At 55.0% G+C, this 142495-nt stretch overlaps 1 protein-coding gene across 12 annotated transcripts; it reads right to left on the bottom strand.

Annotated features, from left to right (window-relative positions):
* Positions 1–25780: 25780 nt before the first annotated feature.
* On the bottom strand, positions 25781–130763 carry FGFR2 (fibroblast growth factor receptor 2). 12 transcript variants are annotated; one of them, XM_070056997.1, is made up of 18 exons: positions 130279–130763; positions 126479–126765; positions 106472–106738; positions 105577–105654; positions 94059–94228; positions 82044–82167; positions 63641–63831; positions 62163–62310; positions 58774–58976; positions 49187–49338; positions 46091–46212; positions 44089–44199; positions 41065–41255; positions 34433–34555; positions 33500–33570; positions 32517–32654; positions 30732–30837; positions 25781–27362 (listed from the first exon to the last, which is right to left on the bottom strand). In XM_070056997.1, the coding sequence occupies exons 2-18, from the start codon at positions 126642–126644 to the stop codon at positions 27198–27200; spliced, it is 2526 nt and encodes an 841-aa protein (XP_069913098.1). In that variant the 5' UTR covers positions 126645–126765; positions 130279–130763; the 3' UTR covers positions 25781–27197.
* Positions 130764–142495: the final 11732 nt, after the last annotated feature.

Here is a 142495-nt window from a genome sequence, read left to right as displayed (position 1 = left end):
CAGGAGCCAGCTCATTTCCCACCACCATGCAGGGCAGAAGTGAGTCACAGCAGCTCTCCTGGGGCCCCCCCTCGAGCAAGGCCCCCCGAGAAAGCAGCAGGACTGGAGCATGCGTTAGAGAAATTTCACATTTTGTTCTTGTCCTCACTTAATAGTTAACCTGACCCCAGCTCAAGAATCCCAGACGCCGAGTCGGCTAGCGTGCACCTGGCGAGAACTCGGCAAACCGTAATGACTGCCGGTCTTGGTTTCAGCAGTTGTCCCAGCCCTGCCGGCCTGACCCTCCCCATCCACAGAGCTTATCGCCAGGAGGAGACGCTCTGGGTTTTATGATTTTAAAACACAGCTTGAACAACCCTCCCTCTTATCTCGCAGCAGAAGCAGCGTCCCTCGCCCGTGCAAATATTCTAGTAAGAGTTCCCCTCTCATTCGGCCGAGGCAGCTGCTCCTCGCAGCTCAGCCAGGCTCCTGGTGAGATAAAAACAGAACTCATTTAGGTCAATGATTAAATTGGAAGTTATAATATTACCAATTAAGTTTGAGCAAAGAGGAAAAAAAAAAGGAAATTCTTTGAGAGGGTCCCAGCACCTCCCCCACACCTGTCACTTAGCATCTCCACTTGCAATCTCAGAACAACTCCTTATTGTCTCCCAAACACGTTCTCAGCCGAGAGCCCGTGTGCATGCTGGGCTGTGGAAGAACCTTCCAGAGTCAGGTGCCCTACTCAAGCCTGCCAGCCCCAAAGAAGTTGGAAGAGAAGAGGCCCATTGGGTGAAGGCAGCGGGGAGACCACCACGTGGTAAAATCTCAGAGGGTGGTGAGGATGGGGGACAGCTCGGAAGATTAAAATGGCTGTCAAGGAGTGTGCATTTAGCAGAGCAGTGACGATGCCTGTGTCCCACATGGGAGCACCTGGGTTCGAGTCCCAGCTCCGACTCCTGATTCCTGCTTCCTGCTAATGCAGACCCTGGAGCCAGCTGGTCAAGGATTCACTCATGTGGGAGACCGGGACTGAGTTCTGGGCTCCTGGCTCCAGCCTTAGCCCAGCCCCAGCTGAAACAGGAGGTATATTTTCTTTCTTTCTCTCTCTCTCTCTCTCTCTCTCTCTCTCTCTCTCTCACACACACACACACACACACACACACACAGAAAATAATAAATAAATAGCAAGGTAAGACACAAGGTAGGGCAGGGCCAGGAGCAGGGTGCACTCAGGATAAGGAGAGAGGGGCACCTTGGGTGGACTCTGCCCTCACCCTCGGGTGCCAACCCCGCACGTGCACAAGCCCGAGTGTGAGCACCTCCTCAGGGTGTGTGTCCCAGGTGCCTCTCATCTCACCCTCGTCCCAGCTCTGGGGCCCCAGATCTCCAAAGACGGCAACAGCAGGTTCCATTCTCCCAGCCTGGCTGTGCTCAGAGCACAACCATGGCAGGGAGATGTCCCAGCACGCCAGAGCTTGTCTGTCCCAGCTGGCAATCAAGGGACAGTCTGCATACCGCGGACTGCTTCTTCCTCTGCCCTCCCCCGAGTCACCAAACACCTTCCTGTGGACTCCCTGACAAAGGAAGCCCCGTGTGGCCTGCACAGAGGAGCTGGGGCGCGCTGCAGGTCCCACAGGGCAGATTCCCCTGCCGAAGAAAATGACTCCCATTATCTCGCTATGAAGGCTGCGAGTTCTCCGTCACTAAACAATCCCCTAATGGCCAGTCTCACGGCCGGAGTGACACCCTCCAAATCCTGGTTTATGCTACTGCAGACTCTGGGGAGCGACAGGCAGCGGGAGCAAGATCCCAAGAAGGCACCTCGACTGGGGGAATGATGTGCAAATGGGGACCGCTCCCCATGGGGCAGCCCAGGTGGGCGGTGCAGCAAGGGTTACCCCTGAACCAACCGAGCCACCAAACGGAACAGGCCTCCACCCAGGTCGGGCGGGGGTCTTTTTTTTTTTTAAGCATGGGTGTTTTTAAAGCCGTTTTAGACAAATAATCACACAACACGAGCTTTCCACCCACTCGCTCTCCTTCTGTTACTAAATCTGGCATTAGTGGGGTATGTTTGTTACAACTGATGTGCAATGTTGACCCCTAATCCTCAGCTAAACTCCACCATCGGCATGGGGTACACTCTTGACCCTGACATTGCCTGGGATTTTATACATGTATGCTGGCACGTGCCCACCAGTACAGTACCACACAGAGTCACTGCCCCCAGCTGCCCCGAGCCCACTCCTCATCCCTCCTGCCCACCACCAGGCAGGGGTATGTGTATTTCCTATCTGCTACAGAAATACGGAGCACTTTCTCATTTGTCTGCTGAAAACAAGTGGTCTGGATTGATTCAGGTCAAAGGACCACCAAATATCTGAGCTCATGGCCTCATGGAACCCAATCAGGAACACCCAGTCCTGCCCAGACTCCTGCATGAGAGAGGAACCCTGGGGTACCCCCGGAACCGACAGAGCCTCTCCCCAGACCCCCAGCAGCAGAGTCAAGCCCAGGGGCGCTCTCTTCTCTTCTGCCGAGTGTGGCAGCATCCTCCTCTCGTGTCTACGCCGGCACTGTGGTGTGATGGGTAGAGCCGCCACCTGCAGCACCAGCATCCCATACAGATGCTGGTCCGTGTCCCGGCTGCTCCATGGTCCAGCTCCCTGCTAATGGCTGGAAAAAGCAGCAGAAGATGGCCCACGTCTTTGGGTGTCCTGGATGAAGTTCCAGGCTCCTGGCTTGGGCCTTGCCCAGCACTGGCTGTTGCAGCCAACTGGGGAGTGAACTAGCAGGTGGAAGATCAATCTCGCTACCTCGAACTCTGACTTTCAAAATAAATAAGTGAATAAAAGTGCTGGACGGCCACGGAGCTCTGCGAAGGCAGAGCTGAGCCAGGCGGAGCGGCAGCTGCTCTGAAAGAACGGGCGGCACTGCGGGGCCCCAGAGCTTCCCAGGGACCTCAGAGCGACGCGAGCCTCACGGCACCACGGGGAAGTCATCTGCTTTCGCGTTCTCGTCCTCTCAAAAGTATACGGTGGGCCGGCGCCACGGCTCACTAGGCTAATCCTCCACCTGTGGTGCCGGCACCCCGGGTTCTAGTCCCAGTCGGGGCTCCAGATTCTGTCCCGGTTGCCCCTCTTCCAGGCCAGCTCTCTGCTGTGGCCAGGGAAGGCAGTGGAGGATGGCCCAAGTGCTTGGGCCCTGCACCCCATGGGAGACCAGGAGAAGCACCCGGCTCCTGGCTTCGGATCAGCGCGGTGTGCCGGCCATGGTGGCCATTTGGGGGGTGAACCAAGGGAAGGAAGACCTTTCTCTCCGTCTCTCTAACTCTGCCTGTCAAAAATAATAATAATAAAAAAAGCATACGGTGGGTTTTTCTGGAACATACAAGGCACGAGGTATCACAACAGGTAGAACATACAGGCAGATGGGGGAATCCAACCATCTCCTGTTAGGGCAGACAACCAAGAGACTCGCAACACGTGAGAAATGCCACTTCACACTTCTGCTGTTTGGGAAACAGAGTGAATTCTCATTTAAAAGCGACGTGAATGCTGAATACGTGTTGGGCTTGCTATTGTGATCTTATGTGAACTGCTTGAAAGCTTTTCTGTTGTAACGTCTAACATACTACACGTCAGCGGATACAATCCACGTGACACAAGCTTGGGCACCCTCGGGGAGTTTTAGGAATGTTAACCTTGAGAACCACCGACTTAAGTAGAGGAGCTGGAGTCCAACCCAGTGCTGCCAATCAGGCAAGTGACTTCAGCCTCCCTCCAGGTTCTTAATCTGGTGGTGGTGTTTACGCCACAGGACGGCTGCAAACATTAGTGACCTGCGTGCTCCTGGCCTCGATGCAACCATCAGTGAACTGGAAGAGGGGGAGGAAGAGAGGGAAAGCTTCAGCTTGGTGCCCACCCCCCAGGACATAAACATGGCGTTCTGTGGGGCGCAAAGGGCTACAGGCTTAGGTTTGGGGCCGAAGCTGCCAGGTCTGGAAAGAGGAAGAATTCCCAGGGGCCGTAGGGAAGGGCATCCCTCTGCCGCTTCCTGAGAGCTTGGGCAGGGCTCACGAAGGCTCAGGAGCAGCAGTGAGCAGAGCCTTTTCATAGGGCAGACCCACCAGCCGGGTCACGCACCTGCTCGCACACGCCCACGCGCACAGCACCACGTGGGCCGAGTCTCTCCACATGAAAACGACCACATCTAAAATCAAGCTCCCCATGCAATCCCGGCGTAGCTGACGGGACTCCGGGGCATCCCAGCCTCATGAACGCACCACTACCATCTTCTCTGACTGATGCGTGTCTGAGCATCTCCGTCCCACACCCCGCCCAGAGATCTGTACACAGCGGTGCCCAAGTTCTAGACATAAAACCGGAGGAGAGCCTTCCAGTCTGCTCTGGGCAGGCACCCAGGAACGAACCGAAAGTTCCTGCCTTTAGGAGCTCAGCTGTAACACAGTTGGGAAGAAAGGCATGGAGGTGGCCAAGGCATCCCGCCATGACACAGGGCTAAGTGCCGGGGAAGCAGGGTGGACGGAGAAGACACCAGAGGGGAGAGCGACAGCGGAGGAGAGCACTGTGCGTGAAGCCACCTTCAGCAGCAGGTGGCATCTTTGTGCAGGAACGAGGTGTCATATTTAAGAAGGTTGTGGGTAGCATGAGGCAAACCATAGGGTAGTGCAGGAACGGGGGGTTAACGGCAGCCGAGCCTTTCCCATGCCCAGGTCTGATGGAGTGAAGGAGGATGCAGCTACTGGGCCCCAGGGGAGCCTCAAGTCCTAAGGCCACCCTGAGAGCAGCAGGGACCTTGGGTCACGTGGTCTGCCAGCCCAGGGTGACCTCACAGGGAGGCAGATAGCCGGGGACAGGGACGGAAGGAAGGCATACCCCAAACTCCTGCTTCCTCTCTTTGACCTGATTATGTCCATACAGGCTGGGGCTGTGGGACAGAGGTGGGGAGTGGCGATGGTGTCGGGGTAGGGGTGGAATGGGAGCTGTCAGCTGGGACATCAGGGACAATTCTAAGCAACTGTCCCTCCTCACCTGACCCCGGAGGAGGCAGCGAGCTGCAGGGCCCACTACAAGGTCTTCTCAGCAACCCGGACCTGTGTGTTGGAGCCGTGGCCCGCTGGGCTGGGCCAGGTCCTCCAGCCCTGGTGACCCAAGCAGCAGAGACCGTGGACACGGTGGGCCTTGAGGCTCTGGGAAGCCACACCCCCTGCCCTAGCAGGTGCAGCTGGAGAGGGGCCAGGCCTGATTCACACCCAGGCCCAGCACACAGCAGCCTGGGCTCCGGCTATCCTAGCATGCTGCCTGCTCCCGGGACAGAGGGGGAATCTGCCAGGCACCAGCCTCCTAAAGTGAAATAATTGAAAGCAATTGTATTTGTCAGGAGAGGTTAAGCCATGAGGCAGCAGTCACAAACCAGCCGAGTGTTCTAGCGGATTGGCCCCACCAGGGGACTATGCATCAGCCCAGGTAACGACTTGTCACGGAGGGAGGCAGGGGACTCTGCGCACGGCAGTGATGCAGGGACCGTGGCAGCACACGGCGGGGGAGGAGAACAGAGCTCACGGTGCTCACACACCCCTGGGGCCCAGTGCAGCTGTCCCAGGCGCCACATCCTAAGGACCTCCAAGCCTTCTCTGGGTTCTTATACACTCAGTCAGGGGCCCAGCTGCTCCCGCGTCCCTCCTCACTTGAACACCCCACCACCGAGAGCTACGAGGCACGGCGCGGTTCAGAACTTCAGCGGAGACCACATGGGTAGCAGGAACCCAAGCCGTCGACCACACACCCAGTCGACGCAGCCACTGGTCTCCCATCGTTTGCTGTTTGTTCATGATTTGTGTGGGGCCTGCACAGGAGGAACGCAGGCTTACCACGGAGATGCTAAGGGCCCACATGCCCCGTCCTGGTGGCTTTGTGGGGCGGGGGTTATGGGGTGGCAGAGCACACATTCGTGTGGATTCCATCCATATGAGGTGCTGTAAGGATTTTAACCCCAAAGCTCAAATCTGGGAAAAATGCAAGACTCCAAGCCTAACTGCCCCCAACCCCTATTTAATGGGGGAGTTCTGTCCGCTGCCCCCCTTCTCCTGGCAGCCTCTGGGGGAAACCCCTTTTCTCTCTGGGGACGCAGGCAGAACCGCCCACCACAACTTCTCTATAACTTCGAGTCCCTGGTCTCCCCAGAATTACTCCTTCTCCTCCTTGGGCCACAGAGAAGTAAGGGACCCCTGCCCGTGGCTTCCTCTTTCACATATTTGGAAAAGATCGCCAAGTTCTCTGGAGAAAGACCAGGTAGGGAGCTGGATCAGAAGCGGAGCAGCCAGGATTTGAACCGGTGCCCATACGGGATGCTGGCATCCGCTCAACCTGCTTTGCCCCAGCCCAGCCCTGGAGTCTCTTTAAAGGGAGGCAAAGGTCCCGGTGCTTCCCAGGCCAGCGACGACGCGTGTGCCTGCGCCCTGGCTGCCTCTGCTGCCTCTGGACGCGGCAGCATTCCTGCCTCTCTCCTGTGCCGCAGGCACACCGTGCAGACAACGCCAGGCTCTGCCGAGGGTGGGGGAAGTCACTCCACGAGCCCCGGCACCGAGATTTGAGTTATTCTGCCTTTCTGTTTCTTTTTTTTTCCACATGGGTCAGCTCAAGGAGCCATGGAATCGTAACAACTTAGTGTTTGTTTGCCCACCGTGCCGAGGCTTCGCCAGCACTTTTACACCCTTTAGTTAATTCTCACACCCTTCCAGTGAGTGGGCGTCCGTGGTCTCTGCACTTAACAAACCAGTAACCCAAGGCTTAGGGAGGGTCAGTTGCTGGTCCAGTGTTACACAAGCTTTATATGAGAGAGCTGGGGCTTGACCTTCAAGTTCAAACCCACCATGCCGCCATTGCCACCACGCGCTTGCCAGGTTCCACTTTAATGCAGCAGGATCCCCACTTTCGATGATTCTAGAATGGAACCAAGGTGCTCGCTCAGCATGTGTTTACAGTGTCTGGGAGGGGGCAGTAGCCAGCAGAGGGAAATCAGGCTGGTATGCCCTGGGGGTCCTGCCGAGGCGGGAGGGGTTCCCCTTATCAAGAGCTTGCTGGGTCTTTGCTGCCTGCAAAGGGGCCCTGCTAATGCGCCGACCCCAGGCACTTTGGCCCCCATCTGCAAAGAGAGGGCCCCCAGGACAGAGGAGTGAGGGAAAGGCTACAGGAGGAGCAGGTGAAGAGGACCTCCGGGCAGGGAGACGAGGGTGAGGGTGGGCACGAGGGGAGGTGATGGGCAGAGAGGCAGCCAAGGCCCGGGCGGGAATGCACCGCGAGGGAATGTCTAAATTCACTCTTTAAATTCAAGCCAAGAACACGAGAACACACATGACCCCAGGCAGCACCCTGAACATCTACCATCCCCTGCCCATCACACCTGACAGGAAGACAAAGGACCTCAGCCACGCCTGCTTACACACCTGCACACACTCACCTGCACATGCACACACACGAACTCTCCCCAACCCTCTACTGCAGCTCCTGTTTCAGCGTCCGTAGCTTATCCCTCTAATATTCCCGTTCCCTATTCTCAGGATGCAGCTACAAGTCCTGGGTCCTTCCAAAGCCAGAGAGGGAAAGAGGTACCAGTCTGAGTCCCCAAAGTAAAGACACTTCAGCCACAATCTTTAACTGTGGGTATTTGTCTCCTTATTTTCCCCAATAGCCATAAACTTCCTGAGTATAGGGGGTGTTCCATGAGTCCTAATGTGGCTCCAGAGCCATGCATACAGTAGGTGCTTAATAAATGGTGGTTCCTAGACTGCATGGAAGGGTGGGTGGCAAACAAGGGCAGGTCAGGGAGCCTGGCGACCCTGGGTCCCCACCCCCAGTTCCATCATCAGTTCATGGTACAACCTTGGGCCCTGCCTCCCCTTCTCCATCCTCATGGGTCACCTCTCAGACACAGCTCAGCTCAGACCCTTGAGACCCTCAGGGTTTCCTTGCCTCCCCTTCCTCCCAGGAGCATTTCTCGGCGGGCCACGTGCAGCCCCACTCATCACCGGCTCCCCTTCCCTGCCCAGAGCTTCTAAGCTTGGGGAGCAAGCAAGGGAGTCCCCATAAAGGGTGTGAGCGGATCCCCCACCCTGGCCCTGGCTGGCACTGCTGACCCATAGGTTGCAGGGTGGCAGGGAGGCCTGGAGGGGGCTGGACTCTGAAGGCGGTAGCAGAGAGCTCAGCACGGTTTCTGTGCCTCGGCCCAGTGATCAGAACTGGCCCGTGGTCACCTTTGAGGATGGCTGGGCAGCCCCGGGAGACCCCTGCCATCAGGCGGCCTGCACCCGAGAGCACGGCCGGCCCACAGGTGCTGGGGGAGGAGGAAGGGCTCACCCACAGCCTCCAGACCAGCACCCAGGGCCCTGCGCTCTCCTGGCTTTCCGGCCTCTTGCCCAAACATCCCCTCTCCTCCCCTTCTCTTCTAGGTAGCCCCCCGATTTCCTTTCCTCTTCCCTCTTGGAGTCAGCCCGATGGGACCACCTTTCAAGAGGCCCCGCCCCTGACCCCCACCCCCAGGGCGAGAGGGGAGGCTGAGCCCCACACAGCCGACTGCACGCGTGGCCCCTACCTCTGCAGCGTGTTGGACAGCCAGGCAGGAAGTGGCGCACGTGCCTTGTCCCAGCAGCACCAAGGAGTGGCTTTCACATCAGCATCCCCCAAGGGGCCCTCAGGGCAGCCAGGGCCCCGTCCTTGTTGTCACACCTCGTCTGCCTTTCTCTGATGCGTCCAGCTGCTGCCTCATTGTCAACTCCCTACACTGTGGCTCACAACCCAGAAGCCCTAACTTATTCATCCTCCAAAATCCGGTCACGGGAGGCAGTGCAGTGTCTGTCCCTCCCCGTGTGCCTTCCTGGGAGTCGGGACGACACTGCGGCACAGTCACCACCTTCCACACTCGATTTCTCTGAGCCTCAGTTTTCTCATCTCTAGAATGGGAGTGTTCACCCTGCCCTTGGCTCTGGGCTGTGGGCTAAGAAAAGTGCACACTGGCACGGGGCGGGGAACGATTGCTGCCGTCATCGTCTCTCTCGTGGGAAACCTCCTGGTATCCGAGGACCCTGGTCTGAGTGTCCACCAGCTCCTGGCCGGCTCGGGGCCCGGCCGTTGCCGCACAGCTTCTCGGGTAGAGGAAAAATCCAGTGGCCAAGAGAAGCCTCCCCAAGCCCGCCTGGGGGAAGGACTCCTTTTTCTGACTCGAAACAAGGAGTCTGTTGCCAAACTGCGACAGCACGTAAACCTTAGAACCCACAGATTTGAGTGAATTCTAATCTTGGCCCAAACTGGCAGGAGTCAGGGTGTGGGGGGAGGGGAAGATGAGTCAGAGATTCCACCCTCCGGAGGGGGCAGCCTAATAAGGCACTGGGGAGCCACAAGAGCCGACTTAGGTATGCCTGGACTTCCAGACTGGAGCCACGACGCTGGCCAGCAGCCAGCCGGCTCCTGCACGCGCGGAGCAGAGCTTTGGGGTGGCAAACCAAAACTGGGGCTCAGATCGAGTCCTGAGGAGCCGGCTGAGACCGGCAGCTCAACCCCCCGAAATGATGGCAACCCGCCTTCCCCCAGCGCACCTGGGTCCCGGGTCGCCTGGGGACCTGCCTCACCAGGCGTGTGTGGTCCTTGCTGGCTCCGAGGTCCCCCCAGTGCCGAGCCTGGGATAAGGCACAGCAGCCTGTGAGTAATGGGGAGCCTTCACCCCGTATAACCTCAGGGCGAGGGAAGCTTATTTTCAGCCCTGGAGACGGGGGCCTGGGGCAGGGGGCATCAGAGGCGAGGTGTCTGTCGTGAGAACTTCTACAACCTACTGAAGACACAAAGGGGTGGCTCTGTGAGGGCCCCGGGGGAAGCAGAGCCTCCTCCTGGTCCTCCCCCAACCTGGAACTGCAGACGAGTCTCCTTGCTCCGCTGCACCTCCTTCGGGTCACCTGGACTTTGTGAAGTGGGGGCAGTGGTCTTCACACTCAAGCCTGTCTCGGAATCGCCCGGGGACTTGTTTCCGGGGCCCTGGCTCAGAGATTCCGATTCGGTGGCCTGGAGCAAGGCCTAAGAATGTGCATTTCTCACAAGCCCCTGCCCTGCAGGACTGCTTGGGTACAGAAGGGAGAGTCTCATTGCCCTGCATCCCCAGCTGGCATCCCCTCTGATTGGACCGACTTGGGTCCCGAGGCTTACTCCCGACCAATGTGCTGCTGGCCGGGCCTGAGTCCTGGCTCCATCCCTGAAGCCAAGGGGTGAATCAGCTTGTAGAGAATCATATGGGTCATTAAAGCAGGGCGTGGGGCTCTGAAGGAGGGAATTACCCGTCTTGGTGGCAGCCAGTGTTGGAGCCAGCTGAGGTTTGCCCACCCCGCCCCCAGTTTCTGTCCTCTCCAGCGCTCCTGGATATTTCTGTCTGGACTCACAATTTAACAGGCCCACTCCTGGAGGTATTTGCCTCACTCAGATTCCAATGGCTGGCGGAAAGAAAGACCCCATCCGGGTCCCCACTCCCAGGGAAGACAGCACCTAAGCCGTTCCAGATACAGGAATTCCAGCCAGACCCTGCCGGATGGAGACCATTGCCCCTGTTCCCCTGACCGGTGTTCCTGGGGAAACGCGAGTGGCACACGTTGGCTAAGTGGTGTCATTCGTGCACAAACCCCTGCCCTGTGACGCATGTTGAGAAAACTGTGACCCATCTGTGGGCATGCAGGCTGGCGCTGAGTCTATTTCCAACCTCAGAGAGACTCCCAAGTAACTAAGGCAATGAGGATGATGATGATGAAGATGGAGGAGGAGGAGGAGGAGGAGGAAGGAAGGAGGAGGAGGAGGAGGAAGGAGGGAGGGAGGGAGGGAGGGAGGGAGGGAAGGGAGGGAGGGAGGGAAGGAAGGAAGGAAGGAAGGAAGAAAGGAAGGAGAAAGCCTTTGTCCCTAAGGCTTTGAGACCCCATGAGCAGTTTCTTGCTAACCCGGATTTCAGGTTTTAGATAATTTTCTCCCAGAAGCAGTTTGCTCTCCCCGCCTGAGCCTGCTGTGGCTCCCGCAGGCCAAAGGGTCAAGGAGGAGAAGGACGCAGAGATAGAACCTGCGGGCCCCAGTCTGAGCTGCAGATCTCAGAGCTAGGATTGAACTGGCTTCAAGCCCCCACCACGGCCTCCACCCCAAATCCGTGCAGTCTCAGGGTGCTTGAGTTGGGGCTCACTTGCGAGAACACAGAGCCGTGCGCTCAGGTGAGAACACAGAGCCGTGCGCTCAGGCGAGAACACAGAGCCGGGCGCTCAGGCAGCCCTCGTCCAGGTGCGTGGCCTTGAAGGACTCACCTTAGATTTCTGCACCTCTACTTTCTCATCAGCAAATGGAATTCTGGGAGCATTTTGAAAAGTAAGACGTATAAAGCACTTGAAATCTTGCCTGGTATCTGGTGAGCCCTTAACATTAGCAATGACCATTCAGGACGGAGGACATGGACAAAGCACCTCCCATGGGACAGCCACTGCATCGAGTGACAGAAATGCAGAACAATAAAGACCAGGAAACGCTCCTTCAGGGTGTTCAGTCTAGGGGAAGATAAGGCCAAGGAGAGATCAACCACAATGCATTGCGATAAATGCTATCACCGAGCTTTGAGCTTCGATAAAGGGCTAAGCCCACCTGGAAGAGACCAGGGATATAACATTCAACTCAGGCCTTGGATGAGTTTCCAAAGTTGTCAGTTGTCTAGATGCAGAGCGCAGGATGTTTTTGTTATGAAAAGGCCTGGGTGACCTTGGAGTGATGACGTCAGAGCCATGGGCACGCATGGTCCCTGAAGGCGGCTGGGCTGGGACAGGCCTGCAAAGCTGGGTGGGATGTCCTGCTGCAGCCAGGCCATTAGCCTGAAGCAGCAGCAGCCAACAGAAATGTGTAAGCCAGAGAATGGAATAGGACAAGATACAGCTTTTTTGCAACTAAAACTGGTATCAGGCTGCAGGGTGGCTTGGCTGGGGAGAGGTGGAGACAGCAGGGCCAGTTAGGAAGCTGAAGCTAAGGCCAGAGACAGTAGGGAGAGTAGGCAGGCTTTGACAGTAGACTTTGCAAGTGGACAGATCAAGATACTTTGGCCAGGAAGTGGTGGCCAGCTGAATAGTAAGAGGGGAAGGAGTGAGGGACTAGGCCAAGTTTGGAGCCCCTCGCTTGGGAGGCTGGCTGGCTGGTCTTGACCAAGTTAGGCAATATAGGAGGAGAAGCAGACTGGGGCTGGTAGGCATAGATGAAGCCAACGGCCGGGCGCTGGGAGAGTCAAGTTTGTATTCTCTGCAGGCCACCCCTTCGCACTTCTGTAATCTTAGAAAATACACGACAGGGTACATTTTCAAGTTTTTCCCTGAGAATTACATCGAGCTCTGTTTTCTGGTGATTAAAGCAGTCTAGACCATTGTAAATTCCTGCAACAGCCAGGTAAAAGCAAGACCAACAGACGAAACACCGCGAAGGGAGTCGTGTCCGCTGGCTCTTTCGGCTGATATGAATTAGCGCCCTTAAGAACCACGTAGTTTAGGATTCTGCCCGTCTGTACCCCAACTGCGAGTGACAGACAAAGTCCCCTTTATGCAGCCCTCTCCTAGGAAAACGGGGAAATAGCGATCTCGACCATGGAAATAAATATAGGAGATGATGGCTTTAAAATTAATGGTTGGAAAAAATGTTATGCAGCAAAATCCAAAACCCCAAACAGGGCCTAGTGAGCCGCAAACCGCACATATTTGCACTTCAAGAGTGAAAGATCTTTTGAAAGAGTCCTTGAAATAAAGATTCCCAGGTTCAGCTGGGGCAGGCCCAATTTTCATCCGAAAAAACATCTTTACGGCTGGCGTTTCAAGCCCAGGAAAGTGTTCCTCATGGAAATGCTGACCAGCCGCTCCGCGAACCACACCGGCAAGACTCTCCCTTGCAATTAGGTCAACCGGGAAGGCAAGCGAGAGCCGCTTCTGGAAAGTTCCCATCTTCCAGCGGTCGCCATTGTGGACGGGGACGTCTCCAGGCTTTCCTGTAGCTGAAACCCAGCAAACTGGTTAGGACGAGGTGGCGGCGGCCAAACGGGAACCAGCTGCAGCCCAGATGTGTCGTCCCCTGAGCTGGGGAGCCCCAAGGCTCAGGTGATGCTGGCCAGGTGGGCGCCGCCAGGGGAGCTCGTGTGCCTCGTCTGAACTTAACCGGGGCTGCTCCACCGCACGGACTGTGGTCACGTGGAGGTGTGGGCCAATGTCACAGCATCTGAATAAGAGACACCCTTGGAGTAGGCATGCCCCTGTGGAACCTTCTCAATTTTAGCATGGAGAACCGATTCCAAAGTATTTCAGACACAACACAGGCCAAACAAAGCAGAACTCCCTGGCACCTTTTGAGTTCTGTGCTCCGCTCCCTCCAAACATTACCAAGGTGGAATTGAGGAATGGACTTTTCCAATGCAGCCCCAGTCCCCCGCAACGCCGGGACGCTCGTGTTCCCGTCCTGGCCCTTTTCCTAAGTCCTCTGTAGATCACTGGAGCCTGGCCTCCTCCTCTGAGCTTTAACTTCCCTGGGTGAAAAGAGGTGGATGGTACAACCACAGCCAATAGAAGCCATTCGCTGAGCAAGCGATGTTTTCCACACAGCTCAGCTGAAAAGCAAATCGGATGCATCTCCTTTCTCTTTGGTGGTGTGTTCTTGCAGAACCCTGGCCATGGGAGAGGAGCAGCACTGCCTGGGGACCGTGGCGGGGGTGGGGGGGTGCTCCTGACATCAGCGAGCAGACCTGTGTCTGCAGAGGGACGTTCCGAGAGCACCGGGCTCCCCTGTCTCCAGACCACGCACTCGGAGCAGCCAGAGGCAGCCCGCAAGCCCTGGTTGCCCACAGCAGGTGCACCGCATCGCAGGACTGGGTGCCCAGTGGCTGAAGCTCAGACATGAACCTGGATTAGGGCAGAAGCACCTTCTTCACGGCCAGGGCTGGCAGATTCTCATTTGCACCAACTTGAAGTCAGCCCTCCGACACATACCGGGGCTTTCCCAGAGTGCCCCGACGGCTTTGCAGGAGGAGCAACTACAATACTGCCCTTGTGTTCGAGATGACAAAGCTGCGGCCCAGGGAGACTCGGGGAGTGGCCCAGGGCCTTCTGACCGCTTAGGGCTGAGCGGAGTTGGAAGTCCAGCTTCTGGGCCCGCCTGGGCTGAGCTGCAGGCTGCAGCCCCTTCTCACCTGCACTTGAAGGTGAGGGGCTCCCTGTGGTCCCCACAGGAGGACAGGCCAGGGCTGCTGGTGCTGGCTTGGAAGCCAAATTCTACACAGAAGATCCCCCCGACCCCCACCCCCACTGTGGCCTGGAGAGGGAATCAGGCCTGTACGTACAGTGGCCATGGCCGAGGGCTGACCGTGACAAAGGGGAAGGGGGGGGGGGGTGAGAGGAGGATGGAAAAGGGCTGCGAGGGACTGAATCTTGTCCTGCAGAACTCATGTGCTGAAGTCCTAGTCCCACTGTGACTGTATTTGAAGATGAGGATCTTGGGTAATTATGAGGGCCTAAGGACAGAGTCCCAACCCAACAGGACCGGTGGCTTTCTAACAAGAGGAAGCAAGAGAGCGCACACTCTCCAGACATTCGCACCCAGGGCAGGCCAAGTGAGGACACAGTGAGGTGGTACCGCCTGCGAGCCAGGAGGAGGCCTCGCCTACAACCCCCACGCGGGCACCCTGGTCCCGGACTCCCACCCTCCGGCGCTGTGGGGAAGTGAGTTCTGTTGTTTAAGCTCTCTGGCATTTCGTTCTAGCAGCCCGAGCACTACAAGGACAAACTCGGACGAGGTGAAAGGAGGGGACCAGACCCCACGGAGCGCAGCTCCTGCCAGCCCCTCCAGAATCACCTTTGTCCCCACAACGCCACAAGGGAGCGTGTGCCCATTCCACAGCAGCCCACAGCGAGTCCGCACCCGTCAGCTCAGGGAGACAGTTTCCTCCAGGACTTACCGTCACACGGACAGACTGTCCTCTCGTCGTCTCTCTCTCACACAGCCTCGTCCATGGAACTCACGAGCCGGAGGGCTTCCTCGGCCCGAGTCCTCCTCTGCCTTCCTCAGCCGGTTCTAGCCGACAAGGAGGCCACAGGTGGGTCCCGTCTCACCTGAGGCTCACCCATCCGGGAGGGGCTGCCGGGCAGGTGTCAGAAGCGCAGGTGTTGAGAGAAATTCCCAGACCTAGAATGGGGCCTAGCTTGGGTCTGTATCCCAGCTCTCCTGCCCGGCCAGCCTGTAGTTACAGAGGCGTTGATTGGCCCCTGCCTGGTCTCGTCTCAGTGCTGTGAGGAAGGCCCATCCCAGGTCAGTCCCCTTCTCATCAGGGTGGGGCAAGAACGGCTCTTACCTCTCCTGTCTAGGATTGATCCGGCACACCGGAAGGCCCCTGGATGAAACGGAAGCCCCTCTTAGTGCCGTGGCTCACTAGGCTAATCCTCCACCTTGCGGCGCCGGCACACCGGGTTCTAGTCCCAGTCGGAGCGCCGGATTCTGTCCCGGTTGCCCCTGTTCCAGGCCAGCTCTCTGCTGTGGCCAGGGAGTGCAGTGGAGGATGGCCCAAGTGCTTGGGCCCTGCACCCCATGGGAGACCAGGATGAGTACCTGGCTCCTGCCATCGGATCAGCGCGGTGCGCCGGCCACAGCGTGCCGGCAGCGGCGACCATTGGAGGGTGAACCAACGGCAAAGGAAGACCTTTCTCTCTGTCTCTCTCTCACTGTCCACTCTGCCTGTCAAAAAAAAAAAAAAGAAAAGAAACAGAAACCTCTCAGCAAATCAGTTCATGCGTGGCAGCCTTGTTCTCTGGAACGTTGTTTGGGAGAGCCGTCAAGTTTCAAATCTCCCACCCTCTTTTGGAATGGGTTGAACAGTGACCCTAAAAAGGTATGGCCATGATCTCACCCCTGGGACCCATGAATGTGGGCTTTTTGGAAAACAGGGTCTTTGCAGATCTAATTCAGGTAAGGATCTCAAGAGGAGATCATCCTGGATTATGTGAGTCGGCCCCAAAGCCCAAAGTAGCCCTGGAGGACAAAGAAGAGATACGCATGGGGAAGCAGAGAAAACCATGGGAATGGGGCCGGTGCTGTGGCATAGCAGGTAAAGCCACTGCCTGCAGAGCCGGCATCCCATATGGGTGCTGGTTCAAGTCTTGGCTGCTCCACTTCTGATCCAGCTCTCTGCTATGGCCTGGGAAAGCAGTGGAAGATGGCCCAAGTGCTTGGGCCCCTGCACCTCATGGGAGACCCAGAAGAAGCTCCTGGCTTTGGATTGGCACAGCTCCAGCTGTTGAAGCCAATTGGGGAGTGAACCAGTGGATGGAAGACCTCTCTCTCTCCCCCTCTCTCCCTCTCTTTCCCCCTCTCTCCCTCTCTTTCCCCTTCTCTCCCTCTCCCTGCCTTTTTGTGTAACTCTGACTTTCAAGTAAATAATATTAACTCTTTAAAAAAAGAAAAGAAAAGAAATCTGTGTGAAGGCAGAAACGGGTTGGAGAGACACAGCCACCAGCCTGGGACACCTGCAGCCCCAGGAACCAGAAGAGGCCGGGAGGGTCCCCTGTCGCGCCTGCAGCAGGAGCACTGTGACTTTGCACTGCTGGCCTCCAGTACTACAATAGGTCACATTTCTGTTGTTTCAGGCCACTAAGCTTGTGGCAATTTCTTATAATAGCCCAGGAATGCAGCGTCCCTAAGGATTACTTCAAGAATGATCCATAACTAATACAACTTCCCATCCCTGGTGCCACGCAGGGCCACGGTGGCTTGCTGGCTACTGGGGGGAGGAAGAATGAGCCCAGGAACTGTGGCACGATCACAGTGTCACACATTTGCTCTGTGGCAGGCTCAAAGAGCCCTCTCTCAAAGCACTACCCCCTTCTCCTCACCCAGTGCCAGCTCTACCCCGACAGCCTGGGAACCGGATGTACGTGGGCCCTGCCAAGTGGCCAAGCACCTGTCTCAGGGAGCTAAGCGACACCCTCCCCTGGAGCCTCCCTCTACAGAATGATGGCATCTCTGCTGTGTGACGTAGCGCAGTTCTTGTTCATGGCAGGGAGCTGTCAGCCAGGGCTCCAAGAGCTCAACAAGTAGGATTCTTGAAGGGGCTCAAGACTGGCGGGGTGGGGGTATCCTGTGTCCCTCCCTGCCTGCCATGCTGGGGGAACAGGGTGGACAGGAGTGGTGAGCACTTCGGTCTGGCCAACCGCTCGGGAGAAGGGCTGGGAGATGCAACCACTTGGGCTAATTAGAGCTTTGAGAAGGTGTGGTGGGGTGGTTTGGGGAAGTTGGGACACTCCCTGTTCAATCTCCAGCCCCTCGAGGTCAACCAAGAAAACCACCTGATCTGCATAATCAAGGCAGTGTGTTTGCTGTGTGAAAGCAGCTCTGAGTCAATTCCCCAGTTCCCAGAGCCCCTTCCCTGCCAACTTCAGACCCTCGGCTCATCCCCTAAGGAAATTCTGGAACCGTCCCCAGTGCCCTGGTCTATGCTGTGGGCACCTTGAATGCTCCCATTGTTCGGGAAAGCTGTGAAAGCCGGGGCTACAAGGGGGCATGTGCACGTGCATCATACAACCCAACCATCGCTTCTCGGGCTCTCGCTGGGTCTACAGGCGCGTGTAGATGAGGGCGTGCTGACAGTGTGCGCAGGAGCACCGTGCCTCCATCCTCACGCCCACCAGGGTCTTTTACAGCCATCTGGGCATTCACCCCAGGACCTTCCAGGAGGCACAGCTCCCCAAAGCAGCTACGGACATCCTGGGTTCCTTTACCCTTCACCTCACGTCTCCTGCACGTGACTAAATTTACCTGCTTTCAGGTAAGAATACCAAGGGCTTAGGGCCTGATGTATTTCAGCCGCGTTTAGAAGACAAGGCAAAGCTGCAACTGTATCCCAGGATTTTCATGAGCAGTCTCCATTCCCTGTTCATGTTTATTGCACATGTAGGTTCTTTCCCCCAGATCTGTTTATGTGGGGGAGTTGCGAGCTGATTTATGGGGCAAGTGGCTCTGTCATCCCAAGCCTTCAGCAGTCGGAGCTTTGGAGACATTTCAACTCCAGTTACTGAGATGCGAGAGAAGTCGCACCCAGCTAATGTGTCCAGGTGAATCAAGGCAGCTCTGCTGCGAGTCCATCTTCGTGTCTGGAGGAGAGTCAAGAGGGCAGGTGTGCCTGTCTTCTGGGGCAAGACATGAGTGACAGGAAGCCAGCCCCGGCCGCCCCAGGCATGGAGAAGACCACGTGCCCCCTGCACCCAGTGTTCCAGCCCTGCACGGAAGACAGTGGCTGGGACCAAGGTGCCCCTGACCTGGTTCCCTTCCTGCCGAACAAGCGCAGCTCAAGTCTGCATGTCACCCTCTCGCCTCCCCTCCTGCTGAAGAATCACCTTACTTATTTCACCTTTGGTCTGGAGATCCCTGGGGAAAGCTTGCTTGGAAGAGCAGTGGGCAGGCTGCAGAACCCGTGCCAGGAGAGCGGTTGAGACACAGCACCACCATGGCCGCTCGTTCACTCGAAGGCACCTTGGAACATCCTCCTGGCCCCGGGGCACTTGTCAGGACTCCCCCTGGGGTGTCTTTCAAGCAGCCCCCGCTCTGGAAAGCATCACCAGTTTCAGAGTCTTGCTGTCTGCTCCTGTCCCTGCCCGCAAGCCACCTGCACGGGCCTGAAGCACCAGTAGCTGGTTATCTAAGCCAAGGGCTGGCAAATGTTTTTATAAAAAGCCAGGGATAGTAAATATCTTCTGCTTTGTGGGCCGTCTCTCTTGCAATCATTCCACATTGCCGTGGTAGTGCAAAAGTCGCCACAGGACATGATGTAAATAAGTGGGCCTGGCTGTGTGCCAATAAAACTTTACTTATGGACAGCAAAATCAGAGTTTTACATAATGTGTGCACATCACAAAGTAGATCTGCAAAGTGTTTTTTAGCTCACGGGCAGCATGAAAGTGGGCAGTGAGCTGCATTTGGCTGCAGGCCACGGTTTGTTGACCAAGCTCTCCCGCTACCCGTACCCCCTCGGCCCGCGGTGTCGCTGCCGGTTTAGTGGTTTAGTATTTTGACTTTGCTCTTTTTCACTCACGGCTCTGGCTGCTCCTGGGTGACGGCCAGCACGAAGAAGGAACTTCTGCATTTTGGTTAAACCAAAATCCAGCAAGAGGCAACTGAAGGGCTGGTGTCCCGGGGACTGAAGACCATCCCAGGAGGCAGGAGAGGTTTTTGATGTCCTGTCCTGGGGTGATCGTGCAGAGATGCACAGGGCCTGTTTCCAGAAGAGGCACAAGCGAGTCCCGGGACGACTGGAGAGGGCGGCTCTGAGTCTCAGCAGATGCTCCAGCCTCCTGCTGCATCACATCTGCGCCAGCAGCAACGAGATGCACCTGCAGGTAGCCGACTTTGGTGAACTAGAAAGGTCAGAGTTCACTTCAGCCTCTCCAACCCTGCCGAGCACCCACTGAAGATGCAGCAGGGCGGCCCCTGGGCTGCACACAACTGCAACCCCTGGAGGACACCACATCAAGCCACCTTGGTTTTTTTCCTTTGGTGTTGCCCTTTGTCACGGTAGCTATTTTTATTTGCTTGTGCTAACTCTACACCTGGAGCTGGACACAGCTGCCCTAGGAAAAGCCTTCGCAAACTTTTTTTTTTTTTTTTTTTGAGAGGTAGAATTACAGACAGTGAGAGGGAGAGACAGAGAGAAAAGTCTTCCTTCCGTTGGTTCACCGCCCCCCCCCCCCCCAATGGCTGCTATGGCCATAGAGAGCTATGCCGATCTGAAGCCAGGAGCCAGGTGCTTCTTCCTGGTCTCCCACACGGGTGCAGGTGCCCAAGCACTTGGGCCATCCTCCACTGCCTTCCCGGGCCACAGCAGAGAGCTGGACTGGAAGAGGGGCAACCAGGACTAGAACCCGGTGCCCATATGGGATTCTGGTGCCGCAGGAGGAGGATTAACCAAGTGAGCCACGGCGCTGGCCCCCCTCCCGAACTTTTGCTCCTGTTCTGGTCTGCTCTCTGTAATATGGTGCTTATAGCATTCACCAGCTTGGTCTGTGCAGCTCCTACAGCATTGCATTGGCCTTTAAGGATCTCACAGGGTGGCCACTGCCGGGCTGGTGTGATAGAGCGAATGCTTGTTCTAACAGGGGAAGGTGGGTTGAGCATTTGACTTCACGGTTGAGACACGGTCTGGGGTGCTTGCATCCCGTGTGGGAGCGCCTAGTTTAAGTCTCAGCTACACTTTCCATCCTGCTCCTACCCAGTAGATGCCCCAGAAGGCAGCAAATGATGGCTCAAGTACTTGGACCCCTGCCTGCCACCCATGAGGAAGACCGGGATTGGGTAGTGGGCTCCTGGCTTTGCCTGGCCCACCCTGGCTATTGCCAGCAGTGGGAGTAGTCCGTCTGCGTCTCTCTAGCACTGTGCCTTTCAAGTAAGGTGAAAACGGATAAAAGTAAAACAAAAGGGCAGAGGTGGACACAGTCCTGGTGGCATTCACACCTGACTGGCAGTCTCACCAGTGCATCTCCGGTAACAATGACAATTATGCAGACGTGTTTGCACGGACATATTCCATCTTCATATTTACTTCATTACCTGCAGAGTCTACAGATAGATAAACAGATAGTAGGAGGTAGATCAGCTAATACGTGAGTGACATCCAGCGGCACTGGTGTTTCCCATGTAACATCTCATTTAACTCAGCAGTCACTTCAGCTAGACTCTGTCAGCCTGTTTACAGACCAAGGAAACTTTCTCATTTTTTATTTTAATTTTTTTGAGATTTATTTATTTATATGAAAGGCAGAGTTGAGAGAGAGAGAGAGGGAGAGAGGGAGAGGTATCATCCATCTGCTGATTCACTCTCCAAATGGCCACATTAGCCAGAGCTAAGCCAGTCAAACGCCAGGAGCCAGGAGCTTCTTCCAGGTCTCCCACGTGGGTGCAGAGTCCCAACCACTTGGACCGTTCTGTTGCTTTCCTAGGCACTTTAACAGGGAGCTGGATCAGAAGTGGAGCAGCAGGGACTCCATCGGCGCCCATGTGGGATGCCAGCCTCAGGTGGCAGTTTTACCCACTAAGCCACAGCGCAGGCCTCATATCACTGTCTTTAAAAATTGTCAGGAGGGGCTGGTGCTGTGGTGTAGCGGGTAAAGCCACCGCCTGCACTGCCGGCATCCTATATGGGCACCGGTTCAATTCCTAGCTGCTCCACTTCCAATCCAGCTCTCTGCTGTGGCCTGGGAAAGCAGTAGAAGATGGTCCAAGTACTTGGGCCTCTGCACCCACGTGAGAGACTCGGAAGAAGTTCCTGGCTCCTGGCTTCAGATCGGCTCAGCTCCGGCCATTGCAGCCATCTGGGAAGTGAAGCAGTGGATGTAAGACCTCTCTCTCTCTCTCTGCCTCTGCCTCTCTGTAACTCTGCCTTTCAAATAAATAAATGTCTTTTTTTAAAAAAAAAAAGTTGGCAGGTCTCTGCCAGCACTTATTACAGTGGCCCTGAGAGGACAAAGTTTCCGTGCAGTGGACCCCACTGTCCTCCCTGTCCACTGTCTTCCACAACACTCCATGTGCTCCTCCGAGCCAGGACTGCACAGCACTTCTGCAGAGCCCATTCAAAACCCCTGGAAACCCCGAGGACAAACAAAGGACATGGGAGGGCCTCGGTCCAGAATGTCACTTAAGACGTGGAAGGCTCAGCTGTCCTTGCCCAGGGTAGACAGCCAAGTCACTTCAAGGCTTCCTGGCATGAAATGTGAGAGAAGATAAACTTTGCTTTCATCTCTAAAAACATCAGAAAATAAACAACATCAAAACACGGGCTGGATCAGGACTCCCGTGTGCATACATAAGTAATGGCGCACTCATCAGTCCCAGTGGATGGCTCCGGCTCCCTAGACTTCATTTGGCATAAAACCGAGGATGGGGGTTAGAGATGCACTCACGGACGGCAGCCACTCTCCGCCCTGGCACCACGTGACAGTGCTTCCTTCCTGTCCCAGTCAAGAGCCAAGGAGTGGGATTGATCCGTGTCTCAGCGCATCCATTCCATGAGAATCCACGGAGGGCTCTGGGCTCTTTTGGCCATTTTGAAGGTGTGAAGTTGATTAATTGAAGACCTTTCTTTTTCTGGAAACCCCAGTAAGGTGTTATGTATCTGTGACCCGAGCAGGACCTCCTCACCTACTAGCTTCTCAGGAGACACTTCACACCCACCAGGATGGCCGTGATCGACAGGACAGTGGCACGTGTCAGGCTAGGATGCACAGATCCTCAGAGGATTGCAAGTGGAAATGCAGAATAGCCCGGCTGCCCTGGGAGAGCATGGTGGTTCCTAAAGGTTAATCAAGCTGCCGGGGCCAGGCGTCCGGGGCAGCAGTGAAGGCAAGCTCGGGATGCCTGCATCCCCCATCACAGTGCCTGGTCCAAGTCCTGCCTCCAATCCCAGCCTCCTACTAATGCCCCCCCTCCCCCGGAGTCAGCTCCTGTAGTCGTCTCTCTGCCACCCACACGGGAGGCCCTAAAGGGGTTCCCGGCTCCTGGCCCAGCCCCAGCTAGTGCAGACACTTGGGGGATGATTCAGAGACGGGAGATCTCTATGCCTTTCAAATAAAAAGATAAATAAAAATCCATAGTCCCCCAAAATATTTTTCACAAAATAAAATTGCCATGTGATTAGCAATTCTACCCTGAGGTATATCCCCAAGAGAAATGAAAATATATGACCACACACAGGCTTAGCATGAATGTTTACAGCAGCACTACCCATAGTAGCCAGAAAGTAAAAACAACCAAATGCCCGTTAATGGATGAATGGATAAACAGAATGTAGTCTGTTCATACAATGGACTATGCTTTTGCCATAAAAACAAACGCAGGGGCCAGTGCTGGCCTGGTGTTTAGCACTCTGGGTTGGGACGCCTGCATCCCATAGTGGACAGTGCTTGGGTTCAAGTCCCAGCTCCACTCCCAATTCCAGCTTCCAGCTAATACACACCTGGGAGGCAGCAGGCGAAGGCCCAAGCATTGGGAGCCATGTGGGAGACCTGGATTGGGTTCCCAGCTCCCAGTGTTAGGCCTGGCCTGGCCCAGTGAGGGCATCTGGGGATGGACAAGCAGATGGGAGCTGTCCGCTTGCCTACCTGCATCTCAAATAAGTAAAATAAATAAATAAAGGCATGAGGTTCCGGGCTATGCTACATGTGGATGAGTTTTGAAAACATTGTTCAGTGAAGAGGCCCCAAGCTGTACAGCTCCATTTATAGGAAAGGTCTACCAGAAGCAAAGCCACAGGCAGAGGAGACGCGAGCCTGCCAGGGGCCAGGAGGGGGGAATGAGGAGCGGCTGCTGACGGGTGCCTCACTCTTACGGAGTAACGAGAACGTTCTGGGACGAGGGCGGTGGTGGTTGCACAACACTGTGAACATGCTAAACCACTGAAGTGTACAGAAAAGTTCCCAGGAAGAAGAGAACAGCATTGACTGAGCACTGGCTGCCCGGGCTAAGCTCCTCCAGGGACTCCTCGGGGCAGGCGTTTCTGAAGATGGGGAGATGAACGGTGACCGGATCCCTGATTTCCCCAGCATCACCGTCTAAGAAACCCATCGAGCTCAGCAAATAAGCTGCAAACGGCTTGTTTACTGAGTTCCTTCTTCCAGCCACGTGAACCTCCAATCCCTCGTCTGCAGTAGCTGGACCCCTGGCCCCTGCCCTCCTGGAGCCGTAACAGTAGCCGCCGGCAGCCCGACTCCTCGTCAGAACGGTGGGGCAGTCCTCGAGCCACAACCGGTTCAGGCTCAGCCACGCTCATGCACTTGTTTTGCCGTTCTCTGTGTGTGGGGTTCAGGGGCTTCCTGCAGCTCTGGCGAGAAGCGTCCCGAGAGGAGGAAGGAGGTAGAGGCAGAGCAGCGGATGTGGGTCTCCTGCTCCCCAGGAATCCACACAGCTCTCCCGAAGGTGTCCCTTCTCCACGCTCCTCCTCGTCCCATCAGTGGCTACCGCCAGCCGGACACTGTGGGCAGCCTCTCGGACACACTTTCTTGCTGGAAACAGCCGGCAGGGCCCAGGAACACCATCCGAGACACCCAGCAGGTAGAGCCATGGCTCAGGACACTCACATCCATGGAGGAGAGCTGGTTCAAATCCTGGCTGCTCCACGCTTCTGATCCAGCTTCCTAATGTACCTGGGAGGCATACAAGTACTTGGGTTCCTGCTACCCTCATGGGAGACCTGGATGGAGTTCCTGTCTCCTGGCTTTGGACTGGCCCAGCCCTGGCTGTTGTGGGTTTTTGGGGAGTGATCCAGCAGATGGAAGATTCTCTCTCTTGGCCTTTCAAAGAAATAAATAATAAAATCTTTTCCTAAGACTATAAATGGCCAAATGCTAACTTAGATTCCTTGCCCTCCTATCTCCCTGAAACAAGCAAGAAGTACAGAAGTTTTCCTTTCCACTATAACCTCCATGGCCAAAGCCATCAGTCTCCAAAACATGGAGCAGGCACCACTGATCCTCACTGAGAACCTGCACGGACGCCGAGCCTTGCCTGAGATCCGTTGCAGCCTCAGCAAGTCCATTCTCACCTCTGGGTGAGGACATCCTGCAGGTGCGTTGCCAGGTGAGCCTCCGGGGCTGTGGCCCCAGGAGGATTTTCTCAATCATGTCCTTTAGGGGGATCGCATCCCTGCTCTACTAAGAACCAGGAGCGGGACTACAGGCCACTCCCGATGCCTAATAAGACCCTCACTCCACCACTCGTGGACTAAAGCATTGGGAACCCCCAGGGGCGGACCCGTTTAACTGCCCATGACCCTGGAGGGTCCTCAGAGGAAGGCAAGTCTGGGAGAAGTCGGCTCTGGCTGGCTCCTTCCTGGCGCTGGCAAGGTTGAGATGGCCCAGGAAGGTTCATGCGTGCTAAGTGACAGGCAGAATTCCATTTCCTGCTTCAGATTCTTGGTGGCATAAAAAAGAAATAATTCTATAATTATTATTTTAAAATTTGACCCAAGTTTGCTGTGGGAAAATGTGAGGCAAAGTCTGCTCTGTGCATCACAAGGAAACCTAAACGCCCAAAAGGTGTCCAGGCGCCCGGGTACCCAGACGTCCCGAGCATCTCCCCTCATCCTCCTGCTGCTCCTCCACCTGCAAAGCTCACTCTTCTCGGGGAGTAGGCTGGGCCCGGGGAGGAGCAGTGACTCCCCTAAGGCTCCGGGAAGACATGGAGCCGGGGCTTAAACCAAGCATCTGCTTCTCCGTCAGCTCGACCCGCCCGTTACTGCCGGCCACCGCCAACCGCCCTGGCAAATCACCCCTGCTTGCAAACACCCTTTCCAGCCCTGTGCATTCAACCACAGACAGGGCTGGGGGCCGACGCTGTGGCGCAGTGGGTTAAAGCCCTGGCCTGCAGCACCGGCATCCCATATGGGTGTTGGTTCAAGTCCCAGCTGCTCCACTTCCAATCCAGTTGTTCCCCGCTCATGTGCCTGGGAAATCAGTGGAGGATGGCCCAAGACCTTGGGCCCCTACACCCACATGGGAGACCTGGAAGAAGCTCCTGGCTCCTGGCTTCAGATCAGCTCAGCTCCAGCCACTGCGGCTACTTGGGGAGAGAACCAACAGCTGGAAGATCTTTCTCTCTCTCTCTCTCTACCTCTCTCTGTAATTCTGTCTTTCAAATAAATCAAATATAATTCTTTAAAAAAAAAATTGCTCAGTCAGCACCTCTGAGCTCACGAAACCATTTGGTAAGACACACGAGTATTAAAAAAATAAGCTGCGTGACATTTATTTTGTCTTGTTAACATTAATATCTGTAGAAACATTTTTATTGTCAGTATAAAAATTAACAGGTTTTATTAAATACTTTCTCCAATTCTGTAACACGTAAAATCAGTGTTAATCCGCATTCGTGTTGCACGGCTGCAGCAAAGTGAGTGGGTGTTTCAGGAGCAGAACCCAACGCTTTCCAACACCATGACGGTGGTGCCGCCGCCGCCGCGTCTCGTCCCCGCGGCGGAGGGGCCGGAAGTAGACGGAAGCAATCTCTTTCAAAAAGATGGAGGTGTCCCCCAGACTGGCGGCAGAACGACTCACTCTGTTTCAATTCCCCGGGACAAGACCTGAAGATCCCGGCAGGCTTCTTCAATGGCCGTGACCGCACGTGCTGAAGACAGCCGGGCAGCTCGGGGGCGGTCGGCCGGCGGCCAGAGACAGAGGGATGCTGCACGCTGAGCTCAGGCGAGGACCGTCCTCCAGGCACGGATTAAGGCATCTTTTGGAGAGGACGCTGGCACCATGTGTCTCGGGAAGTCCAGTGGGATGATGCATTGGCCCCGCGACGGCACCCACGGAAAACACCGTCCTAGGCAGCGCTCTTTAAATACGGGCATTTAGGTCGTTTAAGAACAATCGTCTGACAGCAGAGTTTAAACACAAATAAATCAAAACTTCACTTTCTCCAAATTAGTCATATATTGTAAATATTTCTCTTTTCAAAGGATCTGATAACTAGTCAAGTCCAAGCAGATTAACTAATCCACTGCGCTGTCTGCATAGAAATGCCACTTAAATTACAAAAAAACTATAAATGATTAATTGTTTTGTATATTACCAATTCATTAATAAATTAATGTTATACCATTTTCCCTGAAAGCAAAAGTATTTTTCCACCTCTGCTCATGAAAATTAAGAAATTCTGTGTAAGAACAGCATTTAGCAAATAGCTATTAAAAAAAAAGACCAATTTTCTAGGTGCATTGGGACATCCATTTAAAATCAATACAAAAAATAATTCCTTGTAAATATATAATATATATTTATACATAATTTGAATATATTTACATACATCCAGCACCTATATACTGCATTTGTGCTCTGTAAGTGTGTGCTGACATATATTTTCTCCAATTATTACAAAATTAACAAGGAAGGCAGAAGGCGCATCTGCCTTGAGTCCCAATGGTCCTCAGCCAGTACCACGGCGGCGCGGAGGGGCTGCGTGGCCGTCCGTGGCCCCCAGGACGCTCTCGTGGCAAAGACCACGCGCTGGCAACCGCGCCGATTACGTTTCCAATGACTCACTCCTCGGATCCACATAGGCTAGCGGAGACAGCAAGCTCTAGGAGGCGTGGCCTCCCTGCTCGGGCCGCCCCGCCTGGGGACGGACAGACGCCTGCCTTCATGTTTGCACACTGCCGTTTACGTGTGGATACTGAGGGAGGCGTGGTTCGTAAGGCATGGGGTCCGGAGAGAACACAGAGTCATCCCCTGAAGAACAAGAACTCCTTGAGTCAGGGTAACTAGGTGAGTACTGTTCGAGAGGCTGGCTGAGGTCCAAGTACTCCTGAAAGAAGGGAAGAGAGACGATTTATTTCATCTTGAGTCAGGCTAACTAGGTGAGTATGGCTCGAGAGGCTGGCTGAGGTCCAAGTACTCCTGAAAGGAGGGAAGAGAAGAGTTTGGTTTCAAAGACAGGCTCTGAGACGTTGGCATTCGCGATGCTGGGATGCAGGGGGCCGCCCCTGGACGGAGCACAGGGGGTGCGGTGCGGCCCCCTGCTGACTGCCAGAGCCCTCCCCCACCCCCAGACCACCGCCCCCCACCCCAATAACAGACCGCAGGCTGCTCTGGGCTTTCCACTTAGCAACCATCATCGGCTGGCTGAGCTGCAGGTGCCAGGCGGTCACCTCCACTTACATGGGAGGTAAGCGCCCTTCTAGCTAAAGCCAAGTTCAAATTCAAGCCCCGGCAAGAGACGCGCACAACTGGCTGGGGTGGGACCAGGCCTCCTTGCAAGAGTGGAGACCACGAATGTTTACTTGAGCGACTTTTTACTATTGCAGTTCCTAGGGTAATTTAAGGGGACCGCGTCTCCATTCAGGGGGTAATTGAACAGATGTCATTCATTACTCCCCGAGCTCAAAATGTAAACAGGCCCGCACATACTCATGCACGTTAAATCCAACACGGGCTGCTCAAGGGAAGTGCAGTAACCAGAAGGGAAGTTTCACAGCCCCGAAGGTTTGAAATTCAGAGTCTCTCCTGCTCAGGATGCCTTGAACCGTTTGTAAACGGTTGGAAAAAAAAAAAAAAGTCAAAAGAAAGGTAGTATCTTCTGGCACTAAAGCGTGAAATACAGAGACATAAATTCCAAAATTCTGGAAACTTCCAAGGAGAGGGTCGCCAACATTTTACTACAACAAAATCACATCTATTTACATACTGCCTGGTCTGCCTTCACGCTAGGATGGCCGGGCTGCAGCAGAGCCCGTGTGGCTGTCCAGGTGGGAAATGTGTATTCTCAGGGCCAGCAAGGTGGCACAGGGGGTTAAGCCACCACCTGCAACAGCGGCAAGCCACAAGAGCACGGGTTCCAGTCCCGACTGCTCCACTTCTGATCCAGCTCCTCACTAACGGCGCCTGGGAGAGCAGCAGCACAGATGGCCCGACTGCTTGGGCCCCTGCCACCCTCTTGGGAGACCTGGGTGGAGGTCCAGGCTCCTGGCTTTGGCCTGGCCCAACCCCAACCATGGCGGCATGTGGGGAGTGAACCAGCAGATGGAAGATCTCTCTCTCTCTCTTTCTCTGTCTCTCATGCCTTTCAGATAAATAAAATAAAAGGAAAACATTTACTCCCTGGCCCTGCAGAGAAAGCATCTGCTGACCCTGCCTGAAGCTACGAGTAGATCTCTCCCCTGGGACTGCACACGGTCGGGAGTGGCTCTGCTCCCACACCCGGAAGCCAGCAACTATTCTAGGACATGTGGTTTTGTGGACAGCGGGGCACAAAGCACAGCCCTTGGCACAAACAGCCTCGTGTTATCAGAGCGGAGCCCTCAGAATGTTGGCGACTCGACATCTTAAAAGGCAACCCCCGCCCCCCCTATAATTCATCCCCAGGGCTGGCGGGAGAGAGTCCCCATCCGAGAAGGGAGACGTGTCAGTTCCAACAACATCAGCATTAACCGCACAACCAGAAACAAACACGCCCACCACTTCAAAAGGAGACTTTTTGCTTACAATGATAAAAATGAAATTTTGTCCTAAATGGAACCATTTTTCTCCAGCAGATGGAAGTGATTTTCAGAAGGAAAGAAACTTCGATTTTTATATCCGTTAGACAATATGGCGTTCTGCTTTTTTATTTCAGGACACTAGATATAAATTTCAGTATGAATGAACCCACTTTAAACGTAAATACATAAATACAAAGCACTGAACGTGGACGTGGGCTCATTAAAAAGGAACTTTCGTCCTTTTCCCAGTTTCTAAATGAAGCCATAAACTTGCAGATCTGATAGGAAAACAACAGGGCTATCAGTGGATTCCAAGTCCAGGGTTAAAGGAACTTATGCTAGAAACAACAGTTTTGGCAGGAGAAGAAAGTGGTGTTTTTTCCCCTTGAACTGCTCCTTTGCTTTCAACTTCTGGAGGTCAGCTGTGCTCATTTAAAAGCGCTCTCTGCCTCCATCCGGCACAAGCAGCAGTCAGACGCACAAGACAGAGCAGCTGGGTGAAGCAGCTTCCTATCATGGCGTTTGACGAGTTGCCGGAAAAACCACTCTGAAGCTATTTTCTAACAGAAATGAAGTGTGCTGCTTTCCTTCTGAAATGCGTGCCAGTTCTTCACTTGTTGTTGTTGTTGAAAGGACAACCGTGTGACTTGGGATTGTGTGTGTGTGGAGAGACACCGTCCCACACCCTCATCAAACATCGCGCCATTCATTCATGAACAGCGTCTCTCCATCCTGGGGTCTGCCTGGCCTCGCCGGGTTTATCTGTGTCTCCCGCCCACACTACGTTTTGGCCATTATGTCCAAGGCTACCTGATCTACCTGCCGAAGCCACGGTGAGAGCACCGCTCTTGTTGGCAGAGATTATAAATCCCTCCTGGAAAATCGCTATTTTACCAAAATGCTTGGGACAAGAAGCAGCTCACATTTGGATTTTTTTTTTTAATTTTGGAAAAAGGTATCTTGGGGATGGGATCCAAATCTAAGCACCAAATTCCTTTATGTTTTACATACACCTTATATGCACAGCTTAAAATATTTCTATCACACCTGCATTTTTGCTGCGACCCAGCGAGGTGTGGAGTTTTCCTCGTGTGGCGTCACAGGAGTGTTTGCAAAGTTTTGTACTTTGGAGCAGTCTGGATTTTTGGATCAGGGATGCTCAACTTACACACGTTTTCACTTAAAAATCGTGTAAATCATTCATTTTAGGAAACTGAGTGTCTGTTTACATACACACAGAGAGACTATAAAGCCACAGGCCATTGCCACACGGACCCCGCAGGACAGGGTGGTGCCACACAGACGCTGGAACTGCAAAACCTCGCTGCATCCGGTCAGGCCGACTGGCCAGAGTCCATCCACAGTCACCCGAGTGACCAGGCCGCGGAATGGAACCAGCACCCCACATCCATCCCGGCTGCTTCCCACACACACCACGTGGCTGCCACGGGACCCCCTTGCCCTCCTCACACCCGGCCACGCCACCACCAGCCACCCTGAGGCCAGCCTCAAAGCGCCCCTTGGTCTTAGGATTCCTGAGTCAGAATCCAGAAAAATGCAGTTCTGAGAAAAGTCCGAATTTGAGAGGAACACGCAGTTTTAACTCTGACCACGTGCACCACAGCCTCCAGTGGGAGCCCACCCTGAATGAGCTGTGTGCCTCTCCCAGGGCCAGGCCTGTGGAAGGAGGGCCTTACCTCGTTGGTTGTCAGAGTGAGAATGCGATCCAAGTCTTCCACCAACTGCTTGAACGTGGGTCTCTGTGAGGGCACCGCGTGCCAGCAGTCTCTCATCATCATATACCTGGAAGAGGTGGATTTCCTTAAGTACTAGGAGCAGGGTGACAGCCGCTTTAGTAAGCTATGTGGAGAGGTGCCCTAAATGATGAAAATGTTCTAGAACTTTCCAAGCAGCTACATTAGCAGGTGGTCACTCGCGTCCCCTGAAGAGTTGGTCACTGTGCTTTCTGTGTAACGCACTGTGATGTACAAAACCATCACTCTTGCCCAAAATGCTTTAGGAAGGTGTCCAGGTCATCAGAAAGACATCTGTGAGAGCTGGCGCCGTGGCGTGGCGGGTAAAGCTGCCCCCTGCGGTACTGGCATCCCAAATGGGCACCGGTTCAAGTCCCGGCTGCTCCACTTCCAATCCAGCTCCCTGCTAATGCACCTGGGAAAGCAGCAGAAGATGGACCAAGTCCTTGGGCCCCTGCACCCACGTTGGGGACCCGCAAGAAGCTCCAGGTTCTTCGGATTGGTCCAGCCCTGGCCACTGTGGCCATTTGGGGGGTGAGCCAGAGGATTGAAGACTTCTCTCTCTGAATAAATAAAATCTTTAAAAAAAAAAAAAAAGACACCTGTGTTGCCACGTGACCCCAGTGTGACACGTCACAATGGCACTACGCTTTGAAGGCTCTTTGGGGGCCAAGGGAAGGGACACATTGGCTTGTCAGCCTCAGGTCTTCCCTCCACAAACACTCCTGCCTAGACAAAAGCGGCTCCTCCATGATCCACACGACAACCTGGGTTTGTTTTCAAGATTTTCAATTGACAAAGGTGCCTTGGTTAAAAAAAAAAAAAACAAAACACCTTTGAACATCAGAACTGTGTCAGGTTTTCATGAATTAATCTGCTGCCCCTGGGCTGCGCACTAACTTCCTGATTAACTCTTAGGTAGGCCCAGCTCCTGGACTTATCTCGATTGTGGGTTTCCACAGATCCTCCACGTTAGAAAAAGTCACAGGCGCACAATTGGTGCTTTTATTCAACTAGCTAAAAAAATGGGGCCATTCACCACATGCCTATCGTACACCAAACAGCACCCCCGAGGATTACTGACAGAAAATCCCCATGGCTCCCCCACGGGCTGCGGTTCCGGGACAGCCGCTCTTCCTGGCTAATCCTGGGGCCAAGGGGGCAGACTTGGCGTCAACGCGGTGATTCAACTGCACAAGACACACATCACTAACAGCACCGTTCCACATTAAGCGTGGCGTGGAATTCTCTAGAAACTTGCTCCTGGTTCAGTAGCCAGGTCTGGTACTCTGAGGAGGGCACCTGGAGACCTTTATAATCCTTTGTGCTAAATCCGGGGTGCCAAGTGGACGCCCAGACACCGGCCCATGCACTCTGGGGACATGTGGCAGGGGCCAACCAGCTCCGGAAACACCCATCCTGCTCCCGCCACGCTGGGGCCAGGCGCAGCACGGGGCCTCAACCCCACCGTGCAGGGCGGCCCATGGCCTTCCAGCCTCTTCCTGCATGCAGAGGGCAGACGATGGCCCTGGGAGAGCGGCCCTGCACCCCTGTGATGGCCTCAGAAGGGACAAGCAAGGGCTCTCGGCGAGGCTATCTGTCTCAGTGCTAGTGACCCCTCTCCTCCAGACAAGTTTAGAAAACTCAGGGCCCCAGAGAACTGAGACCTGTCAGGAGACACCTCCGTGCACCCCAGAGGCCCGGTGGGGTAGGTGGGGGGCCCCTTACAGCTCGTTGGTGCAGTTGGCCGGCTTGTCCATCCTATGTCCTTCCTTGAGCAGCTTGAAGAGTTCCTCCACGGGAATGCCTGGGTAGGGCGAGCCCCCTAACGTGAAGATCTCCCACATCAACACCCCGAAAGACCAGCTGCAAAGACAGGACAAGGCACACATCACCGTCACCGAACCCTGGAGGGGCAGGAGCCCACACCGCCCACTTAGGACAATCAGCGCCCTGCTGGGCGTGACGAGGGCACCCACTGCGGGAGCACAGAGTCCAGGCTCGCCCCTTCCAGAAAGCTTCCTGCTCATGTGAACAAGAACAGCCCCTCTGGGTTTCTTTCCAAACCTTTTCCTTTGGCCTAATGAGCGACTCACAGGAGCCTGCAAAAATGGGACCTTCCCCTGCCTTGTCCCTGTGGTGAGAGCTTCTAACTCCAGATCCAGACTGCTAAGGTCGGTGGGAGCCTGACCCTGACAGCATTTCAAGTGCACAGTAACGGAAATACTGCGTCCTTTCTACGACCATTCCAGAGTGTTCCCAGGGATGCTAAGACACGCCCAGGATGCTTGTTGAGGGAACCCCTCGGGGCGACTGCATCCCACTCAGCTGCCCCCGTCAAGAACAAACCCAGGTTAGGGGACACAGGACAAGCCACCTTTGAGAGAGTGGAGTCCGTGCCAAGGGCTTGGAAACTTGGCAAACTTGAAGGCGGCTTTGCAGCTGCACGTCCATGATTGGGGGGAGGGACTTCCGCCCCAGCGGGGGTGGGGGGCGGGCATCAGTTCCACCTCCTCCGCTCTTTGAAGCCAGGCAGATTAGTAACACAGCGCTGGTTACCAGCCTACCATAAAATCCGCCCTCTCCCAGGCCGCCCACTGCATCTCCTGTGAGCGTGTGAAATGCAGCAACACCGGAGAAAGAAGAAAGGGAGCAAACATGCAACCTTCTGGCACTTCTGCCAGGAAAAGCCAGGGTTCGGGGTTACTCACACATCGCTCTGGTGAGTGTACACCCGATCGAACAGGGCTTCCGGAGCCATCCACTTGACTGGAAGTCGACCCTGCAGGGACAGGAGAAAATGTTCAAGCCAGCATGCTGAGACAGGCTTACCCTGGCAAACTCCATGGGGCTGTGCCCATCCAGGAGTGGATGTTTTAATGATTGTTACTGGTCAGTCCCTGGGGGGCAATAAGCTACAGTGGACGTATGCGATACACAGATGCGGGCCCCTCCACCAAGGCCAGCTCCTTGGATTCTCATGGTCATGTCTCTGTGGTACAAACACATACCCCGACCAGCCTCTAGGAAAAATTAACTCGGGAATGTCCAAGCTCTATTCTTTTCTATGAAAGCTTCTTTTATTAGAAAGCAAATTTATTCATTTGAAAGGCAGAGAGAGAAGCAGGGGGGAGAGAAAGGTCGTTCACCTGCTGGTTCACTCCCCAAATGGCCACACTGGCTGGGGCTAGACCAGTCTAAATCTGGGGCTCTGGAACTCCACCTGGGTTTCCCAAATGGGTGCAGGGGCCTGAGCACTCAGGCCATCCCCCGCTGCTCTCCAGGTACATTAGCACTGGGCTGCAAGCAGGCAGCTGGGACTGGAACTGGCGCTCTGATGGGGGGGGGGGCAGCATCATGAGCAGCAGCTTAACCACTGTACAACACCTGCCCCCACGTGAAGGTTCTCAACACGAGCTGTGTGCAGAGTCTAGAGGCTGCAGATCCCTCTGTACATGGAGCATTTTACAGAAATTACCCTAAACACAGCCCCAGTGAGAGTGAGTGACCAGGAAGGCCAAAGAAGGGCGAGGAAGGGCTGGGGAAACCCTCACCAGTCTCCTCCTGCCCTGGGCCACGCGTGACCTTCCGTCACAGAAGGTTCTGCACCCCGCCCCTTCCCGCCATCACGGCCACACACTTACATTGGTGGTTTTCTTGTAATAGTCGATGTTGTTGATATCTCTGGCCAGTCCGAAGTCTGCTATTTTCATCACATTGTTCTCCGTGACCAAAACGTTTCTGGCTGCTAAATCCCGGTGAATACACTGAAATCAAGAACAAGAACTAACTTCACAATGCTTAGAACAAAAAGACAATACCGCCATTGCTTAAAGTGCAGGCAGAGGCCCATCTGAGGTCAAACGCAGGTTGTAGTGATTTACCCAAGAGACAGGACAGGGATGTAAGACTGAGCTGGGAGGCCGACACCACCTGAGACCCCCACATGTGGCACTGGCACTTTCGAATTAAAAATAAACAAAGCGAGGTGCCAATCATCTCAAAGAGCCGAGGGCAACACAGTAACCGCGTTCTCCCTCTGCAGTTCTGAACCCTCACAGCTGCGCCCAAGTTCTTTTTTTAAAAGATTTTATTTATTTATTTGAGAGGTAAAGCTACACAGAGAGAGGGAGAGATAGACAGAGAGGTTTTCCATCCGCTGGTTCACTCCCCAGATGGCTGCAACGGCTGGACTGGGCTAATCCAAAGCCAGGAGCCAGGACCTTCTCCTGGTCTCCCGTGCGGGTGCAGGGGCCCAAGGACGTGGGCCACCTCTACTACTTTCCCAGGCCATAACAGCAGAGAGCTGGGTCGGAAGTGGAGCAGCCGGGTCTTGAACCGGCACCCATATGGGATGCAGGTGCCTCGGGCGGAGGACTAGCCTACTGTGCCACAGTGCCAGCCCCTGCACCCAAGTTCTTGATTAGACCATCCTGAAACCGTTCATCACACATTCTCTCTTACTGGCAAATCCCCAGCAGAGGTACGAGACTCCAACCTCACATCTTCTCCATCTCCTGGTCACTCCTGCGCCATTCCGGCCTCTGTCCATCTCTGCTCCTCCCCGTGCTGATGAAGAACCCCATCCTGTGACCTCCTCAGACTCCCCGAATCTTGCTCCCTGCAGCTCGGTTTGAAATCTGTCCCTCTGGAGCCCTCGCTGACCCCCTGTCTCAGCTCAGTCTGTCTCTCCCCTTCCCCGACTTTTGCTGGTCTGTGCATCAGGCCCGCACGGTAGAGATACTGAGCCACGAAGGCTGTGTGTTCCCCTGTGTCCTCGTGGTGACAACTTTCCACGCAAATTCCCATTTCTATCCCGACCTGTTCCCCGAGACCCCTGTCCTGGTTTTCAACCAGTGGTGCAGCACCTCCACAGTGCTGTGCCCTTAGCATTGCAAATTCAAAGTTCCAGGCTCCTAACCCTTCACCTCTCTGGTTCTGAGTACACCAGTACGCTTCACACACTCAGCCTAGGCCTGTCCATTTCAACTCCAAGCACCTCCCCATACGTCCATCGCACTCCCCTCCTGCTGCGAGTCTCTCAGACCGAGCAGTCTCCACCGCCCACCCTGCTCCCACGTGACCCCTCCCCTGACCCCCTTCCAGCTTCCACACCTCCCACGACACCAACCACACCCTATCCTGACCCATCTCTCAGCCAACACCACATTCTTTTTTTTTTTTTTTTTGACAGGCAGAGTGGACAGTGAGAGAGAGACAGACAGAGAGAAAGGTCTTCCTTTTGCCGTTGGTTCACCCTCCAATGGCCGCTGCGGCTGGCGAGCTGTGGCTGGCGCACCGCGCTGATCCGATGGCAGGAGCCAGGTGCTTCTCCTGGTCTCCCATGCGGGTGCAGGGCCCAAGCACTTGGGCCATCCTCCACTGCACTCCCGGGCCACAGCAGAGAGCTGGCCTGGAAGAGGGGCAACCGGGACAGAATCCGACGCCCCTACCGGGACTAGAACCCGGTGTGCCGGCGCCGCAAGGCGGAGGATTAGCCTAGTGAGCCGCGGCGCTGGCCCACCACATTCTTAGTCCAGTTGACCGGCAAGCTGTCTCTGCCCTGTACATGGGGTCAAAACGCTACAGTGCTTGCCACAAGCCAGCCGAAGATTCAGGCGGATCGACGGTTCTGATCCTAACTCTGGGCTCGGAAAAGCCTGGTTACTCCAACGTCTCCTGTTCCTTTCACCGACGCCGCTCGGGTAAGCTGTTGCACTTCAATGTTCCAAGAATTCATCACGATACAGGATGACCAGGTCCCAAGTCATCACCCCTATTTTTGGAAGCTGCAAGCAAGTGCTTTGACAGTGCTCCTCCTGGAGGCTAACTGTCCTAGGAAGCCCGTCTCTGACCCGCCCGATGAGGCTGTGCCGGGGCCCATCTCAGACAGGCGCCCCGCGAGACGGGCAGTGCAAAACAGAGCAGCTCAACCCCCCTGAAATATAAATAAGGACTGACTTTAATCTCTCCCACGCCCAACTACTTCCTGAGTGCGTTCGCTGCCGGGCCCCATGGGGATGGGCTCCGATCAGGAACGGGAAAGCAGGAAAGCCACCCAAGCCTGCCGGTCCCTGGCCAGACTAGGAGCAGGAAACTCGAGAGCTCCCAGCCGCCCAGAGAGCCGTCTGGGCTGGAGCCGCGTTCCCGGGCTTGGAGGCCTCTTCAAATTGAACTTCCAAGCTCTGGGCCAAACTCCGCCGGTGGTGCGCTCCCGCCGACATGCGCACTCTGCATTTGGCAAGCTGTGTGGTCAGGGAATCTGGCTGCCCCGGCACTCGGCTCCGACCACACATCAGGGCTCCACTTGGACAGAGACGCTGCTGGGGGCTCCCTCCACCATCTTTCCCAGGGTGCTGGGGACCCCCAGCGTCCCCCTCCCCCCGCTGGGTTGAGCAACAGGAGACTTGGAACTAACACCCAAAGCAACAAAAGTGACTAAAGGCGAGCCAAATCCCCATCGTCTGCACAGACCCGAGTGTTCCCCAGCACTGACAGCCGGCCGTTTCGTATCACGTGGGCCCTGGAACCAATCAGCATTCCGTTTTCCCACAGGTGAGGGACAGTGGGTGGCTAAGGAAGGGGAGACTAACATCCCTGTGGTGCAGACAGTGTGCTGGGTGCCTCTGTACGGCTGCCAGCAATTCATTCCCATAGCAACACAGAGGATAGCAGGATTATACCCATTCTACAGATGGGGAAGCCAAGGCTTGCTTTAAATTAACCCAGCCCACTCAGGTTTAACACTTTGGAGGCTTAACTGGGTTGGAGAGATGTGCTAAAAAAGCCAGGGTTTTTTAAGTTGTGTAAGGCTCAAATAACCTGTTACCTACTGTATTACAGTGCTTGTTACACACCACAGTGTGTGTTTGTCTGCCTCCCCTGGCTGCCACACACACACACACACACACACACACACAACTGACCACTCACTGCCTGAGGTCAGGCCCTGCGTGCTCATCTCAACATCCCCACACAAGCCCAGAGCTGGCCCAGAAAGTGTCCACCGAGCCGACATCACAATTGCCCCTGCTCAGTGTTCCGCAGGTCTCTGTCCTTTCCCTCACGCAGCAGGTCTCGAGCAAGCCCATCCCTGCCCGGCGGGGCTGGCTGGGGCAGGAGGCGTCTAGCCCTCCCCTGCTGCCCACTCTCCACCTCCACGAGGACGCTCTGGGTGAGAAGCAGGCTCCTCCCACAAGCTCCACTCTTAACCTCTCTGTCTCCCACCAGTTTCAACTGATGGCACGGTGCTGTGGAGCCAGGCGATGCCCTAAGGACACATGAGTGGTCCCCTCTACCCACACCCTTCAGCAACGTGAAGGCAAAGAGCCACACTGGGCTATACCAGTCCCAGCACAGGGACCTTCCCTGCTCTCACCTGGGTCCAGGTGGGCAGGATCAGCCGAGAGCACTGGACAGCTGGGTGCAGCACCAGGAGACTGAGGTCTGGGACCATCCACTCCACCCTGAGGACCTATGTGCCCCAACTCGGAAGCAAGGACAGGGATGCGGCCACACCTGAGCTCAAAGCAAACTGCCACTTCCCAACAGTCCACAGCCTCCTTGGCTACACAACGGGAATCCCGTTCCACCCATGTGAGAGTTCTCGGAGAGGCACGTAAGATGCTGCACGACGCACGCCTGCCCCCGTGCCTGGCCGATGGAGAGCAGGAGCAGCAATGACCGCTCTCGCTCAGCGGGAAGGGCCCTTCCTCCTTCTGCACAGTCATCCTCGGATGCGTCCAGCTGGTCCTCACTTCTCTTTCCACAGCACTGCGGAGCTCCAACACAAGGAGGATCCCAGAGGGCTGGGGCTGGGGCTGGGTTGGGACAGGGCCACCGCTGGCCGTGGGACCAGGCCCGTCCTGCTGCTTCTCCCGTCCTCCGAGCAGAGGGAGGCACTGCGGACTCTCTCGTGGGGGCCTTGCATCCTGGGTTCGTCCACCTCACAGACGGGGCCTTCTCCGGCTCCACGTGAGGCCCTGTGCGTTTGGCCAGTCTTTTAGAGTTGTCTCAGGGTCCGACTCCAGGCTTCTTTCCTCCCTGCTCTGGGCTTCCCCCAGGCTACTGTCCACTCCCATTCCCATGGTGTGACAATGCCCCGTCCTTTGCTGGCTCCCGACAGCCGACGTGGCCCTGGAGCTGAGCCTCAGCCTTGTGACGCCTCCCCTTGAGTGGCGCTCAGACATTCCAAATGAGCTCTGGATTTTCCACGGAAATCTGCCCCAGCCCTGGAGACATCCGTTCCCCGCCCCGGGAAGCTGCACCACTGTCCGATTTCTCGGGCTAGAAATCCAGGAGGCATCTTGATGGCTCTTCCTCTCGTCCATCCCTTATCATCCGTGGACTCTGTTAACTGTCTGATACAGAAACTTGTCCAAAATCAACCTACGGACTTCTCTTGGTGTCTTGGGACCCAATAAGCCCTGACCCTCAACCTCATCACTTTTTTTTTAAAGATTTATTTATTTATTTGAAAGTCAAGAGTTACACAGAGAGAGAAGGAGAGACAGAGAGAGAGAGAGAGAGAGAGAGGTCTTCCATCCATTGGTTTACTTCCCAATTGGCTGCAATGGCCAGAGCTGTGCTGATCCGAAGCCAGGAGCCAAGAGCTTCTACAGGGTCTCCCACGTGAGTGCAAGGGCCCAAGGACTTGGACCATCTTCTACTGCTTTCCCAGGCCATAGCAGAGAGCTGGATCGGACGTGGAGCAGCCGGGACTTGAACTGGCACCCATATGGGATGCCAGCACTGCAGGCGGTGGCTTTACCCACTACACCACAGCGCCGGCTCCAATCTCATCACTGTCACAGGGACTCAGCAGCTCAAATCTTTGGAGCAGGGACTGGCTCTTGATACTGCCCTCGATGGCTCCCAGCACCGAGAGCCAAGTCCAGGGGCCTTGTCTGGGTCTTCGAGGCCCTGCACGAGCTGTGCCTTATCCCACTGCTTCCTCCACTGCACACTTCTCAGTCTGCACGCTTCTTATTCCCACACTTGCTGGCAGTCTCTCCTACTGTCACCCATGGTCTCTGCTCCAAGAGGCCAGGGGCTCTATCTGTCCTGACCACCTCACTGGAGGGCCTGGGCAGGGCACGCGACGTTCGGGCTGCCCAGCAGTATTTGTTGCAGGACTGAATGAGTGGTGAGGCCCGGCTCCCACCTCTTTCCAATTAGGAGCAGCTCCTCGCTGGGTGCGAGAAATGCTTCCTCCATCTCCCACCCAGGAGGGCACAAAGTGACCAAGAGCAAGGGATCAGAGAGGGCAGTCTGCGGCCAGACCTCCCCTCCCAGCACTCCCTGTGGGAATGCCTGAGCTGCAGAAACGGGAAAGACAGCCAGGCCTCTCTCTCCAGGCCTGCCCGACCTGCTCGGTGGTCTGAGTCACCCTCTGTCTCCACGCCCAACCTCCCCGTGCACAGCTGCACACACACACCCCACATGCATGCACACCTGAACACACGCACACGCTCCCAGGCACACCCCATACACACTTACGACTGGCGGGCACTCCCGTGGCTGGCAGGCCCTTCAAGCGGCCCAGGCTCAGGTGGTTTGTGTTGGCAGAGGACGTGGCTCGCACCTGCCTGGGGACCTGAGGGACACAGCTGCCGCGTTCAGCTCTACTACAGGGAGCAGCTGGGCCCACCTCTGCCCCAGGAGGGGCTGCAACCTTGCAGGGCTGAGGAGGGGTCCTCGAAAATGCCCCTGAGGATATCTGGACACCTGTCTGGCTGCTTTCGGAATAACCGGCATAGCTGAAGTTCCACGGGCAGTGGCAAGCTTGGAATGCCAGCGATTCACCTCGGGGGACCTGGCCGCCTCCTAACCACAGAGGCTCCCCCGCCAAGTGAGACAAAACAAACCCGGACTCTGGGTCACTAAAATACCCCTTCTGTTTGATCTTCACTCTTCACAATATTTAACGTTATATCCAACTCAAAGCCCGAAACACAACACCCAGAGTCGGTGGCAAAAACATTAACACCAAAAAGGAGGAAAAAAAAAGTCATCAGGATGCCCGGGCACACTCCGCGGAGCGGCCGTTCGTGCTCCAGCCGGCCACGGTGACCAAGTCAAGGCCAGCCCGACATCTCTGCCCATCAGCGGGAGCCGAGACGGGTTCAGGAGGCTGCTTGAGTTGTGAGTAAGGCAGTAAGTATTTTCCAAGGTTGTGCCTGGCATGCCAGGGCTTGATGAGCACCTCCCAACTGCCTGTTCAAAGAGGTTTTGGACCGGCTTCCACCCCCCACAAAGTAGAAGGCAGGGAACTCACCTTCTGGGAAGCCAAGTACTCCATGCCCCTGGCCAGCTGGTAGGTGCACGACACCAGGTCCTTGAAGGTCATCTGTTCTTCGGGCACCCGGTTGATGTCATAGGAGTACTCCATGCCGGGCGGCCTGCGGGCTCGCAGGTACTCGCGCAGGTTGCCCTTGGAGGCGTACTCAACCAGGACGTACAGCGGCCCTGCGGACAGACCAGAGGAGCCCCCTGAGCCCCCCGAGCCCCAGAACCCAGCCCCCGCCCCACGATGACCCAACGTGGGCCCTGTAGCTGTCACTGCCCAGTGCTCTTTGTTCCTGGAGTTTAACACCTGTACACAACCAGACACCTGAGTTCTCATCTCTCCCAGCCGGTCATCAATCCTGGGTCCAGACAGCCCCCCAAGGCCCTAAGAAATAAAACGCGGCACGGAGGAAGGTGGCCTCGCAGAAGGCACCAGCCATCACCAATGCGCTTCCTCAGCTTCCGGCTCACTACGAGAGTCAGCCTCCAAATCCATGGGCTCCCCACAGGTGGAGTTAGCCAGCCCTGGCCTGAAAATACTCAGAGGGAAACATCGCACAGACTTTACTCTTGTCGTCAGCCCAGAGACAAGATGGCCCCAAGCCACTGACACTGCATTTGCCTTGTGTTAGGCACTATAATTTACCCAGCGTGCATGGGTTGTATGCAAGCACTATACCGTTTCATAGCAGGGACTTGAAATCTACACAATTCAGCATTTGCGGGGGCCCTGGGGCCCACCCCCCCGGGACACCAAGGGTTGGATGTACTTTATGTACATATACGTAGCGACAAAATAGATCTCGTTTTTAATCATACAAATGAGTAACAAGGGGTCAGCACTGTGGCATTGCGGGTGAAGCTGCCGCTTGCAGTGCCGGCATCCCATTCGGGCACTGGTTCTGGTCCTGGCTGCTCCACTTCCAATCCAGCTCTCTGCTAAGGCCTGAGAAAGCAGTGGAGGATGGCCCAAGTCCTTGGGCCCCTGTACCCACGTGGGAGACCTGGAAGAAGCTCCTGGCTCCTGGCTTCGGCTGTTGTAGCCAACTGGGGAGTGAACCAGCAGATGGAAGACTTCTCTCTCTCTGCCTCTCCTCTCTCTGTGTAACTCCAACTTTCAAATAAATAAATAAATCTTAAAAAAAAAAAAATGAATAACAAACTTAAAAAAAAATTTTTTTGAGAGGCAGAGACAGAGCAAGCTCCCATCCGTTTGTCCACTTCCCAAAATGTCCATAGTAGTTGGAGATGGGCCAGAGCCAGGAGCCAGAAACTCAATCCAGGTCTCCATAGGGGTGGCAGGGACCCAAGTACTTGAGCCATCACTGCTGAGTCGCACGGTCTACACTGTAGAACTGAACCCAGGTGCTCTGATGTGGCACATGGGTTTCTTTTCCTTTTTTTAAAGATGTATTTATTTTAAAAGCAGAGTTGGGGCCAGCACTGTGGCGTAGTAGCAGCCCCGGCATCCCATATGGGCACTGGTTGGAGTCATGGCTGCTCCTCTTCTGATCCAGCTCTCTGCTATGGCCTGGGAAAGGAGGAGAAGATGGCCCGAGTGCTTGGGCCCCTGCACCACGTGGGGACCTGGAAGAAGCTCCTGGCTCCTGGCTTTAGATTGGTCCAGCTCTGGCTGGTGGCCATTTGGGGAGTGAACCAGCGGATAGAAGACCTTTCTCTCTGTCTCTCCCTCTCTCTAATTCTGCCTCTCAAATAAATAAATAAAATCTTTTAAAAAAAAAAAGGAAGGCACAGTTACAGAGAGATGGAGACAGACAGGCACACACACAGAAGGAGAGAGATTGATTGATCTTCCATCTGCTGGTTCACTCCCCAAATGATGGTAACAACTGTGGATGGGCCAGACTGAAGCCAGGAGTCTGGAATTCCACCCAGGGTCTCCCACGTGGGCTCAGGGGCCCAAGGACTTGGGCCATTCTCTGCTGCTTTCCCAGGTGCGTCAGCAGGGAGCTGGATGGGAAGTGCAGCAGTCGGTACAAGAACAGCACCCACTCGGGATGCCAGCATTGCAGGCAGCAGCTTCACCCCTGCGCTACGGCCCCAGGCCCCACTCCACCCCTGCACCACGGGTTTCCTACTAGGTTAAATGCCCACTCCCAAAGACAGGGCTTTGAAACAATGTCCGCTCTCTATCACCAAGGAACCAAGTTAGGCTGATAAACATTTCCACAGAAATACACCAGACTTGCTCCGTTCCTCTGTGCTCAAGCGCGTGTAGGCTACTTCCGGGTTTTTGCCATAACAAACAGTGGTCAATGAACACTCCTTTAATTTCTCTGTGGTGTAGACTAAGGGGTTGGCAAACCACAGCCCACAGGCCAAATCCTGCCCACTGCCCACCACTCGTTTCTGTACCTAGGTTACTTCATTCCTGCAGGATTCGTGACAACGCGAGGCCCCCAGATCCTCCCATGCCCACCCTCGCCCTGCGATTCCTGGTTAGATCCAACAGAGACAGGCATTTCCAAGTTTGTCCATTACCGTCAAGTTCGTTTGCAAAGTGCCGGGAGCCCCTCAGTGAAGGAGCCCGGCCTCTCTCCGGAAGACCCTGTGTTCTTCATTCCCCGTTCTCCTCTCCCAAGCTATCCTTAGCAACCCAGCCACTGCTGCCCGCTGAACTCAGCACAGTGTGGACTCCTCCATCCTCACTTTAAGGGAGGAACTTCTCAACCAAACAGAGGGTCCTCCACTGCAATCTCTTAGCACTCACAAAACAAAGACGTAAGTGGCCAGCCTTGTCCACAACACTCTCCAGGTAACAGTGGGGCCCTGAGGGCCCCAAGTGCAGTCACCCCACACTCACCGGCCCCCAGCTGCACTACAGGGGCAGTGCTCCCTCGGTGTGTGTGTGGGGGGGGGGGGGCAGCTTCCTAAGGGTATTTTACAAGCTCCTTAAACACACACTGGAGGTGCCCCGGGAGCAGGACCCAGACGCCTGCTTGCGTCTACGTTAAGCGCGGTCTTTAATGAAAGCGTTTTCCCTCCTACTCACCATCCTGCGTACAGGCGCCAAGAAGATTGATGATGTTCTTGTGTTTTCCGATCATCTTCATCATCTCCATCTCCGAGACCAGATCCGAAAGGTCCTTCTCCGTGGCGTCATCTACAGACAGGAAGTCAGTCACAATCGGGCTCACGTCCCCTCACTCGCCAGCCGCCACCAGTAGCTGGGCAGCAGCGGCCAGACACTGAATCTTACAAGCAGACCGCGCTCCACCAGTCAGCTCCTGCGTTTTATCTGGAAGGACCAAAGGCCCGGAAGGGACTGCCCCCGCTCTGTGTCCAAGAGCTGGCTGGGATCAGCAGGGGCGGCGGTCAAGGGCACAGGTGCTGTTGCTAAGGCCGACTGTTCTCCAGAAACCTCACTTGCGTATTTTCACCAATGATGAAATAATCCCACAGCAAACCTGACGGTGCCTGAAACAACTTTGAGAATAACACCGGCAGAGCGGACGTGGGTGGGAACATTCCGGTCGTCACAGATGACCGAAGAGTGTGTGCGCAGACCTAAGAGTGTGTGCACAGCTCGCTGTGCTGGGCTAAGGCCCATGCCTGCTACTGGCCCGTTATAAACCTCTTCGTAACGCAAGCAAGACTTGCATACGTGGGATCTGCGTAGGCTCAGCTAGTCTCGCGTAAATGGCAAGACTCTCCTTGTGGGTCCCCCAAACCTGGGTTAACTAACGGCTTTTCAAGGGACTACGTTGCAAAAAAATGCCTTTTAGCTTCCGAAAAGGAAGAACAACGAAGCTGAGCGCGTGGGAAGTCTGCACGGAGGGACACGGAGGAGGGGCCTCCTGCCACGCGGAGGGAGGCGCACCTGTGGGTGCTCAGCTCGGACACTCCCCTCCTTCTCAGCAGGCTCTTGGCCGTCCACCGGCTGGAAAAAGGACTCGCCACAAACAAGGGCTCCAGGACTAACGTCCTTGGACGTCCAAGAGGGAGGGCTGTCCGTTGCGGCATAACCTGAGAAACGACTCCAGACCTCCTGTAGTGGCCCCATGTCATTCTCAGCCCCATTGACAAAATCAGTTCTGCAGACAGAGATGCAAAGCCGGGCTCCTCCTCGCACCTGGCCCTGGCCCACAGCCCACACCAGTGATGCCAGGACACCCGGGGGACGATGCCCAGGAAGGGAGGAGGCCATCTCAAACCACCCCCGTTGTCCTTGGGAGCCACTCAGACCAAAGGCATAAAAAAATCAGCGTCTTTGTGACTACTTCCAGTCGCCCCTTCCCCTGGGGATGGGAAGTGCTGACCATCCCAAGAGAAACTCCAAAAGGAAGCCAAAGCCCAAGTCACGAGCCACGTGCCTGGTGCCCACAGCCCGAGGACAGACTCTCTGCTGGAGGCTGGGTCTCCTTTGTGCTGTGTGATCCCTGCAGCGGGGTTTGTAACGTGACCGTTCCCCGTGGCTCTCCTCTTAACAGAGTTCTACGAGAGGAAGGAGTTCATGGCTCCGAGTCCTGCCAGCTCCTGGGACGTGGGTGCAGCGCAGGGCTGCAGGGCTGCTGCAGAAATGTCACAGCCCCATGCCGACAGCTGGGGGCCCTGCTCCCTCGCACGCCCCCAGCCCATCCTGTCGGTCCTTCCCCCAGCTCCCAATGCCAATTCCCCTTCACTTGTGAGTTAAAGTTTAGACCCCAAAGCCACGGCACTGACCCCTATCCACATCATCAGTGATGTGCGGGCTGACACTTTCTAAGCACACGAGAACACAGAGGGGACGAAGAATCAAGTCACCGATAAGGAAACAAGGAGCAACTCCATGGGAGACGACCACTTTCCACCCGGACCGGCTTCTCTCTTTCATAAGCACACACAGCTCAAGATAAACAGCCTGTCCAAGGGGCTGATTTATCCTGAAGACCCCTCAGCCTCGAGGCCAACTATGTGCTCCCTGACCCCGGCCATGATGGAGGTCGCATGCCACAAAAGGAACATTCTTGATAAGACCCCCAGCCCTGCCCCCGCTCTCCTGCCGTCCCACTCACCTTTCAACATTTTCACCGCCACAGTGACTGCCTCCTTGGGCTTGTCTTTGTCGATTCCCACAGCTTCGGCCATGACCACTTGCCCAAAGCAACCTTCTCCCAGGGGTTTGCCCAGCGTCAGCCTGTAGGTGTAAATAGAGGATCAGCACATGGCATCAGGCAGAGGGGCATGGCGAGGGAGATTCCAGAAATATAAAAATCTTCCAGCGGCTCGCAAAGGCGTGGAGCAGCTATCATATGGAACTAATGAGACGCAGGGCACACACGCGCTCGAGTATTTTCTTAGTGACGTTTTTGAGAATGTCAATTACTGGTGGAACAGCTATTAAATTTCACATTTGTATTCGCGATTTATTTTCTTTATGGAAGGGATCCCTGCTCGCGAGGTGGTCAGCTTTCCTAAGTGCCAACAACGAGGAGCTTTTGATCTTGGGCCAATTAAATATTTGTAATTCAGAATGTCTCAAAGAAAAACATGCAAGCCACTCTGAGTTTTTGTCCCTGTCAAGGAGTGGCTTTAAAATCGCTATTATGCAAATACCAATGGATTTTATGGTCATACTCCTTGGCAGCTTCCAGGATATGAATTTGAAATGCATCTCAGGGAATCTCTAATTTTTCACTAAAGAAAAAAAAATTCCAGAAAATGGGGGAAGTTTTTTTCTTTTTAATTAAGTTTAGAGAACCTCGTGACTACCCTCAAACTACCCATGAATAAAATCCAAAGTGAACACCACAAATTAAACTTCCAAGCTTGAGATCAAGGATGGGGAGCCTTCGTCTCCCAAGCACCAGTTGGAGGTTTAGAACATCATCTGCGGGCCACACAAAAGTATCCACTTAGAATTAGTCTGCTATAGATTTACTGCGATTGTCCCGGCAGGGCCAGACCAAACGATTCTGTGGGCCTTCGGCGGCCCGTGAGCCAAATGTTCCCCACGTCTGCTTTGAACGCTCTATGCACGTCACACAAAGGGCCATGCCTTGTCCCTGGGCATTCCAGAAAGCAACAGAATGGAGGGGTCTCTGGGATCCTCCACGACGTGGCTGCTTCTATAACACAGCAAGGACCGCACGGCCACTGGTGATGATGGTATTTACGGTAAGGACGCAACAGTACACAAGGGTTCAGCATGAGTGAGGGCAGCGTGTGCAATGTGAGGTCATTTGCTTTCTACCCAGATCGAAAATTAAATTTAACATCTTGGCAGAAAATAAACATTTGCATTGGAAAAACGGCTAATTTATGTCCTCCTGCCCCTGCTACCACAAGTCCAACAGGCCTGCCTTTGTGTAACTCCCGACTCCATCTAAGAAACTGATTCTAAAGAGCCTTCATTCATCAGAGAGCTGCTCCACCTACGGCCGTGCGGCACGCTATTTGGAAAGGCACAGCACTCAGATTTTCCACACTCAGGGCACCCCCGGGTGGGAGCTAACAGTTTGGCACATACAGACTCCCACTGTTGACTGTGGCGTCACAGCTGGCAAGCCCTACGGTCTGACCCTGCAAGCTACAATTTTCTAACCCAGGATCAAACTCCCCAGTTCAGTCGCACATGCATGGGAGTGTGCAGGGAGCTGCCAGCTTCTAGGAGCACACACGACCAGGGGACGGGCAGGGCTCCCCGAGAAACAGCCTCCCTCGCTCTGCAGTCTGCAGCTAAAGAAGCCCTTGCCGTTTTCTCCGGTGCCTCACCAGGAGAGGTCCAAAGAGCACACTGCAAAGGATCCTCAAAGAATGAGTGAATGAATGAATGAATAAATGAATGGCTTTTTCCCTCTGGTACACAGATACACTGGACATGACTTCCATTAGCACCCTCATGGATTCCTGGACGATGCCTCAGTTCTAGCTTAGAGTTCCCATTAGAATCTCTGTTGGGTGTCAGGAAGCAAAACCGATGGGAGATTGTGTGACATCGGAACTGCGAGTGCTGGGCCAGCTGCCTCTCCCTTCCAAAGCGAGCTCGTCACGTCCAGCCTCCAGAAGAGCTCATCTCGATGCTTCCAGATGAGCAGATGTACGTACAAGAAGTGTACATTAAACACGAACATGATCTCAAGGGGACAGCACGGACGTCAGACAAACAGAGCCGCTGTTTATAAGTGCATCAAGCGCTTATTCTGGTTTATTTGATGCAGAAACAGAGCGAGTATTTCCATCCTGCCTCGCTGCCAGGCTGGTCAGATTCTACTTACTGCAAGAGGTCCTGGATACAGCCCCAGCCACCAGTGAGCACCACCCCTGGGTTCTGAAGGCGGGGCTGCAGGTTTACCATTGGTCCCGCTGACTGCCTGGCACCCCCATCTCACTGAGGGCTACAGCTCACAGAGCCCAGGTTGCCAAGGCACGAGGGGCAATGAGAGGTAAACTCCCAAAGCCAAGATCGGAGCCGAGTCCCCTGCAGTGTGTACCAGGATGCTCATTGTACGGGAACGAAGTTCACAGAGCAGGTGCCGCAGCCACGGTTGCCTAGCCCCTGCCTAGCAGAGCCCGATTCTATATGGACTGTAAGCTGGCCCAGGACATCCACAGCCCCCAACAATGACTTCAGGGGACAGTGCCTTCCCTGAACACCTATTGAAACACCTCTATACCTGCCAGTAAGAAAATGCTACGCAGCACAGACATCAAATGCCAAGCATATTTGAAGCTTCTTGGCTCCATGTTACATTAATAACCACTGAAAACAGCAACACCGGACAAAGATTTGTAAGGCAATTTATATTCTGCCTCTAATTTCTCCAAAGCAAATTAGCTACAGAAAAGCCATGGTCTAGTGGCCAGAAGCTGGAATGTCAGATCTCTCTGATAGATTGGGTAATTCCACTTTTATTTCATTTGACTGGGTTGGAATCGTATAGAAATTGAAAGAATAACCAGATACCATCATGCTTGGGAACCGGTCAGCTCTTAGTAGCTCTGGTTTAAAGGAGCTACCTTAAAAAAAAATAATTTCTGGCTATTTATAAACAGAATCTCACTCCCACTGACATCATCAGAGCAAGACCTTTGCAGTTAGAGAAAATGTCAAACCAGCACCCCACTGAGACGCGGTCTCCACTCGGGGACATGTGCCGCGCAGAACTCACTTGTCTCTGGGGAACTCCCATTTGGGGTCCTCCGGCAGCTCGTACTCAGAGACGCCCGCCAGCATGGGGGTGTCTGCGGCGGAGGACAGGCGCGTCGTTATCCTCACCAGCGGGGTGTTGGAGTTCATGGAGGAGCTGGACTCGGCCGAGACCTGGATACAAAATGCAAAGACACACATGTAATCCTGGCTCCACCTGGGAAGGCTGGGAGTCGGCCAGGGCCCAGCCAGCTGGAAGACTGCTCCATGGAGGGGAAGGCAGTGGGGGAGGGCAGAAGCGAGCCGCGGACCAAAATGAAAACCATCGGAGGCCTTTGCATCCTCTGCCCTACCTCCCCTCTAGGCAGGCCTAGATTTCGGCCAAATTCTAGGTTCCTGAGATCAGGCTTTCAAATGGAATTTTTATGCAGTGTTTGATTAAAATAGAAGTCTCTTTCCTGCCCTGTTTCCTCGGGATAACCACTTGATGACATGCAGACTTGAGTGGTGTTGTGACCGCCTGTTGCCTCCACCTGCACCGAGCACCAGACAACCAGTCTCCCACACCTGCTCAGACCCTGGTCACTGTTGTGCCCCTGATATTTCACAAATACTTTGAGCAAACCAGCTCTTCCGTACTTCCTGGCTTTTGAAATATAAAGTGGGCTATCCTAAGGAAAACCCTAGGATTTGAATGTGAAAGGTATTCCAGTAGCCCCAAGCCCTTCTGTTCAAGGTCACCCAGAACGTGGGCACTGGGACCCGATTTCTGGTCCTCTCCAGGCCTCCTGGAAACTCACTGGTGCCCAGGCCGTTCAGTGAAAAATGGGCTGGCTTTTGTCAACCTCAGTTCCAGAAACCAATACGCTGAACGTGCGGGATGAAGGATCCGGGAAAAGCAAAGCGCACCCAGTTCACGAGCACGCGGAGAGCTCTCTCCCTCCCCCAGCACCCAGGGCTGCCCCGAGTTTTTTTCTCATTTATCCTCATCCATCTCAGGCTGCCTCTGAGAAATGATCACCTCTGGAGTCCATCGTCTTCGGCTGGCTTCGATGGAGGAAGGCTCGGGCAGAGCCCACTGGAAGGCCACTTCGGAGGATCCCTTCCGAACGGGGAACAAGACTTTGGCCCACAGGAGTTGGACCTTGAGGTTACAAATAACCCGTCTGAGACGCCCACCTTGGAGTCTGCCTCCTGAACGACTGTACTGTCACAGGACTCCCCGGGGCACTGACAAACACCTTGTAAATCAAGCTGGCAAAAACGCAACCCAGATGAACGAATTCAGCTGGGACGAACTTTCATAAGGTGACTCTGGACTCGCCTCAAAGGGAACCAGAGGACCTGGACTTCCCCAGGAATGTCCTATCTGGACAGGCTCATCCCCCCTTTGTAAACTCTGATGGCCTGTGATGGGGGCTGCAAACTCAAGAAGATGGCCAACAGTGGGCTGGAGGTTAAATCCATTGTTTTCAGTATTAAAATCAAATAGAAGGGGTTGATGCTGTGGCACAGTGGGTTAAGCAGCTGTTTACAAGGCCGGCATCCCATATTGGAGTGCAGTTTGAGTCCCAGCTAATCTGATTCTGATCCGGCTCCCTGCTAATGTGCCTGGGAAGGCAGTGCAAGATGATCCAAGCACTCAGGCCCCTGCCACCCACGTGGGAGCCCAGGATGGAGCTTCTGGCTCCTGGCTTTGGCCTGGCCCAGCTCCAGCTGTTGCAGCCATTGGGGGAGCGAACCAGCAGATGGAAGATCTCTCTCTCTCTCTTGCACTCATTTTCTCGTGTGTGTATTTTTCCCTTTCAGATAAATAAAACTTAAAATAAACAAATAAAACCAAGTAAACAGGCCATATTTTAACATGAAACTCCTACTAGCTTTTAAAATGTTCACATCCCTGAGTCTTTTGGCAGGGGGCAATTATTGCTAAATTTCAGGATGTAGGAGCAATCTCCGCATTTGGCACAGTAAACGTTTTATTTATTTATTTATTTATTTATTTGAAAGACAGAATTATAGACAGATAGGGAGAAACAGAGAGAGAGAGAGAGAGAGAGAATATTTGCAATCCACTGGTTCACTCCCCCATAATGGCCACAATGGCCAGGGCAGGACCAGCTCAAAGCCAGGAGCCTGGAATCCGTCCGGGTCTCCCATGTGGGTGACAGTGCCCATGACCTTGGGCCACCTTCCTCTACCCAACAGCTGGGACTTGAACCAGTGCTCAAAGAATGCCAGCATCGCAGATGGTGGCTCAGTCTACTAAGCCACAACGCAGGCCTCCAGCCTGGCAAAAAAAAAATAAAATAAAATAAAAAGAAAGAGCTGAAGAATCATGAATTTGGAGCTGGGAGCGTCACACCCGCGTATCCAGTTGCACAGACAAGCCGCAGGCGCAGGCAGGGAAAGACAAGAAGGCAACTGTGTGAGCTCCCGTGGAAGCCACCGCTGCTCCCCAGAAGCAAAGCCACAGATGAGCAGTCAGACAACTCCCAAGCCCCGCCCAGAGCCCCTGCGTGTCCAACCTCACGGCAGTGAGCCGGTCCCCTCTGCAGGACACAGAAGGGACCAGGAGGGCCCTCAGGGAACTTCAAGGTTTCCAGTTTGTGACCACACAAACATCTCGGGTTCCGGCCCAGAGAGATTCAGGACCGGATTTGGTCAAAGATGCTTCCCCAAATCTTTTCATCCACCCAAACTCATTTGGCACCAGGGCCGTGTGCTATGAATGAAAAAGGAGCCTGGTGTTTTCAAAAAATAAAAAGGCCTTCTGGAATGTTCCGCCACACAAACAGGTAAAGCCACCACTCGCCGCAGTGCGGACTCCTACTTGAAGCTCATGGCAGCAAGAGTTGGCACCCAGGCCCTGGACGGCCGACCTCTAGGGGATTCTGCGGCCAGGACACTGCACGGCCAGCACCACTGCCCACCACAAAGAGTTCCCTTATGGGAGAGTGTGGGGTGCCGTGGTCATTGCGGGGGAACCTGCTTAGGTGATACTGCGGGGAGGGGGGAGGCCCGTCCTGGAGGAGGCTCGGGGCTTGCCCTGCCAATCACGGCTCTGTCAGTGAGGCTCACCGAGGACGGTGGGGGAAGCAGCCTTCCCACGCGGGGTGCAAGGACACAGGCATTTACAAGTTCCGGATAGGACACAGGAGACCCAGTCCTGCGGTCACCTTCGCAGAGAGAGAGCAGGTGTCGGGGAGGGGGGAGGAAGTGTCTTCTTCCAGAACTTTCTAGACCATTTGGATTTGATTAATATGTATATGTATGTTTTTAAATGGAAGCAATGTGCTTTAACAAAAATCACTTTTAGAAGGATCTAAACCAAGGCATAAAGAGAGGAAGAGAAGGAAGGGCATGAGACTGAGGTGACAGACAGACAGACAGAAACGGTCCTGACAGAGTTAAGGAGGTGAGGGTGCGGGGAGGGACAGCAGTCGGGTGCTCAGGGCTGAGCCTGGCACTCAGGGCAGCCAGTTCGGTTTGCTCCCAACACGACAACACGGGCTCGGAGCGTCTTTAGGATCGCTTGCTGCCCAGGGCCGAGGGAACCTGCGAGCGCCCGTTTCTCAGGACAGCCGGAGCACAGGACCCTGGGAATGCTCCTCGTGGGCGGCACTCTGCAAGCGCCTGCAGACAGGAGGAAAACCCGGGGGTGAAAGCAAGACAGGAAGTGCCTCAGCGCGGCTGTGGAGGACCAGGCTCTGCTCAGAGCCAGGGCGGCTGGGCTCACCAAGCCCAACATAAAGACACAAGGAGTGAGGGGGCAGGCCCAGGGCGGGGACAAGAGTATAAAGAAGTCCTTCTGACAGCTGTGGCTCAGAGGTGACTCCAGACCAGAAAAACCGACATCCATCTGAAGGGCCTGCTCTGCAGCTCACCTGTGCGCCCCCCGCCCCTCCCCAAAGCAACCTGCAATCCCCCAGGTCCCCCAGCTGAGGCCTTAGCCAGGCCTCACCTGGAACGCCTTTGAAATGGAAAGCCTACAGAATAAATACAGAAAGCCTTTATAAACCCGTGCTGTCTTAGCCATCACAATTAGAAATCCTGTTTACAAAAAGGATGCTTGCTGGGATTTTGTTCAAGTGAAACACAGAGATTCTGATTCAACCTATAAATCCAGAAAATACTTCTATAAAAACAGGAAAACAGGTAAGAAAACGGCCCGGTGTAAGCAGCAGGGATCAGAGCGCTCTGTCGGCTGAGGTACATCTTAATTTTACCTCCATGCATTTTTACTATGCTTTTAAAATCCCCGCTGGGGCTGTAAAACACAGGCTGCTTTCTCTGCACTCTCGCTGCTCTGAAAGCGAACTTGTTCTGAGGCTGGGGCGGCCCTGGCAGCTGAAGCCCCCGAGAGAATCCCGGAGGTTTCAGGGGCTCCCTGCCCCCGCGTCCCGCCCCTCCAGGAACCCCCGCCGCCACCCCCTCCAGCAGTCGTGGGCTTCCCCACCAGCTCTTCCTCCGTTCTAGAAACTTCAGCTCCAGAGCCCTGCTTACCAGTGAGAAGCTACACACACACAGTAAGTGCTAACATCCCAGGAAACCATTTTCCCACCCCCAGAGCCTGGCAGAGGCGCCCCCCCCACCCCCCACCCAGCCTGAGCATGGACGTCCACAGCCTCCAACTCAGCTTCGTTACTTCCCCGAATCTCTTAACCAGGGGCCATAAATCAAGCTTTTAACCAAAAGCGCTCTGTGTCCAGGGGGAGACCTGGGGAGGCAAGGTGCTTTCCTGCTCGTTTTAAAGGGCCACGTCTTTAAAAGACACAGGGTTCTCTCTCCACACCAGGCGAGCCCCAGCTCTTGGAAGGCAGCTCACAGAGATGGGAGCAGCTCAAGGGGACTGATAAGATGCCCTTGAACCTCAGCCTGGCAAATAAACCCTCTGCTTCCTGCGCCGCGGGCCCACCTTCCCACATGAGAGCACACAGCCCCAGGTTCACTCCCTCTGCAGGAGCCCGGGCCGCCCACCCACCATAGCCAGGAGAGACGCTTTGTCCACCTAAATCAGGCAGAAACAAACTTCAAAGCTTGGATTGCTTTTTTCCTCTCCATAATCAGGCGAAGCAATTTATCAGATATTCTCTTTTCGTCTTTATTAAGAAGGCTTGGCCTGCCCCCCCATCTCCCCCTGGGACCCCAGGAGTAAACCTATCAGAACAGGGGAGCACCAGGCCCCCAGGGTCTGCTTCTGCTTAGATGTCTTCCCGAGGCTGGGAGCAGGGGGCGGCCCCAGGCGAGCAGGAAGGGCAAGGCGCCCGCACCACAGGCGGATTCCAGGGAAGCCACCCGTGACCACTCTAATTACCAGAATGTTCTCGGGAGGCAGCGTTTCATTAGCCCACTTGATCCACCAACACACAGAGTCTACTCCCAGATTAGGACGTTCGGCTGCCAGACAGCGAGCAGCTTCTGGATGTCGACGTCCGTCGACGCGCCGGCGCGGGGTCTGCTGTGTTTAATGACCGCTGAGAGGCCCGAGCCCTCCCTTCCCCCTCAGCCGCTCCTCGTGCCCCCAGCAGTGCCCTGGTCGCCTTTAAAGGGAAGGTTACAAAAGATGACCTTGAGGGTCCTTGTTTTTCTCCGGTTTTCCGTCCACCTACATCAGCAGCTGAGTCTGAGCGGCCCCTGATGGTGCTCACAGAAGACGGGAGACAAAGTATCCGGCCAGAGCCAACCAGGAGCCAGTCGGTCTCCATCCAGAGGAAGACCCGCGGCGTGCACCAAAAAACAGACTCAACAGACCCACCACGCATGCTGCCCACCTCTGACTGATCCATGTAAACAACAGAGGCGAAGCCCTCCCTTCAATGCCCAGGTGTGCTAAACGGGCCCTACAGTGACCCCTGGGCTGTGTGCAAAAGGGCCCCACGGTGACCCCTGGGCTGTGTGCAAAAGGGCCCCATGGTGACCACTGGGCTGTGTGCAAAAGGGCCCCATGGTGACCACTGGGCTGTGTGCAAAAGGGCCCCATGGTGACCACTGGGCTGTGTGCTAAAGGAGCCCTACGGTGACCACTGGGCTGTGTACAAAAGGGGCCTCATGGCGACCACTGGGCTGTGTGCAATAGGGCCCCATGGTGACCACTGGGCTATGTGCAAAAGGGGCCTCACGGTGACCACTGGGCTGTGTGCAATAGGGCCCCATGGTGACCACTGGGCTGTGTGCAAAAGGGCCTCACGGCGACCACTGGGCTGTGTGCTAAAGGGGCCTCACGGCGACCACTGGGCTGTGTGCAAAAGGGTCCCATGGTGACCACTGGGCTGTGTGCTAAAGGGGCCTCATGGCGACCACTGGGCTGTGTGCAAAAGGGCCCCATGGTGACCACTGGGCTGTGTGCTAAAGGGGCCTCACGGCGACCACTGGGCTGTGTGCTAAAGGGGCCCCACGGTGACCACTGGGCTGTGTGCTAAAGGGCCCCATGGTGACCACTGGGCTGTGTGCAAAAGGGCCTCACGGCGACCACTGGGCTGTGTGCAAAAGGGGCCTCACGGTGACCACTGGGCTGTGTGCAAAAGGGCCTCACGGCGACCACTGGGCTGTGTGCTAAAGGGGCCTCACGGCGACCACTGGGCTGTGTGCAAAAGGGTCCCATGGTGACCACTGGGCTGTGTGCAAAAGGGGCCTCACGGCGACCACTGGGCTGTGTGCAAAAGGGCCCCATGGTGACGACTGGGCTGTGTGCAAAAGGGACCCCACGGTGACCACTGGGCCTCATGATGGCCCTGGACCACCACAGACCCTGGTGAGGAGCAACAGGCTCACCAAGATGCCCTCCCGGGGTGGGTGCTGCTGGCCCCACGGCCTGTGCTGCGTGGCACAGGGAGGAGCAGGTGAGCCTGACCCTGAATACGGATGAGTCCCTGACAAAGGAGACGGGGAGGGGCCGCAACACCTGCCTGCCCCCAGCACCCAGGTGCGTGAAAAGTTATCCCAAAAATCAGGTTACTAGAAAGTGACCACAAAGATTCTCTTCTTTAGCGCTAGAAAAAAAATTTTTTTATCCTGAAAACAAGAAGATCCTAAACTGAAATGCCGTCTTGCACCACTAAATCCAGGGCAGATCTGTGAGTGTCAACAAGGACAAACTCACAACAGCATCAGAAAAGCCACCGTTCTCCTTCCAGACAGAGCGAGATGCTGAGCGCACGGTGCGGGGGAGGGGCGGGGGCAAGGGGCACGGCCAGAAGACGAAATGTGGACACTGAGTGCCCCCTGGGAACACCCCATCTCCAGACATCCGATCAGCAGCTCACCTGTCGCCAGGTGGAGGCACGCTCGGCATCCCCGTGGCATTCACTCTGTCATCACCGCATCCCTGGGGGTTTTCATTCCAGCTGCAGCCCAAGAGCCCTCTTTTATCCACACCTCCTGATAGGCATCTCCGCACCCGAGGGGGCGGGGCTTACCGAGCCTCCGATCTCTGGGAGCCATCAGCCATGCTCTCCGCTTGGACTTAGGTGAGGAACTGAGGTCCATCAACACCCTCCCCAGGGGCTGGCATTCCCACGGGCACTGGCGCTTGTCCATTTTCCTCTGCCCCTTATACTGCTGGGCTCTACGGAAGCACCAGACACGCTCAACTGACCCCCAGCAGGTGTGGAGCCACTGGCAAGTGCACAGGGCCCGGTCTTACACGGAACGTGGTTTAGACCGAGCCGTTAGTGAATTGTGATGGAAAAAAGGAAGGAAGGGACACAGCGCTGGGGACTCCCAGGCTGCCTACGGTCACACCAGGGAGCGGAGGTCAGCCACCAGCGAGGGGGCGTGGAGGGAGAGGCAGGCAGCCAGAGAGGCAGGCACACAGGGCGTCCGTGGCTGGGTCAAGGGGGTCGACGGGCAGCTGCCTCTTTGATAGGAGGTATAAAGACGAGCCTTTCACCGGGTGCAGAGAAAATGATGATGAAGTAATCAAGGGACAAAGGCCCAGCTATGCCAAATTACAGGTTTCCTCCAGAAGGTAGCATTTTTCCTACTAGAAAAAAAAAATACAGCAAGGATGGGAATCTTGCTCTCTTTTTTCAGCTCCCTAAAGCCAGGTACTTGAGAGAGCGGCTGTAAGAACGGCCTAGAGCTGATAAAGGGGGCTGGGGGCTGGGGGCTGGGGGCTTGGAGGCAGCCAGAGCACCAGAGGACCACAGCTGAAACTCACGCTCCCAGAAACAGGCGGCTGGGCCCATCACACTCCCCTGACCCCAAGCACAGAGCGCTGCCACTCAAAGCAGCGGCACCATTCTTGGTGGCAGAAGGGACCCGAGGGGCCGCTTTCTGTCGGTGCTCCGAGCACAATTTGGTCGCTGGTCTGTACTTAACTCGCTCCAAATCCTACCCTCCGCCTCGACGGAGAAAGGCCTGCTTGAAACACAGCTTCAAAGATGTTAACAAGGACCCATTGAGCCTGGAGTTGGGAGCTGGGTTGGGAACAGTCAGCTCCTTGCCAAAACCGCTGCTGACCAACTGGTTCCGAGTCCTTCCGCACGCCTCGTCCAGAAAATGTCCCTGCTGCCCAAGTCCCAGGGGAGGCAGGGCTGGGCTGAACCCAGAGCTGCTCTAACCAGCCTGAGAGCCACCTGGGGACTTGTTTAAAATGCTGATTTCTGGCCCCATCCAAGAGCTACTGCCCAAGAATCTCCAGGCCTGAGACGAAGGAATTTGCAATTTTAACAAGCGCCTCATAAATTCTACTAAAATACACACTGAAACAGCTGGTCAGTTAGCCGTCTTACTTGTTATTTCCAAAAAATACCTTCATTGGAACCAGGTTCCAAACACTTCTGTACACACCTGGCCCCCAGGTCTGCCCCCCTCCCATCTCCGAGAGCAGAGGGACAGTCCGAGCTCTTCCCACCTCAGCAAGGCTCCGCCAGTCGGCAGAGGTGCAGCATCTATTGTGCACCGTCTCCCCCAAAGCAAAATTAAACCCAAACACCAGCCAGAGGTAGGCACCACAGACCAAGGCTAAAGGCAGATCTCTGCTGCTTCCACGTAAAAATCACTAGCACTGACTCCACCCTGGCACCTGCGAACTACAAACAACATCTACATGCAGCTCTATTTTAAGAATGAGCGCGTCCAGCCACAGCTCAGCTTAACCACGCAACAGCTCAGATGCCCCTGGGGGAGTCGCTGTCTGACCTTGACTTTAAAGTAAGTAAGAGAACTTGAGTCTCTTTCCTACCAGCAAGCACACGCCTCATCTGAATATTCATGCTTGTCTCAAAAAAAAATAAAAATAAAAATAAAAGAAATGCTCACAGCAGAGACCAGAGGAGACCAAAATGGCCGAGGCTCGGAACACTCTGCACTTCAGTCCCAACAAGCGTGTGCAGGGAGAAGCGTTCCAGGGTTCTCTGCAGCCCTGCTCATCAGCTCGCTGGCTCCCAAACCACCCTTCTTGCCCTCGGAACTAGACCCCATTCGCTGACCCCAGCAACACTCCACGACCTGACCCTCTCAGGCCCAAACACCAACGGGGGACCAGCCAGGAACGTGTCGGAACCATGCGCACACAGCGGGAGGCACCCAAGCAGGGGCAAGATCCAGGAGCTGGCTGGCTCACGGGGCGGGGAGTACGTTTCTTCAAACTCTTTATCTACTTTCTGTTACCTGTCTCCGCAGGGGGATGCGCTTGGTCAGCTTGTGCACCGCCGGCTGGCTGCTGAAGTCCGGCTTCTTGCTGGTGGTCTTCATGCGGCACACGATGACGGTGATCACCATGCACACGATCAGGAAGACCCCTATGCAGTAAATGGCTATCTCCAGGTAGTCTGGGGAGGCTGTAATCTCCTTTTCTCTTACGGGAGCTGGAGTGTGCAGCACGGTCGGGGAGGAACAGATAAGCAGGCCACAGGGTTAGGACACCAGCGCGCAGCTCAGTGGAACGTCAGGAAACAACAGGTGACGGTCATTCTCAAGGCAACATGGGCTTCCCTGAACCTCAGTGGGGCAGAATGGCAAGGGCCAGAGGCCTGTGCCTCTTGCCCGTGGCTACCCCAAAGGCCAGGGAGTAACTATCTCTGGCCTCAGTGGGCAACTGCCGCTGAGTTACAAAGAACAGGCTACGGGGCCACCTTGGCTTCAACATTTGGGCAGAGTAAGACAACCAGCTAAGCCCAGAGCAAAATCACTGGCATGGCGGTCTCTGGACACAAACCACATTACAAATCCTTAAATGAGCCGACGTTTACTTCAGCTTCTGAAGCGACAGTGAGGCTGCTTCAGTCCTCCTGGGACAGGCCCTTCCAAAGGGAGCTTCGGCAAGATGGCCGGGCCCAGGTGAGCACCAGAAATGAGCGCTCACCTAGCAGACGGGCCTACGAGCTTCACAGAGCCCCCAAAGCCCATACAGTGATTTCATTACACAAATCAGGGCGTTTAGTACAAAGACTGAGCTGGCTATGATGCAGAGCCATTATGCCCGTAATATATAAAGACGGGACAGGAAACATCGAAATTTCTGTTCAGTCACTACAACCTTCCTCTTAAAAACAAAACAGAAACGTGACTGCATGTGAAGACACAGACAGATGATCAGTTTAGCACTTTTTTTTTTTTTCTATCAACAACATCTGCTGTTCCTTCCTTAGACTTCAGTGGGCAATCTACAAGCAGTGTGCTTCCAAATTATATTTTTCCCCAACTGCATTCTTAAGTTAATGTGCTAGTACTGTCAGGCAAATCGGTTACGAAGTGCCAATTAGGCACTTGCAGAACACAGCACTGCAAGTAAAAGCAAGCTCAACACAACAGGCAACTCAAGGTTTCAAAGCAAATACTCACAGAGCAGACTCACAACAAAAGGAAAATGGATGCAACAGTATTATTTAAAGCTTATACATTTTAATCAGAAAAATACTGGCAAGACGGTCAAAACTTTCAGCCGCACGGCACACAATGAAATGATCGAGTTATATTTTACTAGATATAAAATAAGCATGCAGGTAGGCACTGTACTCTAACAACACGGAATTAATAACGGCAGTGGGACATCAGGAGCTGGCAGAGCACAGCTATGCGGTTTCACAAAGCACACAGACAAGCAGACGCATCCGGCAGGCAGTGTTCACCGAGAGAGGCTGGCCAGATCGGAGCAGTCGGTTAAAGACGCAGCAGCAAGGTTTAGGCAAGAGGGCTCTGCTGATGCTTATTCCTCTGAGGGCAGAAATAACATCAAGCCCACGAGCATGCTTCGCGCTAAAAGCAGACTGACAGTCCCTTCCAGGGCCGCATGCACAAGCCACCGATTCCCAGGTCAGGTCGTGACACTGCTTCTGTACCGCCACACTCACAGGTGCTTCTCCCAGGCCCCTCAATGCACACCCATCGGTTTACTACTAAGGGGACCAAAGTAATGCAGGCACACGTGGGATGGTGGCAAAAAGGAATTTGCAATGAGAAAAAATTACTTTGAATTTCACAAAGTAATTTCAACTCCTTCCTTAGGAGAAGCAGGGGGATGGGCACGATAATTCATACGTTGGCTGGATGAGTCACAGAAAACACAGGATCCCTTCAGGTTTGAAGGGTGAAATTTTACTGGATCACAAGTGAGTGTGGAATCTCACCGTGAATGAATTTCCAAGGGTCCTTTCTTAACCCTGGGGGATAACTTTTTTAAAAAATCTTTATGCAAGGATAAAAGGGGCCATCTCTGAGAACAGAAGCTGTGTTAATTTTATAGCAATCAACCAAGAAAAGGGAAAAACCCACGGAGAGAAAGAGCAGTATATACCTGGCAGAACTGTCAACCATGCAGAGTGAAAGGATATCCCAATAGAATTACCCGCCAAGCACGTATACTCCCCAGCATCCTCAAAAGTTACATTCCGAATATAGAGAACCTCAATTTCTTTGTCCGTGGTGTTAACACCGGCAGCCTAGAAAACAAGGAAGCAAGAGAAGAGGCTAGACGACACAGGAATGGCTGTGGAGGGGGCCGTGGGACCAGGAGGCGTCGCACCGGCGGCCCCGGGAGGCGCTGGCCACCGGCAGACTCCCACTGCAGCCCGTCCACAGAACCCACAACCGAGCGACACCGGCCAGGTCACCTCTGCAGGCCCGTCACCACCTAGACATGCATGCGATCAAACACATGGAAAAATCAGCCCACGCAGGTCCGCTCTCTTGGCCTGTGCTCTGGTTAGGATTTAGGGGTTGCTTTCCCAAAGTCTGGTGCCCGAGAGGCTAAGCTGCACGCTGGTCCTGCTGGCTGCAGACTCCCAGCTCGATGAAGAGATGGTTCTGTCTACCCTGCTGTGTCGTCAAGCTAAATACTGCAGCCAAGCCCAGGTGGTCGCCTCACACGGCCTCCTGGCCCCAGGGGACTCAGGGTAGAAGGTTGTCATGGCTACCCGGCTCCAATCACTTTGACTCCTGCAAAACCATCTCGCCTTACGTAGCCCTGGAAGAAAGCACATGATCTTGGAAATTGGAAAACTGGGCTTTTTTTTTTTTTCTTTTTTAATATAAACACGTGCATATGAGTCATGGCCAACTTAGAAAGTCAACCTGCTGCTCTCAGCAGCATCCAGCAATGCATTCACTCGGCAAGATGAGCCATCGCAAATCTGCATCCAAGGAGGTGATGTTCTGCTGGAGAACTTACACCCGGCCGACAGCTCTCTAAAAATTTGGAGACGTGGATTCTGCTACTGCCGGTGTGTGTTTAAACAGGCACGCAGGTGTGTGTTCACAATGATGTGAGTGTGCAGTCACAGTTGTGCAGCCCCGACGGGATCAACCAGAAGGGAGGACTTAAAACTGGGTGGCGATGGAGAAATCGGAGCAGGCACTCTGAACGTTGTGGGCATTTTTCCATGGCTGCTGGCCCCACACCAGCTGCATCACCAAAGGAAGATTATTGTCAATATACCAAGGCCACAAGAGTTTTCCTATAAGCTGCCTGCAGTTTCCCAAAGCACCAAGTCTTTCCGGCGTCTACATCCAGCTTCCGTTTTAAGAACAAGAAACAGAAACAGAAACGTTGTTACCTTGCTGTTTGGGCAGGACAGTGAGCCAGGCCGACTGGTTGGCCTGCCCTATATAATTGGAGACCTTACATATATATTCCCCAGCATCCGCCTCAGTCACATTGAACAGAGCCAGCACTTCTGCATTGGAACTATTTATCCCCGAGTGCTAGAACAGACACAGGAGAACAATATAACGGCCAACCAGGAAGGACGCAGCACTGTCTATGGTCCCACCACCAACACACCACGAGCAAACCACCTCCACGATGTCTACACAGCCACTTCAAGGGCTGTAGGTTCAGGAAGAACAAAGGCTGTCAAGTGCTGGACAGTGGACGTGAGCAGATGGAGAAGGGGAGGGTGTGACCACTGGCTAGGGCCTGGGTCACCTCGCCTCGGGTTGGTCACCCTCTCCCAGCTCTTCTGACCTGGGTACTGTTCAGCTGCGGGGGACACCTCATCGGTTGGGAGCTCTTAGTTGAGCCCCTGTGGGTCCACTGGGAGACACGGGAGGCGGTGGGCTAAGAACTAGCTGTGCAGATGTGACTATCCCGTGCTGACACCATCCTTAGCAAGCTAAGTCCCAAAAGGACAGAGGCTGAGGCCGATGTTACAACGCAGCGCGTTAAGCAGCTGCCTGTGACGCCAGCAGCCTATATGGGCACCGGTTCTAGCCTTGTCTGCTCCACTTCTGATCCTTCTCCTGCTAATGAGCCTGGGAAAAGCAGTGGAAGATGGCCCAAGTCTTTGGGCCTCTGCCACCCATGTGGGATGGAGTCCTGGGCTCCTGGCTTCCACTTGGCCCAGCCATGGCCTTTGCAGCCATTTGGGGAGGGAACGAGAGGTGGAAGATTCTCTCTCTCTCTCTCTCTCTGTAAATCTGCCTTTAAAAACAAATAAAACTGAAAAGGAAAGAGGCTGATGCTGTGAAAATGGAAGTTTGCAAGGAACCAAATGAAAAATACAACGGAAAATAAAATGTTCCTTGCTCCACATCTAACTAGTACAGCATAGATATTTCCTAAGGTTTACTGTCTAAATCACACACGGATTTCAAAGGGGAATAGATCTTTGAGGAAAAATCATCTCTCTTATTTCTAAGAGGTTGCTACTAACATGTGATCCTAACACCATCTTAACAGAAAGCAACAACGAACACTGGTCCAGTGCCTAGGGCTTGGAACACTGTTCCCATGCACTCCATCACACTGTCCCTGCACGGCTGCTGCACGGGAGGTGGCACCATGATCCCAACTCTTACAGAGGTGCAGCTCAGCCCACGAGCCGCTTCTAAGATCGCAGGGCTGATGGAGAGCTGAACTGTCTGCCTCCACGTTGAGCCATTCTCCCCTCACCCCACAGCTTTCCTGGCAAGCACAATGACTCGCTGGCCAAAGGATACAACAGGAAACTAAAGGACTTGTCTCTGGCCCTGCCCCTCAGCCCCCAGGCCCCGCCCCCTGCAGTGGGTACCTTTGGATCCAGAAAGTCCTCACCTTGAGTACCTTGAGGTAGGGCAGCCCGTCGGGCCCGTATTTACTGCCGTTCTTTTCCACGTGCTTGATCCACTGGATGTGGGGCTGTGCGTCACTGTACACCTTGCACACAAACTCCACGTCACCTCCCACCACCGTGGAGGCATTGGCCGGCAGCCCCGCCTGGAGGATGGGCCGGTGCGGAGACCGCTCTGCAGAGAGAGGGGGGAGAAAGGAGGGGCGGGGACGGGACGGGAGGAGGAGAGACCGATAAATAAGCTGTGTCATCCAGAAGGCGGTCAGTGGGCTCAAGCCAAAAAGGCCTCGAGTCTGCTGGCTGACTCCCCTGGAATAACAGGGAGGCCCCGTGCATAACAGAGACGACTTCAAAGGAGACCTCTGCAGCGCGACCCTCATAAAAACAAGACTTATTTTGGAAATCTAGAAAAGAATTTATTACATCCCGAGTTATTGCTCATCTATAGCCACCTAACAAGCAAAGGAAAAGATTCAGGGGATCCAGAAGGCAAACAGCAAGCTGGGTGGGGGCGGGGCCTCTTCGCTTCGCCTTACCACCCCAGGCAGGCGACACACGGAGGTCCCCGGACACAGCGTCTCCTGGAGCATTTCTCAGATGCTCTGAGAAGCCTGCATCCCTTGAGTCAAAGATGGACTCTAAGCTAAGCCCAAAGTTAGCAACAGACCAAATTAACAACTGGGTTCATGTCTATTGTGGAACCTGTCCCATTCCCTCTCCATTATGCACCCATTGATTTCTCGGATAAACATGAAGTGTCACTCTATCCAGGCACTAGATGTGCGTAGCCATTCCTTAGCTTATGGTGATGCGGCAGTGACGGAGCCCTAGGGAGAAGCCAGTTCCCAAACCCAGGTCTGTCACTGACAGTATGAAAGGGGGCCCATGCCCTTGCTTGTCTTGCCTCTCTCCCTAGGAAAAAGAATTCTCAAAAAAGCAGAGCCCCTGCGTCTCGGTCCTGGGAAGGTTCTTCTCTGGTTACGAGGTGGTCTCTGCAGAAATCTAGAGGCAACCACATGAACCTGGCAACAACACCCAGTCTCCCCAGGAATCAGCTCGCACACAGCTGCAGGACAGGCTGAGAAGTCAACGGGCATCTCTGTAAAGAAGACACACAAACGGCCTACAGTGACCCAAGAGGATGCTCAGCACCAGCAATCACTAAGTTTACAAGGAAATGCAAATCAGACATAACCCCATACCTATCAGGACCTGGTGGGATAGTTATTTTCAAAGAAAACATAGGGGCTGGCATTGTGGTGTAGTGGGTTAAGCTGCTGCCTGTGATACCAGCATTGCATACTGCTCCACTTCCGATCCAGCCTCCTGCTGATGCACCTGGGAAAGCAGCAGAAGATGGCCAAGTATGTAGGCCCCTGCACCCATGTGGGAGACCCAGATGGAGCTCCAGGCCCCTGGCTTCAGCCTGGCCCAGCCCTGGTTGTTGTGGCATTGGTGAGCCAATCAGTGGATTGACTCCCCTCCCCCGCCCCCACAGCTCTTTCAAATAAATAAAATTTAAAAAATAAATAAATATAAAAAATAAAAGTGTTGGTAAGGAAGGATGGGAGAAACTGAAGCCCACAAACTCTTCCTGAGAATACAGAACAGCACAACCACTGTGAAAAAGCCAAACGGAGGTTTCTTTAAAAACTGAAAATCTAACTACCACACAATCTGGTGAGCCCATGCCTAGGTATCGACCCAAAAGAACTGAAACCAGATCAGCGCTATCAGCACTTCTACGTCATTGCAGCATTTTTCACAACAGCTAAGATAAGGAAACAAACTAAACATCCATTAACAGATGAATGGATAAGAGAAAGATCGAGGCGTATCCAGAAGAAGGAACACATTTGGCTTTAAGAAGGAAGGAAATCTTGCAATATGAGTGCACCTGGAGGGCAGACACACACACACACACACGCGGTGGGGGACTGAGGGTCCATCTGCTGCTTCACTCCCCAAATGTCCGCAAAGGCTGGAGTTGGACCAGGCCAAAGCCAGGAGCCTGGAACTCCATCCGGCTCTCCCACGAGGGTGACAGGGGCCCAAGCACTTGGGCCACCAGCTGCTGCTTTCCCAGGCACAATAGCAGGGAGCTGATTCGGAAGTGGAGCAGCCAGGACTCATATGGGATGCTGGCAACGCAGGTAGCAGCTTAACCCACTGCACCATAGGCTGGCAGATTACTACAAACTTACCGGAACCCTCCTACACAACAGCTCTGTCAAGAGCCACACAAAACCCAATCACCAGTCCACTCACAAACATCTCCGTCCCTAATGCCTGCCAAGGCCAGCCATCCTCCCTCGCCTCCTCGCCCGGTGGGCACCACTGCCATTAGCCTCCATCTGAACAGCAGCAAGCAAACGGAGGAGACCCCAGCCAGCCTAACACACCCAGGATGTCTCCACACTGCACCAGGGAACCCTCACGTGCTGGCTTGGAAACGGCACACAGACAGATAGCTCTCTGAGCTTTTCTGTATTTGGCCTTTCAGATTAAAATATCATTTAGTGGAATTTGCTGGACAAGAGCCAGACCATGTGCAAATTGATTTTACTGCACAAGCCTGCTGCTGGCCTTTAAAACTTTTTGAAAAGAAAGAAAAAGTACTGGTGATTACCCTTAGCACGCTGCACTCTGGAATCGCCCAATACGTCACAGACACCTGCCTTTCTGTGTTATAGAGATAAGGACGTCAGAGCCCCCAAAGAAGTCATTTATTTGCCCCCCTATCACTCACGGAGCCTGGGAAAAGAACCCAGAAAGCAAGGCTTCTTGTTGTGGGCAGAAAAACCTCAAAGGTGGACTCTTTTGCAACATCATCCAAAACCCTCACTCTTTGGTTGCTATGGTGTCCCAAAGATGGCCACGGGGAGCCTCCCGGTCAGGTCTAGGAGGCAGCAGGTGCCAAGTGTGCTGCTGGCAGTGACCAAGCCCTGCTTTGATCCCACTTGGTCCATTCACGTGGGAAGGCCACAGTTAATGTCCCACACCCACCCGGCCTCTCCTCTGCTCATCAGGCCTCCTACAGAGAGTTTCAGCAGCGTGGGGGAAGACTGTCCACTGGGCCAACCTTGCCAGCCAAGTTCACAGAATAAGCTCCTTTGCATCATCAAATATAAAAGTTTACTTCTTCCCATAGGGAAAAAAAAAAAAAAAAGCGAAAACCAAAATGGTCTTTAGCTATCAATTGCTGCCCTGGCTTGGTTTTCTAGTTTTACACCGTGTGTGTGTGTGTGTGTGTGTGTGTGTGAAGATAAATATTTACAGTGGACCTAAAGGTCTTTTCTTAGAAACAAAAGCCCTATAAAACCTTAAATGTCATAAGCCAGATCAACTGAATTTCAAACCAAGTCCTCTTTCTTAAACATGCTTGTTTCTAATAAATCGTTTCACAAGCAAACATTGTACATGTAATACCAAATAACGATGCTCCCCAAACAATGAGAGCTTTCATTCCGCCCGACACTGCTGGCCTGCGCCAGCCGTCGACAGGGAACTTAGTCACTGGGGCAACACTGGCAGGGCCCGGCACAGAGCTGCAGTCTTGTTTTACTTGTGGTCACAGTGCTGTTGAGCTCCAGTTATTAAGTTATTCCATTGCTATCCGGACTATTTTCACAGGAAGAGAAAAAAAACCTTGTGCAATGGTTTAATGTTATTGCATGTGCAAATTACAGCACGCCCCATGCTCCCCACTTGCAGGCTTGAATTCATCTGTCCAAATTTTCTCACCTTATTCAAAATAACCTCTTAACCACCCCCTGACTCCCCCTCAGCCCTTTCTCACTTTGGGTACAAAAACTGCAAGCCTGACCCTCCCAGCAGAAACCTTACACCGCCTTCCAGAACTTATTACAGCTGCCTTCGGTATACAATGAAACCTTAGAGAATGTTATTTAAAATGTTTCTTAAAAGTCAGCCGGCCTCATGTTTCCTCTCTCCACCTCAGGCTTTGATTTCCTCTGCAACCTTAGTCTCTGCCCTTACACAAGTCATAGGAGGGGGCCCACAACGTCTCCTAGAGGCTCCCAGGATGCCAGCGTCAGCCGGCGCCCCGCTCGTCACCTCCTCTGCTTTGGCCACCGGGCTCCCCTCGGTGTCCAGCAGAGCCTTAAGAACAGTGACCAGGATGCAGAGGACAAGACTGGGACTCGTGTTCCAACTTCTGAAAAGCGGGATGAAGACCGGGCGGGCACAGACAGCTGAGGAGCAAGCTGCTGGCTTCCCTAGCGGGCCCCGGGAAGAGGACAGAGACAAGGGGGACGATGACCCCAGCGGCAAATGGGCACTGCCCGGAACCTTAGCATGCCCCGGGCAAACCAAAGCCCTGGTGTTTGCAATGTGTCTCGCAGCAGGCCGGTATATAAAGACCCGGCTGTGCACGTGATCCGTGCACAAGAGCCAGAGCCCAGTGCTGGCTCCGTTCTGCGTGATAACGCAAAGCACATCTTCCCCAGCAAGAAGGATTTACAGCGCCAGGCAGGGTTCTCTTACAGCGTGTTTAACTCTCACATATTATATAAACCAGATTTTCCTTCTCGTAGGAGGCCTGAAAAAAATACAGGGACAGCCGAAAGCTACCCAGCGGCTCGGCTCTGCCCCTGGGCTGCGGTTTGAAAACATTCCGAGTTCAGCGGGCGGCAGATGGGGCAGGACAGGCCACGATCGCGACTCGCGGGGGTCCTTGGGTGAGTCGCGTGGAAAGTGTCCAAAGGGTGCGGCCGCTGCTGAGGGGACAGCTGGCTGCGCGGCTGGAATGAGGCTCCACCAAATAAATGCGTAGTAAACACAGACTGAAGTGCTTTAAAAAAACACGTTCTCTCCCCGTGCCTTCTCCCACTCGGGTGCTCTTGCGCTCTTTTTTTTTTTTTTCTAAGTGGCCACTCTTGGAAGCCCACTCAGAAGCCTGGCTCTCCAAGCCCCCTGGATCGAGTCCTGCCGTGCAGCTGGGGGGCCACAGCCCCACTCGACACGGCAGGAGGAAAACGCAGCCTGCTTCTTCCTGGGGGCAGGGGCGGGCAGAAACTACCTGAGTGACAGAGAATAAATCTTGGTTAATTGACCGCTGCGGCTTTATAACATGCCAGTCCTCCTCTGGCCATCATAATCTGCTTGTTCATAAGAGATCTACAACTCGCACTGCAACATAGCAAAGGCCATAAAAAACCTCCACCCACTGGAGAGGCCTCAGTCAACATGCATCCCAGGGATCAGAGGAGACACAGGCTCGCCAATTACACCTCGAAGTTAATCAAGCCCAGAGTCGCGGCTCTCCCAGCACATACCGGCCTCCTCGAGATTTCTCCCCAAACTTCAGGGACACTTGCCACAAAGAACCATTTCAAAACCGCCACGTCCGGCAGCCGAGCTGGGGGTGTGCGGGCCCACGGCACTCCCAGGACGGAGCTGGAAACGGCTCGTCTCCTGCTCTGGGGCGCCCGCTCCTTTACAGAGCGTGGCTAACCTTGCCGGCACTGTCTTTAAAATAAAATCGAAATTGAATTGCCCGTCCTCCAACAGGGCAGTTTCTTAGCAACTCCAAGGGGTGCACTGCGGAGGACCAGTGAGAACCCCCGAGATGTCTTGTTTGGTGAAGCCCAGCCCAGTGCATTTTCTAAAGAGTAGGCGGTGGCTGGTTTGTTGCAGAAAAAACACACTAAACCAGTTAGCAGGAGGCTCAGCGATTAGCAGGGGGGCCCAGGAAAGCTCTCTGAAGTTGGAGGAGCCCAATGAGTCGCTAAAGGCCTCACGCTAATTACAATTAGTAGAATGAGTTCATTGCCTTCTGAAGATTCTGCCTAATGGGCTTGAGTCAGACAGGCTCTGCTGAGTTGGGCACTGTTGGATTTTCCCTATGCTTTCTCCAGCTCTGGAGACCAGCACAAGAGTCCAGGTGCCCAGAACAGATGAGTGGCCTGGGACGCTGGGCTCCCTCAATTACGCTGATTTTTTTTTTTTTTTCATTTTTTAAACTTTGTGTAGAAAGCGACTGGTCCGCTGCTCTTTCTGGGCAGTGCTCCTTTTCTCCTCTGCTGTCCGGTGGCCCAGGTGCCCACATTGTCAGCCTGGACCTCTGAACTGGCCTGCGGGGATCCAGCTGCCTCCAACACAGGGCCGCCAAGTCTGCAGAATGAGCCGGTTTGGGGAAAGATGAGCGCCTTCTTCCCTCCAGCTCTGAAGTCACAAAGTGACTTATGGAGGCTGCACCGTGTGAAACCGTAGAAGCAAGTCTTTGTGCTTGCTCGCTGGAGTGGAGAGGCACGGGGCAGTGCTGGCCGGGGCTCCGGCCTGGGAAGAGCCAAGCAGGTGGGGACAAAGCACCTTCCCCAATTAACGTCACCGACTCTATGCTTTGGCTTGGGGTTGAGTGGCTCCTACCAGCTGGGTGTCAATTTGGATCTTCTGGGGTGAATTACAAGGGCAGATCTGTGTGTTATTTACACCCCAAACGCTGAAGGTACCCTGGGCTCTGTGCCTTCCAAACAGTAAACCAGAACCAAAGACTCTCTGCTGACCACAAATTCACGCCCAACGGAGGTTGGAGAACATCGTTCCTCTTGTGAAAAGAAAAGCTTTGGGATGGTGAAAGAATTTTGGAGCCAGACTCCACTCTGGTCACACACTGTCAATGTACTTAATGTCCCTGACCCTGATACTCTCAAAACTGGCTCAAAGACGGAAAAGCTCCCAATTTTCCTTAGACCACAATGTTGTTAGAAGGGAGACAAGGTAAAGGTGTCCCCACTCCAGATATATTTCCAGGGCCAAGGAAAACCGACCTGCCTGGTCAGCTAAGTGTACTTATCTCGTCCAGTTTACTAAAGGAAAGCTTTTCTCTCCCTTAGCACAGACTTCGCACATGGTCCCTCCCTCCACTGTGCTAGGGCTTTGACTCTGATGTAAAAGGCAGGTCAGCTCCCCAGCACCCTCCTGAGGTGCGGGGTAAACACAGCTGAGGGCCGGGCCCGCAGGGGCGCGCATCAGGGCGCTGCCATCCCACCACTGGCCCCGGGGGCTGGGGTGCCCGTCTCTCAGGAATGCAAGATGATCTGCTGGGGTCTGCACAGCGGGGCGCCCCTCACAGGAAGAGTGTGCAGGAGTTTTACAGAGTGTTCTGGAAGTAAACACACCCTTTGTCACAAAGGCTGCACTCTGAATTAGCGCGTCTTCTCTCAAATAATCTACAGACGCTAAAAACCAAACCACTAAGGAGACCCAGTCAAAGACAGCACTGCTCAAAATGAAGCTCCTTGGGCCCAAAGTAAGCATTTTAGTATCTGCCGAGAAGGACCCCGTTAGCCTACCTCTAGAAACTTGTCCTAGCGAAATACTCACACAGGTGCCCAAACACTAGGTGTGCACATTTGTCATTGTAGCGGCTTTTGTAATTAGAAAACACAAGATGTGTGCAACCTCAAAAGGATTCAGTAAAATCTACCGGGCCCACTGAGAACAGCACAGGGGCCACTAGCAAGAATGAGGTAGCTGGGTGTGGACAGACACAGAAGGATGTCAAGGGTGCAAACATTAACCGGCTTCATGAACTTTCAGCATCTAAAACGCCGCTCTTCTAGAAAAATCCAGAAAAATCTATCACGCTGATCTTTCCAAGGCCTTGTTCTGCTCCTGCGGTGAGTCCTGCTGACGTGCATGCCTTTAGCCCATCTGAGCAAACAAGAAGCATCTGCTTTGATACACACAGCGTGAGACATTGAACTATAAACCCCTCTGTTTCCTGCAGATGGACCTCAGACACGGAAAATCAGCTGTGGGTCTGGACACTCCTTGGCACAAGCCATCACCTCAGAGAAACTTCACAGTGGTTGCCCAGGTTACAAAAGTCAGATATCCCAGCTCCACATCTCACTGGCCAAGCGGACGGAGACTCCGGGCAGCCTCCCTGACAGAAGCTCAGCAATGGCCTCCCATTCTGACCACGAGGTAGAATTTAAAGAGCTGAGTCTTTCACCTTTTAGTCCTGCTCCAGAGGCGCAGACAGTAAATGAGAGCTTCCTTCTTCAAGCCAAGCAGAAGATGCTTCCAGAGTAAGGAGGGCCGCTGCCTCCCTGAGACGCCGGCACTGCCGTGCAGATCCGTACACTTCCTTTAGGTGAGGACAGAACTCCCACAGGCCTTGTTTGAGATCATCCGTCAGCTCCCAGGAATCGCCACTGCTGTCTAGAACTGTCTCATGCGACAGGTCGTGATCTTTTGTCCAATGAAGTGGGAACTCCAGGAACGCAGAGTCGACGCCTCCCTCAAGTGACGCTGTCCTCGTGACCAAGTACAGACCCGGAGACATTCTGCACTCCACAGACAGACTGGGTTCTTCACAACGACGCAACACGCACGACCCTGGCTAGAGTGTTCCACCCTGTTCTCTCCCTCCCAACCAAGGCCACGAGGTTCTCGCTGCTCATCTCTGTCTTCTTAGAACAACCTCCCGCAGCGACACAGCACCTGCGGCCAACTGGTCCCCGTGGCCACCTGAGCTGCTGGCGTGGAAAATGCATCAGCAACTCTCAGCCACCTTCAGAATCAAACTCGGCACGAAAATAAATCACACACGAAGGCCAGGAATGCAAGAGCGAGGTCTGCTAAGGGGCAGGGTGCCGTGACAACCAGTGGGTGCACCACTGAAAACTGGGAGGTGACAGTGGCACGTCCACACTCACAGCCTAATGGCAGTTTGCGCACAGTTTCCCAACTGGAGCTCTTTGGTTTATATGGGCAGCTTGTGATTAAGCTGTGTGAGTTTAAAGAGCAAATGCAGAGTTTCTGTCTCAGAATTTATAATACCTTAAATATACGTAACTCATTAAGCTGTCTTTCTATCACAGGTTGAGTATCCCTTATCTGAAATGCTTGGGACCCAACGTATTTCGGATTCTAGAGTTTTGTGGTTGTTGTTATTTTGAAATATTTGCATAGACTTTACTGGATAAGCATCCCTAATCCGAAAATCCTAAACTATTTGAGTGTTATGTTCAAAATGTTATAGATCACGGATTGTCATGGTGACGTTCAAAATCTTGTATTTCAGAGCAGAGCATTTTAGAATTTTGAGGATTTATTTATTTATTTGAGAAGCAGAGTTACAGGGACAGAGGAAGAGAGAGAGAGAGAGAGAGAGCGAGCGAGATATCTTCCATCCACTGATTCACTCCCCAAATGGCCACAACAGCCAGGGATGGACCAGAAGCCTGGAACTCCATCCGGGTCTCCCATGTGGATTTAGGGGCCCATCTTCCACTGCTTTCCCAGGCACAACAGGGAGCTGGGTCGGAAGTGGAGCAGTCGGGACTTGAACCAGTGCCCATATGGGATGCTGGTATCACAAGTGGTGGCCTAACAAGCTGTCCCACAACTTTGGAATCTTGCATTAGGGCTGCTCAGTCAGCACACACTGACAGGAACCTTGCTAAGTTCCGGCCACTGCTATACATTGTAAGGCCCCTCCGTGACGTCACAGCTTCAAACTAAGCTCACTTACCCAAACAGCCTTCTCTCCGCTGCGTCCCCTTTCTCTTACGCAAAGCAGTAAGACATTAACCCAATCACAACACTTCTATATCCTCTTTGCCCATACCCCAGGTTCAATGCCAAAGATTAGACAACAGACCAAATATTGGCCCTCTCTCCAGCCACCTCAGTGAGGTCCCCTGCCAGAACCGACACGATCAATAAGGCTTCCTTTGTCCACTGTGGTGCAAAGTGCAGTCGATGGGCAGGTGTCACTGTGCAGGGGGGTAAGCTGCCTCCTCTGACACTGGCATCCCCCATCATAGCTCCAGTTCAAATCTCAGCTCTCGGCTTCCGATCCAGCTTTCTGCTAACAAGCCTGGGAAGGCAGCGGAAGATGGCCCGGCTGTCTGGGCCCCTGCCATCCATGTGGGAGACCAGTATGGAGTTCCTGGTTCCTGGCTTCAGCCCAGCCCTGGCTGTGGCAGGCAGTTGGGAAGTAAATCTTTAAATGGAAGATCGATCTCAATATTTCTCTCACGCTCTCTCTCCCCTCTGACACTGCCTTTCAAATAAATAAATAAATCTTTAATAACGAAGTGCAACTGACAGCTTGCAGAGCACAGGGCACAAATGCCAGCATAGCAGGGTCTAACAGGCCCCATGCGCACTGGCGCGTGTCTACTCCCAGCCCAGAGAGCTGGCGCCCACAGAACACCACCTGCTCCCGGCGCCGGGAAGGAGTGCTCCTCGCTGGTATCCATCCTGCAGGAAACTATTTATTTGCCATCAGCACACTTGCTCCCTGGCCAGCCTTTGCCCCCTGGAATTCCAGTTGTGAAACAGGAATGGAAAGCTGCTATGTAGCAATCAAAGCTCATTAAACAGTAGCTACCCGAGGAAGTGTTGAAAGCCCTGTGCCGGGGGAAGGGACAGGACTGACCACTCTCCAGGTCAGGGACAGAGGAGTGGGGATCTCAGCCTGGAGACACAGCAGGAGGGCGGCCACTCGACAGCAGCAACTGACCAGCCACGTGGCACCGTCATCCCCAACATGCCCCTTCATCTCACCTTCTGAATAGGGCTGCCAGAAAAGTGGGCCATCGCCCGGTTACACGGATAAGGGGACTGAGGCTCCCACGTTCCGTGACTTTCCCAGGGCTACCGAGCAAAGAATGGAAATAGATCTTGAACCCCACCCACCCCACCCCAACTGTGTGATTCCCATCTGAACCTTCAGGGACAGGGTCTGGGCAGGAGTGGGGCCCCTGGAGGGTTCCCCTGGGTAGCAAAGGTTTGGAAGCAAAGAAAAGGCGGCTGCTGGAGCCACAAGAAGCCCTGGAAGGTGCTTCGCACTCAATCCCTGCTCCAGTGCCAGGACTGCGTGTTAACCCAACAGGCACAGCTGCCACCTACTACCTGGTGGTGCCTCCTCAATCCTTTCTCAACAGAGGGGCTTCCTGCCTCCCTCAGCAAGATTTCACAACCCTGGAGCTGGCGTGCACAAGGCAGGATCAGGAGGAAGCACCACATCTTACGCGTGGAGCTGGAAATGCAAGAGAATGCGTTGGCAGCAAGATCAGCAGCACAGAGGATCCAAGGAGCTGAATGAGGCTTGGCCAGGCCGTTGCTAGGTCAAGGGGCTTCAAGTTCAGAAACCCGCGGAGCTCCCCGGGGACGAGGCTCGTGAGCTCTGGGGAAAAGCAGAGGCGGCACGTGGCAACGTGGTCAGGTGTTCAGTGTGTGGAAATCCCCAGAAATCCACAGAAACGCATCACCACCACGGGCAGCCCTCACCTCCCTGGGACACAGCTCTGTCCAGAAGCCAAGTGAGATGGAGACCCGTCCACCAGGGGCCAGCGAGCAGGGCCGAGCCTACTTCGACAGCTTCAGTAACCCAGGAAGCAGTTAGTTAACGACCATGGCCACCACCTGTCAATCTACTGCACGCTACCCGTTCCAAATGCGCCAGAGCCCCGGCTCCCTCTGCAGCTGTGCGGCTCAGGGTGCTCTCACCGGCCTCGGCCCTTCACCTCGGCTCGGCGATCACACCGGTGCCTCTGCCTGCCACGGACAGAGGCTGCCCCAAGCAGTGAGCAACGTGCACCATCTCCCTCTGCCTGGGACGGGCCGCCAGCAGCTCAGGGCCAGGTGTCGACTCCACGGGCATGCCTGCCAGTCAGTGCTCAGAACAAGAGCCTCCGCCTTCCTCCCCAGCCCACACCCGCGGGGAGCGCGCGCCGGGGCAGATTCCCGCTGCTGCAGGCTGTGTCCCGTCACGTCCAGATGCACGTGCAGGGCTGGACGACAGCGCCCATTCCAGTCTACCACCGGGCAAGTCAGGGCCGGCCGGCGGGGATGCTGGCGCGGGCTGCAGCCAGCCAGGAGTGAGGTGTGGCCCCTCGCAGCCCCCCAGCATCCACTCCCTGCCTACTGCCTACGACTTTCACTCTGGCCCTTGGTGGAGGGGGCACTCGCCTGGCCTCAGTGACTCAGAGGCCACCCCATGGCCACTGCACTCTGCCACCCAAGGAAAGCTCACAAGGAAAGCTCCAATGGTCTCCGGGGATGCAGGAGTTCCTAATGCAAAGTGTCTAGAAGTGAGGAGCAGCGAGTGGTCTTTGGAGTTCCTGCCATCTCGCTCTCATGCAGGGTTTTGTTTTGGGGTTGGAGCAGCACCTTTTTGGAGTCTCACTGTGGGGAAGCCCTTGTGGGCTGCAAGGAGGCCCCTGGCCAGTGCCTCCACCATATCACTCCTCCCCTGCACACTGGGGTCACCACTGGGGGCGGGAGAGGCCACTCAGGGAACCCCAAGCACTCAACTCCACCACCTCTTCTGCAACTCCAACAGCGAAACTGGTCCCAGGACGGCCGTGAGGGCAGCGGGAACCAAGGGTGAAAACCTCAGCAGGAGACGTGACGGCCACTGCACCCAAAGCGAGATTCAGTTTGCTAAGGAGACTTCTGATCGTGGCTAACAAGAGATTCTAACTGCGAATGGGTGCAGGCTTGGATGGGAGGAAGCTGGCATTTGTGCCAAGTTGCTGCCTACACATGCTAACCCCACTGATGCCTCGTGACTGTTGCAGTGAGGTCGGCTGAGACCCCCCAGAAACTAAGCCCATACCCCAGACCCTGGAACCTGTCCATGTGACCTTGTTTGGAAAAAAAAGAAAAAGAATTTGCAGATGTAGGTGAGTGACATACAGAAGTAGAGCATCCCCGATTCAGGTGGGCCCTACACCCGACGGCAGGTGTCCTCACGAGAAAAACAGGAAGGCTGGGGACGCGCAGAGAGCCTGGTGGTGCGGAGGCAGAGATGGGAGCGGGGGCTCCACGCCCAGCAGCACCGCACACGGCTAACGGCACCGTGGCGGGAAGGAACGTGAACTCACCCACACCTCAACCTTGGGCTCTCAGCCTCCAGACCCGACTGAGAATAAACGGCTGTGGCTCTGCCCAGAAGCTCCAGGAAACGAACCCCCATCACAGGAGTGAGGCAGCAAGTATACGGCTCCGACTGTTCTGAGGATAAAAAGGCTCAGCAAAGCTAAATCCTCCGTAACTCTGCGTTTCCAATAAACAAGCCTTTCAAAAATATGGTTGAAAAACAGGGTTAACGTCGTGGTGCCACCGATTAAGCTGCCGCTGGTGACACCGCAGCCCACATTGGAGCACTGATTTAAGATCTGGCCGCTCCACTTCTGATCCAGCTCCCTGCTAAAGTGCCTAGCAAAGTAGCAGAAGATGGCCCAAGTGCCTGTGCCCCTGCCACCCACGTGGGAGACCTGGATGGAGCTCCTGGCTCCCGGCTTTGGCCTGACCCAGCCCCAGCTGCTGAGGCCATTTTGGGGAGTGAACCAGAGGATTTAAGATTCTCTCTCGCATGCGTGCGCTCTGGAACTTTTACAGATAAATTTAAAAAATAATTTTTTAAAGTTATATAGCTTGGCCCAATTCACTTGTACCCCGGGTGTGTAGTTGGCGTCCTGCTACTCTTTCTTCCCACAAAAGCCCTAGGCTGCTCTTCGGCTGCCACTCGGGAATCCGGGCTCCTTCAGTCTCTGACACAAGGGAAGGGAGCAGTCAGGGGCTCATGCCGGCCTGCAGCTGGCCAGTGGCAAGGCCCTGGGACCATCACGGTGAACTCCGCCGGGGCCGACCACCCCCTGAGCCAGCGATCTTAGGGGAGCCCGCTTTACGATCACCACAATGACCGAAGTGTAGGACTTTACACTGATTTTCCCTCACGGTCCACGGCTACTAAGTAATGGTGTCCATTTTAATGAGGATCAAGCAAAGCCCCTCAAAGGGCTCCCAGAAACGAGGCACGTCCCTCATACAAACAATCACTCGCTGTTTAATTCCAGAACGCAGGAACGTCACTTAGATTACACGGCTTTTACATTCAAGTGCGTATGGGAATGCCTTTCCAGGGAGGAATTTCAATAAAAGGATCGCACCCATTCTGACGCTTCGCAGTATCTCAACCACAAATCTATGTCTCATAGCAACAAAAATAAAACCTCAGGGAACGAGAGCGGGGCCTGATCCTCACCGCGAGAGAGTTTCAGACTTTCTGCGAAACAGACAGGGAGCTTGGAAGCTGTTATCACCCAGCGACATCAAATCTGCGGGCGACCAGAGACTCTTCCCTTAAGCCTGACTCCTTTCTGTTTCCACTCGCGGAGATGTTCAGCGCCACTGCCAGCCGTGCCAGTCTACAGGAGACGCTTCAGCCGACTCAATCCCTATCTCACTGGTGCCTCGCAAAGCAATTCAGGGTTCCGGGCACAGATCGGGGGAGTACTTCACACCTCCATCTGCACCGAAAACGTCTTATACTCCACTGACTCTTGGCTTCTATTTATAAAGAAGGTTCAAGGCTTGGAAAATTATTGGAGCTGAGCTTTAATGGATATTCCCAAACAGCATTGTGTCATTATTGGCCCGCGTTTCGCTGGGCGGGTTCCCAAATTTGTGACATAATCAGGCCTCTCTCTGCATTACTCCATACACACCACGCTCCCTCCACGTTACACCACTGAATCATCCACTCTTTTCAGCAAGGCTGACTGCCAGGGGATTAACATTAGACAGCACAATTCCATTATTCAGCAGCCGATTCAATCCCAGCCCTAAACTCCCAGCGAGATCCAGATCTCAGGGCCTCGCGGAGAGGGGCTGCCAGCAAGCTGCAGGGGGAGGTGGGGCGGGGGCTTTGGGATGTTTTACATGACAACTCAACCTCAAACCTGCCGCGGCCCAGCCGTGACTCCGCGATTCCTGGACTGGCCCCAGCCAATCCTACTGACCGATTAGGCCTGTATGAAGCCATAACCCCACAGGACTGCTACAGCACAATGATTTTTTTTTCTCCAATAATAAATTATTTAATTTTAAAATTAGACATTTAGAACGTTTAGCCTCAAACTTCACTTACTCTCATGAAATAGAAACACTTGCATGTCAAATTCAGTATATGGAAGGCCCAAGGTAAATCCCAAGCCACCTGCACCTCGGTGCCCAATTGCATGTCACCCGTTTTGTTTGTTCTTCTATTTGAGCTACTCCTCTTTATGTCTGTTTTGTAAACTTCCTGAACATAATAATTCTCATTAAGAAATAGACTGCAAATATCTCCATGAGAAGAGAGAGCCGTCAAAGTCACTTTCTTGAACATCCAGAGGATCAACATTAGACAAAGACCTACCAGATTTCACCTTGAGATTTCTGAATAAAAAGTGTGGAAACACCAGTTTCACTGAATGTTTATACAGAAATGGAGGTAAAGACTACATAAAGCTTTCTAAGGCAGAATGTCCCATGGATTTCATTACATTTGGCTTATTAAACTATCAAAATGGTTTTCTGTCTAACTTTCAATGAACTTAAATTTTTAACTAAGCAAATCTAGGCAGGGGCTGGCGCCCTGGCTCACTTGGTTAATCCTCCACCTGCATTGCTGGGTTCTAGTTCCGGTTGCTCCTCTTCCAGTCCAGCTCTCTGCTGTGGCCCAGGAGTGCAGTGGAGGATGGCCCAAGTGCTTGGGCCCTGCACCCGCATGGGAGACCAGGAGGAAGCACCTGGCTCCTGGCTTCGGATCTGCGCAGCTCCGGCCATAGCGGCCATTTGGGGGGTGAACCAATGGAAGGAAGACCTTTCTCTCTGTCTCTCTCTCTCTCACTGTCTAACTCTGTCAAATAAAAAAAAAAAATCTAGGCAATTAGGTTGATCAAGTTTATGGAAAGGTTTGTAATGGCTCTTCGGGCAATTCCAATACCGGCGGCATCCCTCTCTTCAGAGTTTGCATTTTATCGGAGACGAAATCCTCATGTGTGAGGTGACAGCAGGGGAAATGACCTAGGAGCCAGAGCTCATTCACGAAGCACGGTGAGCGGGTGTGGAGTTACCAGCATTAGAGCGAAATCAACCAGGGTGAGCCTGGAGTTGAGTCCTTATCAGAGGTCGGCAAACTACGTGAAGGGCAGACCAACGAGGTAACCCAAAGGCAGCAGCCTGGCTGGGTCACGGTACTCGAGCAAGACGGAGGAGAACCAGGCCCCTGCACATCAGAAATCTTAGCCTGTCTTCCTCGCCCAACCAGACGTCTTGGGTGTCAGTGGTCCTCCAACAAGGCAGAGAAACACCCTCTCTCCATCAGTGACAACAAAAGCCCACCATCATAGGCAACACTTGGGAAGAATTCGTGGCCTTACAAAGCTGCGTTGAAACGGCCTCATCTGTGCACTCTCACGAAGAAGCTCACACACGTGTCTCCGTCTTCACAAAGGAAAAGGCTTCAGGACAGACACTGAACTGGTCGCGCGTACTGACTTTCTGTTTAAGGAAGGGCAGGTCCCTTCGACGTGAACCGGGTTCCAGCTGGCCACAACGCTCAGCCGCGGGACCCTCGGTCACCCTGCAGCCAGCCTCGTGCACGTGTCCTTCTTTGGGCTACGTCGCCGCACTTTCCAAAACAAAGTTCTCTGGGCATTTGGTACAGCGATTAAGTCACCACTTGGGATGCCCGCTACCACAGGGGAGTTCCGGTCACTCCACTTCAGATCTGCTTCCTGCTAATGTTCCTGAGACGCAGCAGGCGACAGCCCAAGAATTTGGGTTCCTGTCACTCACAGAAGAGACCCAGATGGAGTTCCAGGCTCTTGGCTTTGGCTCATCCCAGCTTTGGCTGTTGTGGGCATTTGGGGAGTGAATCGGCAGGTAGAAGATCTCTCTCTTTCCTGGAACTCCCTGTGCCTCTTAAATCAATCACTCACTCAATCTTGTTTAAAGTAAAATAAAAAACAAAGTTCTCAGGACAGGTGATTGACTCAGCAAATTAGATGCTGGCTGGGATGGCCGCACCCCACACTGGACTGCCTGGGATGGCCATACCCCACACTGGACTGCCTGGGATGGCTGCACCCCACACTGGACTGCCTGGGATGGCCGGACTCCACACTGGACTGCCTGGGATGGCTGCACTCCACACTGGACTAACTGAGATGGCCACACCCCACACTGGACTGCCTGGGATGGCCGTACCCCACACTGGACTGCCTGGGATGGCCGTACCCCACACTGGACTGCCTGAGATGGCCGCACCACACACTGGACTGCCTGGGATGGCCGCACCCCACACTGGACTGCCTGGGATGGCCACACTCCACACTGGACTACCTGAGATGGCCGCACCCCACACTGGACTGCCTGGGATGGCCGCACCCCACACTGGACTGCCTGGGATGGCCGCACTCCACACTGGACTGCCTGGGATGGCCGCACTCCACACTGGACTGCCTGGGATGGCTGCACTCCACACTGGACTAACTGAGATGGCCACACCCCACACTGGACTGCCTGGGATGGCCATACCCCACACTGGACTGCCTGAGATGGCCGCACCACACACTGGACTGCCTGGGATGGCCGCACCACACACTGGACTGCCTGGGATGGCCGCACTCCACACTGGACTACCTGAGATGGCCGTACCCCACACTGGACTGCCTGGGATGGCCACACCCCACACTGGACTGCCTGGGATGGCCGTACCCCACACTGGACTGCCTGGGATGGCCGTACCCCACACTGGACTGCCTGGGATGGCCGTACCCCACACTGGACTGCCTGGGATGGCTACACTCCACACTGGACTACCTGAGATGGCCGTACCCCACACTGGACTGCCTGGGATGGCCGCACCCCACACTGGACTGCCTGGGATGGCCACACCCCACACTGGACTGCCTGGGATGGCCGTACCCCACACTGGACTGCCTGGGATGGCCGTACCCCACACTGGACTACCTGGGATGGCTGCACCCCACACTGGACTGCCTGGGATGGCTGCACCCCACACTGGATGTCTGGGTTCGAGTCCCACCTCTGCATTCCATCCCCATTTCCTCTAATGTGCACACTGGGTGACACCGTGATGCTGCCACCCGCATGAGAGACCCACGTGGAGCTTCTGCTCCCTGGCGTCAGACTGCCCCAGCCCCGGCTGTGTTGTAGGCATCTGGTGAGTGAGCCAGCAGGTGGAAGATCTACTTCTCAAATAAAAAACCATAATCATCATATAGCTGATCTGCACCCTTTTCCCTGCACATGACAACATTTTCCAGAGCAGTCTCGCTTCCCACGGCCTCAGAGTTCTCATACACACCAGCTAACAGAGGACAGTGCTCGGGACCAAGAGGACTGCGCGAAACCTGCGAACCCTGCTACAGAGCAAGCAGGACACCAACAAGGACAGAGGGATCCTCTGAAGAATGGCTTGCACGTGGGACGAGTGGAGCGACCAAGGCTCCTGAATCCTTGGCGCAGAAGCACACCCACTTCCGTGGTCGCGAATGGGCCAACCCAGAGCAGGCTGCGGGGCTGCCACGCAAGCAGCAGCAGACTCACCCACGACGTCGAGGTGGTAGGTGTGGTTGATGGACCCGTACTCGTTCTCCACCACGCACGTGTAATTGCCTTTGTCGGAAGGGACCACGCTCTCCATGATAAGGCTCCAGTGCTGGTTTCGCACCTAAAATGATCAAAGTGCAGGTGGTTAGTCAGCAATCCTAACACAGAACACCAAATGTTGCGGGTGGCGTTGTGGCACAGGAAGCCGCTGGCATACCATCTGAAGCACCAGTTCGAGTCCCAGCTGCTCCACTTCCAATCCCACTCCCCACTAATGTGCCTGGTAAGGCAGCAGAAGATGGACCAAGTACTTGAGCCCCTGCACCCAAGTGGGAGACCAGCCTGAGCTGTAGTGGCTATGTGGGGAGGGAACCAGCAAATGGAAGAAACCACCCCCCTCTGTCGCTGTGCCTTTCAAATAAATAAATAAATAAATCATTTTTTAAAAAAAAAGCTAAATACACTTAAAAAAAAAAAGCTGGAGGAGGCAGAGAAGGTAACAACCTGAACTCCAAACCTTCCTCACAATAACTAGTACTCAGACCAATCAAAGAAATGATCACCGTCACCGTCATGACCACCTACGAAACAGATACCAACCCTGAGATACACAGGGAGACTGTGGGGGTCTCGTGCTACCCCCATCTGAGGGACCCCCAGGAGAAGCCCAAGGGCCGGGGTCTGCCCAGGATCAGTCTGCACAGGATCCCATATGGGAATCCCAGCTCAGGTCCTGCTTCTTCCACTTTAGATCCAGCTCCCTGCTGACACACCCAGGGCAGGAGAGCCACCAGGTCTCCCACCCACTGGGAACCACCGAGAGGCAGCAGTAGTGAGCACCTACTGCGCGCCAGGCACCGCTCAGAGCCCTTCCTCCAGGATTAACTCATTCAGTTCTCCCAGGAGCCCAGGAGGTAGGTGCCCCGACAGTTCTGGGCCTTCCGGTCTGAACGCGCCTCATTTCTTTTCCCAAACTCTCCAGCAGCTCCAGCCGGGAACTAGTCCACCCCTCCCACCTCCAGCAGGGGCTGAGTAGATGCTTCTCAGAGGCAGACCCAGAATTCCAAATATGGGAGCAGCGAGTCCTCGTGAAACTCGAGTTTCACATCCATCTGCTCAGGCTCCTCGAGACTTCTCAAAGATAAGCAGCACACGTGAAAAGAAGCTTCTGTGGCTCCTGGCCGCAGCTCTCTCAACAGGCACACGGACTCGACTCCGCTGTTCTCGCATCGCTTGCAAAAGATGTCAATGGTCTCAAATTCCCAAACGAGCATGAGTTTTCCTTCCCAGGACAAAACACAAACTCCTGAATTTTTTATGGTTCAAGGCTTTACTATTTCTATCTGAATCCAAAGTATTCTTGATAGTTATTTTGGACAGGGCATTCTGGGGAAACGGAAATAAAAAATAATAAGCGGGAGCCCAGTGATCTTAACAATCGGTTCATTACTGTCACTCATCCTTCGGAATGACCCCCGAGTCTTCACCGCCTACATGCCGATGGTGCAGACGGAGCAGGAACTCAACTAGAGAATAAAGAAGGTCGCCTCCAAACTTCTCTGCGGTAAAAACAGGGCAGAGCACTGCCCACCGTGCCAAGCAGAGCCAGCGGCCAGCGATTAGGGAGCCTGCTGCGTACCGCAGCTGTGCCACAGCCACTCAGCCTCCGGCGCGGCTGCTGCTGCCGAGTTCCAACGCAAGGGCGGTGCTCAGCCCTGCGGTGCTAGGGCAGATCAGCGGCATGGAGGCCCAGCTCCTCCGAACAGAGCCCCGCAGTCCCGAGCTCCGGGCAGTCGGCTCGCTTGGCCGTCAGTGACCATTTCGTTTCGGAGTCTGGAGGGCGGGGACATGGACTGTCTCTCCCTGTGAAACACCTGCTAGTACGACAACTCTGAGGGCACTGAGGCTGGACTGGAGGACATCCGCACTCCACATGGGAGAAACGCCCGCTTTCTGCTCTAGGCTGGGCCGTGCCCTTACAGGAAAACCAAAACAGGAGGCGAGGTCTCCCCTTGGGAGAGACGGGACCTGCCACAGTGGGGAGACGCGGATGCTAAAGTATGCAGGACGGGGAGAATTCCCACGGGAACCGCAGCCCTTGGGTGCCACGGCACAGTTGCAACGCTAAGCATGTGGGGGCGGCAAGTTCTAGCTCCTTGACTGGGCTTGAGGCAGGTGGGCCCACAAGGAGAGAGACCCTCCCTCACCCCAAGCCCTCCAGCACATCAGAAAGGGCCGTGTGCTTGCCTGAAGGACCAGTCCCGTGGAGGGTAACTTAGGGATGCAGCCACAGGCCCCAGCGTCACCAAGTCATGTAATCCAGCCTTGAGCCCTGCTGTAAAGGCTCAGTGCTTTGAGCCCCGCTCAAATGTCACGCCCGTAAGCCCTTAATCACGCCTAGTGCCTGTCTCTGGACCCCATCCAAACTGTCAATGTCTCTCTTGCGCTTAGATCCAGATTTGGCACATGGCGTATTCCAAATGGAACTGAACCCGAACGGTGCGGGGAGGGGTCACCGCCTGCCTCGGCCCAAGACATTAAATCTTGGCGCAGGCAGCTCAGGATGCCACTGTTTTCTCTGAAGCCAGTGGGAGCCTCTCACTGGGGCCGTGGCATTCCACGCCGGATCCCTCTTCAAGGTCACGTGTTCCCCAGTTACTTCCCGGCCACGCACTACCAGTGCGAGCAGGTTCACTTTTCTGCAACGCTTTGATGGTAAGTAGCACAGTGAGCAAACAGGGTGCTTCTGCCCTTTCAGAGGCCTTGGTACTCCATCAACATGGCCCCATGCAGCGCTGTTACTATTTATCTTCTTACACCATCGCTTCTGTATTTGATTTCTTGAGACACTGCTCACCCCAAACTTTATGAGCTGTGGCATCTTCCAAACGGATGATGTGCTGAGGAGCTGCCGACAGTGGGGATCCTGACGCTGCTGTAGGGGATGTCCTGCCCTTAATTAGTGGCTGCTGAACAGCCGGCTAAGAGCCGCATCAGCAGCTCCGACAAGTGGGAAACCAAGGCCCCAAATGGCAGAGGTGGTTTTGCAGGTTTGCCCTTCCACGAATTTCTCTAAATTCCTCAGACTTTCAGTGCCACAAAGATTTTGGCAGTTAGGGCCAATGTACCATTTCTGCTTTCCCCAAAAGAGATGTAAACACCCAATAAACATATGAAAAGATGCCTCAGCTCATTAACAATCATGGAGATGCAAATCACAACAATAATGAGACACTGCTATTCAGTGGCTGATTAACAAAAATTAGAAAGATCCACGTCACTGGGTACTAGGTGAGTAGGAAGCAAAACAGACACTAAACAGCAAGAACAGAAATTGAGAAAACCCTTTCTGTAAAATAATTTGGTGGCATCTATTAAAAAAATAGCAATGTACTTTTTTATTTTTACCTAGTTAATCCCATTTCTAAAAATTTAGACCACAGAAAAGTATACGATGGGAGCTGACATTGGGCTGTGACAGGTTAAGCCATCGCTTGGGACACCCACATCCCATATGGGAATCCCAGCTCAAGTCCTGCTTCTTCCACTTTGGATACGGCTCCCTGCTAATGCACCTGGGAAAGCAGCAAAAGATGGCCCAAGTGCCTGAGCCCCTGCACCCACGATGGAGACCAGGAAGAAGCTCTTGGCTCCTGGCTACAGCCTGGCCATTGTGGCCATTTGGGGAGTGAACCAGCAGATGGAAGATCTCTGTATCTCCCTCTCTAACTCTGCCTTTCAAATAAATAAATAAATCCAAACACACACACACACACACACACACTCAAGGCACATGGACAAAACCACTGCTTCAAGCACTGTAGAGAGCTGAGCTCCGTCAAGAAAAGAGGCATCAGTAATGTCAAGTTCATTATCTACAAGAAGAGATCAGATACCAATCAGTATAAGAGACTGAACACAAATCAATACAGCTGTGATTGCGGTTTTTGTTTTTTTATTTGTTTGTTTGTTTGTTTGTTTTTTGACAGGCAGAGTGGACAGTGAGAGAGAGAGACAGAGCATAAGGTCTTCCTTTTGCCATTGGTTCACCCTCCAATGGCTGCCACAGCCAGTGCACCACGCTGATCCGATGGCAGGAGCCAGGTACTTATCCTGGTCTCCCATGGGGTGCAGGGCCCAAGCACTTGGGCCATCCTCCACTGCACTCCCTGGCCACAGCAAAGAGCTGGCCTGGAAGAGGGGCAAGCGGGACAGAATCCGGCGCCCTGACCGGGACTAGAACCCAGTGTGCCGGCACCGCAAGGCGGAGGATTAGCCTAGTGAGGCGCCGGCTGTGATTGCGTTTTATATAGAACACACACACACACACACACACACACCACCCTATAGATTCACACAGGCCTGAAGCGATCAGCATGGCTGTGCAAACACAGCTCAAATCAGAAAGAAAACATACAAAATTAGAAATAAATATACAAAATTATTAGCAATGCACTTTGTATAATTAAGTGGTGGGACTGTGACTGCTGTTCATTTTATTTTTTTCTCATTTTCACTCTTCAAACCTGAACAAAACTCTCTCCCACACCCATTGAAAGTCAACATGGAACAATTCCTTGGAAATCCTCGCAGCACCAGGTGCCGGGCTGCAGAGCAAACCCGACAGCCAGGGAGAGGAGAGACCCTCCACCACCTCTACCAGCCTACAGCACCCGCACCTTCATTTCCATCCCCGCCCACAGCCAAATCGTGCTGGAATTCTTCATTATTTTTCAGCTACTAAGTAACAAATTAGAGAGCTCAGGGCTTCAAAACTAGGTTCACCAAGGACTTTTTAATACAACATTTCAATACGGAAACAAAGCACGTGGCACAAGCATCCTAGCCCTGGCCCTGTGGATGCAGAGACAAAAGGTGGCCCAGACAGGTTCCGTGGATTTTTTCTTCTTATCTAAATCTCCCAAGGTGCCCATTAAATCCCCAGCTAGCTTCAGGTGACAACTGGGAATGTAAATTTATTTTCTAAGATACCAAAACACCTAGGTCACAGGCCAAAGGTCAAAGACTCAGGCTGTCACCTGGATGTTTGGTTTCCACATTGCAAAAAGAAAGGGAGACCTTTCCAAACAGCCAGGTGTTCAGTAACAAGTGGAGTCAACGGCCAGAAGCTGCTCTTGGTGCCAGCTCGCACGCTGTGCCCATGCGATGACAAATACACCCCAGACCGCCTTCGACCAGTCAGGTCAATTTGCCTGAAGACAGTGCTGCCTTGTTACCCTGGCCTCAGGAGGCCCCCCACCCACCCCACCCCAAACGACGAAACAAAGACCCGCTGTCCTGAAGGTGCAAAACACTCCTGTCCCATCCCGGCCCTCATCTCCAGCAGGCTCCTGGGGACCCCAAACCACGCCTCCCAGAAGCATTTGCACAGACTAAGCCTTGCGTGTTAAGGACTGTGGCCCTAGCTGCTGCTTATCACCACGCAGCTGTGGAGGCAAACACCTGTTAATGCTTAAACTCCAGCTTCAATAGAAGGAGTTTGCTTTTCAGGAGGTGTCCAGAGAACAGGGCTGGGCGACCCGACCCCCGAGGACCGAGGACCGGTGGCAGAAGCTCCTCTCTGCTCGGTAAACAACCTCTGAAACCTTCCGGTGAGCCACACACGGCCAGGCCTGTCTCTTAGCTGCTTGCGACGGTGGCCTCCAGCAGCGTGTGTGCACTAGAAAACTCCATGACCCTCCTCGATAAACCAAGCCGAACTGCCCCACGAGCCACCAGTTCCACTTCCAGGTTTATACCCAAAGCAGCGGCAAGCTGGGACTTGCTCACCGCAGCAAGGCAGGAGCGACCCACGTGCACGGGCACAGAGTGCACAGAGCAAAACAGTCTACCCCTGCAAGGGAACATTACTCAGTCATAAAAACAAGTGGAGTCATGCTTCAGGAGGTACGGACAAACCTGGAGCACATTAGGGTAAGGGACACAAGTCACAAAAGGACAGCTACCCTACGATCCCACTGACACAGGCACCTGAACAGGCAAATTCACAGAAAGCAGTGGCTACCTGGGGCTGCTTCATGGTACTGAGTACTTTCTGGGGATGTGGAAAACATTTCTGTTGCTGGCCGCACACACAATGAATGTAATTAATGCCCATTCAACTCTACGCTAAAAGGTATTAAAGAAGTAAATTGTATATTATGTTTATTTTGCCATCATAACAAACAACTCGGGACCACAGAAGTTGGGAGAAGATCATCAGACCCCCAAGTCTGCCCTCAATGCTGCGCCGAGGGCAACCCATCCTGCCGCGTTCTTGGCAAAGCGATGCCTGTGTCATGGTTCCCATGGTAATGGAGTATTCTAAATACCATGGAACCACATGTGAAGGAAGTAGGTTAGCAAGAACACCAACTCTGGGGTAAAACTCCCTGGGACCTAAACGGTACCGCTGTCACCTTGAGGGCAAGATAACCAGACTGCCTCTCTGGGAACGGAAGGACTGAGTGACGTGACACCCAGGGGCACCTGGCAGTCAGGGCTCAGGTGAGCAGTCAACAATGTTGGCTTGTACCAGCACACACTGTCTCCTCATCACCAGATGTGCGATCTGGAACTAAAGCCGTACAGTCGGGGCCAGTGCTGTGGTGTAGCGGGTAAAGCTGCCACCTAAAGTGCTGGCATCCCACATGGACGCCGGTTCCAGTCCCAGCTGCTCCACTTCCGATCCAGCTCTCTGCTATGGCCTGGGAAAGCAGTGGAAGATGGCCCAAGTGCTTGGGCCCCTGCAGCCACATGGGAGACCCGGAAGAAGCTCCTGGCTCCTGGTTTTGGATCAGCTCAGCTCCAGCCATTGTGGCCAATTGGGGAGTGAACCAGCGGATGGAAGACCTCTCTCTCTCTCTCTTTATCTCTCTCTCTCTCTCCCCCTCTCTTTCTTTCTCTGCCTCTCCTTCTGTCTGTGTAACTCATTCAAGTAAATAAATAAATCTTAAAAAAAAAATATGCTGAACAGTTCTAGCTAAGAGAATCTCCATAAACTATAAATATATTATAACTCTAAATATAAAATAACTCTAAACATACTTGCAGGGCAAGACTAACATTGACACCCAAAAGTCTGTCGATGCATAACTCACCCAGAAAATCTCAACCCCGCTGACCTACGCGGTGAAGCAGCCAGCTCGGGAGTGACCACCAGGGTGTTCTACCGTTGTCTTACGTCTGAAACACACCTGGACACGAACGGCCTGTGCTCACTCGTGCGCTGCCCTCCCCTGAGGGGGTCCGGGGAATGCTAGCCCCGAAGGCAGCTGGCAGGCTTCCGTGCTGATGTCACAGCCCTGTGAGGAAGCCCTGTGTCCCGTGGTCTCTCTGTCTGCGTTCTCGTGCGCTGAGAAGTGGAGGGAACGAGGGTTTCTGCGAAGCCCTTACGCCTCCTCATCGCCCACGAACGAGCTGGGACGGAGCGGCCTGTCCCCAATCTGGGCCGGCCTCTGGCTTTTCTGCAGGAAACTCCAACGACGGCTCAGAGTCCTGAGACATATCTTGCCATAAAGGTCACCTCTTTACAAGAAAAACAAAACAAAACAAAACAAAAAAAAAACTGGGCTATGTTTAGGATGCAAAATGGCCGATGCTGCATCATGGCTGTATTATTAAGTCAGGGTTTTCAGAGATGTCCCAGATTATCTGTCCCACCTTCTCACTTCAAGGCAGGGCTGAGGCACAGGGAGCTTAAAACACTCAGCCGCGGTCAGGCGTGCTGTAAAAGCTCAGAAATCCGCACAGAGAGAAATCACACCTTCAGCCTCGGCAGACACCCTGAAAAGACCCTCACCACCCCGGGAGGGCTCCGCCTCGGGGCCCTGACGAACAGACAGACCACAGCACACCCAGCCGCTCTGGCCACTTCCATGAGATGAGCTCTGCGTTCGTCTCCATCCGTCCTCCAGCCCTTGGCCACAAGCGCCTACCATCTCAAAGCAAGCGTCCCACAGTGGAGGAGGGCCAGGGGCCTGCCCGGCCACAGGCTAAAAGAGCCAGCAAACACAGCCAGGTTTGAGGGAGAAGAAAAATGGCAGAAATAACAAACACTTGTTTGCGGAAACTTTCAGGCCTTCGATTTCTGGAAAGACACATCATGGAAAAGTTGACACTTGGCTGCTGCGTGGAATGAAGTGTGCCGGTGACAAGAGTCCGAGCAGTGGGACACCGAGGTCGGGGTCCCCACACTACAGCCAGGCTCACGCTCCCTGTGGGGAAGTCCCGAGAAATGAGAGCCACACGCTGTGCAAACGTTCACGGAAAATGAGTATTATGAAAAAAACAACGTGCATGGATTTCACAATCTTTTTCCACCAAAATAATCTTTTAATCCCATTTTTCTACAAAATTTTTGAAGTACCCACATACAGCTCCCTCCGGTCCAATGTTCAGAAGCATATTTCTATAAAAGTCCATGGACACAATGAAGAAAATATCAGAGGGGAAAACCCAACACCAGGGACCAGGCTCCCCAGAGTCTGCCCCACCCCTGTGCTGTGGACCAGAGCCAGCCAGGGGCTCAGACCCACAGGGCACTGCATGCCGGGACCCCCACCACCTTTGTCGGCTGGGCCTCTGGGGCTGGAGTCACACATCCTTAGCACGACTGCACGTGAGGTAACCGCACTGCTCCCAGGAGTCAGTCCTGGTCTTTGCTTTTCAAGTCCCAGGAGGCCCTGGAACTGGGTGGGATTTCTAAGTCTCCAGCATCCCCTAAACGATGTCCAACGCTGCCGGTGCTGCGAACACCCCATCCCCAGCCTCTGCAACCTGACGGCTGGCCAACCACGGCCACAGCCACACCAGACAAACCCAGAAGGGCAAAGAAACACGACCAGGTCACCCACCAGCCAGGATGCCACATTCCAAAGATGTAGTACTCTCCCCCACCCCACCCCACCCCCTTTTTTTTTTGGTAAAGCAATATATACACATATATTTTTTCAGTTTTGGTTTCCGTACAAATTCCGCTTCTCTTTCCCTCCAGGAACAGCTCAAATGTAAAATGCCCCCGAACACTCCCATCAGCCGTGCTCCACGGGGCAGGCTACCACCTTCGGCTGAGCCCCCCTCCCTTGGTGGAGCGTTGTCGTAACTCATCAGAATGAACTGCACCTGCTAAAAATCAAGCAGCGTCTCCTCATTAGGCGCCCTCGGTCTCCCTGCACATTCGTAATCACTAAATCAGATTTGCAAAAAGCTCCGTACCCATCACGATGATGCTGGCCGCGTTTATTTTGAGAGCCGCCGTCCCGGGAGACCCGTCAGCTCTCTCTGTACTTATTTACAAGGCTGTCTGCGTTGACGAAATTAGCTAATCACCAGGATTTTGACCACCATTCTTACACTAACATTGTGTTTAAATAAAATGTTGGAACGACATCAATTAGGTGAGTTTTCAGAGAACATTTGCTGGTTAGAATAACCCCACGGGCCCATGTCAGGGGTTTAACTCTTTCTAACCAGCACCACCTACTGAAACATGTCTATTCATTATTTCTTAGTGTGCATTGGCCTTTATTTCTTTGAAATACAGAGAGAGAGAGAGAAACACATGCCATCTTCCATCTGCCAGTTCACTCCCACAATACCAGGACTGGGCCAGGCGCACGCTAGGAGCCTGGAACTCCATCTGGGTGGCAGAGGTGCCACTACCTTAGGCCATCACCTGCTGCCTCCCAGTAAATGCAGTAGCAAGAACCTGGCCTGGAAGCAGCGGCAGGACTCGCACTGTGCACTCCAAAATGCGATGTGGGCGCCTCCACTGCACCACACAACACCTGCCCCTGGCTTGTTTTGTTTTTAATCTGTCCCAGGGGCAGCCCTCCAATCTGTAGTACCCGGAAGAAGAACTGAACTAAGAGCAAAGGACAAACCAGCCCCTGCCTCCCGCCCCCAGCAACCAGCAGTCTCCCAAGGACAACCACAGTGTCCTTGCTTCCCGGGGGATCTGCCTCAGCCCCGTGCCCACTCCCTGCCCTCCGCGACCTCGTTCTGGCCTCTACATACAAATTTCTCTCTGTTCAAAGGGCAGAATCTTTTGCAGAAGCAAATAATCCTCTAAATGCCAGGACCTGTGTATGCGATGTCGACAAAGGGGTCCGGGCACGTTCAGGAAGGCAGGAGGTTGCACACAATGGCGGAGTCCAGCGATGCTGGCGTGGAACATGGTGAGACCCGGCCTTTGCAGACATCCCACTGCTGCCACCGAGAACCCCGCCCCGTGTGGCTGTTAGAAACCTGGAGTCTGAGCTGAAGCTTCCTCTCCCTGACCCACAGTGGAGGCTTCTCAGATGGGTCCAGCCATGCCTGTAGCTCTTGGCAGTCTCTGGGATATGCCCTGAGGTCATCGCCTCCCTTGTGACACAGTGCTGGGATGTCGCTCCCACGACAAGGTGACAGAAGGCTGTCACTGACTCCTGTGTCCCTCCACCCTTTCTCTCTGGCTCCCCACTTGCTCACCCTGGCGGAGGCAGCTGCCATGTTGCAAAGCCCATTTGGAGGGAAGCATGGGCGGCCTCCAGCCACGCCGGGAGTAAGGCAGGCCCTGGACTCAACAACCTGCGAGGAGGAGACTCCTGACAGCAGCCACATGAACACTGCCTTCCCCAGTTAACCCCTCCAGAGAGAGCACCGGCCTTCACAGAAATCCTGGTTACAGGACCAGCACACAGGAGACCCAGCTAAGCCACGCCATACCTGCACGCCAGACGCGCACAGATGGCAAGACAGTAAATGGAGATGTCTAAAGTCACTTCATTCCACAGCAATAGGAACCAGCATTCCAAATGCACCCTAGAGTTCCACTGGAAGGCTGCCGTACGTCCTCTTCATACATCAAGTTCCGGAAGTTCTCCCTTCCGCACTAAATCATCTGGACAGCCCACTCTGGCCCTGAAAAGCCCTCCCTCCCCACTCTGCCCAGCACCCTCTCCTGACCACCCTCATCCTGTCAGCACCGCTTCGCCGCACAGATGTGGGACTTGGACTGCACGGCGCCCTCGGGTCTCCCTCCACTGCTAGACAAGGGCCCCTCTATGCCGGGAGCGCGCTCTGCTCTACGGTTTCAATGCCCAGGACGCTGCCTGCAGAGGGTGTGCCGTGGATTGGGAACAGCTGGAGTGCACCCCCCAGGGGTTCGTGTGCCGGAAGCTCAGTCCTCAGTGTGGCAGTGCTGGGAGGTGGTGGGGCCTTTAAGAGGTGGGGTGGAGTGGCAGGCCCTCGGGGAGGACCCTCAGAGGGGATTAAGGTTGTCCCAGGGAGACAGCTCTTTAAGAGTGGGTCCACTCCGGCTCCTGTTCTGAGATGCAACCTCTCACTCCCAGCGCAGTGCCCGTGGGTCCTCCTCACCAGAGGTGCAACCAGCAGAGACACCTGACCGGGGATCTTCAGCCTCCCAAACTTGACCAAAATCAACTTTTTTTCTCTATGAAGTTAGCCTGCTTCAGCTTCCTGATTGCGGTAATGGAGAAGCAGACTAATGCAGGGTGTTCCCCCACGATGGCCAAACGGACGACCTGAGGCTTCGGGGAGCATTTGCAGGAGTCTCTGGGGAGCCAGCAGGTCCGTTTCCAACTCCCTGGAGGGATGAGACTCCGCTCCACGGCGATGGAGTCTCCAGAATCCAGGGAGACAGAGGACAGAGGCAGGGGGACACGGGGACGTTGAGCTCTCTCCTAACAAGGAGTAAATATCTCGGAGACGCCAGGCGCTGGCCCAGTCTTGCTCACACAGGCGACTGTTCTGACGACTCGAATTCTGCACCAGCCTTACGTTTTACAGACCATACAGCATACAGAAAACAGACTCTCAGCTTTCGACCCCTCTGTTACGAAAGCCTCCTCTTACAATGGACACACATGAGGCCTGAACTCGAAAATGCCGTCCGGTGCAGGGAACAGCGAACGGTGACCACACGACCAATCCCTAGCTCCCGTGCGCTTTCGGGACTCTGAAGACGAAATATGCAAACGTCAGCGGCCAACCTGGGACGTCTCAGCCTACCTTATAGCCTCCGATGCGATGCTCCTGCTTAAACTCCTTCCCGTTCTTGAGCCACCGCATGGTGGGGGTCGGGCTCCCCCCCGCCGGGCAGCGGAACTTAACGGTGTTGGCGGCCGGGACGGCGTGCAGGCGTTTCTCCATCTTCTCCGTGTTGGTCCAGTAGGGCGCTCCTGTTTTGGAAAACAGCGTTAAAACGCACAGAACAGACAGCCTCCCCTCTGTGAGTGAGCTCCAGGCAGGTAGGATCGTTTTGTTTTATATGAGAGAGGCCCGACGTGTTCCAAATCCCTGGGAAATATTTACATTGGGAAACGCTTTCAGAAGCCACAGCCAGCTGGCCTAGCAGAGGGTCCCTGGAGAAGGGCCGCTCGTTGGTTTATGCCTATGAACGGGAAAGAAAGCATTTAAAACACCTTCTCTCTCTTGTTCTTGGTGCCAGAAAATTATTTCATGTCGAATCATGTTTTAAAACGCTACTTTAAACTCACAGTGACAAAACGCATAGCAAGAATGGCTGAGTCTTCCAAAATCCTATCCTTTCAGAGAGCCACGCCCACTAAATGATCACACACACATACACACACACACACACACACCAGTGAAAACAAGCTGTCCACAGAAGCCACAGCAGTGGAACCACCCGAGCTTTACTTTAGCAGGCAATCAGCAGTATAAATTACCTCCCTAATATGAGAAAACAACCCAGCGAGGCCTCATTAATTTCCCAGCACTTTACATGACAAACCAAAAAAAAAAAAAAAAAAAACCTGTCGCTACATAAAAATTTTAATTTTTTTAAATAATTTTTTTTTCTCTCCAACACTAATTGGGAAAACTCTAATCTCGCCATCACGCGTGAGCTGATAGCAGGAGCCTACCAATTAAGTGTTGTGATTCTCAAAGTCATAAACACAGAGATTTTTTTTCAGCTCGAGAAGAGGAGTTTTTCACTCGCCCCGTTGAGCACACGTGACTCCCAGGAGCGCCCCAGCCTCCATCCCAAGACTGCGGTGAATTCTTCACCTCTGCGCCTAATGGCCAGTGAGCACTGTTGACTGAGTGCACTGTGTTTGCCAAGCACTGCTAAGAGCTTTGCATGCCCAACGCATTAATCCTCACGACAATGCACTGAGAAAGGCGCTGTTCTAATCCCTGTTTGCAGGTGGGGAGACCAGGACCGAGAAACTGAGCTACCTGCCAAGAGCCACGATGCTCTGAGGAGTGGGGCTGGGGCCAAATCGGTCTGACGCCAGAGCCCACGGGCCTCACGCCTCCTGCCCATGGCTAGGGAGAAGCCGCTTCCCCAGAGCGTCGGATTCCACCCCCAAACCACTCTCACGCGGGAGAATGGAGTCTGGACCGGCCAGCCCGGGCCAAGGCACACACTCAACCTCCACGGCAGCCTTGTACGGCAATTTAACTGTTGACGTGTGTGTTCCACCAAATCTGGGCTCCCTTAAAGCACCCATCAGCAGGGCCTGGAACATTCCAGAAGAACGACTTGTAGCTGGGCTCCTTTCTGGGGCAGGCGAGCCCCGAGTGACTGCACACACACTCTGCCACCCACAGGCTGCCTGGTCTCCGGAGGAGCTGTGTGTCTGATGCATGTTTCAGCCGCTCCCCTACTCTGCGGGTAACGACCCCCGCCCCGTCCCTCCTACCACGGCCCCCAGCCAACACTGAGCTGTGGGACTCTCACAGAAAAATCAGGAATGAGAGTAACTGCTTCCAAAACACACACCCCCACTGGCCCATGCTTGCTCTCGGAATCGCGGTGAAAAGCGGAGCTGCAGTGTCTTACTGCGGGCGTTCTTATCTTCTTTCTCCTTGAGCATCTAAATGTCAAGGTGGTGCACAAAGCCAAGTCGCTGCCAAGAGCGGCAAAGACCACCGCTGGGCACCGCACAGGCCAGCAGGGAGGGAGGCAGAGCGAGGAGGGCTGGCTGCATTCTTCCCTCGGAGCCCAGCTGCCTGTGCAATGGGCAGGCAGCTCCCGGAGCCACTTGACTTTGGGTGTCAAATGCCACAAACACAACTCTTCTTTCCCAGGTCCACAGGGAGAACTTGACTCCTATTTATCACAAGGCTCCCAGGGCCTGGCATAGACTGAAATGGTTTCAATAATCTTTCATTTTAAAAGCTTCTACTTAGGGGGAAAAAAAAAAAACTCCACCCACATCCACAGTCCCTAAAAAGAAGCCATTGAGAGCACAAAATAAATAATGAGCTTTGTGGCTACACAAAGACTTTCACAAATCTGACCTAAATGAAAAGCATACCTCATGCTGTCAGGTGTCTGTGTTCATGTCATTTGTTTAAGTAAACACAATGGCCCATTCACTGGAATTAGCTAAATATTAATGTAGTAACTCTTTCAGATAGCATCAATTACCGCGGAGCTGGTCCCCTGGAATGCCTTTTCTTTTTTACAGAAAAGAAAACAACAGATATGGGCTTATGTACCATTAGTTCAAAAAACGTGATTTTTATGTTCTCTAAAACGTCAAAAAGTGGTATTTAGCTTAAGGCACAGGAATGTTCTTCTTTTCCTAAGCCATCTTGCTAAGCCATCGCAACCAGCAATGGAACGGCCCCAGACCACGTGCACGTGTGCAGCCGTGGGCCGTGGCAGCAACACACTGGCAACCAGCACCTTTGTCTTGGTGCCTAAGGAATGATTTAAGGACGAGGGTGACAGAATTTTGCTGGCATTTCTGGCAGGTAGCCACTTCCCCAGGGTAAAGTCTCAGTCATCAGACAATACCCATGACATACGATGGTGCACGGCAGTCGGCACGTGGCAGGACATGGACATCTCGTCCAAGTCCCAGAGCACCAAGGCGGGTGGGGGCACCCAACAGGAATGGGGCACCAACGGGGCCAGGCCTAGGAACCTGGGTTTCACAAGATTCCCTCAACAACTGTCCACGGTGACTGAACACAAAGGGCCAGAGCGCCAGGCTGCGCGGCCTCCCCACGTGGCAACGAGAGGCCACCCCCAACTCTGCCCAAGCCCTCTGCTGTTGTCCCGAGGCCTGCCTTTGCCACATCACGCTCACAAACTTTTACAATGAGTGTGATGCTGGAGGCAAGAAACTATTAACTAACAGTGGTTTGGTTTTTTTTTGTTTGTTTTTTGTTTTTTTCCTGAAATAAGCCAGTTTATGCAAAACTGGAAGAGCCTGGACGATGACACTGCAGAAGAACGGCCTGCAGTACTGGCTCCAGTGTAGCCTTGCTCTCTCCTCAACATCTCCCGCCATTCTTGGTGGCCATCCTTGCCACCATGCAGCCCAAGAACAACACAGGCCAGGCACCTTTGCCAAGTTCCTCTCCACCCAAGGAGGCCTCTTTCCTCCCTCGGAGAGGAGGGAGAAGGAACTGGTTGAAAACCTTTAAAAACCTACACACGCAGAGATGATCTCTGGACACAGTAGCTGCTCACGACGGATGCTCGCAACAGCCTTGCTCAAGATGCACCTGCACACCCAGGCCACATCAGACGGGGTGAGCCCAAGTGTGTGAGCATCAGTGTAACTAATCCACCCTTCCTGGAGTGGACATGGAGGGGCAGGAAGTGCAGGGCTGTGACACAAACCTCGGATGGCACAGAAAATGAATTCTACTCCATCAGCTGGACACACAATGGTCTTGGGGACAGGTATGGCCCCTTCAGCTCCGACTGTCCTGGCCCTTCATATGGAACCTGCAGCAACAGAGCCACGTTCCCCTAGTCACTAGATACCAAGGACGGGCAGAGGGAGGCCAGCGCCCATGGACGAATGCAATCCCATCCTCAAGGCAGACCATCGCTGCTCGTCTCCTCTTCCTGCACTGGGGCAGTCGGTGTACAGCAGTGACAACGCGAAGCATGCGGGACCTCTACTTTAATACAGCAGGAGTCTCCTAAGATGTGGCCGGTTAAAGGCAGATTTATAACCCTACAAAACCCCCCGCAAAGTCCTCCAGCACAGGCCACAGCGAGGATTCCTCATGCTTTCCCTAGATCACGTTGATTGGCATGCACTTCCAACATCTGTACTGAAAAACAGTGCTTTCGGTGTCTGGAAGGGTGCTGCGCCCAGAGGGTCTGGAGCACTGCACGGATGGACGGACAGATGGACGGATGGGCAGATGGACGCGGGGGTGAAGGGATGGATGGGCAGACAGACTGACGACTGTTAAAAGCTTCAGCTATAAAACCAGAGATTGCTCTGATAAGGTCCCTCCTGTTCTAACATTGATTCCAGGTATCTATGTGCTGGGCAGGTATCGATTCTGTTAACAAACGGTAGGGTTATAAGGTTTCTTTGGACCTGGCAATTTAAACTTAATGAGAAACCATGGGCTGCGCCGTCTGTCCCTTGCATATCCCAACACTGGCATCTAAGGTTTATGGTCCACTCTCTCTGGAACCAAAAGGCGAGAACGCAGCCCAATGGTTTAAAGGAGAAACATGGGCTCGTATTACAGCGCTGCACCAGAAGAGACCTTGGTGGCCATCTGGCCCAACGGCTGATGTGACCAATGTCATCCAGAAAGGTTAAGTGATCTGATCGAGGTCACACAGCCAGAGGCCAGGCCCGGGCCAGACCCAAGTCTCCAGCCCCCTGAGCAGTGCTCTTTCAACCACTCCAGGCTGCCCTTTGAACTCTCCCATGGTAATTAAGTCAAAAGTTCAAGATTTATGTGAGCTGTGCACGCTGATGACTGCCAACTGTATTTTTATTGATGCAAAAATAAAAAAAAAAAAAATACAGCCTGTTTCAGCTTCTAGATTAAGTCTCCCAAACTCCCTAAAGCCCCACTAAGGCCTGACTTAAGTCTATAATTAGGGCTTTTAAAAATATCACTAATCAGAACATTTGAATGCTTTGACCTCTGATGGGAGGGTGGGGGGAGAGTGTGTCTGGGAGCAGCCCACAACCCTTGCAGTAGGCTGCAGTTCATCTGTCCTCAGCATAAACTAAGAGAAAACAAATCTACCAAAATATGGAGACGCGAGTGAGGGGCGTGAGAAATCCCATCAAAACCACAACTCACTGGCCAGCGAGCCATTCCATCAAAAACACAGCTTTAGAAAGCAGTGGAATGGTGGAGCCTGCTGGGAGACCAGGAACCTCCTTCTGCCTTCAAACAAAACTCTCCAGCCACGGCTCAGCTGCCCGCCCGGGGGGAAGGAAGGTGCTCAGGGGAACACGGACACCCAAGGACCCAAGTCAACCTTCCGATGAGCTTTTGATTACAGCCATGTCCAACCTGTAGGAGGCGTCTACTTGTGTGTGTGTGTGTGTGTGTGTGTGTGTGTGTGGTTGCTGTTGTTTTGTTCTCTTCACTTTCTGGAAACTTCAGTACAACTGAGAAATCTCCATGTCCCAGCTCAGATACAACCTCTACCAAATAAAGCCTCCGGTGAGAAGGAAGGTGGTGGAGAACGGTTATTATCAGCAGGTTCATGGATGACATGTGCCTTTATCTTCCCAGGTTGCTTCCCAATAAATCGCCCCTCTTTCTCTTGACACACAGCATGGGCATCTGCAGGTGTCAATGGGAATGAAACCGAAATAGGACAGTGCCTTGTCTCTCTCTCCATGCTGGCTACCACTTCCCTCCAGGCTAACAATGGATGCAGCCTTCCAGTCCAGCATGGTCTTCCCTGGAGATTCGTCTTTAGCTGGAGGTCGGGAAAATCTCAGGAACAGACACACGTGTCTCACCTGCAGCCAGGTGACCACTAAGACACCTGGTTCCCGCAGAACGCAAGGACTAGTTGGGTTATATTTGCTATACACAGGCACAAATCCTGAACCTTTCCAAACCTTCAACCTGGACACATTCCAAACATTAGCATCTGAAATGGCAACTTTCTATCCAGAGGGGGCAGAAAAAAAAACAATGTGTTTCACTGCAGGGCACACCAGTCGGCAGTATTTCCTGGCATCCAGACCTGCGATGACCTCACAGGATTGTCCCGCTGGCTTGGGGAACGCCTTCTGCAGGTAAGGTGTGAGGTCATCAGCTAGTCGGCTGCTAAAATACGGCCGGAGCATGCCCTCCACATCTGGGATGCAAGAACACGCCTGAAAGGCGACGGGGGTGGTGCTTGGATGAGTCACAGCGGCCTGTGTACCAGCAGCAGGATGTTAACAGACGCTGTATTTTAAAGGGGGCCTCGTAGTGAGTAAGCTTGGAAAAGGACAAAATAAAACAGATGTTTGACTGTACAACGTTTCAGAGCTTGCATTATGCCGATGGGCACTGTGAGTGTCCAAGGAAGGGCCACAGCCTGCAGTACATTCCAAACTTATTTCAGAATATAACTCACTGTGCACAAGACGTTATCCTGGACCAGGCTCCAAAGAACAATCCCCAGGAAATGATGGCTTGTTTTCTCCGTGTACAGACCAGACCTGAACACCACTATATTTTTAATGAGATCCAGGTAAGACGCAGGTGAGAACTGTAACCCCACAACACACTCCTGCAATACCCACGCGGGATCTTACCCTCAAGAAGCGAGCTGTTGGGCGGCACTAAGCCACTCCCTGCAGTGCCCGCATCCCAGCAGTCCCTGCCGCTCCACTTCCGATCCAGCTCCCTGCTATGGCCTGGGAGAGCAGGGGAAGATGGCCCAAGTGCTTGGGCCCCTGCAGCCACGTGGGAGACCGGGAAGAAGTACATGGCTGCTGGCTTTGGCCTGGCCCAGCTCCAGCCATTGTTTGGGGAGTGAATAAGAGGATGGAGGATTTCTCTCTCTTTCTCTTTTTGTAATTCTGACTTTCAAACAAGTAAGTAAATAAATCTTTAACTAACAAGCAGCAGTAGTGAGCAGCCCCCGAGCAGCCCCCTGGGAGAGGCAGGCCTGAGCTACAGCCACGGTGCCTGTGAGGCAGCGAGACACAACTCATGAATGCTGAGACAGGCGCTGGCCCTACTGTGCAGAGGCGCGCACAGCTCAGCTGGATACGGCAGGAGGGGTCAAGAGCGGCCGGAATATTGCAGACTTTCTGTGAGCATCAAAGGAAACCTCACCATGCACGGATACCAGTTTCATGGCCAAAATTCAACAACCCCACCTTAGTTCGTGACTGCTGTTTCCGCCATTGTCCTTGGCGACCGCGCTTCGTAGACTCAGTTCAGAACCTAGGAAGAACCTGAGCTTGCCTTCTCACACTCAGCCCCAGAATCAGATCTGCAGGAGTCCAGCACGCAAGCAGAGGGGACCACCTTTGAGCCAGAAGATGGGAAAGGCAACCTGCAATGTAGGAGCCCCAGAAAAGGGACGAAACCTCCCCCAGAAAAGCCCCCAAACATCAGCGTCGTCAGCACAGGATCACGGGAGCACACTTGTTAACTGGCCGAGAAAAGAACATCCAACACGCCCCAGGGCCACTCCAGGCCATCAGAAGGCACCAAAGGAACCAATTCGGACACATGGGTGTCTTCCAGGTGGCGGAAAATGCAGAAGGCGGCGCTTCTGCAATTTTCCCTTTTAATCAGGTCAGGCGTTTGACACTCGGGGGGTGGGGGGGACAAGAAATTGCTTTAATGGCAGCATCCCCTTTCCCGCCTTGCCAGTTACCCCAGCCACGGCATTCCTGCGTCCACACAGGCCACAGCTGCTTAATCTCAGCCGCCCCAGGCTGCACCTGTGAATCAGACCAGCCTAATCACACTAACAGATGGCAGAGGCCAAGTAGGCAGCTAAGAACCGCTATCACTTTAAATAGCATCTAATGTTTCAGCGGCCCCAAGCGGAGGCCCCTCCCGCAGCAGCGTCCCCTGGTACACCTAACACCAGCCCGTAATCACCACACAGCACCCACTTCGGGGGCAGAGTCACTGTTATTCGAGAGCTAATTACAAGGACCGTGTTTGCAAGGTGAAGGCACGGCAAGTGCACTGTTGGCTGGCATTCACCAAACAGCGTGCCGCCCCGCCTGGCCCCTGGCAGCGGGCACTGGGTGGTCAGCCGGGGGGAGAGGATGAGACCCAGAGGTGGGGCACGGCAGGGGCGCCTCGGGAATCGTCAGAGATTCGTTCACTGAGGGCCCAGGCTGTGACTTAACCTGTACCCTCCTTCACGTGGGTTCCTGCAAACGCGATTGCTACCACCAGCACAATACAGTTGCCAGGCAGGCCGACGAAACCAAGCTGGCGGAACCCACACGCAGAGCTGCAGAGGACTCTACGGCGTCCCCAGCCCCACCCCCACCATGGCCCCGGGATGTCCACACAGCCAACAGGCCTGCGGCTGAACGGCCACTCTGCCTTTGCACCACAATTTCTGGATCCAGAAAACAAGAACACCTCCTCCTCTCTCCATGGCTTATGGGTGTGCCACTGAGCCACCAGTCAGCCACAGCCTGCTCTGAGCAGCTCCTCAACTTCCTCGCCCCCAGCTTCACGCCAGAGCCACAGAACTACAGAAGCCAGCTGCACGCCGTGCAGGCCAGTGCTTTCCTACGAATTCCTAAGGAGCTCGTCAGAGGCTGCGTAAGTCACGTGGACAGCGTCACTTGACGAACACAGGCACTCCTGGCTACCTCCCGCCCCGCGCAGGCCCCACGTGCAGACCCTACGCCAGTGGCTGTCCCTTGCATCACAAGCAGCCCAGGGCCTCCGAGTCTGTGGCCCAGGGGACAGGCCCACGAGTGTGCACTTGCAGCCTCGTCCCAGGCGACACTGACACCATGGGTCCAGGGACTGGGCTTTGATAACCACCATCCTCAGCCTCCTCCTGCCAAAAGGGAAAAAAAATCACACAAACCTGAAGAGCTCCCGTCCACCTAAGCCGCTGGGAGAGTCCAGGGCAGATCCACATCTCCACCCAGGTGACACACTCAGCACCCATCTGCTCTCCTTCCTTACGAAAGCTCTGACCTAAAAGTCTTTCAACAGTGCCGGGACAATTGTGCATCCCTCCCCCCCCCCACACACAAAAATTCCAAACATGGACCTATGCCGGTCATAAAAATTAACTTAAAATACCCCACAGATCTAAATGCAAAACATAAAACTACTAACACCCTTAGAAAACAACGCAGGAGCCCATGTTGCGCAGGGATCAAGCTGCTTCTGTGACACTGGCATCCCCTGCGGGGTGCTGGTTCGAGTCCCAGCAGCTCTGCTACCAATGCAGTCTCCTGTGAAGGTCACTGGGAAGAGAGCAGAGAGTGGACCCATTCCTCGGTTCCTGGACACCCACACGGGACATCCAGATGGAATCTGTGGCTCCTGGCTTTCAGCTGGCCCAGCCCTGGCCACTGAGGGAGTGAACCAGCAGATGGAAGATCACTCCTCCCACCGCCCCCCAACTCTGCCTTTCAAATAAATTTAAAAATCCTCTTAATACAGAAGCTAACAGAATAATCTACATATGCTTGGGTTTGATGGCTTTTTTTAGATACGACACCAGATTCATGCTATTAATCCATGAAAAAATTGACAAATGGGGCTTCATGAAAATTAAGACTTTCAACTGTGTGAGACTGTCAGAACGAACAGAGAAGCCAAGGACTGGACTTTGCAATTGACATAGGTGACAAGGAACTGTTATCCAAAGTATACTAAGAACTCTTAAAACTCAACAATAAGAAAACAACCCACCCAATTAAAGAACCACAAAAGCTCCCAAGAGATACCTCAACAAAGGTACCCAGATGACAATGAGGCATACAAAAAGATGCTTCATTTCATATGTCACGAAGCAAACACAGCGAAAAACAAGATATCGCTGCCTGCTCACTAGGACGGCCAAAACCCAGAACGCGGCCAACACCAAAGGCTGGCGGGGAGGCGGAGCCACAGGAACGTCCATCCACTGCTGCCGAGGACGGAAAACGACTCGGCGGCCACTCTGGGAGGCGGCTCAGCGATGTCCTACGGCTCTACACATACTCTTTAGCACACAGGCCTGCAAGCGCACGGGCACTCCCTGGTACCCACAAAAAGGAGCTGAAAACCGAAGTGTACACAAAAACAGGCACACAGATTATTTATACAGCTTTTACCGTAATTGTGAAAACTAGGAAGAAACCAAGGTGCTCTTTAGCAGGCGAGCGGAGAAACATCCAGACCGTGGGAGATTATTCAGGGCCAAACAGAAACGAGCTATCAAGCCACGAGAAGACGCAGAGGAAAATCAAATGCATCTTGCTACGCGAGAGAAGCCAAGCCAAAAAGGCTGCGTATGCATCCATTCGGCGACGCTCTGCCAAGGCCAAACTATGGCGATGATAAAAAAACAAGCAAAATAATCAGTGGTTGTCAGGGGTCACGGGTGGGGGGACAGGTAGAGCACAGATTTTCAGGGCAGGGAGGCCGTTCTGTATGATGCCATAATGGCGCACACAGCTCATTATACCTCTGTTCAAACACAGCCCAGGTACACCACCGACGGTGAACCCTAACGGAGACCAGGGGCTTCGGGTCACAATGTGTCAAGGTAGCTTCCTCCATGGTGACAAACGCTGACCCAGGGGAAGGCTGTGCCTGTGTCGGAGCAGGGGCTTGATGGGAAACCACTGTGCCTCTTACTTTTGCTATGAATTGTAAACTGCTCTAAAAAGTGCTGTGGTTTTGTGTTTAAAGCCTTAGGTCTTACTTAATAACTAACTGTCTCAGGATTTAGGCTGTCTTTAAAGTTCTAAACTGATAAAGATCCATTTGAGAAAATACAGAATATATCCCATAAGCCAGGGACCCAATGATCACTGTGTAACCCCAGTCGGGCCGTCAGGGGACGCTAGTCATACAATGCTTTCGTTTCTTTCCAAGCGTTCCTGGCACTCATTCTTCTGAGCCCTGTGCAATATTAACTCACTTAATCCTTACGACGGCTCCGTATTATTCCTTTCCCCTTTTACAGTTGAAGAAACTGAGGCACAGAAGTTAAGTGAACAACTCAGAAGTGGTGGAGCAGGACTCGGACTCACTGGCCAGCTCCGAGGGGCCACACCACGCGCTGGGGCACCACGGAAACAGCCCATTAACTGCCCTCAAACAAGCGCACAACCCTCAGCTCCCCCCAGCCCCAGCACCCATGGCACCATGGGCCAGACCACTCTCACTGTGGGGGCTCCGCTGTGCCCTGCGGAGGGGTTTATCAGCAGCACCCCTGTGGTGCCACTAGCGCCCCTGCTGCGACCACCAAACACCCCCAGTGTCCCGGGGGCGGGCCAGGCAGTCACATCCGGGTCTTCACACAAGCACAGTCCATGGTTACAGAGGAAATCGGGGTTCTACCATTTGTACAGCTCCCAACAGCGAGAGACCGAAGGGAAAGGGGAGAGTAGGGAGAGAGGAGGAGCAGGTGCTTTGACACGAGAAGAAAAGACAAGCAGTAGAGCGAGGTGCACAGAACGCTGGTTTATTGTCAGGTCTGAAGGTCAGGAGGGAGACAGAGCCAGAAGGGGCAGGGGCCCTGGGACACAGCAGGGCGTCGAAGAGTGGACAGAAGGCAGGAGCAGACCAGGGCTCCCTCCACGCGCTGCTCTCTCGGCGGGCGGCTACTTACTCTTGCTGTTACTGTTCTCACTGACAAAGTCTTCGGCGCCGTCCGTGTCGTCCTCGTCATCTCCAGAAGAGATGGCATCTGCATTGGAAAGAACAGACCCATGGGTGTGTTTTCGCAAGGCCAAAAGTTGCCATTGGCTACACCGCGAATCCGGCAACCCAGGAGCCCTCACGTGAAGCCGAGACCGTGTTTGGTTAGGACAGTTTTAATGGCTTAAACAGTCTCTCCAGGATGACAGTCTCTAGGATGATTCTCAGGGCTTTCTGCTTTTGCGGGATTTCAACACGCTAGAAAATGGGGTAAGTGAACAAGCAGTGGTCAAGTCCCTGACAAATCTACCAACTGTGTAACATCCAAAGACTTCTGTCCAGTGTAGCCTTGGCGTTCAGGGTCCACTTCAAGAAAGGAATTAGACCCTGTGAGGGCTGAGCCCCCACGTGGCCCTGCTCACTGCTGGCTTCACATCCTGCGAGCGAGACTTTAACTCGGCCTCAGGGTCTGCTCAGAACCGCTCTGCAGGTGAGGGAAACCCAGGTCTTAACGAGTGGACCTGCAGTATTGAGCTTCCACGTTTCAATCCTGTATTCTAAACGCCAAGGATGCAAGGGGTACTTTGGGGTGTGTGTATTGTGGGGGGTGGAGGGGCGGGGGGAGTCTGCGTGCACTTGCACAAAAGTCTTAGAAAACAAAAACGCTGCTCAGCGCACGAGATCTCCGTCATTCTTAGTGACCAGCCTCTCAGTGCACCAGGTCCCACGGAAGGATCTCAAGCAGATCCATAACGCACGAGGAAGCTGGGGGCTGACATCCCAGGAGCACATCTTGGCCAAAAAAACATTTCAACAGGAAAAACGGCTGCAGAGAGGAGAGCGCGTGGTGCTCGGGGCCAACTCACCTGTGACATTCACCATGAAGTACCAAGTGTCACTGTCTACAGTCCTAGCAGCAGTACAAGCATAGAGGCCGGAGTCCCTAGGCGTGGCGCCTCTTATCTGCAAGTACTCCCCAATAAGCACTGTCCTATTGTTGGGCCCCAAGTGCACCCCATCCTTAGTCCAACTGATCACGGAGGCATCTTTCAACAGGCAGCGCAACTCTAGCGACTCCCCTGGCGCGGCCACGTACACTTCCGGTTGAGAGATTTGGTATTTGGTTGGTGGCTCTGCAGAAAGGCGGGAGAGAGAAGACAGAGACAGATGGGAAGGAGGGAGAGGAGAGAATGTCCAACACAGGTCAGCGGAGGCCCCTTGGTCCCCAACAGAAGCTGGCTCTGGTTTTGCAAACGGCCCCAGGAGGGCCCCTGGCTCCCCACTCCCCGGGCAGCCAGTAAGCAGCTCTGGCTCCCAGAGCAGACTGAGCACCAGAAACAGCGACCGGAGGCCACACCCAGAAAGGCCGCCCGCCCTGAGTTTCCACCTCGGTAAGGCTTTAAAAACAAACCAAAACCCAACTGGAAGAATATTCCCCAAAACAACATTGAAGTCCATTGCCAACCCAAAGTCTGTTTGCTAAACACCTGGGAAACCCACAGTGGCACTTTTGATTTGTAATAATGTTGCACTTTACACACTTGTTCCTTGAACCTGACTGTGTGTCACAGCCTCTCCATCAGCTCTTTGTGCTACACTGGGCCCTGCCATCACAGCATCAAGTTTCTTAAAATGAACCGTCTCAAACCCAAGGGAAACCGACGGTGCCTGTAAAAGCCATCTGCCCCTGCCGCCTCCAGGCGCTCTCTCAGATCCAGATCAGGAGGCGTCATTCTGTGCTGGGTGAGCTGGGACACGCCGCTTTTCTCAAAATGCTAACATCCTGGAGGCCTCGACCACAACCAGCGGAGGGGCCGTCTCCAGAGTGCGCTGAGACACAGCCCTAAACCATGCACCCCTCGCCCCGCGTTACAGGATCCGACCCTGCCCGCCACACAGGTCTGGGGCCCCTCAGCCTTCCTCCTGCTCTTCCCTGGGTGACCCAGGTCACCGGCAAGGCTCACACCAGGAGGAGGCGCTGTCCTGCCCCCGCACCACTGGCCACTCTCTCACTCCTCTCCCTCCCCCCCAGCACCTGGACCACACTTCTTGCCAACAAAGCCCGCCCGTCTCCCAGAGGAGACTCCCAGCCCTCCATGGAGGTCTCCCATCCCTGTGCGTCCCCCGCTGACACAGGTCTGCTGACCTCAGCGAACATCAACTCAGACAACAAATGCCACGCAGGGCAAGATGGACCCAAGAGGATCCAACACACGCAGCCCCTCCAGAAGAGGCCCCAAGAGGCACAGCCCAAGCTGCTGGCTGGACCCATCGGCCCAGCAGCAACTTCCAGCCCTATGGTGAGAACCGTGCATGGTACGCAGAGTCCCGGGGCCGGAAAACAAGGAACTGCCCAAGGCTGGGACAGCTCCCGAGCGGAGCGGCATCACAAGGCGATTGTTCTGCACAGCCTCCGTTCAGAACAAGTGGCCCACAGGACTCCAAGCTAAGTCAAGTCTTGCTTCAGTCCCCACTGTCCACCGAGTGCATCTGGTCCCCAAAAGCCCTGGGGACAGGGCAGCTGACAGGGCACCCCTGCAGGGGCACGCAAGCCAGGAGCAGCCCACATGTCAAACAGAGCAAGCCACAACCAAAGGGACACACACAAGCCCTGACACAGGTAGGCCGCATCTCCGAGCGGGGATTTTCTTTGCTCAGTAAGAATTTAATGAGGGCCTACTTCATTCTGTATGCTCTGGAAGCAGTGGGGGAAACGCCAAGGCCCTGTACAGGTGGAGCTTCTATGCAGAGGGGGCGACAAATATAAAATAGCGCACAGTCTCACTGCTTAGGAAGAACAAACCCGGCGAGAGAGCGGCACCCCCACAGACGACGGGCAGGGGCTCGCTCCGGGGAGCCAGATCGGCCTCTGTATAAACAACTTCACAGGAAAGCAGCCACGCGCCTCCGTTTACGGCTCGTCCAGGGCCGCTTGTGTTGCAGGGCAGAGATGGGTCGCGGCAACGCAGCCTTCTGGCCGGCGGAACCCCAAACACCGACAGTCCTGACTTATGGAAAGTGTCTCAAGTGCCATCGTGGGAGGTGACCAGAGAAGGCCTCACCAAGAGCAGCCAGGGCACAGGGCACGCAGGACCAAGTCGGAGAGACGCTGGGGACTTAGTTGCCAGGTGCTCAGACGGGTGCTCCCAAGGTTGTTTAAGTCCTAACTGGACTGAACGGAACAACAAACAGAAATATTCTGAATCTTATCTGGAATAGAAAAGGGAGAGGAAGCGGCTGGTGCTGTAGTGTAGCGGGTTAAGCCTCTGCCTGCAACACCAGCATCCCATACGGGCTGCCCCACCTCCTATCCAGCTCCCTGCTAATGGCCTGGGAAAGCAGCGAAAGATGGCCCAAGAGCTTGAGCCCCTGCCACCCGCATGGAGACCCGGAAGAAGTCCCTGGCTTCAGCCTGGCTCAGCCCCAGCCGTTGCAGCCACTTGGTGAGCAAACCAGCAAATGGAAGACGAGGATCACCAAGAAGCCCCCACCACCTGCAACATGAGGCAGGAGGCTGAGGGATGCTGTAGGGACTGGGTGGTGTTTGCGGCTGGACACAGGACGGCTCGGTGAGTGAGTATCACCCTGGATGAGAAGAGGATGAAGCCCAGAATCCCAAGCCCCCTCCCCGTTCCTGTTGACCCACCACCGGCCTCTGTTTCCCCCATGGCCCCGGGATTTGCATCTAGGCTCCAAGGAGCCAGGGAGGAATGCGAGCCTGATAGGGCACAGTGGCTGTTGCTCTCCAAGGCTGACAGCCTCCCCAGGAGGTGAGGCACTGCGAATTTCAAAGGCTAAGCAGGGAGGGTGTGGATTTCTAGTTCAAGACACAAAACCACTTTCTCAATGGGCTCATGTCTATTGGACAGTGAAGATGACGCTGTAGGAACCATGTGTTTTATTTCCAGGAAGCCGAGTGAAAATAGTCAGCCGCTTTCCAATGAGATGCAAAGCTTCAAGGATGGCAAACAACACCCCGTGCACAAGATAATGATGTGTGTACAATCGAGCCTCCAGCCAGTCACCACCACCCCACTCTCCCTCTCAGAAGTGGTCATTTCACAAAAACCCCCACTTGGGGGTCAGTGGTTCTTCAGCAAACAAAGCAGCTACATCCCTGGCGACGGCTATCCAAGGAAGACCTGGAGCACGCGCCAGGGAGAGGGGAGAATGGGCGAACAAAAGCAAAAGAAAGAAGATACAGGGAGGAAGAAATAAGAAGAAGGGAAATTTTTGGAGAAATAAGAAGGGACGGATATAAGGGGCTGGGGAGGGGTGGGGTCACAAGTCAGGCAGTGACAGAAGAGCAAATCCACTTCCTCCAGGACCACCCAGAGGCCCCCCATTTATGGGTTCCTGCACACGGGCACACTCAGAGATACCAAGAACAGGGAATCCCACAGCCGGCCCCATGCCCTGAGGCCATGCACTTTCCGGTGCCTCAGGGGACTGTACTGCCTGTTCCAGCAACCGCGGTACCCAGGACACTGGCCACATCGCAGTCAAGTTCACTGCACGCTGCTCCATCGGGAGCCCGCCCATCTGCCCACTCCCTCTGACCCCAGGGATGCTGCGTCTGGCCCACCGTGCCACCTCCCTCCCTGCCTAGCATCCTTCCCCTGGCCTGACCACTCCCTCTCCCCCAGCTCCCGCAGGCCGCGTGTGTGCGCTACTGGGCCAGGGCAGTTGACACAGGGCAAAGAACTGCCTGGGAAACCCAAACAATCCCTTTTACAGTAACAGGAACGTCTCCTGGGTCAGCCCTCCAGGGCCACAGCAGCCTGCTCACCTTTGCAGAGACGCCTCCTCTGCTCCCACCACAACAGCAGCAGAAGCTTCCAGATGCTCTTCGCTAAGCGCCAAATGGTCTCGCAGAGGCCTCCACAGCCAGACGATACGTTTCTCCCACTTACCACGATGTAAACTCAAGCCCAAACAGAAGCCAAGCCAGCAGCAATGCAGACACACATACCAGTGCTGCAAGGCCCTTGTCACTGCTGCCGAAAACTGCTAACCAAACAAGCTGACAAGTTGACTTTCTGGAAGGTTCTGCCTGCTGCAGCCACACCACAGGGTCAACACGGGCAGGTCGTGGTGGGCAGGTTTCCTCGCACCCACTCGCATTTTCTCTCGCAATTTCACACCCGTGAGTGCTGGGATATGATATTCTGGCAGCATGGACAGCTATGTAAAACTATGTAAAAAAAAAAAAAAAAAAAAAAGGCAGGGATTCTTCCACAGCTGGTCACAAACTCATGGCACAGACGAGTCCCGTGCCCAGAGCTGTGTCCAGTCCCTGCCCTGCCCTGAGTCCCTGTCCTTCCCCACACTCCCTAAGACATTACCCCCTGGGAGCCAGGAGTACTTCAAAAAGTTCATGGAAGATTGAATTATAAGATAAATGTATTCTAGTGCAAAAACTGTTTAATCCATGCATAGTTATCTCATAACATGGATTTTTATTTACTATTTTATTTATTTGAAAGGCAGAGAGAACAAGACAGAGTCAGAAAGAGAGAGACCTTCCATCCGCTGGTTCACACTCCAAATGCCCACGATAGCCAGGGTTGGGCAGGGTCAGGCCAAGTGGAAGCCAGGAGCCTGGAACTCAATCCAGGTCTCCCACGTGGGGGGCAGGGACCCAGTACTTGAGCCACCACCTGCAGCCTCCCTGGGCGCACGTGAGCAGGAAACCAGAGCCAGGACTGGGACCGGGGACCCCAATCTGCAACGTGGGCACCCCAAGTGGTAGTACAGCCACTGTGTAAAATGCGCACCCATAACACAATTCTTCACCAACTTTGTGAAAACCGCTCACAGACATGGAACCCAAAATTCTGTGCACCAAAAAAACGTATCTTTTAACTCAGTTGTCCATGCACTTTTTGAAGCCCCCTCATACAAATTTTTTTAGAAGTTTTATTTAGTGATTTCAAAGGCGGAGCTACAGAGAGAGAGAGAGAGAGGCAGACACACAGAGAGAGAGAAGTCTCCCATTCACTGGTTCACTCCCCAAATGGCCTCAACAGCTGGGGCTGGGCCAGGCCGAACCCAGGAGCCAGGAGCTTCCTGTAGGTCTCCCATGTGGGTGCAGGGGCCCAAGCACTTGTGCCATCTTCCGCTGCTTTCCCAGGCACATTAGCAGGCAGCTGGATCGGAAGTGGAGCAGCTGGGACTCGAATCATCACCCATATGGGATGCTGTCGCTGCAGGCAGTAACTTAACCCACTGTGCCACAGCACCAGCCCCACCCGCACAGAAATTTAAAACTAAGGCAGGCTAGACATTCAGCACAGTGGGTAAGACACTACTTAGGATCACAGGGCCTGGGTTTGAGTTCTAGCTCTACTTCCAATTCCAGCTTCCTGCTAATGAGCGCCCTGGGAGACATCAGTGATGCCACCCATGTGGGAGCCGTGGATCGAGTTCCCGGCTTCCTGGCTTCAACCTGATCCTTCTCTGGCTGTTGCTGGCATAAATAAAATAAATGGGGTCTCCAGCTGGAGAGAGGGGGAAACTGAGGCAGGTGAGGGTAGAGGTCACGCTCCCACTGCGTCATCACGCTGACGTCACTCTCTGGAAGCTGCAGGAGGTTATCCCTCTGTAAATAAACAACGCGAGGACTCCCTGCCCTGTGGGACTTCACGGGCGCGTCCACAGTGTCGCCGGGAGGGCTGGGAACGGTCAGCTATTTCAGGTAACGCTCCGCGTTGCCAAACCAGCGATAGCAGCACTTCAGGCTGTCACTTTTTATAATGTTTGCCCATAAACCTTTCCCGTGTGGTTTTTGAAATGGCGCCCAAATGCAAACAGAGAACAGATGGGAAAGCCGAGCCTTGCCCTGTCCGATGCGTTGCAGGGAGAACGGGTGACAGATTTCAAGTGCGGAGCCAGGAAGAAGCCGGCTGTGCCCCCGGCGCATCCAACCAGGTCCAGTCTCACCAGGAAAGTTGGGGACTTTCGGATGCCGAGACAGTGCCGGTTCCGGGCATCGAGGGCTGGAGGGTTGTCCCATTCCCAGACACGTTCCTCCGGGAAGAGAGGGAAAAGGAAAGAAATCCCCAGACAGATTCCTCCAGAAGAAAGCAAGGGGAGACAGGACAGGCGAGGAGGGCGGAGAGGCAGGTGGTGATGGACACAGCAGCAGCAGGGTCTCGGGGCCACAGACAGGGCTCCCACGCACAGCACGAGTAGTACAATGGCCGTGGGTTCTGGCGGCCTCCCAGACGTGCTGCTGCTAAGTATCACGGCCGTGGGAATGCCAGGTGTCCTGAGAAGAGAAACCGGGGCAAACGTCCCGGCAGTCACACCGGAAGCACAGCGGGTGGGTGGCAGTGTCCTGCCCAGGGCCCAGGAGCCCACCCTGGCCCTGCTGGCCTCCACGACATTCCACAGTGGCCACACAGGGGTCCTGGTATGAAGTCACCACTGGCTGAGACCCACTGGGCATCCACAGGGACAGGAGGCAGAGGCCCTCGGACACCCATCATGGCAGGAGGAGTTATTAAAAACCCAGAATAGAGGGAGTCCAAGCAGACAGACAGACAGACAGATGACACCTGGCCTGTCCAGGACCAGTCTTCAGTAGTCCAGCTGCACGCTCAGCACAGAGATGGAAAGGCGGGGTGGCGCCCACAATGACGTCACAAACAACTGACTTTGACCCTGACCACGGGGCTCGCACGTGGGCAGAAGGACGGTGGCGTGTGAGTGGCGGCTGCAGCTCAAACACCAAGCTTCTCCCTCCTTGGAGGGAAACAAACTCCTGACACCACACGGAGGCCTTACAAGGCCAGGGACCGCTTGTCCATGTTGGGGAGGAGTGGGTGGGGATACTCTGCATACAGGGGACAGAAAGAAGCCTGTGCCACAAAAGACAGGTAAGTGAGCAGCCTGAAGGGCCGCAGCGGTCTCCCCAGGCCAGCCGGCCAGCTGTCCTACCCACGCACGCCCTGTCACCAACACAGGAGCCGGTGACAGCCACTAACAGCCACCTGTGCAGCAGCCTGCCTGCCCCAGAAACTCGAGACGGCCTCCCCTTCCTCTCCATCAGAGGGGATCAGGGCTAATGCTTCCAATGTGGGAACCATTAAAAATTATAGAGGTAGGCACACCCTTCATATAACTCGGGGCTGTCCTGGAGAAACACGGTGAACTGCTCTTTGCATCGGAGAGAAATTACGCTGTTACCATGAGAAAAAAGAAATGTCAGAAAAGTGCCCGAGAAAGTGGCCGAGTCCCCGGGATCACCCGATGTTTGGATCCAAAGTGGAAATCTTCACTCCGTATGTTGTCCACACCCCCGACCTCGATCCCGGTGTTTTAGGAGGTTAATGACAGCGCTCCCCAAAAGAGACAGAGGCTCACGGGGAAAACGCTCTCCCTGGTCACATGACTACATGCAGCTCGCACCTCCCTCACCACAGCAAAACTCCACGGGGCGGGGCGGGGGAGAGTGGGGGCGGGGTTAAGAAGCCACTTGGACACCTGCATCCCATGTCAGAGAGCCTCCGTCAGAGCCCAGCTCTGCTTCCACCCGGCTTCCTACTACTGAGCACACTGGAGACAGTCATGACTCCAAGGACCTGGGCCCCTGCCACCCACATGGGAGACCCAAAGGGAGTTAGTTCCTGACTCCTGGTTGTGGCGGGGCCCAGCACTGGCTATCGTGGGCATTTACGGAGTGAACCAGCATATGGAAGATCTCTCTCTCTCTCTCTCTCTTCCCCTGTCTCTCTCTTCCAAATAAAATGAAAATACTGAAAACCTCCCACTGGACCAGTAAGACACAGGCATGAACTCAGCAGCATCTGCACAAAATCCCTAGATACTGGCTGCTCCGCTTGAGCAAGAACTGCGAAACCGGGCCGCAGCTCCAGGGACAAGGAGAGTCTGTGTCCACGGCGCCCGCTCACCCAGGCCCTGCGCCTCCTGCCTCCCGCAAACGCACCTGCCACACGCGGCAGAGAAAGCTGGTACTTCCGCAGCCCTGCTGGGCCCCTCGCTGCTGCCGTCACGGCGGCCCTGCAGGCCCACGACGGCTGGGACCATCAGAGGCCGACTGCACGTAAGCCTCACGACACTCAGAATAAAACCAAAAGAGCAGCTCGGCACGAGCGCGGGGCTGCTCCAGGCCACAGACGGCTCTCTCCTCCCCCTCGCCCCTTGCCTCACCTGTCCTCACACACCCCACCTCCCCCAACACCCCTGTCCTGCCACTCCGCCTGGCAGGCTCCTATTCGGGCTGCAAAGCCCGGGTCCCTCTGGACAGCCTGGCTTTGTTTACCCCTGAGGTCCTGGCCAAGCTGAAGCTTGCCTGCCCCACCCATCCAGCAGCCGCTCACTGAGCCTCTGGAGGGGCCGCTGGGCACAAAGACCGCCACTTGGAACCTGCGGGGTCAGCAGGCTGCGGCGGGGGCAGAGGTTCTGCAGGGCCTGGGGTTTCTAGGAGAGGCTGACGTGCTGGCCCGAGGCCCTGGCTGAGTAAAGTTCACCTCCGGGAGGGTCCTGGGACAAGACTTCCAAGCCTGTCTCTCCCAGGCCTGAGTCATGGTTTACGGAACACAACGGCCCCTCAAGGTCAGCACAAGGACAACAGCACAGGCTGGCTGGGAAGGCCTCTGTGTATGCTCTCGAGGAAGGGGCTCAACTGAGAGAAAGCACCTGCCACCCAGGGAAGCAGGTGCCCCTGCGGCTCAGCCACCCAGGGCCCTGTCGGCAGGTGGCACCTCCAGGCGGCTTCTCCCAACCCCACGAGAACCTCAACTGGCATTGCTTGGACTACAAAACAGGATTTTCTTTCAGGTGAACAATCTGTCACATTGCATACCTGTCAGTTCCCTAGGGGAGGACTTTTGGAAACTCCCACGGGGGCTAAACATCCAAGATCTCGTGAGATGCATCATTATCGGCACCCATGGCCGCACCTGTTTGATTCATTTGGCGAGGGGCGTGGTCTGGGGCTCATTAAAATACCAGCTCCACTCATCCTTCCAGCAAAAACACAAGGGCCTGGCACAGGCCGCATACATGGGGCCTTCAAAAAGTCCCTGGAAAAATGGAATTGAAAGGTGGTGCAAAAAAATGCTAATCCATGCATGGACTTCTAACACGCATTTTTCCTGATTCCTCATACACATGGATTTCACATTTTTTTTTTGCAACCAACCAAACTTGTCTTTTAATTCCATTTTCCACGAACTCTCTGAGATCCTCACATACTCATGGTGCAAGGCACAGGAACACCTCATAGAATCCCCAAGACGCCAGCAGGGCTCAGGGCTTCAGTGACTGACACAGCCCCAAAGCATGCTGGGAATAACCCTGCAGGCACCAAACCAGAGCAAGGAGGCTGAGAGTTGTGCCTCCCAGGGTCCACAGGCCGGAGGCCAGCCTTCCGGTGAGCTGAGTACATTCCAGAAGCCGTGTCCAGGAACAGCCACCCTTGCATGGGTCACATTACCTGCAGCTCCCAGCACCGACCCGAGCCTGATACAACTCCCAATAAACGGCCCAGCCTCCAGTGGGTACATTCGCCCTTTACGTCCATAAGTTCAGATCGATGTCCAAATCCTGTCTGACATTTTCCCAGGCCCTCCCTGCTAAGTACTTTCTGAATAAAGAAATACTTTTAAAGTGGAAGGGGGTGGGAGGCCAAGAGTCGCTCCAGGAGGGCAGGGCTGCCTCCAGCAGGGACCTTCTGGGGGCATTGTTCAGCAAGTTTATTTAAAGGCCTCGGATCTTTATCCTCTCAGCAGGACCCCAGGTCCAGTGCTGGTTCAGAGGCTGCAGATGCAGCGCCCCAGCCACTTGCAAATGAGGGACAGCAGCTGGAGACTGGGCGACAGATGGCCCTCCTCCCCTGAATGGGTTTGGTCCTGCTGCCCAGGGCTCAGCGAGCTGGGCCCGGCCAGGGGAAGCCGGGCGGAGGCTGAAGCCCTGCTCCCTGGCCAGGGGAAAGGACCACGCACAGAGGTGGCCCCGAGTCCCTCTGAGGAGCGGCGGGGAGTCTGAGGTGGGCGGGCCCCGGGCCCAGCTGCTTTTGCACTGCAGGACAGGGGGAAGGCCAGCCAGCGCCACAGGGATCACTTTTCTCTGGTGTTTCGCAGAGAACCGAAAGCCTCCCCTTCTCGGGCTCCTGTGCCAGAGGAGTGAAACCCACATCAATTCAGGAAATTCCAAATTAAGACCCGGGCGCCACCACAGTTAACCCCTCTCCCTTGTCCTACCCCGCGTGTGTGCACGGAGGTAAAAGCTTGGACAAACCAACCAACCCTGAGGAGCTCCCTGTCCTTGGCAAAGCCTCTTTCCAACCCCACCCCGCCACCCCGCCCTGAGCATCTGATCTCAGTGAGGTTCCCAAGCATCCTGGCTACCCACAGACCAGGCGGGCTGCCCTGCCCAGGCCTGGCCGCCCAGCCCTCTGGCCATATCCAGGCAGTGCCACGAGCAAAGAAGTGATGGTGAAGGAGCCAGCCAAAATGACCCAGCTCAAGTGCAGGCTGGCAGCCCCTCACTGGCCACACCCTCTCAGCAGCGGAAGTGGGCTGCACACCTTCACCCCACGGCCAGGTCCACCTCCACTGACAGGTGAAGCCAGCGACAGACCAGGGACAAGCAGGCAGGCAAGAGGGCTGGGCCCAGTCAGGCCACACGGGTGACCTGGCTGCAGGGTCAGGCGGGTGCCCCGCTCCTGATTTAGAAGCGCAACCTCAGAGGCATCACAGCCAGGGCCTGGGAAAACCCTGCGGGTGCCGGCGCCCTGCAGTCCACCTCTGGGACTCAACCTGTCTGCCTCCCAGCACCTCCTCTCCACCCAGGACTGGGCCCTTCATGATGCGGTTATTTGCCTGAGGCCGGCCTCCCTGGCTTGACGGGTCTGGCCACTGTCCTCTGCTTGTCATTCTGTCCCCACACAACCAGCACGTAGCACGGTCTTAAAAAACTGGGGATAACGAATGAACCCACACCCTAGGAAGTCACTGCAGTTTCCCTGTGATCCCGAAAGCGCATCTGTCCCGAACCCTCTCGACTCTGCCAAGCGCCAAGGCGGCATCACACCCAGGATTGCAAGTTTAAGGGGAAGTGGCCCTGTCTCCTTCCAGCCAAAGTTTCTACAACTTCCTCCTACTTCCAGCCCCTGGGAGACCCCCTGTAGGTGACCGGAGCACAGTTCAGTGACTAAGTCAGACCCCCACGCACCCCTGCAGCAGCTGGGATCAATCATAGGTCGCTTCAAAAAAGAAACAACAGCAAAGTGAACTTTGCTTTCCTTAAGAACGGGCTCCACTCCCCTGGCCTCCTTTTCTCCTAGGGACGCCCCTCCCGGCCGGGGCTGATGGAAGAGTAGCCCTTTTCCTTCTTGTTGTCCCCCCCACCCCCAGGCTCTCTGAGTCTCTGCAGGGAGGCGAGCCTCAGAAGAAGGTGGCAGGCCTCCAGCACGGGCACGCCGGGGGCACAGGTCCGTGCCAGGGCTGCAGGGGGAGATCTCCCACTCAACTGCAAATCAGAAATGCCAGGAAGATAAACTGGACGGGATATCAAAGCAGCGACCAAAAGCGTGTGTTTGGTGCCGCCCAGGGCAGTCCTCCAGAGGTGGTGTACACACGGATGGGCAAAAGCAGGCCGGCCGTCTCATCCCCACCTCCTGCCCACGGTCCCGAGTCACCACCTGGGACCCAGAGCGGTTCCCACAGATCTCTGGGGCAGCAGAGGGAGTCAGCTTCTTCTCCTTTTTTTTCCCCAAAGATTTATCTATTTATTTTGAAAGTCAGAGTTACACAGAGAAAAAGAGGGAGGGTGGGGGCATCTTCCATCCGCTGGTTTACTCCTCAGATGGCCACCATGGCCAGCACTGGGGCAGGCAGAAGCCAGGAGCTTCATCTGGGTCTCCCACGTGGGTTACAGGGGCCCAACTCTTGGGCCATCCTTTGCTGCTTTTCCCAGGCCATCAGCAGGGAGCTGGACGGGAACTGGAGCAGCCAGGACAAAAAACAATGCCCCATGGGACGCCAGCATCGCAGGCAGCAGGTCTACGTGCTGTGCCACAGCACCGCCCCAATAAGACACGTATCGTGACAGTCCACTCTGGGAGACTTGCTACCAAGGACTTTACTGCCCAGGATTTTCTTTCCAGTGACCTCAAGGGGACAGGCGCAGACGTGTGCGGAAGGAACAGAATGAACCAGCAGTAAATGACAGTGTCCCCAGGGTCAGGTGACAGGCGAGAAAGAATGAGAATAAGGAAGGAGGAGGAGGAACCACCTGGCAGCTCATCCTTGGACCAAACAATCCCCCAAAGGCCTGGGTCCACTTATCTCCAAGAGCCACAGCTGCCTTGTCGGTATCATGGCAACAGCAATACTTGGGAGCCTCTGGATTACGGGATTCGAGATAATCCACGTCCAAGTACCCAGCGCAGCTTCCAACACATGGCCGGCACTTCATCCACAGTAGCCAGTCATCACCATCGCAAGCTCAAGGAATGGGCTAAGGGCACATGAGCTCATCCCCCCTCACGGTGTTCATCATCATCCCAAAGAATGGCCTCCGGGAGGATGACCTCAGCCCTCTGGCCTGTCCACAGGGGTACACCAGGTCAGCTCCTCCCCACTCCCGTACCGCAGGTCCTATCACAAGGAGCCCCCACCAGGCAGGCAGGAAGCCCCGCTCCCTGTGCACCCGGAACACCCTGCAGGCTAGCCAGGGACGTCACGGCAGGCACACCTGGTGCAGGCAACCCCAGCATGCTGACCCCGACAGAAGCAGAGCACCCTCCTCCCAAGCCGCCTCCATCCAATCCATCAGCTTCTCCCCACAAGGCACAGGGCCTAACGACAACCCTTGGAAGCCCCACACAGAAAACTCTTGCCAAACTATGTTGTGCGTCGTGACATTTGCGTCCCACTGCTATTACATGGCCACAACTGAGTTTTTTCAACAAAGGAGAAAAAAAAAAGTCAACTCTGAACCATTTGGACTGCAAGCAGCAAGATGATCCCATTTCTAAAATCCAAGGGACTTGCAAAAGCCCAGGATAACAAAGAGGGTTGGATAATAAATCCAGGGCCTAGAGCCCCTTTTCTATCTTAGCTCATGTAAATGCCTCCCATCAGAAGACTTATCACTGTGTACTGTGGGGCAAACATCTTATCATGTGTGTGCCACACTGACTTTAAATTTACTTAGACAGTGGGGCGGGGCAGGGAAGAAACCAGCATTTGCTCAGCACAGAGCCTGTGCCACCATTTGCATAAATCTGCACATTCGCCCTCCAGATAGATACTATCTTTGAGGCTCAGATAGGTTATCTAACTTGTCTAAGGTCACTGCACCAGGAGATAGTAGAAACAGACCCAGCTCCCCAGGCCAGGTTCCCAAGGTCCCTCTGAATTCTTTGCCTCCAGAAAGCACACCGTAGGCCATTCGGAACAACGCAATTCACTTCTGTTTAATTTGATTCACTTTTGGAAAACTAATGCCACGTGCGGAATTTGGATTCACCGTGTAGGCGATCCTTGGTCTTGTAGAGAACGGAGCGCTTTCACAACAGCTAGGATATAGATTCGACATGTGCCTACTGCAGCCAGCTAAGAATGCGACACGTCCTGCTGGAAATCCAGGAGGCTTAGCAGGACCGGAAGCAGGCCCCTTGAAGGCAGTCACACGTCTTTGAGGCAATCCAACTGTCCACTGTGTTTAAAGAGCTGAGGCTCGCCACTACCAAAATTTTAAACCTACTACACCCCAGCGCACTGCACACACACACACAAGGTCACCTTTCTCAAGGAGGTCTGCATACTTTTAAGACATTACAATTGGTCACCTATGAAAAAACTTAATGGTAAACCATTAGGTGTAAAAATAGGTCAGGTGGACCAATGTAAGAGTTCTTGGTGGAAAAATATGACAGCTTACACAGATGTACCTTTATGACTGCTAGAGCTCAAAATTGAGCTGTTTAAGGAGAGGTACTACATAAATCACACAAATAAATGCATCCCTTGTTCTCATGCCTGAATCTATCAGCATTTGCCTTATAAGCTATTTTTAACCTCCTCATAAAACACGCTCACCATAACCTGAAATTCTATATGTGTGCATTCCATTCACAAATGACTTGGAATTCACCATTCGTGGTTGGACAGGGGGTTAAAAGGCAAGAATATGCCACAGCTCAGGTCCCTAACTCAGCCTAGTCAAAAAGAATCAGAGATGTTTAATATCCCCGTGATGAGGCAAAAGTCCACAGTGGGGTGTAACCACTTAGGATATTCCGCAGTGGAATAAGTAACACCTTCAACACCTCAACACCCCCTAGGAAACCCAGCTTCTCAAACCCAAATGACCAAAACCCTACAGGGCGCCCATTCTCGGCACAAACGCCTCAAGCATGATCCCAGTGCTCCCAGTGGTTAAACCATGCTCCGTGGGAATATCTACATGGCAAAAACTCAAAGGTATACACCCGGAGAGCCACCACGCACTGCCGACGGGGCTACCATTTGGGATCTTCTATCTCACCCTAATAAGGGGAAGAAAAGGATCAGAGCAAGGGAAAAGAACCTTGCAGACAGTGTGACCTTGGTTAACTTCCCTAGGAGACGTCCCCACAACGGGAAGGCCGTCACAGCAACTGCTCAACCAGATTCTCCTGCCAAGAACTTGGCCTGCAGCCCTGCCTCACCCCCTCGCGTGCCCTAATCCAAGAAGGCCAGTGCTGCAGTCCATCTGGGCTAGCAGGAGGAAGGGGTGGTTCATGGAGAACTTGAGGTTTCCCATGAAGGTAACCATGCACCCCAAAATGGAACTCGCGTCACACAAAGCTTCGAAGACTCAGGTTCAAGCGCCCCAACAAGTCAAGGCTGGGTTCACAGTGGTCCGCTCCTCCTTCTTGGAGTCATTATCACGCGGAGCCCAGGTTCTCAGAACTCCAGCTCTTCACAGAACAGGCAAGGCTGAATGCCCAGGCCTCTCAGTGGGCTCACTCGGCAGCCACACACTGTCTTCCACGTCATCACTACTGGCTGGCGCTGTGGCACAGTGGGTAAAGCCGCCACCTGCGACATCGGCATGCTGTTCATGAGCGCCAGTTCAAGTCCCAGCCGCCCACTCCCAATCCAGCTCCCTGCTAATATGCCTGGGAAAGCAGCGGAGGGTGGCCCGAGTGCTTGGGACCCTGCCATCCACGTGGGAGACCCAATGGGGCTCAAGGCTCTTGGCTTTAGCCTGGCCCAGCCATGGGCATTGCGGCCATTGGGGAATGAACCAGCAGATGGAAGATCGTCTCTCTCTCTTTCTCTCTCCCTCCCCCTCCCTCTCTCTCTCCCTCCTCTCTCCTCTCTCTCTAACTCTGCTTTTCAAGTAAATCTTAGAGAAAGAAATGAAGGGAGGACGGACAGATGGACAGACACTGAGACAGTGAGTCGGGGAAGAGTATGATGAGGGGCGGTGCGGTACCAGACACCAGGAAGGGTGAAAAAGTCCAGAGCCACCTCCCAACCTCCCTTGAGACACAGAGAAAAGATGAAAACCATGCCAAAACCGAAGGAAGAACAGAGCGACAGACTACGGACATTTTCCACACAGCTGCAGAAATCCCACAGGCTCCAAATTATAATTTCGGAACTGCCTCCCACGGCAAATCACCCCGCTAGGAATCGACTCAGGGTGGGGGGGCACGGCTTCCTACCTACTAACACAGCGGCACCCAAAAATCAACTGCCCACCTTGTCCCGTGGAGACTAAAATGGCTTGAATGGAAAGGTAAGAGACAGACTGGGGGGAAGGGGGCGGGCAGAATTCTAACAATCGCCCCCGCCAGCCAGGCAGCCGAACAGCAGTCAGCAAGCTAGAGGGCTTGCGGGATAGATTTTATTGAGAATGTGAACATTAAACAAAACTCTTCCTGTTTAAACACCACCCCAGTTATTCCATAACCATGTAATTACTCATTAAGTCTGATTTTAGAAACTTCTCGTATTGGATTGCTCTGGTTATTTGAATTCTCACCCTCAACTAAGTCAGAAGCATGTAAAGGAACAAGTCTCCAGTTTTGGCCTGGGGGAGGGGGATGGGGGGGCCTTTGGGCAGAGCAGATGCTCAGTGTTTCAACTGGTTAAAATAAACAGGCGGAAAACACACACGTACACACACACACACACACACACACACGAGTCCAAACTCGGATCAGAGGGAGCCAGTATAGAAATTATACAAATACCAGTTCTCTGGGCTTGCCAGATTTTTGCTCTAGAAGTAATATTAAACACAGCTCTTTGTCTACAAATTGTGAAATACTTTATATACTAATAAAGAATGTGTACTTCATTGTGTATTTAACTGCATAAGCCTGCATTTGGTTTAATTGGCCAAGAATAAGTCCTTGTTCCTAAGCTAACTATCAAGTTACAGTCAACTCTTAAATATTAACACCCATATTGAGGGAAAAGATGCCGATAATATGAAACAGAAGATTGGTTTAAAGCACTCACTCTTGGTATGTGGATAGGTTCTTTTTTTCTTCTCACTTGCAATTAAACGCGTATGGCTGATAGCACATTTGCAATTCTTCTAACAAAGGACTCACTGGAAAAACCAGACTCAGGGAGCATTCAACACAGACCCCACACTCCATTTCTCTGTTATCCAACTTCCGACCAGTTCAGACTGGCCCAGGACAGCACCGCCTCTCAGGAGATGGCCCCAACATCGCTTTAAGAAAAAGGCAGGCAAACTACTTTTCCCCTCTGGTTGTTCCTTGCTCAGAATCACGCGATGCGGAGGGTGGGAAAGTAATTAAGGGGTTGGGATTGGGAAAGCCCTTTTATTCCAGCTCCTACTGGGCTGGTGTAAACAGAGACACTGGCAAAGCAAACAAGGCTTCATTAACCATCCTAGGTGACAACAGCAGGAAGAACCTGAAAGTAAGAGTTGCCTCCTCCTGGAGGCGACCGGGCTTGCCTTTGCCTGGAATACCCATCAACAGAACAGACCTCAGCACTGCAGCCTGCTCCCCTTTCAATCAGTCACGGCCATCTACACCCCTGACAAGGAACCAGGAACCTCGGCCAACAGAAAATAATCACTTTCAATCTGCAAGACAAACAGCTACAATCTCCCCAAGATGTTCTTCTTCCGTCAACTGAGCAGACCCAACCTCACTGGCCCCACTTCAGAAATGGCCAATGACAAGGTGTAGGATATGCTAATGTATTCTAATGTACGATAAGGTAGGCTCTCTGCTCTGGTATCAGCACAGAACCACTCCCCAGAACCAAAACGGCCAAAGGAAACAGACCCTGGGACCCAGGCTCCTCCCAGAACTCCTTAGGCACCTTGCTTTCTGGTCCCAAGTGCAGGATCCGAACTGAGCTTCCCAATTAGCAAACCAAAAAGTCTTCCAAGATAAGGCTTTGCAAAGTCAAAGTTGACCTTAACTGCTAACGGAAGGAAGGAAGCTATAGTTAGACTAACGTGGAGTTCAGACAGATAGGGACAGAGGAGTGGGGGACAGATGGAAGGAACACGCACGCGCGCGCGCACACACACACACAGCCCAACCCCATCCAGTCCCTGACACTCCTATCTCATCTACAGTTCCATCACCTTCCTTATCTCCAAAGCCACACTCTTCCAGGAACAAACCGGTCTTAGGGCTCCAATCTCCACCAACCCTGGGTAGCAGACAGGGGGCCCTAAGAAGCTCAAACACAGTCGCCTGGAGACCCCAGGCACAGAAAGGGCTTCTCCATCTTCTCCATGTCCCCCAGAGCCCACCCAGGGACACTGATGACAACAGCCAGCAGGGGGTGCGCCCCGGATGCCAGTGCTAACTGCCCCTTGTGTCCAGGTGACACTGAAACCCCAACAGCCCTTTGGAGGGAGGCAGTCAGAAGACATCAATATTCATCAGATACCAACGAAGAGACCCTGAAGACCAACACCACACCCTCGGGTGACAGACAGAAAGGGAAACAGATCCGGGGGCTCCCAGGCTTGTCCAAAACCTCTCTTACGTGGGGGTTTCCGCTCCCCTCCAACCCTGTTCTGTATTTAGTGCCTCACGATTCCGGATGCAAACCTCATGGAACTCAGGTATGATCCCAGAAAAAAACACACAAAGGACACTGGTGAAACACGGCCTAACATTTCAGGGACGTCTCGGATTTCCTCCGCTTGGGAAGAGCTGCTCCTGACACCACGCTGTCAGGTAGCAGTTCTGACCCAAGGCACCGTTCGGGGGCTTCCCCTGTTTCTCTCTGCAGGTGCTCGCCCACCTTGACCCTCCTTCAATACTAAATTTGGCTGAAGAAACCCTCCAGGACTAAAACCAAGTGACAACAAGGCCGCCCTGACAATCCAAATGAAAAATGACAGTGTCCCTAACCTATCTGTAGGAAATCCCAGCTCAGCTCCCTCCATTCTGCACTGGAGGGAAAAGCAGCAATTACGGAAACATCCATTTTAATTATTAGTGAAACTGAAGAAGCACAGTGATGATTTTCAGAAACCGGGACCTCCGCCTTCCCACTCGGCTCTCTGAAGCCGACTCACTGCTGCAAACCCTCTGGTCTCGACGGCACAGCACAGGGCACGGGGAGGCAGCTCCGAACCCGCCCATAACTGCAGCTGCACAAGCTGCAGACCCAAACTCCTACCAGGCTCCCTTCCTGGGGATGCTGTGGCGGCGGAGACGTCACTGCACCTGCTCATTACAAAGCCGCCACGCTTCTCCGGGACAGAAAGTTCCCCAAGCTCACTCTCACGCTCTGGTGACAAGTGCCTGGGTGCTTACCTCTCCGGATGCCTGCACAGGGGCGCCCAGGGAAGACAGGCACCTTTCAGAATTCTCAGCTCAGACAAGCACAGCCTTCCTTCCTCCCCGGACTGTCCTGTCGGCCACCCCCGACAGAGCGAGCCCGGTGCCCGCTCACCCCACGCACAGCAGCTCGGCTAACCCCAGACACCACACAGCTCGGCGCGGGCTCCCGAGGCCCAGCAGGCACCAGGTGGGCTCTCAGTACACAGGTTCATTAGGTGGCGATGAGTGCCGGGATCTGCCGTTTTATTCTCGGATTACCACTCGAACACTAACTCAGCTACCAATATTCCCTGCTGATGACAGATTCCAAGGCCGCACCGAGCAGCGGCTTGGCTTGCACTGTCTCCCAAGAACCCAGGAGCAGGGTCCAAATCTGCCCGGCTGAAAACTTCAGCCCTGCAGAGTCCTCGCAACTGGCCTGGGGCTTTCACAACGAAGCCTTGGACTGCAAACACCAACACAGGCCCGGCGAGGCCTGGAAGTTCTCACGGAGGCACAAGACCCCGCAACAGTCACCTTCAAGTCGCTCTACAATAGAACCCGCCACTCTGTGATGCATGGCTTAGGAAGTATGAACTATAATGACATAAAAAAAAAAAAAAAAACGAAACCAGTAAGTCAAGCTTCTCCACGCTCAACTTCAGAACCGTTTCTCCTTAAACAATGAAAACAAAACGTCAGCATTTCGGATGTAGGCCACCTTCCCTTAGTGGCTCCTGTTGTCAGGAAACCAGCAAGTCTTTACCCAGTGGGGACGGATCTGCAGGGGCTGCAGAGGCACAGCGCTGGCTGCCACTGCTCTCCCAGGCATCGCCTCCCTCACCCAGCACAGAGAAACGCACCACGCGGCCAGAGACCACCCAAGCGCACCAGGGTGCCTGCCGCCTGCAGGGCTCCCGCAAAGAGCCGACCCTCCCGGTCTCTGCCTTGGAAGACTCGGTCACAAATACAAGGGCAGCTGACTCTGCAACAGGCCTTCCTGCGAGTGCCACTTCCCACGCGAGTCCCCGAGCCAACTGGGCACCCCCGAAAGTGAAAGGACGCAGCTCACCTTCCGGCTCCACCGTGGCGTCCTCAACCAAATTGAAGGAGGGCCTGGCCAGGGACACGGTTGCCATGGTGACCATGACCAGGCAGATGAAGCGGCCCCAGCTGACCATGGTTACGGTGCCAATCCCCGGTCCTCGTCCATATCTCCATGTGGACGTGAATCCCATCTGCACACTTCCTCCAGGAGCATGGACTGCGTGCAATGCCTTCAGCCTGTGGGGGGCTCGGGAACCAGGGCGCTGCTGAGCTGAGCCTGCACACGCTGCCGCCGCAGCCGATGCCGCCGCGCTACAAGGAGAGTGGACGAGTTAGTGCAGCCTCCCCCGCGCCAGCTCCCTTAAACCCAAGAGGGAGAAAAGCATTTCTCGGCCTCTCCACGGTGTGCAAACGGAGCTCTTTCTCATGATCTGCCAAAAATACAAAACAAAACAAACAAACAAACAAACAAAAAAACCAAGTGCTTCCACAGGCCCGCTCCACAAACTACGCGAGGCCAAGCTTTGCAAAGGCATCCTTTGGAGAAATACAGTAAAAGGAGCCACAGGACTCAGCCAGGCGCGGCCACTTCAGTCAGGCAGAGTACGTTCTCTTCCACCATCCACCGTCGCCTCTGCCACCCTCAAAGCAGGGACGGCGCGACCTCAGTGCCAGGGGCACCCCAAAAGCAGTCCCCCGGCGCTCAGCCTCGTTAAGCGCTTCCCGCCGTTCCGGAAGCTGACCAACCACCGCCGGCGTCTGCTCGCAGCCCAGGGGTTTGTTCCACTCCCTCTGTGGTGCTCCGGAAGACAGGGATCCCAGGAAGCTTACAGAGAAATCCCCACCAGGTTCCACTTGTCAGGACTCATTTTCAAACGCAGAAGTGGATTTCAATCCCTCGCCAGAAGACGGAACAGAATCGGAACACAGTCGAAGCGGCTATCCAAAAAGGGGGGGCAAGACCAGAAGTCCCCTGCACCGACCAAACGGCAGCGGACGGCTAAACGTCTCCAACCTCAGCAGAGGGGTGGAGAAGCGCAGACTCGGATGAATAATGCAAGAGTTTATTAATGATGATGATGATGTGTGAATTACGCTGACATGCTGGCTCGGCCAATAACCTATTTATTTCTATTTATTTTAAATTTGTCTTTGACACAGAGACAAGAGAAAGACACAGAGAAAGACAGGGAAGGAGCTCCCACTGGCTGCTTCACTCCCCCAGATATCCACAAAGCCTGCGGAAGCCAGGAGCCAGGAATGGAATCCAGGTCTCCCACGTGGATGGCGGGAACCCAGTTACTTGAGCCATCACCACTGCCTCCCGGGGTCTGCCCTAGCAGGAAGCCGGAGTCCGAAGCCTGAGGCTGGTACCCAGCCCAGGTACCGGGATGTGGCACACAGGAGTCTCAATCTATCTATTCTGTTCACCCAACGGATACCAGGCAGGGACTTTTCCCAGGAAGTTTAAAATATTCCTAATAACTTTAAACTCATTCATGTCGTCAGTGACAGAGAATTTGATTCAAACAGTCCCACAAAATGATACCCCAAGTTCAGGCTTCAGACCCCATGAACCACACTTCCTAAGGCTGGGGGGGGGGGGCAGGCAGGAGCGAGAACTTTAATACAAAAATCTCTAACCCGGGCTTGCTGCGTGCCAACTTGATGTTTCAAATTATGCTGAGGAGATTTCCACACCGCTGGCACCTCCCTAAAGGTCTACCATAAAAATTGTTCCTTCCAGTCCTGGGGTTCAAGTGGGTGCAAGTGAAGAGGTTCCCAGAGCAGGGATAAGGAAAGCACAGGTGACAGGCTGCCATCCACAGCAAAGGCAGGAGGAGAGCGCGTTGTGCACGTGTCCGTGTGCGCCTGTGCAGCTCCAGGGACTTCCCTAACTTCTCTTCCCCTTCAAGTCAAGAGCCTTCAGACAGGCTGTGTGTATCCCTACAGCCATGTGGGAGGGGAGCACAGAGCATTCCTGTGCATCTACAGAATGCAGGGGAATTTTCCGCCTCTAACGCTTCAGGAGCAATCTCACATCCCGCAGCGCAAGGACTGACCCCAGGCTGCTCCCCCGGCCGCTCCACCCACCTGCACAGCCAAGAAAGGAGGACAGTGGCCAGTGCCCGCGGCAGACCCCAGGGAAAACCTGAATTTCCGTCAGTCTCCAGGTTCAGGCCCCGCGGCGGTCCTCCGCCCCAGCTCTTTGCGAGGCCCAGGCCCCCGGGGCGGCAGGTACTGGAGTGGACACCAGGCCCAGGCGACCCCCCGGGCAGGATAATGAGGTCCCGGGGCTCGGTGTTGGGAACACAGGCCCAGCATGCCGCTGGCGGCCACAAGCCCGGCTTCCGGCCTGCACAGCCATACTCCTTCCCGGGGTCTGAGCCTCAGCGAAAGCCTGTTTATTTTTCCCCTTGAAAGGGAACTCTCTGCTCAGCCCGCGCGCCGCTGGAGCTGTCACCCTCCCTCTGATGGATGGCTCTCGTCCACCGCCGCCGCCCCCCCAACCCCGGCACAAGTCTGCCCCCCCAAGACGCGAGCTGGGACTAGCGCAAAGAGCCCCGCGGGCGCCTGGCCCTGCTCCGGGAGCCACAGCTAACAGCCCCAAACCCCAAGCCCACGCGCCCCGAGAGGCCGATAGAGGGGCCACCTGCCCCTCCGCTCCTGGGCGGACTTCGCGCGGGAAAGTCAACAGCGCCAGGGCAGGGGCGCCTCCACCCCCAGCCCCCTTGCTCCAGGCCTCCCAACTTCACCCCAGAGCCGAGGAGGACAGGCGATCCGCCGGGGAGTCCAGCCTAGGGGAGCAAGTCCGCAACACGTGGAAATCCCAGCAAACGCGGCCCCAGACCCGCGCCGACTCCGCATCAGCGCCCGCAGCCCCGGGCGCACGCCCCCAAAGCCGCGGCCCGGGCGCTCCCCGCCGCCAACCCGCTCCACGGTCGCGCAGCTTCCCCGGCACGGCCTGGAATCTCCAGTTTTTCTCGCCCCTTCTCGGGGCGCTAAAGAGCTTGGGGAAATCTGCATTTTAATTGACATTCCAGGGAGCGGGAGAGGGGCGCCTGATTGCTTTTCTATTCAAACTAAACAGGCTTTTCAGATGAAAATGAGTTCGAGGCCGGGGGAAGATTTACGGGGATTTGGGACGCGGGGGACAATGGGGTTTTAAGCGTGGACAGCGCTTCACGCCCGCAGTGCAAGGGGTACCCCGAGGGGGAGGTCCCCCCAGGTGGGGAGCGAGGAGGCACCGTCCCGGGACCAGTTCGCGAGGCCCGGCGCCCTCGGCCGCGTCCCCGGCGCCGCCCGGTGCTGCAGGAATGGGCGCGCAGGTCGGGACTCGCCGCGCTGTCGACATCGGCGGCGGCGGAGCGGGCGGGCCGAGGGGGAAACGTCGGTCCAGGTCGCCCCCTAGCCCCAGGAGCGCCGAGCTCGCGCAAGGGCGCCCCGCACCGAAACCTGGGAACCCGAAAGACGGCCCCCGCAGGCGCCACCCCTCCGGGAGGTCGCCAGCCCCCCACCGCCGCCGCCGCCGCCGCCTCCAGAGGCTTCCTCCCGGGGAAGGCTTCCCTCCAGGACCTGGATGGGACGGGCACCCCGAAGATGCGCCTCCGGAGCCCCGGCCTGCGGGGGTGGCGCCCGCCCGACTTTGACAGCGAAGGGGTTGTCAGCGCCAGAGGCAGCGTCAGCACCTGGCGTGGGTGGTCCTCGGGTGCCAGCCCTCGGCTCGCACCCACCTCCCCAGCACCGACGCGGCCCGGGGCGCAGGACGCGGAGTGCCCCCTGCCCGCGCTCTCACTTCCCCGAAGCGCCCAGCGCGCCGATTACCTTGAATGGCAACGCTGCTCCGCGATCCGGGCAGTCCCCGCGCACGGCGCGGCTCGGGATGCGGCCGGAGACGCGCCCGGGAGAGCCTCCAAAGCCGAGCAAGAGGAGTCCCGGGGCGGAGGAGGGCGGTGGGCCCGGCCGGCGCGGAGGCTCCGCGGCTTCACGCGCACCGCAGGCTGCGGAGGCGCGCGGGCATCACGCCCGCCCGCTGCCCCTCGGGTCCGGGGAAGCGCGGTGAAGAAAGGGCTCGGCGTCCGCTCCGCCAAACTTCGCTCGCAAGTTGCAGGCGCCCGGAGAGCGCGCGCGAGCTGCGGCCTCGGGGCCCCCCGGTGCGCGCGGGCCGCCCGCCAGCCCGGAGAGCGGTGGCCGCGCCGGGCCTCGCACGCCGCAGGCAGCCCCCGGGCGCCCGAGCTTTGTGGCGGCCGCGCGCGCTCGCCGCTCGCCGCTCGCCCGCCGGTCCGCTCCGCTCCGCGCCCGCCCGCTCGGCTCTCCGCGGCGCTCTCCGCGGCCCCGCCGCCGCCGCCGCCGCCGCCTCCTCGCTGCGGGTCACGCCCCCGCTGAAACCCGAGCCGCTTCCTGGACGGCGGCGCCCGCTCTGCCAATCAGCGCCGCGCGCCCGGGCCGCCCCGCGCCGCGCGCGGCTCCCGACGCCTGCGAGGCGCCCGCGACGCCCGGCCCCGGTGGCCGCGGAGCGGTGCCGCCGAGGCCCCCGAATAAGGCCTGCTCCCGCGGCGCGCCCGGGCGAGCTGGCCCGCGGCCGGCCTCACGCTGGCTCCGGGCGGGATGGAAAGCCAGCGACACGAGGTGCTGCCCCTCCGAGGCACGGAAGCCTCGCCCGCACCGTGCGAGGCGGCGGAGCGCCTCTGCACCGTTTCTCTGGCCTTGCGCACAGAGGGCAGAGCCCTGGCCGGGAAGCTCCCGCGGAGCCCCGCGCCCCACTTCGGGAGAGGCGTGAGCGGGTCGGAGAGGTCACCCCGTTGGGCCGGGGTCACCCGGAGGACCCCGCAGAGCCTGCCCTGGAATCTGGCTCTTTTGAGAAAAGGCCCCAAGCAGCAGTAGCAACAGCAGCGGGCTGTTTCGTCACCCACGAGCATATTGGGTTAATAAACAGAAATGCGAAACTCTCAAGGCTGCCAGGAACAGCCTGACCCTAAGCAGACCCTAACCTGCCTCTGAATCTCAGATGCTTTGGCGGCACCAAGCTGTCACTGATTAAAGTCCGGGTTTTCTGTGTGCCCTTTCCGCTAGGCCGTGTCTGGGGATAATTTGTTTTTAAATCTACTTTCCCAGACAGCTCCTGAGCCATCTCAAGACCCTACAGATAAAACCCTTAATTATTTGTTCTTAGAAAAATGTCACCTAACCCAGAAGTCCCTGAAAAGCCTCTTGGGGGGGAAGGTGGACGGGGCAGGGAACAGCCGACCCCCACACACACACCCCGGGTGCACCCCACAGCCAGCGGGAAGATGTGTTTGTTGGCCAGGTGATGAGACAATCGGTTTCATTCAGCTGCAGCCTTGGAAACTTCTATGCAGATGGCTTCAAATCTGGGAGTGACAAATCCATCTACCTGCCTCAGGCCACAGCTGTGAAATTGTATTTGGGGAGGCTGACAGCAAAAACAAGAGCTGGGCAAGTCAAAGGATCTGTGTAGATGCTTGTTCGATGGGGCGTGCTGTTGGCAAAGTCCTCTGGCTGAGCTGGCCTGTCCCAGCCCGGCTTTGTCATTAGCAGGTGTCTCAGCCAGGTGACACCCAGCCTCTGCCCTTACAGGGGCCGCTCAAGCCAGAGATCCTGGGAGAGACCAGGGACCGTGGCCCAGCGTCTGTCTGAGCGGAGGCTGGCGCTGACGTCTTTATGTTCCCCACCGATGGGAAACAAGTGGCTCAGGACGAAGCCCGTGCCCAGGAAAGGCCACTGGCGCATTCTCACATAAATTACCCATGCAGGAAGCCGCTGTCCCCACCGGCCAGCCGTCGGTAGGGCCCGGCACTCTGAATGCAAACGAAGCCTGGCACAGAGAGTGACACAAGACGTGTACGCTCGTGTCCAGACGCAGCCTGCAGAATTGACTCTTTATGGAGGTGCAAAGACCAGTGCGTCAGAAGCGCCTCACTCCCATTAGGAGCACTCATTTCTGGGCCAGAGAAGCCCAGAGCCTGCACCAGCAAACTCCGCCGTTTTGGGAAAAGAAAAAGCATGTTTGGAATTTTTTCGAAAAAAATCAACTCTGTCATCATACTGAGGCTGCGAGTGACCTCAGACGGTCCGGTCCAGGAAAGCTGTCACACCAGCGAGGCTCTGAATGAGCGAATAATCTCTTGGTAGCTCGCTCTCGCTCTCGCTCTCTCTCTCCCTGTCTTCCCACTTCAAGCCGCTGGAACTGCTTTTGTCAATGACCTCGTGAATGGTGTCGCTAATCAGCCCATTAATGCGCTTCCCCAGCAGAGTGTGAATAGGTAAATAAGCCCCAGTCTGCGCAGTGCTGGGACCAGGGCAGCAAAGCCAGCGAGAACTAAAGGTGACAGTTGGAACTGCACCAGGAGCACCCGCACCAGGTCTCGCTGAAAGCCCCACCAGACAAGGCCACTTTCACAGTCCCTGCACCCCCTACGAGGCCCCTTTCTTCCCATTGTCCCCCTCGTTCAAAATGTCTTGAGTAGTCACCCTTTTCTCCCCCGAAGCCCTTGCGAACGATACATCAACGAGGAGGAAGAAAGCCCAGGACACCAAGCGTGAGGCCCCGGCCCTTCCAAGGAACAAATCGCGCTGCCGACCCGGCGGTGGCAGAGAGACCAGGGAAGGGGGTGGGGGCAGCCTCCTGGCCACAGCGAAAACGCTCTCCTTTCAAGACCCGGAGTTTCTCTTTCCCCTCGCTCGCTCGCTTGCTCACTCTGCACCAGGCAGCTGTGCCTTCCCTGTAGAAAAGTCCGAAGCCCGAATGCTGCTGGCCTCCCGGCGTGGACCCGCGCTCCCTGCAGAACCGCGCATGTCCTCCTCGAAGCGACATCACAGTGATGTCCACGCGCACAGCAGCGCTGGAGGGGAGAGCGAGCACTAGCCCGGGGGCTCTGTGCGCACAGATGCCCTGGTGGCCAGAGCCCAGCTGGGGAGCTCGTGCTGTTGTTGCTGAACAGCGAAGTCATCGCATCACAAGTTGGGGCTGGGCCTGGGCCTCAGAGCCGAGGCACTTGTCTGCAGACAGAGTCCTTCCATTGCTTCTCGTGGTGACAGCCTTCAGTGGACAGCTGTGTGACCCGGGGCTGGAGACTGGGTTCTCTGAGCCTTCCGTTTTCTCAGCTGTAAAAAGCAGAATGCAGTGTGGGTCTTAGCAGGGCCTCTGAACGGATTAAGTGGGACATGTGCATGTGAGGAACATGCGGCGCATCTAAATAACAACCGGCCCTAGGCCCCGCCCCCCCCACTGGTTTACTGGATGTCACCATGGCGAGTGGTGGCACAGGTCTTCCTCAAGAGATGGGCCCCAAAGGTGAAGGTGTGCGTGTCAAATCCAAAAGACACCATCAAGTTTGAGCCTTCAGTTGTACCAGGGAGGAAAGCGGGTGCAAGAAGTGACGGGTTCATGCCCCCTGCCCCTCCTCCCCTGCTGCCGAGGGGCCAGGGACACTCAGCAGTGCGTCCCAGTCCATCTGCCTGGAGTTCACAGCGGCGCCCATTACAGCAAGTCAGCCGTGCCAGGACACCGTCACCACCCACGCCAGGACATGGCACCACCCTCCACGCCAGGACACTGTCATCCCCCATGCCAGGACACCGCCACCCTCTCAGCCAGGTGACCCTCACCCCTCCACGCCAGGACACCCTCACCCCCCATGCCAGGTGACGGGGCTCTTTCTCCATGACTGCTGCAGGGGGAGCTGAGCTGCTTGGAGCAGAATTCTTTGGCTGCCCAAATGCTGCTATTCCCAGAGAACAGTTACCCCAACACCGCCCACCACAGGCTCAGCTCGCTTCTCTTCCTTCAAGTACTCCAGGAAGGATTTGCATTAGTGCTGTCAGTTATCTTAAGGCTGCAAAGACCCTCACGTCCAGGTCCATCAGCAGGTGCCTCGGGAGCACAATGAGACTGTTAGGAGCTCACACACCTGTCTTCCCACAACTACATTTGCATAGTCTTCAAAATAGGGGAGAATTAGGGGCTGCTTTGTGTTTCCTTGAATGACTCTGATCGTTAATGTGGGAACAAATGTAAATGGATGACTTGTGAGAATGTCCAAGGATCGCTAAAGCTTGCCTTTACCATAGTACAGCTTCAAGCATCGGCCACCCGCTTGTCACTCACAAACGGAAAACTGGATCTGTTGCCCAAAAAGCAACAGACAGGCCATTTGGGAACCTTGATTACACTGTGGTTCAAAAGATAGATAGATAGATAGATAGATAGATAGATAGATAGATAGATAGAGACGTAGATGATTGATAGGTGATAGATAACTATAAAAGCTAGGGGATAGTGGGGCACATTTTAATGTGGTTCAGATATGAGACAATACTATGGATTGTTGTTAATTCATTTAGGTAAGGTTATAGCAGTTTGGTTTTATAGGAAAATGTGTCTGAGGAAATGAGGGGATTCAACGTCTTGATGTCTGCAACTTACTTTCAGGTAGCTCAGAGAAAGAGGCAAAAACACAGATAAGCAAAAATGGCAAAATGGCCTCTCTCTCTCTCTCTCTCTTAAAGCTTCTTTATTTACTTGGAAGGCAGAGTGACAGAGAACAAGGGAGATATTCCACCCACTGGTTCACTCCCCCAAATGTCCACATTAGCCAAGGCAGGGCCAGCTGAAGCCAGAAGCCAGGAACTCTGGGTCTCCTGTGTCGGTGCCAGGAACCCAAGTCCCTGGGCCATCAGGCACTGCCTCCCAGGTGTATCAGTAAGAAGCTAGATTGGAAGAGGACGCGTGACCCAAACCCCGCACACCCTAGCAGCTGCCTAACCTGCTGTGCTACAGTAGCACCCAAAATGTCATCTCTTGGCATTGCACGGTGGAGAGTACACAGCGCGTGCTGTACCATTCTTCCAGTTTTCTTACCGTTTGAATGATCTCAAAATAAAAAGTCGAGGGAATTCTAGTGGAAGACACTCAGGCCTTGGCCTCTACACTGTCCCCATGTGCCACACACCCCCTATGGCCATGAGCAAGTCTCTACCTTGGCTCCTGGCCTCTGCCAACCTGAACTTGAAGAGAAACTTACTGGTCGATTAAAACGGGCTGACCGGAGCAGCCAGAGTCAATTAACCATGATGCCCAAAAGTCCCAGGTATTTGACGAGCGCCCCAAGACCCGGGTTCTTGCCTCAACACGGTCAAGAACGAAAAAGCCACTCAGCAGGCCCCACCCTCAGCCCCCGCTGGCTGAAGAGAGGAACTTCCATCCTGAACACTGCCTGAGGTCCAGGCAGCTGGAGGTGGCCCTTGCCCGTCACCCAAGCCAACTTGATATCACAGGAAGTCGACGTCCACTCCCAACATTTTTGGAAACCCTAGTCCAGACACTCTGCTGTTGACCCCTGTCCACTGGCTGCAAGTGTCCACCACTGCCTGGTACCATTGAAGGGCCACTTATGGCTACCCTTCCAACACCCCCACTGCACGCACATCACGACCCGCGATGTTGCCACAGCACCTCCTGGCGGACCGGAGGAAAACTGTGGGTGCTTCCAGCAAGCCGGGCCACGGGCCACGGGTGCCCACCACACCTGTGCCTGAGCCCATGGTGTTACCTGGAGCTCCACAGTCCAGTACGGCAGCCGCCAGCCAATGTGACCGTTTAAAGTCAAACGGAAGCTTGGGCTTCTGGGAAGCACCAGGCACCCTGGCGGAGAGGGGAGAGGCTGTTCCCGCCAGGCAGACCCTACATTGGCCTGTTAGACACTGTCCTCAAGAAGCCCTCCTTCATCGGAGGGGTCCCCGGGACCTGCGCTGTGCCCCGCCCCCCCAGATCCCACGCCCTCGCCTCCTCCGCGTGGCTCCCAGGCTCTGGACCTCGCATCCTGTGTTGCCGGTGGGGTTTTAGCCGTGGACGCTGGTCCTTAAGAGACACGCAGGGTGAGTCTTTGTCAGACGGCACAATGCTCCCTGTTTGAGAACAATTTGGCCAGTACCGCCTGTCCTGGGGCCCCGTCCAGCAGCCCTTGGTCTCAGAGGGGGCTGCCAAAGCCCTAGATTGCTCCCTGCAAGGATCCTGCCCCCCTCATACCCTCCCAGCAGAGCCCCCACGCTGGGAGCCCCAAGGGAGAAAGGCCTGGGGAGTCCACCAGAAACGCACCTTGGACAGCAATGTTGGGCAAGGGGCTCCAGTGGAGACCCCTGATCCAGGACCCCCAGTAAGGCCAGCCTGCACCCCTGGCTGGACTCCAGGTCTGGTGGGCCGGGCTTGCTGAGGGCCACTCGCAGAGCTGCGTCTGGCCCTGCAGGCCCTGTGTGGACCCCTGTGTGCAGGCAGTGGCTGCAGCCTGGCCGGAGCTTTTCTAACCGGAGACATCTGGGCAGGAGCAGGCCAGGGCTGAGGGCCTCAGACCCGCGTCCGCAGAGCCCACCCAGCTGCATGGGGAGTGGCCTCCCCTTACAGTGACCCCACTTCCACGTGCGTCACCCCTCCTTTCTCTCCATCTCTGCGTGGAATTTCTCACACGACTTCCCGTGGCGGTGGCTGCGAGAGTGCAGGGTTTATTAGTTCACCTTAACGAGCCAGAGGGGAGAGAACTGAGTAGCCCAGGTCCTGGTGGAGTCGGGACAGACCCAGGCACCCTTTAAGAGGCCCTGAGCGCTGTGTTTTGTCCCGTCCTGGGGAGCGAGGCCATCAAGGCGGGCAGCGATGGCTCCCCCGCCTCGGCAGGGCCGGACGCTGGCTGGGCGCGGGGGCCCACCCGGGAAGCAGGTGGCTCCAGGTGCGCGAGGCGCGGGCTGGGCTGTCCTTTGTTCTCCGGCTCCGGGAGGCGCGCGGCGGCGGACAGCGCCCCCGTGTGGCCGCGGGCGCCCTGCGTGTGCAAAACGCGAGCGGAGGAGGGGTGGTCCCGCCACCCCCTATCCCTCCACCCCGGCCAGCCCCGCAGTCGCGGCTGTGGTGCAGATGATGAGGGTGGAGGCCGAGGCGCGTGTGCTGCGAGAATCCAGGCGCTGGCCGAGCTCAGCCGGCGCGGTCGTGGGCTGGGGATCCCGCAGGGCTGTGAGGTGACGGCGGCCTCCAGCCTGGCCGTCGCCACCTCCGGCTTCCTCTCTCCAGCAGGCCACCCACATCTCCAGTTGGCTGCGGTGTTCCTCCACCTGGATCAACAGCCACCCCTGCGGCCTCCGCCTTTAGCGAGTGTCCACGTCGGGTGGGGTGGGGGGAGGCCCTGTTAGGGCCCCGGGCCCAGGGTCCACCTGCGCTGCTCCCTTCCAGGCGGGGCCGTCAGTGCCCGGCGGGGGGCTGTCCTCTGCCGAAAGCCGCTGCACCTGCTCTGTGCAGGTGGCGGCAGGTCCCGGGCCACCCTCTCCTCTGCCAGCCGCCTTGGCCAGGGGAGGGGTCCCTGCTCTCAGAGCAGGTGCTTTGTGGCTTCCCATGTCCCACGCCTCTGTGACCTCGGCCTTCAATGGATCATCACCATCAATCACTATGGCCTCCCTGATACAAACCTCTCCCTGGAAACCAAGAGCTCGCCAGGTTCACATAGGGGTGGGGGTGCCAGGCCCCTGAGGGAACGGTGAGACCCTGGGGCAGGGGCTTCAGCCGCAGATGGGAACACAGGCCACGGGAGCTGCCCAGAAGACCCCTGGATCTTTTCGGAGGAGCCGGGCATTCCAGCCACGGATGCCAGTTGTCCCAAGCCTCAGCTGTAGGTTCCTTTGGAGTGGGCCTGTGGGTGTGCAGGTTGCATCCTCCACTGTCCTGTAGTGGCTGAGCGCACAGCGCCCAGAGTCCAGCACCTGCGCGCCCTTGCGACACTTGCCACTCCCACTGTAAGAGGAAGGTACAGTCTGCCCTCCTCCTTGGGGGACCACACCCGCTAACCATGGGTTGAAAATGTTTGAACAGAAAGTCGCATGCATTGAACCTGTACAGACTTTTCATGATCCTTAAAAAAAAAAAAAAAAAAAAGACTTAGTTGAAGTCAGAGCTACAGAGCTACAGAGAGAGAGAGAGTGAGATCTTCCATCTGCTGGTTCGCTCCCCAGGTGGCCACAGCAGCCAGGACTGAGCCAGGCCAAAGCCAGAGGCCAGGAGCTTCTTCCAGGTCTCCTGCATGGGTGGCAGGGGCCCCAGTACTTGGCCATCTTCCATTGCTTTTTTCCAGGCACATTAGCAGGGAGCTAAATCAGACGAGGAGCAGCCAGGGCTAGAACCGGCGCCCATATGAGATGCCGGCATTGCAGCCGGAGGCTTTACCCTCTGTGCCACAGCGCCAGCCAGCACAGGACAACTATCTCACAACTTTTCCATTGTGTTAGGTACTATATGCCATCTAGAGATAATTTAAAGTGCACGAGATAAGGCGCGTAGGTCCCAGGAAAATGCTGCGCTATTTTCCATAAGGGACTTGGGCCTCTAGGGAGCTAGGTCCCCTACAGACCCAGCAGGATGGCAGAATGAGTAACACCTGCTCTGCAGGGTGGGCACAGTGACAGGAAGACTCCCAGTGAAGTGGCTGATCAGCTTCCTGACTCGGGCATTGCGACCTCCCTCTGCTGACCCTGGCCGTATTTCCTGCTGCGTCTCTGCTCTGCGATCTTGGGCAGGGGTCCCTTGGCCTGAGCCGTGGGCTGTGAATATCAGATTAACGCTGCTCAAAGTTCCCCGCTGATGGTATCCATTCTGGTAGCCGCTTAGGCTGTCTCGGTCAGGGCACGTGCCCTCTGTCTCCTAAAGGCCCCCGCAACCTCACAGCCCTTCCCGGGACTGGTCCAGCCCCACGGTCCACAGGGCCTTTGTGTCATGCAGCTGAGGCTCGTATGCCTCCCACGCCCATTTGTCCCACAGTGGGTGGACAGGCAAAGGGTCTGTGTGTCTTTGCAAAAATCCTCTGTGTGTGAGACAGGAACTAACGTCACTGTTGCAGGTTGACACCTTGTTATGCGTCACGTGCCATTCACTCGCCTGTCCTCGCCTTTGGCACAGAGTCCCTCAGCCTGGACTGTGGTCACACCCAGGATCCTGGGGCAGCCTCTGCACTGACCAGCTCTCCAACCCTGGACGAGGTCACCTATCTGCCTGTGCCCACGTTGCCACCTGTGTCTTATACAGGGCGTGGGTTTCCTGTGGCCGCTGTAGCCAAGCACCACCCCATGAGGGCTTGAGCAGTGTGTGTGCACGGTCCCACAGCTCTGCAGGGTGGGGTCTGGGTGGGCTTGGTCCCTCTCAGGGTCTGAATGTCTCCAATTCCCCCTCCCTGGCCCTCGTCTGCCCCCAGCTGGAGGAAGTAGTAGTGAGGCCTATAGTGGTTTTCTGTACTGATCCCAGATGGACTTTTCCTGTCGTTATTCCCTACGCAACGTGGTGGGGCAGCCGTGTGCCCTGTGACGAGTGCCTGTGTGACGTGTGCCTGTGTGACGTGTGCCTGTGTGACGTGTGCCTTGTGATGAGTGCCTGTGTCACACGTGTCTGTGTGATGTGTCCCTTGTGACATGTGCTTGTGTGACGTGTGCCTGTGTGACGTGTCCCTAGTGACATGTGCTTGTGTGACGTGTGCCTGTGTGACGTGTCCCTTGTGACATGTGTCTGTATGACGTGTCCCTTGTGACATGTGCCTGTGTGACGTGTGCCTGTGTGACATGTGCCTGAGTGACGTGTGCCTGTGTGACGTGTGCCTTGTGACGAGTGCCTGTGTGACACGTGTCTGTATGACGTGTCCCTTGTGACATGTGCCTGTGTGACGTGTGTCTGTGACGTGTGTCTGTGTGACATGTGCCTGTGTAACAAGTTGTCATGATCCAGAGGTGAGTTAAGTGTGAGGGAGGATTGCATGAGCTCGATACAAGTACCCCACCAGTTTGTATGTGGGACTTGGGCCTCCGCAGATGTGCGGATCCTTGGGGAGTCCCAGAACGGACCCCACACGCAGCGAGGGATGGCTGACTGTAGTCATTTCCTGGGGCTGTGGTGACAAAGTAACACAAAGCCAGTGGCTTAAAACCGCAGGAGCTGCTTGTCTGTGGTGGAGTTCTGAGGAATGGTTAGGTTCCACGTCAGGGGGTGAGCAGGGCCAGCTTCCCCCCAAGGCTCGGAGGTGAGCCCTGTCTCTCCTCTCCTCCTCTTCCAGCTGCGGGCGGCTGCCAACCCCCCATGGTGCTCCTCACAGCACTCCCACCTCTGTGCTCATGGGGCACTCCCCCACCAGTCTGCGCTCCCACACGTGGCACTCTCCCTACCAGCCCCCATCCTACATCTAGCACTCTCCCCATTAGTCCATGCCCTACATGTGGCATCCCCCCACTCCACACACCACACGTGGCTCTCTCCCCCGTGAGTCCCATGTCCCACATGTGGCACTCTCTCCGTGAGTACACACACCACACGTGGCACTCCCCCCATCAGTCCACTTCCCACACGTGGCACACCCCCCACCAGTCTGTGCTCCCACACGTGGCACCCCCCACCAGTCTGTGCTCCCACACGTGGCACTCCCCCACCCATTTGCGTCCCACACGTGGCACTCCCCCACCCATTTGCGTCCCACACGTGGCACTCCCCCACCTGTTCTCGTCCCACATGTGGCATTCTCACCATGAGTTCACATCCCAGCCTCCTCCTCCTCCTCCTTGTCAGGACGCCAGTCGTGGGGAAGGAGGACCCACGCCCATGCTTGCTGGCATCTGCCCAGGCCTGGTTTCCAAACAGGCTCCCCGTCATAGACCCCGCCGGTCAGGACTTCGGCATCTATTGGCGAGGGAGTCGGAACTCGTCCCACAACACAGGTAGGCCTGCATCCTGACCTCTGAGCTGCCTAACAGAGACAATAGCAGTTGCAAAGCAGAGTCGAGTGCCCGGAGCCCCTGGCCACTGTGGGCATGGCCTGGGTGGCTGAGAATGGGAGATGGAGCGAGAGAGGCTGTGCCTCCTTCCTGTTGGCCCCGTCCCTCCTTCGTCCCTCCAGGACCCCTGCCTGTGCTGCCTTCTCCTCCTCCTCCTCCTCCTCCTCCTCCTCCTCCTCCTCCTCCTCCTCCGAGGCCATCTGCGCAGCCTTTGGCCACTGCTCAGGCCCACCTGCTCTGGCAGGCCGCCCTCGCGTGCTGCGCCCGGGGACAGAGTCGGCAGGAAAGATGGAGAGTGGGGAGACCAGGCTGCCCCGGATGCCCGCTGCCCAGCTCGCTGGGAAAAGCAGTACTTATTGGAAACTGAGTCTGCTGGGGAGAATTGCAGGCCACGCCCGGGGCCAACTCAATGGCTGGGAGATTCGGAATAAGCAGTTTTTCAAGCAAGAAGTGGAGCCCTCTGCCCAGCCCGGTCAAGGCGATCGTCTTATCAACACGAACAGCTCTTCCTAGAAAGAAACACGATGCCGTCCGAACACTCCTGCCAGGCTGGCCTTCCGGGGCCCTAATTCCTTGGGGTCTGCACTCCCCACAGACCCTGGGTCCCAGCTGAGGAGCGCCCTTTGGGATTAGCGTGCGTCCGGCGTGACGACGCCAAGGACAGGGCTGACAGACACCGTCAGCAGCCCAGCACCCCCTCTCTGCTTTTCCAGGACCTCCACTCCGATAAACGGGGACACGTGCAGAGAGCAGGCCCTGCCACAGGCGGGGCTCAGAGGATGACCTCAAACACGTTAGCATCCTGCTCTCCTCATTTCCAGAAACGTCCATAAGCTCACCTCCCCAGGCACAGTCGGGAGCCGGGCTGGGAGGATGAGGGACAGCTGTCACTCCTGGGTTGGCTTTGGGTGGGACGATGCCCCAGAGGGCAGTCGCTGTCTCCCAGGGGTCAGTCTAACCACCGTGACGTCACCGGAGTCTATAACACAGGGCCTGGAAAGACCAGCCAAGCTTTGTGGAATGCACAGAAAAATGAAGTGAGTTGAGTCCACCAGAGAAGATTCCAGAAGCCGCCCCCACTTGCAGCCCAGGCCTGTTCCCAACCCCACCCAGGTCCCAGAAGTAGGCTGTCTGCCTCCCACAGGCTCGGCCGAGCCCTGGCTCCGGGCGCTGCACTTCAGCTACAGAGCGCTCACAGCCTGCAGGTCAGCGCCGCGGGCGGCAGCCGCAGGGGGAGGGGTGT

Source organism: Oryctolagus cuniculus, chromosome 15, assembly GCF_964237555.1.
Source record: "Oryctolagus cuniculus chromosome 15, mOryCun1.1, whole genome shotgun sequence".
NCBI lineage: Eukaryota > Metazoa > Chordata > Mammalia > Lagomorpha > Leporidae > Oryctolagus > Oryctolagus cuniculus.
The sequence above is the reverse complement of the archived record's forward strand: the minus strand, read 5'-3'. Positions and strand labels throughout refer to the sequence as shown.

What these genes read in the sequence shown, in the direction of transcription:
- FGFR2 (XM_070056997.1), bottom strand. Translation starts at nt 126,644, where the DNA reads ATGGGATTCACGTCCACATGGAGATATGGACGAGGACCGGGGATTGGC. An exon ending in TGAGAACAGTAACAGCAAGA is followed by an intron (nt 94,229 to 105,576) that starts GTAAGTAGCCGC and finishes TTTCCAAAACAG; the next exon opens with GAGCGCCCTACTGGACCAAC. An exon ending in ATCGCATCGGAGGCTATAAG is followed by an intron (nt 82,168 to 94,058) that starts GTAGGCTGAGAC and finishes TGATCATTTTAG; the next exon opens with GTGCGAAACCAGCACTGGAG.